The sequence below is a fragment of the Emys orbicularis genome, chromosome 2 (genome assembly GCF_028017835.1).
Source record: "Emys orbicularis isolate rEmyOrb1 chromosome 2, rEmyOrb1.hap1, whole genome shotgun sequence".
Classification (NCBI taxonomy): Eukaryota; Metazoa; Chordata; order Testudines; family Emydidae; genus Emys; species Emys orbicularis.
In genome coordinates this window covers 295,412,436-295,534,331 of record NC_088684.1, presented here as the reverse complement: position 1 = coordinate 295,534,331, position 121,896 = coordinate 295,412,436, and the positions used below count along the sequence as shown (strand labels likewise).

General features: G+C 54.1%; 2 protein-coding genes and 6 non-coding genes across 9 annotated transcripts; all 8 read right to left on the bottom strand.

Moving 5' to 3' along the window:
• Positions 1-1,221: 1,221 nt before the first annotated feature.
• On the bottom strand, positions 1,222-50,240 carry LOC135873882 (NAC-alpha domain-containing protein 1-like). Its single transcript, XM_065398491.1, has 9 exons — positions 50,165-50,240; positions 15,306-21,395; positions 14,499-14,558; positions 10,131-10,424; positions 7,399-7,487; positions 5,562-5,645; positions 3,353-3,499; positions 2,405-2,536; positions 1,222-1,425 (listed from the first exon to the last, which is right to left on the bottom strand). The coding sequence occupies exons 1-9, from the start codon at positions 50,238-50,240 to the stop codon at positions 1,222-1,224; spliced, it is 7,176 nt and encodes a 2,391-aa protein (XP_065254563.1).
• Positions 50,241-77,904: 27,664 nt separating this feature from the next.
• On the bottom strand, positions 77,905-105,160 carry TBRG4 (transforming growth factor beta regulator 4). Of its 2 annotated transcripts, none has more exons than XM_065398168.1 (11): positions 105,086-105,160; positions 102,846-103,281; positions 97,703-98,026; positions 94,912-95,083; positions 91,547-91,704; positions 90,810-90,920; positions 88,689-88,833; positions 86,280-86,525; positions 85,108-85,219; positions 83,539-83,653; positions 77,905-78,208 (listed from the first exon to the last, which is right to left on the bottom strand). In XM_065398168.1, the coding sequence occupies exons 2-11, from the start codon at positions 103,266-103,268 to the stop codon at positions 78,107-78,109; spliced, it is 1,908 nt and encodes a 635-aa protein (XP_065254240.1). In that variant the 5' UTR covers positions 103,269-103,281; positions 105,086-105,160; the 3' UTR covers positions 77,905-78,106. The 2 variants fall into 2 exon arrangements, with proteins under 2 accessions (XP_065254240.1, XP_065254239.1); XM_065398167.1 differs by having other exon boundaries at positions 102,846-103,344; positions 105,086-105,159.
• Positions 79,362-79,496, bottom strand: LOC135875345 (small nucleolar RNA SNORA5). Its single transcript, XR_010561219.1, has one exon. It is a non-coding gene; the product is annotated as a small nucleolar RNA SNORA5 (small nucleolar RNA).
• LOC135875344 (small nucleolar RNA SNORA5) lies at positions 85,540-85,677 on the bottom strand. The gene has a single exon (XR_010561218.1). It is a non-coding gene; the product is annotated as a small nucleolar RNA SNORA5 (small nucleolar RNA).
• Positions 87,344-87,481, bottom strand: LOC135875343 (small nucleolar RNA SNORA5). Its single transcript, XR_010561217.1, has one exon. It is a non-coding gene; the product is annotated as a small nucleolar RNA SNORA5 (small nucleolar RNA).
• Positions 92,020-92,149, bottom strand: LOC135875346 (small nucleolar RNA SNORA5). Its single transcript, XR_010561220.1, has one exon. It is a non-coding gene; the product is annotated as a small nucleolar RNA SNORA5 (small nucleolar RNA).
• Positions 96,417-96,556, bottom strand: LOC135875341 (small nucleolar RNA SNORA5). Its single transcript, XR_010561215.1, has one exon. It is a non-coding gene; the product is annotated as a small nucleolar RNA SNORA5 (small nucleolar RNA).
• On the bottom strand, positions 100,885-101,022 carry LOC135875342 (small nucleolar RNA SNORA5). The gene has a single exon (XR_010561216.1). It is a non-coding gene; the product is annotated as a small nucleolar RNA SNORA5 (small nucleolar RNA).
• Positions 105,161-121,896: the final 16,736 nt, after the last annotated feature.

The window sequence follows — 121,896 nt, the reverse complement described above, 5'->3', positions numbered from 1 at the left end:
TCTAGGTTGGATATTAGGAAACACTATTTCACTAGGAGGGTGGTGAAGCACTGGAATGCGTTACCTAGGGAGGTGGTGGAATCTCCTTCTTTAGAGGTTTTTAAGGTAGGGCTTGACAAAGCCCTGGCTGGGATGATTTAGTTGGGGATTGGTCCTGCTTTGAGCAGGGGGTTGGACTAGATGACCTCCTGAGGTCCCTTCCAACCCAGATCTTCTCTGATTCTATAAGCCTAGCCCAGCCCTCTTGGCACTCAGCAGAACGAGCCAGGTATATCCACACTGCAGCCCAGGGAGACACGTGCTAGCGCCTCTCGCGCTAGTCTGGCCATGGCAGAAGGGGTGCCTAGCCACCCGAATACAAGCCTGGCTGAGCTCCTGGGTCTGAGCCCAGCCACAGCATCCACTCTGCTATTCGAGCTTGAGCCGAACTAGCACCTGCCCCTCTTGCCAGATTGGGAGGACTGGTCCCAGCTGCAGTGTAAACAGGCCCTGCCCTGCCCTCCTTTCCAGCTTCCACCCAGCTAAACTGGAGCTTCAACCACAGGGGCCCTGCCCCCACCCTGCCTGCTCATGTGTGACCTAGATCGAGGGAGAAGAAAGGAGACCAAACCGGTGTGCGTTTCAAGTGAATACATGAGGCCGTTTTATTGAGCAGCATGAGAGATGTAGACTAGTAGGAATATTTGCAGTTCTAGAGAGTATTTAATACCAGCTGTACTGTATAGGAGTAACTGTGCATCTATACAGAGGGGGTGGGTCTGTTTGCACATCCGGGCCAGCAGCTACATGGTCAGCTCCTGTAGGAGAGAGCCGAGGGTTAGATGGGGACCGCAGGGTACAAGGAGGGGAGCACAAGGGGTTCTCTCTGGCATCTCTACAGGAAGGCCCTTGCTTAGTGCTTTTATGCTTTAAGTCACCCGTTTTCAGCATCATTACACAGGACAAGGCCTGGGGGACACCTGGCTGGAAGGTGAAAGGGCCCCTGGTGGGAGGTGGAAGGGCCCCTATCCATCAGATCTTGGCCTGGCCTTGGAAGTACCTCCCCCTACAAGCCTTCTGCTCATGAGCAGAGCTTCTCTAGGCAGGGGAGGTTTCGTAGTCCAAGCAGAGCACAGAGCCAGGAGGTCCCAAGTTCTAATCCTGGCTTGGCCAGCTACTGCCTTCTTGGGAGACTTGCATCTCTGCCTCAGTTTCCCCCTCTGAAGTTGGGGCATTGCTTCCTCAGATGGAGACTAGTCTGTGACTGCGTCTCCACCAGCAGGGCAGGATCTTATGGCAGGCGGCCAGGCACAGTGCTCTTACCATGATGGCGTTGACGATATCGTTGTTGTTGTGTCTGAGCGCCCGCACGGCTTTGGGACGTGACACGTTGGCCTGGGCCATCACCAGCTCGATATCTCTCACCTCCAGTCCAGTCTCATCAACCTGGGGAGGGGAGGAGGAAATCATCATGCTCCAGACAGGGAGGGGGTACAGTGCCACCCCCAGACCCTGCTCACACCCCAGCACCAAATGCATTTGGAAGGGGAGGGGGAAACAGAGGAATTGGCTCCAAAGGCAGGAGCGTTACCACTTCATCCTGCTGGTCACTTGGACAGACCTGCCCTGGACAAGGGTTGGCCACTGCCCAGGTCTGTCCCCTCAAGTCAGACTGAGCTAGCCAAGCCCACTCCTTGGCCACCTTTCTGCCTCCAGGCCTGTCCTTAGGCACAGCTACGCAGTCGTAGGAGAGCGATCTTACCTCTAGAGAGTAGAATCCTGTCGTCATACCCTGGGGTGCACTATAGCACTCACTGCTGCTCCCTAGTGGCTAATGCGGCATCCTGCCTTCTTCCCACTGATCCCGGACAATGCACTGACCAGTTAGGTCTGTCTCCTGCCCAGGCAGAGACTAGACTACTTTCTCCCCCCTGCTGCTCTAAAGGACAGGAAGGAAGCTGGCTACCTAGGAAACTGGGATCACTTCCAGCACCCAGGCAGGGCAAGGACAGACAGTAGCGTGCCGACAGCGTCCGGCCAGCTGAATGAGCCTCCCGTGGTTTACAACCAAGAGACGGACACAAGAGTTCTCTCTCTCTCGTGGCTGGTTCACGTCTCCTCCTAACCTCAGGAGCTGTAGGCTGGGCCCAGCAGCTCATCACTGGGCACTAGGGATGGGGTGGAGTCCAGGACCAGACAATGGACTGACAGCAAGCGGTGCTGCAGCAGTCACCTGCCCAAGGGAAGGCCCAGGAGCTCCGCTGTACTGGCTACACCCGAGGACCCTGGAAGGGGACGAGGTGTCACCAGCTAAATCTCTCCTGCCCTTCACCCCCAACCTGACTCTCAGCGCTGAAGCTGGCGCCGAGGGAGTGTTGTGGAACCAGACGGTTACTGCCCCCAGCTTCCTTCCTCCAGCCCTTACCTCCTCCTCTTCCTCGCTCTCCTCTTTGATCGTGAGGGCCGGGGCCGTTTCCGTGATCAAAGGCGAGTGCTCCATCGGCACCTTGAACTTCTCCGCGGCCGCCTTGTGCACCTGCTGCGACAGGTCTTCGATCTGCAGGGACAGACCCGAGTCAGGAGGGGAGCGGTTAGCATGGGAGGCCGGCGGAGACTCCAGGGAGCAGGCTAGCGATTTGCCAGCCATACGAAGGGCTGGGTGGAGTGAGAGCAGGGGGAACCTGTCTGAAGTAGAGGAGAGCGCCTTGCCTGCCTCTAGCTCTGAGGACATGGATGAGGGTAGGTCACGGGGAGCACCAGCTGTGCACCAGTGCCCCCAGGAGCAAGGGCAGGCAGGAACCCCATGGTGCAGACCAGGCAAGGAGAGAAGAGTTGTTCAGGGTGGGGGTCGCAGCAGGAAGACTCCTGTGCCCAGACTCATCTCCTAGAGGATGGGGAGTCCATGGGTGGTCTAAGCCTAGACTGAGCAATGCACTGTACTAGTGAGGACCCTGTCGCGCAGGAGCTGGGTGGCAGGTGCGGACCCAGTTTTCCTTCTCTACAGCTCTCGGAGTTCAGCCCCAGCCCCCCTGGAGAACAGCCCCATCGGGGCTGGGGCATGGGAATGAGTGATTGATGGCCAGGCTACTGCCAAGCCCCGAGTGGCGGCTAGTCAGGGCTCCCGTTTACACCAGGCACTAGACTCTGGCCAGCAAGAGCCAGTCAGATTCCAGGCCTCCCAGCAGGACCCAAGCAGCGGCTCATGGGAGTCCCTCACCAGCTGGAAGCCAGGCTTTGCCCACCTGGGTAAGCGACTAGCGCTGGGCCATGGTGCAGTGGCAGGTGAAATACAGCAGGGCACCTGCCGAGCACTGGAGCCCCAGGACACATACAGCAGAGGGGTCGGGGTGCCCCCAGCCCTGCAGAGCCTCACCTTGGCCTCGCCAAACACTATGTAGATGTCGGAAGCCGGGCTCTTGAACACGTCTGGCTTGGTTATCACAAACAGGATGTTCTTGGACTTCCGGATCGTGATCCTGGTGACGCCGTGAATCTGACGCAGCCCCAGCTTGGACATGGCCTGCAGGGGAGACGGACGGACGGACATGTTACAGTGGCCTCAGGCAGCACCAGCCACTACAGCTGGAGTGACGGAACGGGGACCCTGGAACAAAGCCTCACGGACAAAGGCACGGGAATGGCCTTCAGTCTTTGTGCGGTGACCTGTCCGAGGCCTTTGGCTGGCGCAATGGAAGTGCTGATGCCAGGACAGTCACCACGGCTGGCTGGCCATTGGTTTCGTCTCTGATCAGCAGGGTCTCCAGGGATGCTGGAGGGCCTCCATCTCAGAGTGCGGGTCGGGTTGTCTGGGGCAGCACAGGCCGGGGGCATCCATGGGCAGCGCCTGCTGGCCCATTCCTGGGTCTGCTCCTTGGAGATGCCAGACTCATCTCGCACAGACCAGGAGAGGGGGGAGGTTGTGCTGGAATGGGGCTGTTGATGGGTGGCAGGAGACACCCACAGCTAACGGTCACAGGGCCAGTCTCCCATCTCCCACGTGAGCTCTGCCCTGCCAGAGAACCCCCCTCTGTGACTTGCATTATGCCTGGTGCCACTTCCTTGCCCCACAGGGATTTTACAAGCCAGGCTGGGGAGAAGTAGGCATGTGACCCTGCCCTGGCAGGGAGAAGGGCGGGTAGCCCAGTGAGCGTTCCCCATCCCAAGTTGCTGTGACGTGACATTGGGAAGCGCCCTGTACAGCAAGGCCGGCCATCCAGACAGTCCAGAGCCCTTCTGCACAGTGGTAGGTTAGCCCTGACTCCCACCCAGCCCAGAGGAGTTTGGGGATAGCAGGACAGGGCTAGTTGGGGCTGTGTGGACAGGACACACAAGCGGTTGTACAAGGTGTGTTAATGGAGCCACCCCCAGGCACATGCTCCAGCCCCCCAGATCCTCCTTGGGATCGGCCCAGCGGGCTGACAGGAGAGCAGGTGCTGCCAGAGGAGACCTGGGTTTGGGCCGTGCAGCTGCAGGAGGGCTGGGAGCCCATCCTCTGCGTAGAAAGGGGCAGCAGGGATGACAGGCCTGGCCAGGCAGCACAAGCCAGAGCCCTGGGAGTCCACAGGCTCCTTGGGAGCCCAGCCCACCCCTCGCTGCCTCCACCCTGACCCCTGTGCTCTCTCCAGCAGCATCTGGAGCGGTCCTGTCCCTGGGGAATGGTGCCAGAGGCGACCCAGACACTCCCTGGGCAGACCCAGCAAAGCCACCTGCCGCAGAGCCCTGTTCCAGGTCAGAGGTGCTTTAATCGGGGCTAATCTCCAGAGCCAGTGACGAACACAGATGGGCTTATCCAGCCCCTAATCCCCCCTCAAACCTGTGGCTAGTCAGCCAGCCTGGCTGGGTCTCATCTCAGCCACAAGGGCTCCCGGTTTCTGCCTCCCACTCAGCGCCACAGCCCTCACGTGGCTGAAGGGGTGGGACGGTTCCTGCTCCCCAGGAGGCCCTGGCTCACCATCCGGCCCATGGCCCGGCCTTGTGTTTAAAGGCTCCCCACACGCTTGCTCCAGCCAGTCCCTGTCTCTCTCCCCCCAGCGGCTGTCCCTGCAGGTGGAGCGCGAGGACTAGCTGCGCCCAAGGGGCTCTTGGAGGCGTCGTGCTGGGTGGTTCGAGGGTTACGGTGCATCTCGAACCCGGGGTCAGTCTGTGTTTTGATCGTTCTTTGGCCAATTCAGCAGCCCCCTTGCAGGAGCTGCTGCACTGGACACGGCATTGGCTGCTCCAAGCGGAGTCACCGCCCAGGCAGATGGAAACAGGTGTCGGATGCAGGCCTGGCCCAGGTCAGAGCTTCCACCCGCTCCTCCAGCGGGGCCCTGTCCCTGCTGGCAGCACAGTAAAGCCACCGACTCCCAGCCCCTGCCCCTAGAGGCCCTGCCCTGGCACAGAGCGAGTCCTGCCCAGAGACCCAACGTGGCTTGGGACAGGCATTGCCAGGAGCCTGCAGTCTGAGGCCTCCCTCCCCCACTCCAGCTCCGAGCACCACAGCAGGAGCTCACCCGGGGAGCCAGACCAGAGGGGCTGTCCCAGCTGGCCCCTTCCCTTGAGCAAGGTGCAGCACCCCCATGTTCCCCTCCCGGCACACTGACCTTTCTGGCTTTCTTCTCGCTTCGGCTCTGCTTGGCTTTGCTGATGGTTTCCTCCCCGGCGCTCAGCGAGTGCGTTAGCTGTGCCTGCAAAACACCCGCGCCTGTAACAGTGGCTCCCCCACGCCCCAGCGTCTAGGGGGAAGAACGGAGCCATGCGCAGGGGCCAGGACAGCCGAGCATCCGGCCACAGCCAGACTGGAATGAGGGAGGCTGGAGCGGTGCCAGAATCCAGCCCCTTCAGCAGAGCGCCAGGCTCTTTTGGCCTGAACGTTCACCCCCCGGATGGCGTGTCCGGCAGGGGAAACAGGCACAAATTAAACCATTTGCCCCAAAGCCAGAGAGTCTGAGCTAGACCCAGACCGGATGTGTGTGTCGCAGTCCCCACGGGATCCAAGTGCCATACAAACATACCGGACACTGCTGGCATCCCAAGTTCTCCTGTCTCAGGGCAGGTAGGAATTGCCTCAAATGTCATTTGCCTTCTTATGCCCCTCCCCAGAGACAGGTGTGATAGCCACTCCCCCCACCCCCCATTAGTCTCATGCATTCTGGGAAGGCTCTGGCAGAGAGGTAGGTCTAAAGCCACCACAGGAAGAGCGACAGCAGCTTATCCCTGCCCTGCCCTCAGTGCTGTTAGCTGGGGAGATGGTGCAGGGTTTGCAGACGGGTGGCTCCAGGCACCAGCGCACTGAGCGCGTGCCTGGGGCGGTAAGCCGCGGGGGGTGGCGTGCCGGTCGCCGTGAGGGCGGCAGTCAGGCAGCCTTCAGCGGCATGCCTGTGAGAGGTCCACCGGTCCCGCAGCTTCGACGGCAGGTACGCCGAAGGCACAGGACTGGCAGATCACCCACAGAAACGCCACCGAATCCGCATGACCAGCGGACCGCCGAAGGCCGCTTGACTGCCATGCTTGGGGCGGCAAAAAACAGAGCCGCCCCTGTTTGCGGATCACTGTGAAGCACAAAGCACGTGCCCGGTGCCTTAGGCCGGTTCTCAGACCCACCCTCCAGCTATGAATTGCACCAGGAGAGCTTTCCTCAGGCGCTTTCCTCCTGGCAGCCAGCACTGCCCCCCAGACCAGTCTGGAGCCCCACCCTGAGGTGGGGGTGGGGTGGGGGAGACAGTTCGGCTGTGTCACACGCCGAGGGGCAGATGCGGCTCCCGCTGCAGGATGGCTGTTCCGGCTGCACGTAGTGCTAGGAGAAGCCGCAGCTCCCACAGCGTCTCCAGGCCAGAGACAAGGATACCCATCTCCAAGGGCCATCCTGCAGCCAGATCACGGCAGGGATCACAGGGCACAGCTAGGGACAGCTCCCAGTCCAGGGACACCTGGTGACTCTGGGAGCTGTAGGAAGAGGAGTTCCAGGGCTACAGAGGCCATCTTCCAAGGTCTCTTCGCTCCAGGAGGGTGCTCCGATACCAATGGGTGACTCCACCACCCATTGGTAAGCCCTGGCACCCCGCCCCAGATTTATCCAGGCAGAGGGAGCAATACGACACTCCCCCTCCCATCTAGTTATATATCTGGGGTGGGCCTGATGTGGAGATCTGGTCACAACCCCTTGCCATGGATGGGGGGGGCACGCGATCTTTCTTGGATGCCTTGTACTTGGGCTTCACAATCCCATCTCCCGGGGCTGGTTTTTCCCCAGAGCTGGGCCTGTCGGCTGCCGAGTCACTGCTGTCCTGTACCCCAGGCCTCCCCTTTCCCAGCAGGGGGCTGGGGAGCAGAGGGCCCCCAAGGGAGCAGATTGTTCAGGCTAGTTCAGTCATTTACTGTGCCCAGCCCCTGCACCGGGACCCTCAGGCTGTGTGGGCCTCTCCCCGGGCAGCCCCGTACCTGAGTCTGAGCTGTCCGGGGTTCAGAGATGTCCGGCTCCTCCAGCTCCGGAATAGACTCAGCGTTGCTCTCCGAGTCGTTACAAGAGCCTGGGAGAGAGAGAGAGGAGACCATCACTGCCACGGCTGGAGCCCCGCAACCGTCTAACCCATCCTAGCGACTGGGGCGAGGACACTCAACCCCTCCCCTCCCGGCACAGAGTCTCAGCCCCGATGGCCGCGGGAAAGGCCAGTTGCACATGCAAGTTCTTTCCCAGGTTGAGGCCATAGCACTGCTTCCCTTTCGACAGCGGCCCTGAAACCATTGCTCGGCAGGAGGTGCAGAGGCATCCAAGGGGCAGGAATGCAGGACAGTGGGTGGGATGCACCTGGCTCCGTTCCAGGAGGGACTTGTCCCTAGGTGCTGGACATATGTAGCCCTGGAGCTTATGGCCAAGCTGGACAAGTGGTGGGAGGGGAAGGGACACACCCAAGGTCACCCAGTGGGTCAGTGGCAGAGCCAGGAGACCTGTGCTCTGTTCCTAAGAACCAGTCCTGTGTCCTGTTCATGGGCTGTGCTGTCTGTCTTGCATTTACACAGCCCTTTCCATCTCCAGTGGATCCTGACTGCTTTAGCAGTGAAGTGCAGCCACCTCTGGGGTGGAAGGGGCACCTATTTACCAGCAACATTAGCTCATTGTCACCGGTCTCCAACTGAGACATTCCACATCCCTCAAGTACTGGGACTCCTCAGATTGGAGTTGGCTCAAAGTTACCAAGAGAGAACCCTGCTCCTGGGACCTTTGCTACCCAGAGTGCTTTGCGCCCCTCATTGAGGGAGGCCATGTGGCTTCACAGATGGGGCCCAGGCCACTGCCCTAGACACTCGAGCGGTTTCCTGGCTCCATCAGCGACCTTGGGCTGCTCACTTCCCCTCCCATCCTGTCTCGTCTGTTTAGACCCAGTCCCTTGGGGCCAGGACTAAGGCCCAGCCGTTCCTTACAAGGTAAGCTCTGGCACTCCTGGTGTGGACAATCCACTCCCGAGTGTCGTACTGACCTAACCGGGTAGGCAGAGGAAGGAACGTCCCTATTGACCCAGCTACCGTCACTCTGGGAAGAGGGGTTCCTACCCCAATGGCAAATCCGTCTGTCACCATGGTCTGCGTCTCCACTACGGTACCTGTAGCGCCTGGCGCCTAGGGCCCCTAAGCTGTCGGGCCAGACATGCTATGGCCATGTTGCTAAGCTGGGGCTCCAGCCAGCGGAATGGCACGTCAAGGCCTTGGTTTGCCAACCCAGAGGCAAGAGCACCCTGCCCCAGTGAGTCACTGACAACATGGGCGGACGGACGGGTTCCTGGACATGCCAAAGTGCCGAGAGCTGCTCTGGGCAAGACCTAAGCCTAGGACCCAGGATGATGCTACAGGAGCCGTCCTGGCCAGGGAGGGCCCCAAGGGTCTCCCGCCACACCCAGGCTCACCACATTTGATGCCCAAGATGCCTTCTCAATTCTCAGCCACCATCCTCTTCACTGAGGGGGGATGGGGTGGGAGCCACTGCTCAGAGCTGCAGGGGTGTGAAACTCTGCAGCCTCCCACCCACACTGGGCCTCTGCCCCAGCTTTGGGTTACTTACTGCACTGGTGTCCTTCGTGGGGCTGGCAGGCCACCCCCCCAGCACAGAGTGGGAGTGGGACGGGCAGCTGGGCACATGCCCCATGCTAGGTAGGGACCCAGGCACAGCCAGATCCACCCTCATTTGCTTTAATATTGCACCATCCTGAAGTGGGGCCTAGAACCCCACTCACCCCTCAGGGATTTAGCACCCCGGTCTGAGCAGAGAGATCGGCTCCTCGGCACAGGCCCCAGGCCCAGGGAGCCTGTGGTAACCAGGCCCAGCAAGCCCGTGGCATGGGACTGGGAAGGGCTAGTGATGCAGACCTAGGTTTTATCTGGGCCTCCGAGGCAGTGCTGGGAATCGCATGGCGAGAAGCTCTGAATCCAGCAACGCTTCCTTCCCCTCCCCCCCGTGTGTTTCAGTTCCTGCTGGACAAGGAACGGGCCTGTTTGCGTAAGAGGGGAAATAGAAAGCTTTGAAAGCCCCACGGTGCAGCTGGTCCGGAGGGCAGCGCAGCCAGCCAAGCCGCTCTCCTTTGTTAGCTGCACTCAAGAGGGTTTGCTTTGCAAGAGCTCCAGCTGGAGCACCCCTCCCCCGCCCTGCGGCGCACACTCAGCCGTACAATGCAGGAGGCCGTGCCGGGCATGCAGCCCCATTAGAGCCCGGTCAGATGCTATCCAGCAGCTATTACAGGAGCCCAATGCGGCTCTGCCGTTTGGCCGGGAGACAAGGATTAGATCAGCCTTCCCGCTTTGCGGGCATCCACAAGCCAGCTCCTAGGGCAAGCGCCATTGCCCCTGTCCTACCCCGCCCTGCCCCCTGGGACGGAGCCTGGCACCGTTACACCTAGAGGCTGGCTGTGGTACCCAGCAGTCCCAGGGCCAGGGGCCTGGCTGGAGGAGGTTAGGAGAGCTCCATTGAGATCAGTGGAACCATACTGATGAGCAGCGGAGGATCTGGCCCAGGATTTGTAGGGTGTTTTCCCCAGAGGTTCTGCAGAGACACCCGCCTGCCGCAGGAGAGCTGCCGTGCTCCGGTGAACTAGCAGAGGGTGTTCGAACAGGAGAGACTGCATGGAGCTCAGTAGGGTCGGGGCGGAGGCCGTTCCCCTTCCTCCCACCTGCAACACACGTACCTTTATGGTTAACTTCACAGCTTCTCTGCCCCACCAGTGGCTTGTCCTCCAGCAGCGCCATGCCAGCCGCCTCGCGCAGGCTCTCGATCTCCGGGCAGCGGTAGGGCAGCTCGCTCTCGCTGGAAGAGCTCGATTCCGACTGGATGGAGCCGCGGTGGGCTCGCCTCTCTTCTGCGGAGGCAGAACCCCTCCCTCTGGCGTCTTTGTTCCCCGGGAACTGGGGCCTCCCTCGGGAATCCTGGGTGCTGAGGAAGGGGTCTCTGCATGGGACTGGGGACGCGGAGCTCTCCAGAGCTGCAGGGGAGGGAGGAATTGCATTAGGCTGGGTTCCTACCCCCCCCCCTTTGGACAGATTAGATTAGGGTTTCCAGAGCAGGGGCCCAATAGAACCCACTGCTGGGCCAGCTGCATGGGGACACATTTCTCCTCTCAGTGGCAGCACTGGGACCAGAACCCAGGGTCCTATTCCCAATCCCCTGCTCCCCCCAGTGCCTTACAAAGGGAATCCAGCTGGAGCTCTCCGGATGTGCCCACTTTTCAAGCAGGAGGTGTAAATTCCTGCTCAAGGAGACCTACCTGTGGCTCTCTCACTGAGCTAGTACGTAGCCATGGGGGCTAGCAGCTCAAGCCACATTAGGACAGCAGCAGCCCTGGGCTAAGAAGCAGAGAGTCACATCCTCACATTCCATCTAGATTGCATCAAAACAATGAAATATCGGGCGGTTAGGAAGGAGATCCTGTCCTAATAGAACCCACTGTCAGAGAAAAACCAATCTTAGGCTGTGTAAAGAAAACTTTACACGGGGGGGATAGCTCAGTGGTTTGAGTATTGGCCTGCTAAACCCAGGGTTGTGAGTTCAATCCTTGAGGGGGCCATTTAGGGATGTGGGGCAAAAATCTGTCTGGGGATTGGTCCTGCTTTGAGCAGGGGGTTGGACTAGATGACCTCCTGAGGTCCCTTCCAACCCTGATAGTCTATGATTTACTTGGTTTGACAGCGTTCCATCTAGCAAGGAATCACTGAACAGTTGAGAGTGGGAAATCTACTGCCCTTGTTTCGGCTTTGTGGGCCCCACTTCTCCATTGTTTCGCTGGCTGGTTCTTTGATCGTTTCGGTCTGTGGCATAACTAATTTTGCAAGATTTAAGTCAACTAAGGTGGTGGGCTCTGATGGGGGTCAAGAATTGTTTTGTAATGGGCTGTGATTGGTGAAGAATATGGTTTGGTAGGACTTCCGTTGAAAAAGATTGGTTAAGGTAGAGCTAAGCAGGACTCAAGTCTAACTCTATAAACTGGGGTCCAGAAGGAAGTTTTTTGGGGAACCAACTCCAGGATACAGCCCGAGCTCAGAGCTGCCAGCCCACAACATCCTGCCAACCACATCCAGCTTCCTGCTGGAGGAGCCCCCTCCCCCAACCTAATCCTGACTGGCCACCAAAGTGCATCTGCTTTCTTGGGAGTGGTGAGCACTGGGTGCTTAGCGTGGGCACGCTGGTCGGTAGCTGTTCATAGAGGTTAAGGAGATTACTGGGTAAGGCCACTTTGCTGATAAAAGGCCCTGCAAACTCTCAGCCCTAGGAACTGGGTCCGGGTGGGGGGTGCCTAACTTAACCGGATCCACAGAAGGGTAAAGGTGAGGTGCCCTAGAGCAGGGGTTCTCAACCTCTCGTTGACGGGCCCCCCCCCCCATGCTATAAAAACTCCATGGCCCACCTGTGCCATAACTGGTTTTCTACATATAAAACCCAGGGCTGGCATCAGGGGGTAGCAAGCAGGGCAATTGCCTGGGGCCCCTTGCCACAGGGCCCCCCCCACAAAGCTTCATTGCTCAGGCTTCGGCTTCAGCCTCAGGTGGTGTGGCTGAAAACCCCAGGCTTCAGCCCCATGCAGTGAGGCTTTGGCTTTCTATCCTGGGCCCCAGCGAGACTAATGCCGGCCCTGCTTGGTGGACCTCCTGAAATCTGCTCATAGCCCCTCAGGGGGCCCTGGAGGCCTGATTGAGAACCACTGCCCTAGAGTGTGAGTAACACTCGCACTGCCATGGAGACACTATTTTTAAGCACACGAGCGCTGCTCGGGCTAGTGGGGGTATGGCCCCTCAAGCTGGAACTTGCACGGACAGTTTGAAGAGTGGACATCTGAGCTGGTAAAGCTCCACTGAGATCAGAGATGGGACAGTTAACAGCAGCTGGAGACCTGGCCCTTTGTCCTGAGGTTCAACAAGGACAAGTGCAGAATCCTGCACTTAGGGCGGAAGAATCCCATGCACTGCTACAGGCTGGGGACCGAGGGGCTAGGCAGCAGTTCTGCAGAAAAGGACCTAGGGGTTACAGTGGACGAGAAGCTGGATATGAGTCAGTGTGCCCTTGTTGCCAAGAAGGCGAACGGCATTTTGGGCTGTATAAGTAGGGGCATTGCCAGCAGATCGAGGGATGTGATCATTCCACTCTATTCAGCACTGGTGAGGCCTCATCTGGAGTACTGTGTCCAGTTTTGGGCCCCACACTGGAAGGAGGATGTGGAAAAATTGGAAAGTTCAGTGGAGGGCAACAAAAATGATTAGGGGGCTGGAGCACATGACTTATGAGGGGAGGCGGAGGGAACTGGGATTATTTAGTCTGCAGAAGAGAAGAGCGAGGGGGGATTTGATAGCTGCTTTCAACTACCTGAAAGGGGGTTCCAAAGAGGGTGGATCTAGACTGTTCTCAGTGGTAGCAGATGACAGAACAAGGAGTAATGGTCTCAAATTGCAGTGGGGGAGGTTTAGGTTGGATATTAGGAAAAGCTTTCACTAGGAGGGTGGTGAAGCTCTGGAATGGGTTACCTAGGGTGGTGGTGGAATCTCCTTCCTTAGAGATTTTCAGGGTCAGGCTTGACAAAGCCCTGGCTGGGATGATTTAGTTGGGGATTGGTCCTGCTTTGAGCAGGGGGTTGGACTAGATGACCTCCTGAGGTCCCTTCCAACCCTGATATTCTGTGATTCTATGATAAGTAACTTGTCCTGCCATGCACGGCATCAGCATCCAGCTGGGAGGACCACCAGACCTGCCCTCTTGGGAAGTCTTCTTTAAGAGCAGTGATTAATTGGCTAATAATTCCAGCTGTTCCTTCATGTAGTGGCCTAGTTAGTTTTAGCAGAGCAGGCTTGCCTGCCAAGAGGCCAAGCAGAAAGGGCTGCCACCTTTGGGAGATGCCAGCATCACCCAGCACTTTAACGGAGTTCAGAGATTTGCAGAGGTCACTGACGTGGCAGAGAGGACATGGCCAGGGCAGGAGATAAGAGCCTCAAGGTCTGGGACCCCCTGGATGAGGAATGCAGCTGTTCCTGTTTGAGAGACGCTTCCTCCCAGTCCAAGAGCTAGTGACCTTTGCAACGCATGTTTGAGATTGTCCATCATCCCTCACCATAGCCAGAAATGCAGCTCTCTGGAGTGGAATGAGGTGTCTATTAGCACCAGCCTGAGAGAGTGTGTCAAGGACACTCTCCCAGCTGAAGCTGCAGATTAATTTGATTGGAGCTCGGCTAGCCCATCACCTATTCTTTCAAGGAGCGCCACGGGATCCTTTGTGGCCCAAAGGAGTCAGGATATTGGTCTTGAGGAGCATCAGTTAGGGGCATCCAGCAGCAGGGCAAGCCCTTTCCCCTGCACCTTGGATGGGCACTGGTTCAGTACCAACTTGGAGGGAAGGATGCTATCCACGGAGCCATCACGGACACATTTGAGGTAGTAGTGTGCTAACCGCATCATGCCTACCTTGGGGTAGGTGGTTCCTGGCTCACATGAAGGTTACAGGATGCAATGAGAGTCTAGCCTGCTCGAGATAGGAATGGGAATCCAAAGTCCAAACACAGGGCTTGGGCAAGAACCTTAGAGCATTGCCTGAGCCACATCCGAGTAGAACTGGGGGCCTTCACACTTGCCCCATGGCCAGGGTTTGGGTTTAGTCCCGTTGGTGTATGGGGGAAGGTTAAGGGCTGGCAGCAAGGGGAGCTGGAAAACTCTTGTTCAGCCCCAGGAGCTGTACGTTTGGTCAAATGCACTGCAAGCTTCTCCCTGCTCTTCTGACTCAGTGACGCTTTCCCAAGGGAGCAGGTCGGATGCCAAGTGCTTTAGAGAAACATGTCTCCATAGGACTAGGCCAGAACTGCTAGTGGAGGTTCGTGTTGGAGAAGCTTATCCTCGGAGGGCCCACCAAGACCACTGGCACTAGGTCCACTAAGCCTACACTGATATTGGCCTGTTCTGTAAGGGAGAGGGTTAGAGAAGCAGCTGCCTTCTACCCTCCCTGACCTGGGCAGACCAGGTCATTCCCAGCAGACGTTCATCCCCTAATACAGGGAGCAGGAGGGGGAAGAAGGGACGTTACCTTCTAAGTATTTCCTGGAATCCAGCAGGAGAGATGGCTGGTCTTCAGCGTGAGTGTCCTCTGCGACAGAGAGCGCATCAGATGCGGGGAGCCCTGAGGTGTCTTTTTGGCCTTGGATAGGATCCTCTGAGCAAGGTGGCAGGAAGGATAAAGCAGGAGGCACTTCTATGAGTTCAGAGCAAGGAGGAGGGGAAGGTGCATCCTCCACAGTGGCTTCAGGAGAGGCAGGCTGACCTGGCTGGAGGGGAGCAGCCGCAGGGATGGGGCAGGGCTCCGGTGGAGGAGACTCGGAATCACTCACCAGGGACACTGCCGAGGGCTCAGGAGAGGCAGGCCGACCTGGCTGGAGGGGAGCAGCCGCAGGGATGGGGCAGGGCTCCGGTGGAGGAGACTTGGGAGGCTGGGAATCACTTGCCAGGGACACTGCCGAGGGCTCAGGAGAGGCAGGCCGACCTGGCTGGAGGGGAGCAGCCGCAGGGATGGGGCAGGGCTCCGGTGGAGGAGACTTGGGAGGCTGGGAATCACTTGCCAGGGACACTGCCGAGGGCTCAGGGGAAGGTGCATCCTCCACAGTGGATGCAGGAGAGGCAGGCTGACCTGGCTGGAGGGGAGCAGCTGCAGGGATGGGGCAAGGCTCTTGTGGAGGAGACTTGGGAGGCTGGGAATCACTTGGCAGGGAAGCTGCTGAGGGCTCAGGAGAAGGAGAGGAACTGAGTATCAATGGACCAGTTGCTTCTGTAGTTGGAAGCGTCTCATACTCTCTGCTGCTTTCAGTATCGTCCAATGGGATTTGGCTTTGCCGATTACCTCCGTCTGCTGGATGCTGTGGACTCTGCAGGTGTCCTGCTTGGCTGGCCTGTGGCATGGCCCCATCTACACCTGCCTCCCCAGGGCTCTCCCAGGGCTCTTCCTCCCTGGGTGAGATCCCCAGCTCGGCAGGCTCCTCCAGGCTCAGTGACCTCTGGTCCTGGTCTTTGGCATGAGTTCCAGAGGAAGCCTGGATGGCCTCTTCCTCCAAGGGCCCTTCACTGTGCAGGCCAGAGTCTTCCTCTGCTGAGAGATCCTGTTCCTCTAGCACAGGGGTCACGGACTCACTGCTGCCCACGGAGGAAGTGAGCAGCACAGGGCTGGGCGTCACCTCCGCTGCAAGCAGCGTCTCACAGATGCTCTCCAGTTGTGCTTGTTCTGAGGCGCTCTCGGCCTCGGAGGGCTGCTGAGCACCCTGCTCCTTACTAGGCTGCTGGGAGGCACTGCCAGCGGCGAGTTCATGAGTGGGCGTTTCAGGTTCAGGCTGAGCTTCGACCACCCAGTCTTGTGCTTTGCTGGCCCCCAAGGAGTCTGGGGTGGCCTCTCCTGAGGAGCTCTCCAAGACCCTCTCCTTGAGGCTGGCAAGGACACTTTGTGCTTCTGTCACCATCTGGCTGCTCGCAGGACAAAGAGGCCCCACTTTGAGCTGGAAGGTCTGGAGGTTCCCGAAGGAGCCTTGTAACATGGCGGTGATTTGCTGCCGCTCACGAGATACTGCTGGCGGGTCAGCAGGGTTCTCCACCAAGGCACCAGATGGCTCAAGCAATCCAAGGCTGACCGACAGGCTTTCTGCAGTGACGGCTTTGGATTCCAGCGAGTCAGGGCCCGTTTTTGTTGGCCCTGAATATTCAGCAGGACCCTCTGCTTCCTGGCTTGTGCTGGGACAGCTGTCCCCAGGCTCTGCGGGGGGCTGGTCACGAACAGCAGGCTCGCCTATGTAGATCTCCTCCTCAGAAGCCGTGAAGAGCAGCCGCTGATTGCTAGGCGCTGGCACGTCGGCTCTTAGTCTGGTGCGCTCTGAGCGAGTGGAACGTGGAGCTTCTCGCAGGGAGGAATAGTGCAAACACAAAGCCAGACTGTGCTCAGGGGGCTCTGGGGCCAGGCTGTGCTCAGCTGAAGACACCCCTGAGGGGCTGGGCACAAGCAGTGATGGAGTCTCTCTGCTGCTGATGCCCACGTGGAGATATTCCGGTGGTAGGACTGCTTCCTTCAGCTCTGTTGGAATGTCCCCCTCTTGCCGCTCTGTCAACTGGCTCTCTGCTTGTTTGGGAGTGCCCAGTTCTCTCCCTGAGCCGAAATCCTCCGGGGCAACTAGTCTGGTGCTCTCTCCCGTGCTCTCCTCAGAGGCCATGACGAAGCTGGAATCCGTGTGCATGAAGGACTGTGTGGTGTCCGGTGGCTCTGGGGAAGATTCTCTGGAGGAAGCGGCCTGGTCGGGTTCCTCCCGTGTAGAGTCCGCAGTGGTCATCTTGTCGTCATCAAGACGAAGTGGAGGACTGAGTGCTGCATGGCCTGGTGTTCGCCTGCCTTCCAGGGAGTCTCCACTGGGCAGGTCATTGCTGAACGCGGAAGAGCTGCCTTCGGAAGCTGCCTCCACACTGTCTACCAGCTCCACCTCCTTCTCTCCTTTGGGCGGGGGAGTTCCTCGCCGACTCTCTTCGGGCTGAGCCTCAGCCTCCCTCTCCTCATCTGTAAGGCAGACCCCCTCTTCGGACGTAGCCTCAGAGCCGAGCGCTTCCTCTTCCGGCACATCGCCCAGACCCTCGCTCTGCTGCAGGGCGGCTGGCTCATCTTTTGATGCTGCCTTCACTTCCAGAGGAAGTTGGGTGCTACCCACCCACTGCTCTTGAGTAGAGGCCCCCTTGCCACCAGGCAGCTCATCACGGCCGGGCCGGTCTCCAGTTGTTTTCTTGGCCGTTTCTTCTGCATCAGCGCTCTCCATTTCCCCTTTGAGCACAATGTTCTCGCTGCAGCTTGTTGAGACAGAGGAATCTTGATCCCCTCCAGCACCACGCTCAAGCTCCCAGGGAGACTCAGAGCTAGCGGTTTCCAGTAGATTCATGTTGCTGTCCCTCAACTCAGGCAAGTCTGGATCCAAGCTGCAGACACATGGGGCCTGGAACACTTGAGCCCCTGGTTCGGGCAGGGTTTGGCCTAGAGCAGCTGCAGTGGGAGATTCCATTTCAAGTTGGTGTCCTAGGGGGCAAACCTGAGCAGAGACAGAATCTGTTTGGCTGCATGCCTCACTTCCTGATACAGACATGTAGGTGGCTTCCTCAGCAGATCTGGTCTGCAAGTCAAGACTGACAGTGCTTGAACAGGGAGCCGGGGTTACCATTTCCACAGGTTCTCCCAGGCTCTCCAGAGCCTGGGCAGCCACCTTTGGCTGGGTCTCTCCCATCGCAGAGACCGGCGAGGCACCAAACTTGGATTCCAAGTCAGATTCTGCAGCCTCAGCTGTGAGCCACTTCTCTTCTGCGCTTGCCATGAGCGCTTCTCTACTCTGGTCTGTGCTGCTGTTCATTTCTGCTGGCATCCAGCTGCCAGGAGAGGCAGGGCAGCTCTCGTCCAGTTGAGGTTCTCCTGAGTTGGAGTCTTTGGTCTCTCCTGTCCCTGAGCATGGCCAGACTGGCTCAGGGATGCTGCTGTTTGCCAGGGCTGGCTTCTTGCCTAGGGCTTCTTGCCCCCAGGTTGGTTTGGTGCTCTCTGGAGCTGCTATAGCCTGAGGGAGCAGTGAGAACTCAGTGGTGCTGAAGTACCTTTTCACATAGGTCTCTATCTCCGATTCTGAGCTCGCGTCCAGCTCCCCGCACTCCTGCGGCCTGAAGAGCTGGCTGCTCCCATCCAGCCTCCTCTGGAGTTCCTGCAGGCCTTTCTGCATCACGTGGAGGTCCAGGCTCTGGGACTCGGCATCCCCAGGTGGGAGAGGGGGCTCTTGTTGCTGATCCACCCCCACAGCCAACATGGGCTCGTTCTGGCCGGCTGTGTCTAAGAGCACGTTTGGCTGTGTCTCATTTTGTCCCAGAGGGGGCAGGGCATCCAGGCTTGCTTCCAAGAACAGCTCCCCTTGTTCCTCATTGTTGTTGACTTGATCGAGAGAGGAGGCCTCCTCCAGCTCCTCGTCAGAGGAGGAGAAGCAGGCGATCAAGCACTCTCCTGCTGGCTCACTGTCAGCTCTGGCCACTTCAGGCTGTTCCAAGCTGGTGTCATCGGAGGCTCCCAGTCGGGCCGCGAAGTGACCTTCCCTCTTCCCTCCCAGAGAAGTGCTGTCCTGGTCTAGGAGCTCCAGGAGGCGCGCTTCAGACTCCTTCAGCTTGGTGCCCATCTCAGATACAGAGGCATCATTGGCTTTCCTGGCGGTAGGTTCAGCGAGCTCAGTGGGAGCTGGCTTCGGTTTCCATGGCAAGGGTATCGCAGATCCCTTCCCATCCCCGCCTCTCCACGGTGCCACACACACTTCAGCAGTAGCTGACTGGCTTAGTGGCTCTGCATTCTCCACGACTACCTCCAGCCCGGGGAAGGCCTCGGTCTCCTCGTCTGTATCAAAGCAGGCGATCAGACACTCTCCTGAGTTGGGGAGCCCTTTCTCCAGGGCCTCCTGCATGTCCGACAGCGAGGACTGGTGCTCCAGGGAGCTCTCCGAGGAGGAGCCTGTATCCCCTGGAGAATCATCCGCCTGGTCAGATTCGGCTCTTGGAGCAGATTCCCCGGGGGATGGTGTGCTGTCTGGTTTCAGAGAGGGGCTCCAGCTGTGGCCTGCGGGCGAGATACTGCCACTTCCTGGGCTGTCTTCAGAGTTGCTGTGTTCAGCCACTGGTGTTGCCTTGGGTTCGGCGAATGCCGCTGATTTCGGCATCCCCTCACTTTGGGCTGGTGGCTGCCTCTCTTCTGCCTCCCCCTCTTCCTCCTCTGTGGTTCCTTCCAGCTCATCCTGGTGAGCCACGTTACCCTCCGGCTCGAACCCGACCTCCACCTCTGTGTGGGGGACTGTGCCCAGCTCCATGTCCAGAGCCGAGAAAGCCGCGTACTCCTCATCGGTGTCGGAGGCATCCGACGACGTCTCCATCTCGCTCTCGCTGCCTGAGCAGGAGGCCCCCTGCTCGGAGTCCTCTGCAGCTGGCTTCTCCCCTTCCTGAGCCGAGGGGGTCACCACAGCGTATTGCTCGGTGCTGTACAGCCGCTCGTCCGCCTCGCCGTTGTACGAGGCGGAGTCGGAGGACTGGGAAGTGTCGTCTTGGTAGGCGAAGGACTCGTCCACGCCCTCATTGATGGAGTTCTCCGACAGAGAGTGCAGGAAGGAAGCAGAGGTGCTGTCGTCTTCCTCCGCCCCGTAGACAACGTCGTTCTCCACAGACTCCCCCTGGGGGAACAGCGTGATCTCCAGCGACTCGGCCTCGAAGATCAGGCTCCCGCGAAAGGGCAGCAGCGTGGCAGGGATCATCTGGTCGTTGTCTGTGAAGTCTGATGGGAGCTCCGCCGAGGAGCCAGTGGTCCCGGCCTGCAGGCTGCTGGGCGTCTCTGCATCCGATGAGCAGCTTGCCCCAGACACGCTGCTGGACTCTGACTGGAGGCCTGGCAAGGGGATGGGGGAGCAGGACAACAGGCTGGACTCCAGAGGCGCTTTCGCTGCATCCCCCATTCCCAGGTTGGCACCGGCTTTATCTGAGGTGAAGACTTCCACCTTCAGGGGCTGCCTGTCCAAGGTGCTTTGCAGTGGCTCTGTTTCGTCCCCAGAGTCTCCTCCTGGCTGGGGCAGGTCCTCCTCCTGAGCTGGCAGCAGCTCACCTGGATCCTCCAGCTCTGTGGTGTGAGGGACCCATGCAATCGAGGTAGCAATTTCAGAGTCCCACTCTTCTTCTGGCGTGGTCTGACCATCCCCTTCCTCCTCCGCTGGCACCGAAGGCAGAGCCGTGTTTCCAGAGGAGAGTCTGTCCAAAGACAGGTCACCTTCCTCCTCCTCCAGCTGCTCAGGAGACAGACAGGAGCTCCTGGCAAATCGAGCCGGCTCCTCAGAAAGCTCCAGCTCCAACAGGGATTCCCCATAAGCAGTGGAGGCTTCCATGGTCTCTGACTCAGCGATCAGGTTGGGAGAACAAGACGGGGACGTGCTGGAGGTGCCGGAGGAGGCCCAGCTGCCCCCCTCGGCGGTGATGTAGGACCCCGACGGAGAGGTGGGCGGGGAGCACAGCCCTTCGTTGTCCAGATCGCTCTGCTCCTCGCTCAGGCTGTCCTTGGCGTAGGGGAGGTGCTTGAGGTGGGAGTAGACTGTTTTGATTGGTGTCGACGGGGCCGTGAAGTACAGGTCCGGATCCAGGACTGGTTTGACCTGTGGAGACTCCAAGGGCCCTGCCTCGGCCAGCTCATCGGGGGGATCTTTGGCAGGCACGGGAGATGGGGAAGGCACATCGGCCGTGGTTTCACCCTGAGAAAACAACTTCTCCTTTAGCACCGCGCTCGGCTCTTCGGGCTCCCAGGGCAGCGGCCGAGGAGGCCGATAGACACACACTTGCCTGTTGTCTCTGGGTTTGGGGCAGGGAGACTCCCCCGGTGTGGCCTGGGCAGAGAGTTTCCCAGCAGCCTCGGAGCTGCTCTCTAGGATTGGATTTTCCTCGTCACTCGACTCCTCTCTGGCATCGGCCACGAGGCTTTTGGTGCCAGCTGCTTCTGATGCGGGAGCCTTGGCGTCCAGCAGCGAGCCGTGCGGCTCCAGCCCTGCGTCCGTCTCGTCATTGATGCACTGGGTCTCCTCCCCCATCACGATCCTGGTGTCCAGCATGTCCACGCTCAGCACTTCCCTGAGGCCTTTGGGAGGAGTTTCCAGCAGGACCTGGCCACACTCGCTCAGCGCAGCCAGGCCAGCGGGGGAGCTACCAACAGCGGTGTCGCAGCTGGCTCCTTCTGGCTGGGGCCTGTCCTCTTTCTTGGCCGGCAGGAAGGCCAGGGCACCTGGGCTGCAGAGGGTGGGGTCCATGGCAATGGGGTTGGTACAATCGGGGGCTGCTGTCGGTGAGACCTGCAGTGGAGTCAGGGCAGAGGGGGGTGAAGAGTCACCGCTGGGGGTGGAAGTGCTGGAGGCATTCCGCAAGCCATCTGGGGAGAGAGCAGAAGGAGAGACATTGAGTCTGGCACTTGCTCCAGGACTCCCCTATGCCACAGCAGGGCTAAGCCTGCAGAGGTGGCAGGGAGACAAGCCACACCCTGGTCACTAGACCCCTTGGATTAAAGCATTGCAACCCAGATTTGCTTTTCACCAGCCATGGGGGTCTGCACTTCGTTGTAGCCTTTGAGTGGCCAGTTTTGTTTTCTGGTTCCCATGTACAAACTCCAGCCCTGGTTCCAGCGCCAGGGAGGTGGGGAGACTGGAGTCTAGCGAGAGGACACCTCCTCCCACCCCAAAAGCCGGTCTCAAGTGCTGTTCTACTCTGGAGAGGGACTATGCCAAGCTGTCCCCTTCTCACTCAAGAGATCCAATCCCATTAGCAACAAGACATGGATCTTGTTCCACTACCCTCTGCAGAACCCACCCAGCTAAGGAACAGCTAGTCGACTTGGTTCTCTTCTCCCTTGTGCACGAGCATTGTTCACCAAAGTGCCAATCAGCTACACTTGTGCAACCTCTGCCTTCAGCAGGGAGCAGGACTTGACCTGCAGAACGTTGGTGATGGTGCATGAAGGGTGAACGCCAGCTGGACGGTTAGATCCCACAAGGGTTTGCAACACTGGCAATTCAAAGAGCACCATCTCCCTCTTGTGCACTGGTCACCCATGAGCTGGAACTCTAGAGTAAACAGTGCCATTTACAGAGTCACTTTTTGAAGTAGGGATAGTCACAGATGCTGGAGTACAACCCCATTCAGCCGGGCAGAGGGTAGATGGTACTTCCAGCTGTAGAGGATGTGATTTCATTAATTTCCTTGCTGTATAGACTACACAAATAGTGCATGAGACTGAAGTTTAGTGTTTCCTGAGGAAAAGTTTAGCCTATGATTTCAGTTTCATTAGTTCTAGTGTCTGATTTTAGAAGTCAGACTGGACTGTGGACAGTTTTGACACAAGCATCTGCTTGGCGACCGAACCAAGCTAAAAGTAATGGCTACCATTTAAAACGTCTGAAGTTTATGTGACCACAAGACATGTTATCACACGCTGCTGAGAGATGCTAAGTGTAAGACAGTCAGATACACAAGTACGTAAGTACTGGGCAGGGAGTGCTTAATTGGATTGTTGGGCAAGCCATGCTTGGCAGACCCATGCTAAAGAAACTAAGTCAATTTAGTGTTGCTGAAAGGAACCGACAGTCTTGGAGACCCAGATATTCTTTCTATGGAGCAAGCTTCCCCAGCCATTTGATTAGCATGTTGATCAAATTATTCATTGTTTGCAGTGTTAACTGGGAGTTTAGCCCTTTACGTTGTTCATGGATTGATCCTGGTTTGTATAAACCACTGGCAAATACTCTACAAACACATTTCAGAAAGCTGCTCACTTCAGCACCTGGCTTTTCACGGTGTCTGTCATTGGCAGGGAGATAAACAAGGAACGTGTCCTGAACACCTTTGGGCAAACAGCCATTGTGAAACCCCGGGCTTGGAGGTTTTCACCCACATCCAGCACCCAGCCAGGCTAGGGGAACAGATCAGGACCTGCAAGTAGCAGGATGGACTCCCTGCTTCTGTTCACTTCTTTACCCAGCTCTAGTCTCTGCCCTGACTGGCACCAGAGGTGACCTGGGGGCCACTCCCATAGTTTAGGTCTAGGGAATCTGCCACCAAACCCCACCACTGCTGCCTCCAGCTCTGCCAGACTAGGAACAGAGCTGAGATCAGCAGTTCATCTCATGCTGACAACCAAACAGCCACCACATCTAGCCCAGATGCCAAAGCAGCTGTTGGGTGAAGGGATCTAGATCCCATTTCCAGTCCCTCCCCCCAAACTCCCCATCCCCTCAGATGTGCTTCCATTACACCCCCCCAACCCAGTTTTGTGGGTAGAGAGGACGGGTCAGGCCTCAGCAGCTCCCTGGGCAAGGTAGGAAGAGGAGCAGAGAAAGAATTACCCGTAAGCGTCCAGGGAGGCCAATGCAGTTTCCTTGTTTGATTGGAGAGCTGCAGCAATTGGCGACAAGAAAGCGCTCACTGCTACAGCACTTGGAGACAGAGGATGAGTTGGCAAGTTTAATGCGAGAGCCCCAACAGCCGCTTTACCCAGCCCTGGCGTGCAGCAGCTGTGTAAGGATGCCATGCACGACAGGACAGATGGGACCAGGACACAAAGGCTTCCTGATCCACCCGAAGCAGTGCCTTCCCCAGGTGCGCAGTCACGCCAAGATAAACCAGTGTCCTGGCCAAGTTCGAACGCCTCAGAATAGCCTGGAGTCTTGGGCAAAGCCAGCAGACTCTGGTTTCAATCCCACCCGAAGAACACAGCCCCTGGAGCAGATCCTGCCGTGGTGCCGGGACACTGACAGTACCAGTGCAGAAGAGACAATGCCACTTTGTGGAGTCAGAGCCCGGGCTGCAGCACCCTAGATGTTTCCCATTAAAATGCTGACTCACCCCCACGCCCGCTTCGCGGATGTCTGGGAAAGAATCCCGCTGGAGACAGCCGGGCCTGCAGCCAGAGCACACACAGTGTACACTGAAGGGACTGCAGAGTGGCCATTTCTTTAACTCCATAAGGCAGCTACGTCTCCCGAGGGAGAAGGGGCGGGATGGACTGACGCTGCTGTTGACCTGATCACTACACCTGAAGGTTCAGTTGGACGGGGCGAGTAGCACTAAGGATTGCAGCTCCCCCCCTTGAATGCACAAGGCCAGGAAACTTTCCAGGGTGCTGGGAAGTAGTGTGGCCTAGTGGGGAGGGCTCTGGACTGGGGCTCCCTTCCTAACTCTGCTGCTGATCTGCAGTGCAACTTTAAGCCAGAGAAAGGTGATGTGGTCTCATTTTCCTTCTCACCCTGTGTCTGTTTAGGCTAATTTCTTTGGGGGCAGGGACTGTATGTCCAATGCCTGGTCTGTTTGGATCTAGAGCAGGCGTGGCCAACCTGGGGCTCCGGAGCCACAAGCGGCTCCTTGTATAGGCCCCAACTCTGGTGCTGGAGCTACAGGCGCCAACTTTCCAATGTGCTACAGGGCGCTCACTGCTCAAGCCCCAGCCCCACTCCACTCCTTCCCCCAAGGCCCCCACCCCTTCCCGAGTCTGCCCTTGCACCTCCTCCTCCCCCAAGCCTCCGGCACACCACAAAACAGCTGATCGCGGCGGGCGGGAGGCGCAGGGATGGAGGGTTAGGTGCTGCTGGCAGGTGGGAGACATTTGGGGCTGGGGTGGGGGCGCTATTGATGTGTTACGGTGGCTCTTTGGCAATGCACATTGGTAAACTCTGGCTCCTTCTCAGGCTCAGGTTGACCACCCCTGGTCTATAGGGTAGTGCAGTGCACAAGAGATGCAGTTGTGGAATAGATATTAAAATGGGAATGGCCTCCAAGCCCTGCTCCACCCTAGACTCTGGATAGCAGCTTCCCATTCAACCACCATCTCCCCAGGTCTCGACTTAGTCACAGTCCAACGTCACGGAGCGAGTGATCAGAGACGCCACAGACCTGGAAACTCAAGTTACCTCTTCCAGGGTTCTCCCCAAAGCCACCATCCTCCTCCTCCCCTTGCCCGCACCCCACACGGCCTTTACAAATCTCTATTTCCTCTCCAAGTGCCGCGCATCTATGTGTGTGCAGCCTCAGCTACATGCAGCCATCTCTGGGGTGGGGGAGAGGGAAGTGCAACTACCTGATGAGACAGGGTTAGCCAATGACTGTTCAGTGGTGGCAGATGACAGAACAAGGAGTAATGGTCTCAAGTTGCAGTGGGGGAGGTCTAGGTTGGATATTAGGAAAAACTTTTTCTACTAGGAGGGTGGTGAAGCACTGGAATGGGTTATCTAGGGAGGTGGTGGAATCTCCTTCCTTGGAGGTTTTTAAGGCCCAGCTTGACAAAGCCGTGGCTGGGATGATTTAGTTGGGGTTGGTCCTGCTTTGAGCAGGGGGTTGGACTAGATACCCCCTGAGGTCCCTTCCCACCCTGAGATTCTATGAAGCTACTCCTGATAAGAGTCCTGGGGAGTTAGGAAGCTCAGACAGGACTTGATTAATCCTCATCCTGTCAGTTGCATGCAGCTCCATTTAGCCAAGACAGAAGGATAAAGGTCTGGAGATAACCCTGGGGGGTTGGAACCGGTGATTCCAAGAATCCAAGGGTTTCCAACCTGGGTCCTGGCCTAGCAGTTCACCCCCCCCCCCCCATTACCTAGCACATTCAAGGGAGCGGAACAGACAATTTGTAATAAGGCAAAAGAACGCGTTTATTCCGCCGTACACAGGCTTGAGGTTAAGGCCTAGGACATGGCAGACCTGTAGTCTGAGACCTTGGGCATGTTGGCCACTCTATGCCTCAGTTTACCCACCTCCACAATGAGGACAATGCTGGCATGTCTCAGCGGTGCCGTGAGGCCGTAGCTGTGAAGCGAGCTCTTTGGATGGGCCGTACTACACTAGGAACGCAGAGTATTCTGGTTTAAAGAGCAGGGGCCGTGGGGTTCTGTGGCCAGGACAGCTGGAGACTCATTGGATCTGCTCCTCCATTCACCTGTCTAGAGAGGGTGCTCGGCGTTGGCAGAGCAGTCATGATACACCCCGACAGTCTGAGCTGGACTGACGTGCCCCAAGCACACAAAGCTGGGGGTGGGGGGAGAGGAAGTGGAATGGCCCAGGCTCCATCCCAACTGTGCCCTAGAAGTTACATGAGAGGGAGGAAGGCAGCCCAGACAGTGGAAGTGTCCCTAGTGGGGGAATGCCACAAGCCTACCTGCTTTTCAAACACTCCCCCTCCCCCCAATTATCGAGCTGCTGGGTGGATAAGTGCATCAGAAGGCGAGACACAAAATAAGCCCAGGGATTACAAGGTAATTGGCAGGACCATGAAGCGCACAGACTGCAGGAGCCACCTGCAGCTAAGCCCACATAAGCCACTGCCTCAATATTTGGCAGGTATTACAGTTAGATGAACAGGAGAGGGAGGTGGTGGGAGGGTCACTATTTATACACAACCCCTTTCATCCAGAAGTCACCTGCTATAGTAATCAGACATCTTCGTTCACCGAGATGCAGCCACCTCTGGGGTGGAGTAAACACACTGCTCCACCTCTAGCTTCCACTAAGGTAGCTCAGGCCCAGGACCCCGGGCTGGATTGCTACTCACAAGAGAATCTGCTCAAGGCCTTCTGGCTAGCTTGCCTCTCTTATTCTGTTCCCACCAGCGAGACAGACTGTAGTTCAGCCAACAGTCAAACCTAGATGTTCCTTTGCTTAATTCCAGCCAGCGCAGCGAGTACCGCTCCCCTTCGCCCGGGCACAGCAGCGTGTCCTCAGACAGCAGAGGCGAGGCCCTGGGGATATCTAGCTACGGGCCTTCCTAGAAACACCACGAGGGAAGCAGGCGGTGTCATTCCAAAGACTGCCCCGACGGACAGCTTTTACCCATCACTCCTGGGAGCTACGAAGTGTCTCTTGTTCCCATTCAGCCCATGGCACTGGAAAGGAAGTGACTTCGGGGGCTAGGTCTCCTATCTGGAGGAGCTCTTGGGATAGTAGCAGAGGCCCTCCTCCGAGATCAGAGCCCCCGTTGTGCCTGGCATACGTCCACTGAGGGTCTCTGCCCCCAAAGCAGCTCTTTTGATTGAGACATGAAGGAGGATTCTCCCCGCCCCCCAGGTGGGGGTCTGAGCCACTGAGATTCAGTAGCTTGCTCAGGAAAGCTGTGGCAGGGCTGAGAACAGAACCCTGATCCGATAGCTGAGGGGAAGCTACTTCCAGGCACTGCAGCCCTGAATGGTGAGCGGCTTTGCAGCCCCTTACCGATCCCCCAGCCAAGCGAGCAACGCCATTGGCTGTGTCCACCCTGTCGAGCTCTGCTTAGGGCAGTAGGGCGGTTCTTGTCCCAGCGGGATGATGGGAGAGTTTGGTTTGACTCACCATGTCCAGGTATCACTAGTGCCCGGCATTAGTTACACAGGACCTTTGGCAGGCGTCCAGTAATGCAACTGTCGGGTACTTGCACGTTGGAAGGCTAGAAGCTGCCTAGGGAGCCCGCCCTCCTGCCCCATCCTGTGTCCTGTAATAGTGTCGTTATTACCGAGATTTTGCGGCTTACATTCAGCTGCTCTCCCATGCAAGGGGAGGTGCATTTGGAGTAACTAACATCTATCAGGGAGGAGAGGACAGAGACGATTGATTTTCTCCACCACCATTCCCTACGCTCTCCGGGAAGGCCATACCAAGCTATGAAATCCTGCTTACCTCCAGGTTTAGCTTCCAAGCTGCCCAAGCTACAGAACTGGGCATTTCCCCCCGGGGAGCATGCAAAGGGAGTTTGGAGCTACACCCAAATCAGCTCCAACCAGACTCCCTGAATTCACGCCAAGCACTGATGGGAGCAGCGGCTGGAATGTCCCCTGCCATGTTTGGCTCTGCTCCACACCCAGCGTTCCTCTGACCTCAGCTCCATTTTGCTCAGCAGGGCTCGACGTCTGCTCGAGATTCCCGAGCGGGACGCGGCGCTGTGGGAGCCTCCCCAGAGAACCTGCACGATGTCAAGCATGACCTTGGGAGCGTGATCAGCGTTACAGGGAAACTTCTACACCAGAGACAAATGATCATTTCGGGCTTCGCTATGGAGACCACGCCCGGACTTAAAAGGATGCTCAGGTTTTGGTTTTTGTTTTTAAATGGACTTAAAAAGCTTGCAATAGAGTGCCCATAAGGAGGTGTCCTGCTCCCCTGCTGAGATATCAAGGTCTTTTCAGAGAGGGAGCCCAGGAGCAGCCCACAGCTCACAAGACAAGTGCAACGGACCAGAGACGGCTCTGGGACACCAGCAAGGCAGAGCACTCCAATGCACCAAGGAGACAGAGGGGGGGAAAAAACAGCTGGGTTTTGCCAGCTTCCCACCTCTAGTGAGCTCAGACGTTACTTGAGCATCAAGCAAGTGCTGTGTTCAGCTGGTGTCTCCAAGGAGCTCCCATTACCAGAGAAGAGACACTCGGCAGGATCAGGAGTTGCATGGAAGGGAGGGCTGGAGGCAGCCAAAGTGACATGAAACGGCAAACCACTCCCCTCCCCAGAACCTCACTGGAAGGCTGCTCCCCAGAGCCTTTGGCTGGGGAGTGACCAGTCTGAACGGGTTTAGTGGCCTTGGGCAGGAAGGAATGGTCTTCCAGCAAGATCGTTATTTGCCACCAACTGGCAGTGGCTAATTAGAGCCAGCTCCTGCTGTCAGGCCTTTGGTTATAGATTTAATCTAACATGAGAACTTGTGGCACCTTCGAGACTGACAAATTTAAGCTTATGCTCAAATAAATGTGTTAGTCCCTAAGGTGCCACAAGTTCTCCTGTTCCTTTTGTGGATATAGACTAACACGGCTGCTACTCGGAAACCTGATTTAATCTAAAGTACTTCTCTGCCTGCTTCCCCCTCCCCCCATTCCTGTGACATCCAAGCACCTCACAGTCCAATGTATTTGTCCTCACAGCCCCTTGCGAGGCAGGGCAAGGTTGTTCTCCCCATTGCACAGGTGGGAAATTGAGGCACAGACTAAGGGACTTGCCCCAGGTCACACAGGAGCCTATGGCAGAGCAGGCATTTGAAGCCCATTCTCGGTCCTAGGCTAGGGCCCTGGCTACTGCTGGATCACTGGCTTCAGGCCCCTAGGGGCGGGAGGAGAACAGATTTCCTTGGGTACCTTTGAGAAGCCAGGTTGGATTCGTTCACTTGAGCCACTTCTGCAGCTACACAGCGTGACCTGCTGCCTGGGATCTCCCCACAGAGCCCCACAGCTGGGATTAGCCACAGCAACACAGCCAGGGGGCGAGAAACCCAGTCCATGCACACATCAATCCCTCGTGGGCACTGCAGCTGGCACACTTCCAGGGCTAGCGGCACCTCTGTGCCCTTCCTGGACTCCAAGCACACCCCTGGGGGTCAGGCCTTGCGCTCTTCCCTCTCCTCGGGTGGAAGGCTGCAATTCTACTACGTGGACCAGGCCCAGGGCTCCAGCCCCCTCTAGCGATCTCACTCGCCCAGGGGGCTTGCCTGCGTTCTGCTGCCAGCAGTTCTCCCTGACCAGCGACAGCGACCAGCCGGCCTGCTGAAACCAGACTGGCTGTTCCCACAGGAGGAACAAAGCGTAAGAGAACGTGGATTTTAAGGCAGCTAAAGAAACTTGTGTTTAGATCAGAGGTGGGCAAACAGCCCACGGGCCACATCTGGCCCATGGGACCATCCTGCCCGGCCCCCGAGCTCCTGGCCCGGGAGGCTCGCCCCGGCCCCTCCCCGGCTGTTTCCCCTCCCCCACAGCCTCAGCTCGCTCTGCCGCCGGCGCAATGCTCTGGGCGGTGGGGCTGCGAGCTCCTGGGGCAGCGTGGCTGCAGAGCCCGGCCTGACCCGGTCTCTGTGCTGCGCCGCGGCAGCAGCATGGCCTGGCTCCAGCCACCAGTGCTCCAGGCAGCGCAGTAAGGGGGCAGGGAGCGAGGGGGGGGGGGGTGGATAGAGGGCAGGTGAGTTCAGGGTGGTGGTTGGGGGCAGGGGTGTGGATGGTGGTCGGGGGGAAACAGGGGGTTTAATGGGGGCAGGAGTCCCAGGGGGGCCGTCAGGAATGAGAGGAGGGGTTGGATGGGGCGGCGGAGGACAGGGGGCAGTCAGGGGACAGGGAGCAGTGGGTGTGCATGGGGCAGGGGTCCCATGGGGACAGATAGGAGGTGTGGTCTGGGCCACGACCCCCTCCCCTCACCAGCCCTCCATACAATTTAAGAAACCCAATGCGGCCCTCAGGCCAAAAAGTTTGCCCGCCCCGGTTTAGACTAACCCTAGGGTTCCCATCCCTGATGGTAGCAGAGGCAGGTCTAGCCTCTGCAGACCTTCCCTCCCCCCGACCAGGTACCTGGAAAGGGGGGGCGTGTCAGTCTGGTTTCCTGGAACTGCTTCCCAACTGCCTGTGCGAAGCTACTGTGCTCTTTTTGATTGGGAGTTGCCAGGTCTTGTCCCATCCAGCACTGTCTCCTCACAACTCCCTAGTGTTTGAGGGGTGGGACATCCTGAGCCATTGTTCTCCTTCCTGTTTGGTTCTCATGAGAGCCCCTTATTACTAAACCATCCCCAGTAACCAGGGCAATATACAGCATCTGCAGGTTACTGCTGAGCGGCTCCGCATCCCGCCCAAGCAATCCGGGAGATACAGCACGAAACTCCTGCAAGTCACTGCAAAGTTCTCACTGCAACAAGTTGAGAGTCACATATCCTCCCCCCAGCAACTGACGTGTGTCATGAGTAAGAGCTTAGTCTTTTCAGCATCCTTGCAGACGGGATGAGCCGATACTAGCTCAGAGACAGTTTTTAGGACAGTTTGCAATGCTGATGCTTGTCCCATCCAGCACCATCTCTTGACTATTTAGATCGCAGGACACAGGAATCACCAGTTTCTATTGGACTAATGGCCCCTCTAGTCCAGTATCTCCTCTCTGACAGGAGTCAATACTAGATGCTCCAAAAGGCACAAGAAACAGCATACGGGACTATTGTGGAATACACAGCAGTTTTCCTACCCCCCCCCCCCCCCCCAATCAGTTAGTAGCTGTTTTTTTGCCCCAAAGTAGAAGGTTGTAACCTCTCTCCCTGAGTGGTCCATCGCCATGTAAATGTCTAGTCTCTTTTGAGACTAAACGTCAATTGGAAGCCTGTCAGGGCAGGAGCCATCTCACCTGTCTAGACTCCAAGACGTGTTGGATCTCGACACATTTAGAGAATACTTTGCACCCTGAGAACACTTCACCGCCAAAGGAAAAATCAGCTGCACAACTAACAAACGGGGAACAACGGGCTAGGCAGGAATACGGCTTAAAAAGGATCTGGGGATACAGTGGATCACAAACTGAATGAGTCAATGCGGAATATTATTATTATTATTTTTTGCCACTGCATCACAATGTGTTAACAGGAGTGTCTTAGGCAAGACTCCGGAGGTAGTTGGTCCATGCTACTCTGCACTGGCAAGTCCTCAGCTGGTATAGTGTGTCCACACAGGAGAGAGGGGGACAAATTGGAGAGAGCAACAAAACCATAGAAAACCTGACCTAAGCTTTCTATGAGGAAAGGTTAAAACAACTGGGCATGTCTGGTCTTGTGAAAAAGACGACTGAGCGGGGGGACCAGATAACAGTCGTCAACCATATTAAGGACTGTTCTAGAGGACAGTGATCAATTGTTCTCCAGGTCTAGATAATCCCTAGTCCTGCCATGAGTGCAGGGGACGAGATGACCTCTCCAGGTCCCTTCCAGTCCTGTGAGTCTAGGGCCACTGGAAGTTAGACAAGGAGTAATGGGCTTAATCTGCAGAAAGGGAGATTTAGGTCAGGGAATCAGGAAAAATTTAACTTGCAGGGTAGTTAAACTCTAGAACAGGCTTCCAAGGGAGGTTGTGAAAGCCCTGTCACTGGAGGATTAAGCACAGGTCAGACTAACACCTGTCAGGGGTGGTCTAGGTTTACCTGGTCCTGCCTCAGCACAGGGGGCTGCACTAGATGACCCCTCAAGGTCCTTTCCAGTTTTAGAAGGAAAAAATCCCCAAAGCACTTCACAGAGTTACAGCTAGAACCCCCCCACCCCCCCAGCATGCAGCCACATCTGGGGTGGAGCACAGCAATCACCCCCTTCAGCATTTGGAGAGGCAGTGACAAGTGCCTTACTCCGCTGAAGCCCCAGACAGAATCTAGCTGGGCAATTATTGCCCAGTCTGCCCAAGACACTGGGGCTAAACCCCATTGTGTGAAGTACCACGAGCTGTCAGATACTCATAGCCGTCAGGTTTGACGTCAACAGTCACTACTGCAGGCTCACACGGCAGCTCTGACCTGACCCACCAAGTCATGAGGAGGTAACCTACCGAGTAATTAGCCTCACTCCCTGCAGAGCCTGCATTGTGCATGGAGGATTCCCCCCCCAGCTGACCCTACAGCCACAAGCTGGCTGAGGAGCTGCCAGTCACTGTGAGCAACACCCCTAGCTCAGTTGAGCACAGCCCAATTGTCCAGCTCCCAGCACTGCCCTGGGGATGGCAGCACCAGTGCATCACCCCATTAGCATCTGCAGCAAGGACAGGGCTGGAAAAGGAGCAGCAGGGAAGGAGCATTGGAAGCATCCAGCCCCAGTTCAGTGCTGGGCTCAAGAGCCCTAGAGCCAGCAGCACAGGGGCAGCAAAGAGACCACTAGGTAATTATCCCCCACCCCAAGCCCTACAATGCAGGGCCCACTGCCAGGTTCCTATAGGGCAAGGCCAGCCCCCATAGCCACCAAGACCACTAGAGAGTCAGTGAGCAACACTTCCACTGAGTAAGAACTGGGACCAGCAACTCATTCAACAGCCACAGATCATGGCTTGTCTGCCCAGCTGACCCCCAGCCCCATGGGGGAGAAAGGCAAGACAGCATAACCCATTAACAGAGACCAGCTAGCTCCCACACCCCCCTCACCCCAGTGCTGTGGAGTTACCTGTAACCGGCTGCAACTGATTCTCTCCTGAATCCATTGGGGAGTCAAGCCTGGGAAACTCAGAGAGCCTTTGTCTTCATCAGGCTAGAGAAAAGGAGCTCCCTCCAGCCAGAGCCAGGCTAAAGCAGTAAAGTCACCCTCCTTCTAACAAGAAGGGTAGGGCCCAGGATCCCCTTTAGCTCTCTAAATCAATAGCCACTAAGAGGGGTCTATCATCCCCTTAAGACCTACAGGCCCAGCCAGGACACCAGCTTTTATCAGGTAGGAGAAGGGGCGGATCCTGAGTGCTGCAATGACTTCTGGGAGGCAGGGGGCGTGGTTTAAAAATCCTGCCTTATATAAACCACATTGGTAGCTTTAAGAGGGAAGTTTTTTATCTCTTCCTGCTGCCTCTAGGTCCTTTCAGGCCTGGCTGTGCTGCCTTCCTCCCTGTTGGTAGGCTAGTTCCAGAGTGGGGGGATGTTGAGCAGGAAGGGGAAGAAGAGGCAGGCTGCGTAGGCACAGTGCAATGGAGGGAGGTGGCTAGCAGGATTGGTGAGTCCCCTCACTCGGGGTAGCTGGGCACTGGGATGGGGTAGAAGGGAGCGAGGATGTTGAGTTCCTGAGGGGAGCAGATAAGTGGGAGTAGGTAGCTGTCTTTTTCCCTGGGAGTTGAGTCCTTGCTGTATTTCCTTCATGCCCTGCACCCCCAGCACATGCCTTTTGGGCAGAGGTTGTTCCAGAGACATGCTCTGAGGAAGGAGTGCTGGGCTCTGGACCCCTGCAAAGGGCAATGGGGCTCCTCTAGGTGTGTGAGGGTGGGGTTGCTGGAGCCCTGTCAGTGTTCCTGTACTCCACAAGCTTGGGCTGGGGGATGGGCCACCAGGCAGGAACACCTGAGAATTGCTTTGTCGCTCTCCTCTCTCTGAGGCTGCACTGAGCCACCAGCCCAGTGCAGGGTGGGGCATGGCTACCTGGTGGTGTGTGGTTTTTTGGAGGGAGGGGTGCCTTGAAATAAGGTTCTGACCACCTGTTGCACTGCAAATCCCATGAGACTCCTTGTAAGCATTACTTCAGTGTCTTGCCTAAACTTAATTTAGGTAATTCCATTCTCCCTTGTAAAGTCCCCCCCGCCCTGTTACATCATGTGGGCTGTTAGACAACTGCCCTGTTCCACCCCAGAAGTGGCTGCAGTTCAGTGATGACTGGGCTAATCTTTCCCTATATAAAATCAATTAACAGTGAGGCCCTACCTACCTACATAGATAGATAGATATCACTGTGCAGCTGAATTGAGCCTTATTTCTGGGGCCTGTTTAATTGATAAAGGGCTCTGAGCTCCCTGAATGAAAGGCGTCATAGAAAAGCTAAGTCACATGGGTCACTTCCATAGAGTATTACGCTGCTTGGGGCTTGGAATGTGTTGACTCTTGCATTGCATCCTGGGAAGAGGCGCGTCAGGCCCAAACCCCTGTCGCTGCGGGGTGAGTGCAGCTCCGTGGGAACAGCCAGAGACCTAACCTGGCCAGGAAGAATTCATGCTGCCTCGTTGCCAAGCCTGGCTTGTTAAGAGGCAGGCATTGCCCGCAGTACTTGGGAGAGGGGGGTACGGGTGTCCCCTCCAAACCAGAGAGGACGGACAGCTCTGGAACCGGCTCTGACGTGTAGGTTTCCCTGGGTCGCTGTGGCGAGTCTCTCTTGTTCACACAGCAATGCTCCCGAGGCCCATGGGGGTGCCTGCTATTAAACACCCTGCTCAGGTTTTAGGAGCCATGCACTAGACAATGTAGCCAGCGCAGCGATTATGGCTCAGATTCACCCCTGCTCAAGGGCGATCGCGTCTATGAGCCAAAGCCAGCGGTGGTGGCGGTGAGACAGAAAATGGGTGTAAGCAGCAAAGGGACCTCCCTTTGCACCCATCTGGGATGGGATGGGTTTGCAAAAGGATCGCAGCTCATGCCGACGGGCTTAGCCCGGAGCCTGCCCCTGCTTACCTCTGGCTGGAATTTGGCCCATTGCTGTATGAGCTTCCAGCTAAGTTGCTGCCCACTTCCCCACGCTGTTTGTCGGCGCAACAGGCTGAGCGAAGGGATCGGTGAATCTATAGGCCTGGCCTCAAACTAGGCAAACAGGAGAAACGGCCCCTTTCCAACCAGCATCATTCACCTGGTTCGCTGAGGATTTGAACCTACAGCTGGTCCCAGTCCTAACCTCCCTTTGTCCTGGCCAGATTGGCCCCAGCTCAAGGCTTTGCTTAAACTCTGGGTTATCTGATGTAGGAGAGAGAAGAATGAAGCTGTAACACCTTAGCCAGTGACCTGGCTCTGTAGCTTGGGAAATCCTACGGAGACACCCCTCACCTGCCTTTATCCCTGTTAGCTTTGTGCATTCAGAGCTCTGTCGTGTCTTTCCAGACAGTATTTGGGCTGATGTGTTTGTCAACCTTAACAGCCACAAGGGTCAGGTTTTCCTCTGCCATTCATATTTACCATACCAGTGCCACAGAGTTTACAAAGGGGACTAGTTAAAGGGCATCCTGCCAACTTATTTTCTCTGTTCCAACTTGGGTAACTACATGCTGCCTCCATAAATTCCCCTGTGGTTTTTATTGGCTCAGTTATTCTGACCTAAATTATAGTAGGACATGGCTGCATGTTGTCATTCAGCTACTGCCTTCCTCCTCATCAGTAGATCTCAAAGCGCTTTACAAAGGAAGGCAGTATCCTTATCCCCATTATACAGATGGGGAAACTGAGGCACGGGGAGGGGACATGACCTGTCCAAGGTCACCCTGTAATGGGTCTTGGGAGCATGGCACATTTCAGAAAGCAAACTCCTGTTCTGTTCTGCCTAGATTTTTTTGTACTGTGCCTATCGCTGAACTATCTGCTCGGGCTGTAGCCCAGGGTTCACTTTGGATCAGGTTTATACAGCACTTTATGTAACATACATTGCCAGGCAAAACACGGAGGCTGGGGTGAAAGCAGTAAATATATTGCAGTGACTTACAGGGAAAATGTGAATGTCGTTTAAAGGAACACAAGCTGAAAGCTGGCCCATTCGACGTGAGGTGAATGCAGGGCTAAGGTACCCAAATCAACATAACTCTGTCCTCGTATCCCTGGCATCCTCCACGAATCAGAGAGATGTTTCTATGACGAGCATGGCGGCTAGCTGACAGCCGCAGCACTGGTCGGTACCTGGGCTGCTAAGGATTTCTTAGAATCTGTTGCTATGGCATTGCACCTGATGATGCAACATTTCAAACCACCTGGCCTCTGGTTTCCACAGCAGCATGTACGCAGCCTGAGCCATGGGGTATGGGGGGCTTAAGAGGTCTTCAGCACTAGCAAGCCTGCTTGCTGTGGAAGGGGAAGGGTTAAAATGGCTGCAGGCTTTCCAGCCCAGGGATAAATACTAGGAAGGTGGGAGCGGGGATGGCTAGGTCTTGGCTTTGCATTTCCATAACACCTTCCATCAACAGATCTCACCATAGCAACCGTCACCAGAGAACCAGAGCAGGTGACACACTTTAGTCAGCTCAGCCTCTCGAATGCCGGTGAGGTCAGGCAGTATCATTATCCCCATTTTGCAGATGGGGAAACTGAGGCAGAGAGGGGCAGTGAGTTGCCCAAGGTCACCTAGGGAGTCAGTGGCAGAGTCAGGAATAGATTCCAAAGCTCTAGACTCCGAGTCCTTTTCTGTAACCAGAAAACCCTGCTTCCTCTCACACAAAAGCGGGGTCCTGCCAACCGCCTGCCTGGGGCTGTGTGCAGGTAATTGTAGTGTCACCTCCCTGAATGTAGCTAGATCCTGTCACAGCCCTAGTCACGGTGCTGCTGCCCTTCGTCAGGGGTCAGAATGAAATGCTGACATGCTCTAGCTGTTCAAGCTATTAAGGGCAGTAAGTGACAGAGGTGAGATTAGTGCTTGGGGATTGCTAGCTCCCAGCCCCACGCTCATTTCTCTAGGCCAGGTAGTGAGCAGCCAAACACCACCACCTCCTCTCCTGGTTCTACAGGGCCGAGCCGGGGCTCCCCTCTCCTCCCTCCTACAGAATGGGGTGGGGGGGTCACCTTGACTCTGCCGCTAACCAAGCCCTGAGCGAGGATGACTCCAGCCTGGAGCCTGTCACGTGATCCCAGCCGTGCAGGACGCGGGGCAATGCCAGAGCTGCACCTGCTGCCGGCTTCCTGTCTGCCGAGCCATGGCCACCCACTCAGACACTCTATACCTTGCCCAGGAACTGGGGAATAAGCAGGAGCAGATCTAGGCCAGATATGGCTGGGCTGGAGCCCGGCAGTGGGGCCTGTTTCTTGGAGAAGCAGGGAAAGTGGTGCCAGGAAATGTGGGGTCTGTTCAGATATGGGGGCTCTCCCGGCTGCTGGGGGCAAGACAATCAGGGCAGCAGACCCTAGATCTGCTCTAGCAATTATTTGGGGCCAGTTCTTTGGCCTGGGCTATGCAGGAGGTCAGACCAGATGATCACAATGGTCCCTTCTGGCCTTGGAACCTAGAAAATCCTGGGGTCAGAGGCACTGAACGGGGGGTTGTCTTAGGGCCCGAAAGCCATGGGTGGTTTGGGGGGCAGGGTTATGAAATAAGGGGGCCCCTCTGGAGAACCCAAGCTGGCTGGGCTGGGCAGGTGGGCTTGCCACCATTCCATGGGGCTCCAGAATGTAGAAACAAGTTGATCCTGCTTTTCTCTTCCCACAGGACACTAGCTAGAGAAACGGGAACAAACGGATCAGCCGAAAGAAAGACGGGGCCGGTGCAGCAGCACAGGAATAACTGTAATCCCAGCTCGCGCCACCCTGATTATTTGTATTGCCAGTTCTCAAAGCGCTTTACAAAGGAGGGCGGCGTCACGCTCCCCATTCGACAGGTGGGCAAACTGAGGCAGAGAATGCGGAAGTGACCTGCCCATGGTCACCCAAGTCATTAGTGGCAGAACTAAGGCTCGAGTTCATGTCGTATCCAGTGCACTACCCACTGCACCAGGTCTAAAGCACGCAATGAACTAGCTAATCCCCTACCCCGCCTGAGAGACCATCTCTAGGGCTGAGCTAACCCACGCTCCGCCGCTGGGCCCGCGTTCGACGAGCCACTCAAGGCAGCGTCCTGCCCTGGGGACCATCTGCCGTCAATTGAAGCAATTAGGTCTCAGCTAAATCTGGCCTGGCTGTCAGTGTTTTCCCCGTAGTGACGTTAGCGTGATCGAGCGTGGAGCAGCCGCTCGAAGAGCTCACGGCAGCCTGCCCGGCACGGAGCAGGGAGAGGCCGGGATGGGTACGTAAGGCGTACAACGCCGTGCACATTGCAGGAGCGTGCTCGGAGCAATGGCTGCAGCAGTGCAATGCCCAGTGGTGCCCTCCTCTCGCGCTAGTAACCACGGTTCCGTGTCCTTGGGAATCCACCAGGCCAGCAGTTCGCTTTCTCCCCAAGGAAGGAGCCAGTACATTAGCCCCCTCCGTAGCCAGACGCTCACCTGCTCTCAGGGCCTCTGTCTCCCCCCATCTGCTCAGGGAGGAGGTGGATAATCCAAAGCAGGCAGGGCGGGAGGATTCATTAGCTAATGTTACATGCTAATTATTATTATCGAGGGCGGGCTGCTGGGTTCGCTTCCCTGGGGGTGGCTTGGGGGGTTGTTCCCCAGCCAGGTGGGGACTCGGGGTGTCACTTTCTGCCCACACCTCAGGCAGGGAGCGCAAACTCTCTGTTCTGTCTGGACCTTGCGTTTGGCTGGCCGGTAAAAGAGCCTCTCCCTGGTCTGCTGCAGAGGAAAGCAGGCTGCTAAGAGGATTAGGTTACAAGCCAAGCCAAGCTGCAAAGCCATATGGGCACTGCTGGCCATTGCCATGGGGAGCTGCCAGGTCGAAGGACACCTGAGCTTGGCTATGGACTGCGAAGGTTCACCCCCGCCTGCCCCTGTTGTTCCTGTCTCGAGGTGAGTGTCGGTAAAAGGCTGGATGGGCCAAGGCAGCTGATTAGCCTCTGGGCCCCATGACGGCAGCTGGCCCGCAGGGGGGCTGAGGACAAGCAGCCTGGCTGGGGCTGCAGGATGAGGGCCAGGGGAAGGGGAGATGTTAGGGCTGATGGGGTGCCTTAGCTTGTAGTGTTATGTCTATTACATGCGAGCCTACGCATGCACCTGAGGCCAAGGCCCCATGGTGCTGGGCACAAATACATAGCGAGAGACAGGCCCTGGCCCGCCAAGCCTCCAGCCTCCATGGACAACAGCTGGGGGAAAGAAGGCTCAATAGCTCCAATGTATGGCTGGAGAACGGAGGCCCAGGCCGATGAAGTGACTTGCCAAGTGGCAGAAAGAAGAACTAGAAGCTAGATCTCCTGGATCCCAGTCGAGTGCCTTAACCACAGACTCGTCCACCTGGGTGGGTTTCTTTCCAGTCTGCTCCGACCTCCTGGAGTGCCCAGGTGTGGGGCTGTTTGCCGTTCAATAACCCCACGGCCCTGTAAGGTTCATTAACCCTTAAATTACTATCTTCTCTCAGCCTGAACGGCGGCTTTACAAAGCTGTGGCCTGGGGACTGTTCTTTCAGGGAGGCCCGGCAAGCCACAGCGGCCCACAGCCAGCAAGCGTGAAAGGTTGTGCCCCACGCAGCAGTGGGTTTCAGCGGCTCAGAACCACGCTGTGCAAGACAGTGTTTAGGACAGGAAGTGAAGAGGAATATTGTAGCCAGCTGTAACCCGCCGCAGGAGGTTAGGGAAGCAGGATGTAAAGGCCTGCTGGATTCACCCTAACTTGTGCACGTTTCACCGCGGAATGTATTGTGCTCACAGCGGGATGCGGGCGCTTAGTTTTCAATCTCAGCAGCGCAGCGTCCCCCTCCACTGGGCTGGAGCAGTGGCTCAGTACTGACTTAGAGGGCAGAGCAGCCCCCCGAACAGCCAGCCCCACTTTCTGCAGCAGCTTTGATCCCCTTTAGAGACGTCCCCCTCTAGATAGGCCCCGTGCTGCTTGGAGTGGGCGGGCTGAGACGGAGGTTGTCTCCGATCCAGGATGGCGAGCTCTGCACGTCTCACAGCCACCACGCAGGGCAGCTGGCTGGGAGGAGACTCAGCGGTGTAAGGTGAGGTTCAGGGGTGAGGTGAGTGGGCTGCAAGGGGCCAAGTCTGGAAAGCAGAGGGGGCTGCAGGTCAGGATTGAGGGGCGTCAGCAGAGCTACGTGGAGAAACTTTCCCACCCAACTTCCTACCTGCTCCAGGCCCCTAAAGTGAAAGCAGGTGGAGAGGAGAGCTAGTTTACGCTGCTGTGAGCAAGTGGAGCAGCCAGGCCCCTTTGTACCCTAGCTCTGAGCCCTGCTAACCCAGCACGACTCCCTGCCCCAAGCTAGCTGGGTCACCCCATGCTCACCCCATCAGCATGGCCATTCCTTTCCACTGCCGACATGGCCCCTGGGCAGATGGGGAGAGACAGGGCCAGGAGCGGTGGCAGCACCCTAAAAGTGGGGGGGGAGGGGCACAGGCCCCTCCCCCGTGAGGCACCACCCCCGCACACCCCTTCCCCCCAAGCCCTCGCCCTTGCACCACCCCTTCCCCCAAGACCCCATTCCTGCGCCGCCTCTCTCCCCTAAGACCCCGCCCTCCACTCGCTCCTCTCCGCTCCCTCCCACTGTCGCTCGCCCTTACGGCCAGTAAACAGCACGGGGCCTAGCCCTCCCCCTTTTAAAAGTGAGGGGCCGTGGCCCCCTGCTCCCCCGTTCCAGCACCCCCGGAAAGAGCACATCACGCACCACGCGGTGGCTGTTGGGAACCAGTTCCAATGGAGAACTAAACCCCAAATGATTCTGGGTAAACAGAACTCGCCCGGCCCACAGTGTAACTTACAGCCTGACTACCCCTTCAGCCAGGTTAGTGCCTGTCTTGGCCTCCAAGACTCCAGCTGAGGTCAGCACCCCCTGGTGCACCCAGCGAGAGACAGCCCCTGTTCCAAAGGGCTGGTCAAGACAGATGCAGGCTTATCCTGATTCCCTTTTCAGGGGGAGGGAACTGAGGCACAAAGTGACCCACTCGCAGCGCCGCAGCCTGGATGTGACCCCCAGTTGCCTGTGTCCCAGCCTGGTGCCTGGCCTGCCTTTGGACCCATCAGCCTGCTGTTAGAGGGATCACACCCTAGCCTGTCTGCAGCTGCTGACTCACGAGTCGGTCTGTGGGTCAAATCCCCCTCTGGTGTAACTGCACCCTTCAGTGGTGTAAAATCTGGAGGAGCCTGGCCTTACTCCCGTTCACCATCCCTGAGGCCCCCTGTGCAGCTATAATCTGGGGTACCAACATGACATCCCCTGGCTCCCTTCCCCTAGGGTGCGAGGGCTCGGTGGGAACAGCTGCCTGGACTTTAGTAACCAAGGGCCAGCAGCAGGGATGGAGGGCATGGGGGAGCCCTGTCAGGTTCAGCTTTTGAGGGGGCGTGAACCCTGCAGACACTGGGGGAACCTGGCAGAGGGGCTGCTGTGGAGGGCTGGCCACCCCTGTCCTCCAGCCCAATGCAGGAGTTAACGCTGCTTGGAACTTTACTGACCCCACCGAACGCCGTGTCCCCAGCTGGGTCGCTGGGGATCGGACCTGGGGCCTCTGGATCTTGACAAGTGAGCCGCTGGTTCCTGAGCTCCAGGGCCCATCCTCGGTCTGTGAACCAGCCACCAGCAGAGGAGGACAGAGCTCCTTGCGGAGTGAGTGGGGTGTACGGCTGCGCACTGCACGTATCAGCTTGCATAGCCGGAGCCTGGCTGGTAGGAGGGGAGCGTGCCCCGGAGAGCCTAGTCCTAGACTCTGGGCCCATCCACAAGCTCAGCCCCTCTGCTGTGCTGGGAGAGGCTTCCAGGGCAACATGCTCGGGAGGTGCTGCTCCCACCTGTGATCCCCATAGGGCGACCAGACAGCAAGTGTGAAAAATCGGGATGGGGATGGGGGGTAATAGGAGCCTATATGAGAAAAAGACCCAAAAATCGGGACTGTCCCTATAAAATCGGGACATCTGGTCACCCTAGCTCCCCACCCAGTTCCTGCCGGGTCTGGGCCCCCTTCACTCGAGTTGATGGGGGGAACAACCAGGCCCATCCCAGACTGCGTCCTGCAGAATCAGTGCAGCGATGGCAGACCCAGCTGGGCTCCGTGCTGGATCCTCGTTACTACCCATCTCTCTCCTCTGGGCTGCTCGCCATTTTCCTGTGCCAGGGCATAGATCTGGTGACCTCCTCCCACACTCCATGGCCCCTCTCCCCAGCCTCCATCCTGCTCCCCACATTCCCCGATGCTCGCTCCGTCTCCCTTCTCCTCCCCGCATTGCCCTGCCCCTCAGTTGCCCTCCCTACTGCTCCCACCCTTTCTTCAGTGCCCCTGTCTCCCTCGAGCAGTTCATGCACCTCCACGCCACTCTGGCCCCTCACTGCCTCCTGCCTGTCACACAAGGCCATGGGCAGTGGCCATCTCCACTGAGGGCAGCTCGGCTTCCCGCCCACTGACGACAATGGGAGACGGCAGCCATCTTTTCATGGGGGGAGGGGGAGAGGAAAGGATGGTGGCCATCTTGACTGAGGGCAACGTGTTGCTTCAGTCCTGTTGGGAACAGTGGGAAATGGAGGCCATTTTAATAAGGGCAAAACCATGATGGGGAAAGGCCTCAACTTGGCTTTACATTGCGAACAGCTTTAGACAAACCTCCCTATTCGCCTGAGCCCTTGTGATACCCCCAAACCGGCCCCTTTGCTGGCAGAGAGGCCACGGACTGGCTGGGCCATGGAGACTGAACCCCACTCTCCTCGGAGATGATCCCCTGGATTGAGACACCTTGACCGGGGGTGGTGTGTGGGGGAAGCGAGCCCGGCTGCTGTCTGTGCTGCCCCAGCTCTGTGGCTAATGAGAGAGCTCCAGGACGGGCAGCCTGGCACCTCCACCCGCCCTGAATTCACCCCCCAGGGATGTTAGCGAAAAAGGGAGGGTATCCCGACAAGAGGCCAAGGCTCAGAGGAGCCTGGGCCCCCTTCAAGCTGTCCCCAGATGCAAAGTGAAAAGGCTGAAGCGGAACAGAAGAAGAGCTGCTCCTTCAGCCTTTTCCCCTCTCCTGTCCGCTCGCTGGGGAAGACGTGGTGAAACCCAGCTGTGGACTAGCCGGGGGGCTGCCAGTCAGGACACGGCTGCATTGGCCGAGCTGTGTGGGAAGGCCGGGTAGGTTCGTTAGTGAGCTGAGCTCTCGGGAAGACGCCGAGGCGATATTTCCAATGCCTGGCTCCCAGGCTAGGGTACAAGATTTCCACAGTAAGCTAGCGGGGCGGTTTGGGGAGGGCTGAGGAGATTTTCTCCCCCTCCCCTCAGCACTTCCCCTGCCCTTCCTGCCTGCGGTGAAAAGCAGCCTTTGCCTCATGGATGCGCCTAGCTCTGAGCAGAACTGGAGCACTCTCTCCTTGCTCCCGCACAGCCGTTCCCCTGCTGCATAGGCACTGCTAGGTCTGCTCAGGAACCTCTCCCCGATGCTGGCAGCCAGTAGCGATGGGCCTGCGCTGCAAAGTGGGGGCCAGCTCTGAATTCCCCCAAGGGGGGTTAGATCCAGAGGCCTGCTTTGTGCCATCCCTAGCACCATATGGGGCGTAAATGAGGCTTCACCCAGCGCAAGGCTGGGCGGAAAGGGACTCCCTCCCAGGAGAGGGAGCAGGAGACTCAAATCCTGGGAGAAGGCACTCGCCTTCGTCCCTGTGGACGAGAGAGAGGTGTGCCCGCTGGGTGTAATCGTACCAGTGCCCTCTCTCCTCGCTGGAGAGGCAGGCTCACTAGCGTGCCAAAGAGCAGGCTGCCCTCTGCGGGCCACACAAATCATGATGCTGTGGCAGCTATCAGGGGTTCTCTTTTAGCTCAGATTGCTAGGGGCCTGTGGGCACAGGCACTGACGTTTATTTTTCCCTGTGGGTGCTCCATCTGTGCCCTGCCCCCAGACCCCCTTGCCCTGAGGCCCCACTCTCATGCCACCTCTTCCCGCCCCCACTCTGTCCCCTCCCCCAAGGCCTCCCCGCCTGCCCACCATACACTGCTTTCCACCCTCCCACAAGTGCCTCCCGTGAGCTGCCAAACAGCTGATCTGCGGCCCCACCCAACAGCTATGGCTGGTGGGTGCTGAGCCCCCACTATTTTTTTCTGTGGGTGCTTGAGCCCTGGAGCACCCATGGAGTCGGCACCTATGCCTGTGAGTCTGGAGCCGAAGGTCCTGAGCTCTACTCCTGATCATGGCCGTAAACTCTTCTTCAGCCATGGAATGGTTACTAGATCTGTCAGCTGAGACCTTACAACCAGGATCCCTGTGCTATGCCTGGTCAGGGCCGAGCCCTCAATGCCTCTCACAACACCACAGGGATTTGCTGTAACATCCTTCTATAAATATAGCTGATCCTACTTCAGCCATCAGAGGGGCTGGAAGCTGGGCTTGTCAGGGCTGAACAGGTGAGTTGCTACTGCCTGAGCAAAAGGAGTAATTCCCCGGCCAGTTAGCTTCCCCTCTAGTCTCCTAAGTACTGTTTGGAATGGTGTCCTCCACCTTAGAGGTGGCTGCATCTCAGCAGAGAGTGAAACGATGGCAACCTATTGTACATGCAGCTTGTAATGTACTTGAGAATGAAGAGCGATATGTGTATCTATTTTGAGTGCCCCAGGGCCTTTCGAGCATCCTCTGCCAAGGGGGAAACAACCAACAATATCACAGAAGCTTTTAGAGGCCATTTGTTTTGAAAATTCTTCCGTGGATTTTTGTCCAACTTAGCGACAATCTTAACCAGGCTGATTTTAGAGGCTGGCCACCATCAGGGGTAGCAATGGGGGCCTTCTGCAAATCTAGGGACCACGGGTTGCTTGCTATACCGTGAGCTAAAGAGCTGAGCTCTCCGGCTGAGAGAGAAAACAGCCTCACATTCTGTGTGGCTCAGGTAGAGAGCGGGCGACATGTAACACACTCAGACCAGTGGGTTACGCGTTATTCTTGGGCAAACTCTGTGGTTTTTTTCCTATGAGGCTGGAAAGGGGGTGGGACAAAGATGGCTCCTGGTTTGAGATCATTTAACATTGAACACAGCTGTTGGGGTTTAACAACATTTCCCCCTTCAATGGTATCTTGGAGTGCATTAAGGTTTGGGGATGGGGGTCTTTAAATCAAGAGTGGGGATCTTTAAAAGACACGCTCTAATTCAACCCCAAGGGATTGGGCTCGATGCGGGAGTGACAGGGTGAAGGTCTGTGGCCTGTGGGATACAGAAGATCAGGCTAGATTATCAGATGGCCTTAAAATCTGTGTCTCTATGCAATGGCCACTCTTTGTCTATGTAGCACCAGCCATGTCGCCTGATGTTGGAGTCAGCACTGCTCTGGGATGGGGGTTGTGATTGTAGTTAGTTGCTTTTGTTGCAAATCCAGCAAAGAAAACACTTTTTTTTTTTTTTAGGATCCATAAAAAATAGAAGCTATTATGCTGCTGGTTGTTTAAAATGATGATTGTTTTTCAGCAGAAAAAAGTGGCAGGTTTGTTTTTTCTCCTTTAAAGAGGCACTGTCAGGTTAAAACTCCCGGCCCTGCAAACCCTTTCTATTGCAAGTAATCCTGATGTGCATGGCCCTGCTGAGGCCAGGGCACTACTTGCATGGGTATTAATCTGGTGAGAAAAGGTTGCAGCATTGGGCTCCACATAGTTAAAAGCCCATTTCCTTATCTATGTTGCAAATAACATGAGATTGTTGAAGTAAAAAGGAATTTCTCCCAGCTGGGACAATGAAACTAGGCTAGTCAGTTTCATGTTTGTTTCTTGTCAGTTTCACATCCAGGCTCTGGTGCCTTGTCCCAGTTCAGAGGAGGTTAGTTATGTTATTATAGCTCTTCCCTTTATTACTTTGTTACTGAAAATCTTATTTTTTTTTAAAAGCCATGAAAACATTTCTACTAATAGGAGACTTTGCGAAATCTTTTTAAACAGAGCCAGAGTCCCAGGGCTTATAAATCAGGATCTTTCTCCAGCTCGGGAACTGTCCCCAAATCTACATTGTGAGCCTAGGCAGACCTGACAACGGCCCTTTCAGCTAGATGTAGCAAACCCAGCGAACCCCCCCTCACGTCTGGTTAGAATCATCTTCGAGCAGGCCAAGCTGGGGCCTAAAATCTCCAGAGTCCTTTTCAGGATGGATTTCAAATTAACCCCTTCAGTGCTGAACAACGCACTTGCACACATTCATCGACACACGTTACAGATGAACTCACTAGGGCCCGATCCAAAGCCCACTGAAGTCCAAGGCAGCCTTTCTGTTGATTTCAGTGGGTTTTGGGTCAGGCCGTGTCTGTGACCGATACACAGAGCCAGGCTGCCCCCACAGCGTCCAGGAGAGGAAAAGGACGCTGCCTCAGTTCTAAGCTAGCTTACTTCAAGGCCTTGTGGGTATTTAAAGCCTAAAGTCCTCTGGTCCATCTGATGGGCCCTCTCTGCCTTATGTTCCATCATGGCGGGTGTAAGGGGGCGTAGAAGCTGCTGTCCCAGAGGATGGGAGATGGGGCTTCTCAGTCCAGAGCCCCTGGCGTTTTAAGGTTCTCTTCTCTTAGCTGCTTTTGTTGCAAGACGGCTGCTTTGCCTTTCTCGCCAGGAGTGGGATTTCTCCATCTCTGTCTCCCTCCCCGCACTCACCCTGGCAATAATTGGGCCGTCAGGCTTTTTTCAGTGGTGGGTTTGTAGACATTTTAAATGCTGTGTCAGATACCCAGATAACCCAAACAACTGAAATAAACACACAGGTGCCTCCAAACCATCCCCTGCCGAAACATGCATGCACGCACACACTCCTCCCTGGCAAGCACACACACATGCAGATCTGCCAACACACACACACAGATCTGTACACACATACCACACCAGCAGAGACAAACACACACACACACAGATCTGTACACACATACCACACCAGCAGAGACAAACACACACACACACAGATCTGTACACACATACCACACCAGCAGAGACAAACACACACACACACAGATCTGTACACACATACCACACCAGCAGAGACAAACACACACACACACAGATCTGTACACACATACCACACCAGCAGAGACAAACACACACACACAGATCTGTACATACCCACCAGACAGGCAGAGACAAACACACACACACAGAGAGCTGTAGACACCCACCACACAACCAGAGACAAACAAACACACACACACACACACACACACACACACACACACACACACAGAGCTGTACACACCCACCACAAGAGCAGAGAAAGAGGCACGCACAGACACATGCACATCTGTACACACCCACCACACAGGCAGAGACAGATACACACACACACACACACACACACACACACACACACATCTGTACACACCCACCACACAACCAGAGACAAAAACACACACAGAGAGATCTGTACACACGCACCATATGGGCAGAGAAACACATGCATACACAGACACACGCACATCTGTATACACCCACTACACAGCGGGAGACACATCCTGGTGTGTACACACACACACACACACACACACACACTTTACTAATGATAACCCAGTGCCTGTCTCTAGTCCCTTTCTGCCTGGGGTCTCAAAGCACTTTACAAACATGCATTAGTTAACCCTCATCCCCTTCCTGCCCCGTGCTGCAGGTCAGTGCTGTCCCTTTTACAGATGGGGAAATTGAGGCACAAAGAGAGCTGTGTCTATACTCCCACAGAGCCTCGGTGACAGAGCTGGGGATAGAAAGTGCTGGTCTGTGCTGGGTTTTGGGCTCTGCCTGTCCAGTTAGGCCCTGGAGCTCCTTGGGGCAGGGATTGTGTGGCCCTTTGTGTTCCACACAATACATAGCCTCAGACCGGAGCCCCTGCTTTCACCACTAGATGACACTCCCCCTGAGCCACCCCATCAGGGAGCGGTGAGTACAGCCCCACGCAGTGGCATTGAGGGCTATGGAGTAAGGCTATGCCCAGCGGTTTGACCTTTGCCTGCCTGCTAATGGGGAAAAATCCCCCCTCATGTACAGAGGGTATGTAGTACTGGACAGGCCGATCTGGCTGGTCCTGACCTCCCTGTCCCTGGAGGAGCTGTCCTGGCAGCCCGGACGCGGCTGGGACATGCGTGTGTGTGCCCCATGCAGGGCAAGGCCCAGAGCAAACACGTCATGGCCTGGGGGTCCCCCAAGGAAGGGGAGGGAGCTGCCAGGTCCAGGTACAACTGCACTGCTCAGGCCTCCAGGGCTGCCCCTGCCCAGCCAGGCTCAGCGAGGACATTCTGTGGGGTGAGGAAACGTCCCCCAGGCCCATGTGCAGGGCAGGAGTGGGATCCGGTGCCGCCGCGCCGGCCTTTCCAAGGAGACCAGGGAGAGCTGAGGAGCGGGCACTGCTGGCGACTCTTATCTGAGCCTGTGACAAGAGGAGACGCGTCTGGGAAGGGAATTCCCGCCTGCCCGCTCTGCATGGCACTGTGGCTTCAGGAGGCACCTGGTACAGTCCTGTAGCACCTCTCCCCTGCTCCTCAGCTCTGCCATCCGGCCCCAGGCCTTCCCTTCCCCACCCGCTTCGGGCCACTTGCTGCTCTAGGATGTGGGCCAGGCCTGGAAGTGGTGACTTGCGGGCTTTGCGTGCGTGAGGGCTCCATGATGGACCCTGAACTGCACTGGGGCAGGTGCTATTAGCACCGGGATCGGGGCAGGGAAAGGTGTAGGGAGGGGTCACAGTGCACAGCTTGTCCCAGGGCCACAGCTGCCCTGGCACGAGGGAGCGTGGGCCAGCGGTTCAAGTGCCAGCCTCAGACTAATCCAGAGCTCCTGGGTTCTCGTCCTGTCTCTTGTCACTGACTGTGGGCAGGTCACTGCACTGCCTGGGGCCTCAGTTTCCCTATCTATAAAATGGGGCTAGTGATCTTGACCCCCCAGGGCGGAGCCGGGTGCCTGAGAAGAGTGGATGGAAGGTGCCCTGGAAATGCCAGCTAAGTCAGCAGGGCTGGGAATGACTTTCAGGCTCACTGGATTGTGAAGGATCAAACAGGAAAACCCACATGCCCAGTCTCTGACTGACCCCGTTCAGCGGCTGTCTTGGACACAGCAGGAAGCCAGGCCTGGACACTGGTGAATGAGATGGGAATGGGTGGGAGGGGCAAGGGGGAGCCCAGGGGGGCTGGGAGATTCCTTTGGTGTATTCCAGGGGCCGGACGCAGGCTCCTGGAAAGCATCTGATGGAGGCTGAACCCCCCCAGGACAGGGAAACGCCCCCCAGCCCCACCCCATGTTCACTTCACATACTGGCCTCAGGCCTACATTGCTCCTGGGAGGCAGGGGAGAGGAGTGGGCAGGCGCTGGCCTGGGAGTCAGGTGAGACCCATCCCTGTCGCCGACCAGACTTTGCTATCTCTCTGTGCCTCGGTTTCCCTCTTTGTACAATGAGGACAGGCATACCGAGGGCCTGGAGATCTAAGGAGGGAGCGTGGGTGCGGAGGGCTGCCCTGTGAGACATCTGCCCCCGTGTTCTCAGCCCAGCAGGAAGGTCAGTGCAGCCGACAGCTCGGCCGGGCTTGGGGGGGAGGGGAGCATCATGGCAAACAGCTGAGCAGTGCGTTCTGATCTAACTTTGCAGGGCGCTTTGGGTCCCTGGTGAGCTCCCCCAGCAGACGGGGAAGGGGCTGGGGCCCGATTGCCACCCGTGTCCCCAGAAAGGGCATGTGTATGACAGCCACCTCCCCTGCCCCATAACCAGACTCAGCAGAGACCCCCAGAACGCAAACTCCACCGGCCCCCCCAGCCCCAAGCCGCCTGCTAATGTCGGTGTTAAGGGCCCAGGTCCCCGCCACGTTAAAGCCCCTCTGATCTCCCCCAGGACAAACACAAGCCCCTCTGTTATCGTCCTACTAGGTACGTTCTCTCCTCTGCCACTCTCCAGTTTGCTCCCAGCCCCTCACCACTGGGGTACAGCCCCCCGCTGTCTTCCCCCCTCCACCCAGCCCCCCGCTGTCTTCCCCCTTCCACCCAGCCCCACACCATCTTCCCCCCTCCATCCAGTCCCACACCATCTTCCCCACTCCCTCCAGCCCCTTCTCCTCTGCCCTCCCTCCCTCTTCCAACCCCCCTTTTCTCTTTGCCATTCTGGCTGCTCCGGGGATGGGGGGGAGCTGCTTCCACACCCAGGTCAGGGACCCCTTCACACGCCCCCCCAGCCCCCAGACCTCTCGGCCGTTCCCCAGCGGGGCGTGCGTTCACTTCGCCAACTCCCGGCGCCAGGAGAGATGCCAGGGCTCCCCTCCGCACTCACCTGCCTCTGCCGGGCGCAGGCCGCCGGGGTCCGTCTGCAGCAGAGCCCCTTCAGCCTTGGCGGATTCTCCAGGCATGATCTGTCATCCAGAGGGAAGGCCGGGGAGGGAACGTGCGCGTGCGAGGCTCCGGCTGCAGCCAGCGCTCTCGATCTGCGTGCCAGGCAGGAATCCCACGGCTAATCAGCGAGGACAGCGCGTAGGTAGCTCGGCCGCCCAGAATGGGCTCTGTGACCTGCCCCCCTCCCTCCCCCCACAGCCCCAAGATGTGGCTGGAGGCTGCGCCGTAGCGGTCCTCGAGAGCCAGTGCATTAGTGCTGCGCGGGAGGGGGGCGCCGGGGCTGCTGCTGCTCGAAGAGCCCTGTCATGCTGGATGATGTCAGCAGGATTTTTTTTCCTCTCTTCCCCTCGCCTCTCTGTAGAGAAAGCAGGGTGTGTGCCAGGCACTGCAGAGCCGGGCGGGGGGGATGGAGGGAGAGACGGAGGAGACAGCGACTGCCTCCCTCCAGGGTAATTGCATCAGCCTGGGCCACCGCAGCTCCCCGCCGCGGCCCCCTCCTCTGAGTGCAGGAGGGATCGGGGGCAGGCCGGGGCCCCGTGGCTGCCGGAGGGCTCGGCACGTGGCCCGGCGGAGGCGAGAGGGCTGCGTGGAGCCACTGAGAGATGACACGCCAGCCCCGGGGCTCGCACGTGCTGGCTACCCCTGGGGACACGCTCGGACACACACACACACACACGCAGTCATGAGGGCACAGGCCTGCACGCCGATGCCCCCGGGCCTAGGCCCGCGCCAGGGGAAGGGCAATGGAGGGCCAAGTGGGGGAGGTTCCTCCAGCCAGGCCTGGAGCAGTAGCCCCGTATTCCCAGGGGCGCTCCATTACAAAGGCCAGGCCGGGGGCAGCAGCAGAGAGGCCCTCCCCGGCGCCAATCACCCTGCCAGGGGCCCATCCTCTGGGAAACCCCTCCCATTGCTGATCCCGCCATATACCCGGGGAATGGAGTGGGAATCGGGCCTGGCTCCAGGGTTAGATAATGTTTTGGGGAGTCGGTGGGGAGGGGCGTTGGCTGGGTACAGGCCTGGGCATCACCAACGCCCACTGGGGAAGTTGGGGACCACATTGCCTCAGTTTCCCCATCAGTGTGATGGGGATAATAACACCGGCTTATTTAACACAGTGGCCGTGAGGTCAAATCAATGTCTGGGGAGTGCTAAGTACACATGGGTGAAGTTGGGGGGGCACTGTAAGATTTTTGAGGTATCAAACCCAGAGCCCCTTTTCCCCCCCATGTCACAGTCCAAGGCTAGGTGGAGCAGGTCAACTGGGGAGTTATACCAGCCAAGCATGGTTCCCATTGGCTCAGTTAGTGGGTTTCCTCCTTTCTGACGCCCCTTGGCGGGGCTGTGGTAACAGGCAGGGCGCATTGCCAGGCAGCGCATGGTTCTGGTGCGTGGCCATCCCGGCCAGGCAGACGGAAGCAGCACGCTGGGGTCTGTGTGCCATAAGCCAGCCATTGTCACTGCCGAGCTTGGTCTGCAGTGCCAGGAGCAGGCGCGCTCCAGGGGAAGGCAGTGGGAAGCCACCCACAGATTTCAGATCAGGCCCCCAGAGAAGCAGTGGGGACCTAGGCAAAGCCCTTGGTTACACAGTATTGCCAAGTAGTTTGTTCATGACCAGAGGAGTCGGTCTCTCCTTTGGAGTAACTCGGCTAGATGCTCATGATGGGCTAAAGTCGCTGAGTCTGTGACCCACACTGCTGAGGCTAAGCTTTCTGATAGACCCGTCCTCAATCCACCCACAGCGACATTCATAGCAAACAATGGTCCCCCAACTTTTCAGGATCGCACCCCGCCCCTTACCCCTGTTCTTGCCCCTCTGCCTCTCTGGAGCCAGGGCCCGGAGCGGGGCCACGGCTCCCAGGAGGGGAGGGGGTTACGTGGACAGGGAAAGGGGGGGCTGAAACTGGGACCGCAGCTGGGTGCGGGGCTGGGTGCGGAGCCGTGACTGGGCCAAAGTTGGGGGCTGAGGCTGGGGGCGGGGCCAGGGCTGGGGCCAGAGCAGAGCTGAGAATGGAGTGGGGCTGGGTGGCGCTCCCTTCCTGCCCCTCTGGGGGCTGGCCCAGGCCCCATTGTGTCCCCCGCGAATGTTCCTCCATGCCCCCTTAGGTGGGCGTGCGCCACAGTTTGGGGACATCGGGTATAAAACTAAAAGCCAGAGACAAAACGCACTGGAGCGGACAGCAAACATTCCGGTCAACGTTATTATCACAATCGCAAGCAAACAGTCAGCGGGGCCAGATCCTCCGCTGGGGTCAGTCAGCAAGGCTCCAGCGGGGCCAGATCCTCCGCTGGGGTCAGTCAGCAAGGCTCCAGCGGGGCCAGATCCTCCGCTGGGGTCAGTCAGCAAGGCTCCAGCGGGGCCAGATCCTCCGCTGGGGTCAGTCAGCAAGGCTCCAGTGGGGCCAGATCCTCCGCTGGGGTCAGTCAGCAAGGCTCCAGTGGGGCCAAGGGGGCCAGATCCTCCGCTGGGGTCAGTCAGCAAGGCTCCAGCGGGGCCAGATCCTCCGCTGGGGTCAGTCAGCAAGGCTCCAGCGGGGCCAGATCCTCCGCTGGGGTCAGTCAGCAAGGCTCCAGCGGGGCCAGATCCTCCGCTGGGGTCAGTCAGCAAGGCTCCAGTGGGGCCAGATCCTCCACTGGTGTCAATCAATGTAGTATTGCTGACTGCAATGGAGCTACCCCAATTTACACCAGTCTGACAGCGTCTCACAGGTGCACGTCAGATGTGGCGGGAAATGCGTCTGGAAGCTCTCTTGGAATTCAGGCTCTGCTGCATCCAGCTTCCTTGGGCAGGAAACGCCTGAAGCCGACCTCGCTGTGAAGGGAGCGATGGTGGAGCCCTCACACTGCTTACGGGAGACCTTGTTTTGGTACCAACTTGTACAAGTCCCAACCCGGTACTTGGTGGTTGACTTTTACCCAGCTGAGCCCCCCGTTACCTCCTGCTCTGATCGACCCATAGGCTCTTTATGAGAAAAAACTCTCCCCAGAGCCAGTCCCCAGCATGGATTATGGTATCTTCCACTGAGTGGGCCCACTGAGATGCCCTTTGGCTGCTTGCAGCTCCCAGTACATGTGGGATGGGCCATCTGAACTGAGCAGGACTTGAGAGGTGAGCTCTTAGACTTCTCCAGTAGTCTTGAGTTGCTTCAGAGAGGTTCCTTTCTGGTTAGAAGCCCGTAGTGTCACCAAACGGTGGCCGGCTTGATGACCAAGAGCCTTGTCATCCAACCAGGAGGTCGGTCTTTCTTAGCCTCAGTACCCTGCAATACTTCTCACCACGGTGCGTGGCTTTCCATTCAAATGTCAATAGCTATGGTTACTAGCTTCATGTAGCTATGCCAGAGAAACATTAGACACCTATGGTAGAGCGAGACCCTTCTTGTTATGTTCACGGCATGTGTACACACAGAGACATTAGGTAAAAACATAGAATACTCTTGCTGGAAGGTTGCAACATAGCATGACTTTGTTTCTTAGAATCCAGAACCCTAACATGAAAGATCCCAAAACCAGAGAGAGACAAAGCAGGCTGCTCCCTAAAGCAGAGAGGAACAACTCACCCCTCCTTACTCTAGGCTAGCTCTGCAGACTGATAGCAGATGACCCAGATCTCAAGCTTCCCTACAGAGCCCTCTAGCCTTCAAGCAGGACCAGGAAACAAAGTGAGACAATACAATAGCTTGTAATTTTAACACAGTTTTCGGTACACTACACTTGTCACCAGCATGTCTGTGTTCCTGGACAGGGATGATTTTCTAGATCATGGGGTATGTTTCTTCTTTGCTGGAGGACGTGGCAACCTTCCACTTCTAGAGAAACTGGTTAATGGCTAGAAGAGCCAATGACCATTGGATGAGAACGTGACGCCACAGGCTATTGTATTGTAGGTCCACAAGAACCAAAGCACCGTTCAGTTCTTGAACCCACCTTGGTGAGGTGGAAAACTCACTGAAACAGCTCTTTGGTGACCCTTTGATCAGAGACGGGAACCTTGCATCCAGAGCCGGCTCCAGGGTTTTTGCCACTCCAAGCAGCTCCCCCCCCAAAAAAAGCCGCGATTGCGATCTGCGGCACTTCGGCGGCAATTCAGCGGGAGGTCCTTCACTCCGAGCGGGAGTGAGGGACCCTCCCCGAACAGCTGGACGTGCCGCCCCCCTCCGGAGTGGCCGCCCCAAGCACCTGCTTGCTAAGCTGGTGCCTGGAGCCGGCCCTGCTTGCATCTATCCTTGACTACGTTGTTCAGGACAAGACAATTCCTGTTGGTTTGCTGAAGGCTGGGCCGCTTGCAAGAGCGTAGAGCCGTCCTGATGGCGCGTTCACTGGTGCACTCACTTGCACCAGCCCTTCAAGGAGTCCTCTTCCGATTCTCATTGACCCTGCACGGTGACACTAGAACAGAACTGGTGCCTTCATCCCCTGAAGGAGGTGTTGCCTGCGTGTGGAAGGGTGCGCTTGGGGTAACGCACTGGGCTAGACCTCAGGAGGCCTGGATTCAATTCCTGATTCTGCCACAGAGTTTCCACCTGACCTTGGACAAGTCAGTCGGCCCCAGATCCAAAGGTATTTAGGTGCCTAACTCCCAATGATTTCAATGGGAGTTAGGCACCTAGATCCCTCCACACTTCCCCACCTGTAAAATGGGGCTAATAAATCTTCCTTTGACGGCCTTTGTCTATTCCGAGCATCAGGGTGGAGGCGGGCCCTGGCTATGTGTCTGTCTGCTGTGTTGTCACTGCCCCATGTGCCCGGTGTTCTCCTAGTATAATGCACCTCTAGATGCTGCTGGACTACACGCACTAAACCCTTATTGTTAAAGGAAATGAGTCTCCATTTCCCTGGTTTCACACGTCACTTGTCACAGAAAATGCCTTATTACTCCATAGCTTTTCCAAGACGGTGGCCGTGATGTATTTCCCACAATCCTCTCTCACTTCGGGCGCTCGCAGTGGCTTTTCTACTTATCTAGCACATTGTAGGAGAGCATCTCCCACTCCCCTGGGGAGGGCAGAGACGTATAATCCCCCTTTTACAGCTGTGGAACGAGGCACAAAGAGACTTGTCTAAGGTCACACAGGAGAACTGGTGGCCAAGACAGGAACTGAACCCAGATTTTGTGCGTTCCAGTCCAGATCCTTACCCATAAGCTTACCCCTGGCGTAGGCTTTGCCACCCCGGTGAACTCATCATGTTATTTGAACAACTCTTCATCTTCGACAGTGCAAACCCTCCTCATTGGCTTCTTTGGGGGGCACTGGACCCACTTCCAGCCGCCCCTTATGGAAAAGCCCCATAGAACTGAATTGAGAAGGGACAAACCAGCGAACAGAACTCGAGAGCAAAGAGATCGCTGGCTGCTAAACGCTGCAGGGGGAATCCCAGCCCTGTTTGAAATCAATGGCAAAACTCCCGCTGACTTCAACAGGGACTTTCACCCGCTAGGTTTGTACAGAGGTGAATTAAGATTTACTGGGACCCTGGGCACGAAGAACATTTGGGCCTCCCACAGCCCGGGGAGCGGGGCCAGATTGGCTGGGGCCCGGGGGCCGTGCGTTAACCTGCCACTGTGTAGAGCAAGTTCTTTAGAACCTTCTTTAGCTTTGATGGGGCCCTACTGGGTTTCATCCCTATTCAACTCCTTCGGACTTTCTGACACGGGACGCTGAGTGGTCCCAGGTTCAATCTCCTCTGCCGACAACCCCCCCAGGCGTGCAGGGTCACACGCTGAGTTTAGACTGGCTGCATTCAGTAAAGCTGTTAGCGCTGTAATTCCCAGGACGCTAGGCTCTGCCTTCTGCACCCCAGCCAGCCACCTCTGCAGCAGCTGCTCCTGCAAGCCAGAGCTGGAAGCCAGACATTGGAAGGGGCGGTGTGATATCTCTGACCCAGTTCTGGTGGATCAGCCCTACCTTCATTCGGCTCTTTCCTTTAGCAACTCACCCAGAGGTTGCAATGCAACAGCCGCCCCCGTACAGAACAGTGACGCTGGCGGCTGAAATAACAACGACACGGCCTCCAGTTTATAGTGACAGTTTGGGCTCTTTCACACCGTGATCATTTCATTTGCAGTATGAGCCTCTCCTCACCAAACCGCACGCGCTTGTTCGCTAAACTGCTGCCTGCCCTCACAGCGTTCATAAGTGTCATGACTTAATGATTAATACTGAAACTTGGCACTTACACCATACAGCGCCTTTCAAAATGCTTCCCAAAGGTGGGTCAGTATTCTCATTTTACTGGGGGGGGGGGGTGGAACTGAGGCACACAGAGTTGAAGAGACATGACCATGGTCACACAGCAGGTCAGTGGCACAACTGGAAAGAGACCTCAGGCCTCCTGCAGGAGTGGCAGAAGTGCCCCCAAAGTGGGGGGGGGGGACAGGTGTCTGAACTGTGGCCCCACTCCTCTGTGCTGGCCCCCCAAGACCCTGTACCGCTTCTTCCCTCGAGGCCCTGCTCCTTCGCTGCCTCTTCCCCCCAGACCCTGCCCCCTGCTTGCTCCTCTCCGCTCCCCCCCCCCAGTCGCTCGCCTTACAGCTGGTAAAAGTGGGGACCTGCCCCCCCCCATTCCGGCGCCCCGGCCTCCGGCCTCCCAGTGCCATGCTCTGACCGCTAAACAGCGCTTGCCTCCTTTAATAACGCCTCAGGGGCAAATTCCCAGCTGGTGTAAACTGGTGTCGCTTCACTGACTTGTGAGCTGATGGACACCAGTTAAGGAGCTGGCCTGTGCCATTAGCAAGGGCGGGGGTGGATTCTCCATCGCTGGCCATTTTAAAATCAAGCCTGGACGATTTGCTGCGAGATCTGCTGTAGGATTATTGCGGGGACTCCCCCTGGCCTGTGGGACACAGGGGGTCAGACCTTGGGATCTGCGAACTCAAAATCTAGTCAGTTTCAAGCACGAGTTTATTTCTCTGACAAGGGCGCCCCGCAATCGGGACTGGGGGGCTGCAAGAGTGTGGTCATTGTGGGGTTAACTGGGTTGCCACGGTGTGAGAGGATGGAGCCGTGCGCCACACCTCCCCACTGCCTGTGTGTCAGTCTGTTGGGATGCCATTGACCAAAGCAGCAAGGGAGTTAGGCCCCGGGCTCCCTATGAAGCTAGTGGAGGATTGGGGCCCTGGTCCCCCAGCCCGCAGTCCTGTGAGCAAAGGGTGATTTTTGTTGGGCCGAGCGGTCCCTTTACGAACAGCGCCCTGCAGCACACACCCAGGAAATCACAGGCCTTGCCCCACAGAATTTACGGCTACTACGGCCCTGAGCTGGAGCGAGCTTAGCCCAGATGGAAGCCAATTAAAGGCAAGGGCTCCCGGATCTCATTCTAAGCCAAGCAGCAAGGCGCGCATATGGCAACAACAGGGGGTCGTAGAGGAGGGAGGCTGAGGGCAAGAGCAATACAAGCATGTGGTTACATAATAATACTTAGCTCTTACCCGCTGCTTTTCATCAGCAGCTCTCAAAGTGCCATTATCCCCATTTTACAGGTGGGGAAACTGAGGCACCGAACTTTGCCCTAACTTGCCCGGGATCACTCAACAGGCTGAACAGAACCCAGCTTTCCTGGGTCCCGAGCTAGCGTGCTACCCTGTAGGCTACATTGCTGCCGCCCCAAATCATTCACCATTTCCCCCCTTCATTAAAAATGAATAAACATTAGCCACGCCCCTGCCCCTCTCTAGCCCAGGTGCTGCGCTGCCCCTGGCTCCTCAGGGCCAATTTTTGTGGCTTTCCAGTCGCATTTGGCAGTACTTTCCCCTCTCCCCTGTGGCTGTGTGAAAGACGGTCAAAGACCCACCCAACCCACAGGATTGTGCAGGGGAAACAAAACCACCAACTGCTGCTACCTGTACAGAATAAATATGCATCCCCCCTTCATCCCCCCGTCTCTTCGAGCTCTGGGCCTCTCCGGCGCTGCCTGGCACGCTGGGCGGGAACCAGACAGGAGGGGGATGTTTGATGTTGACGGGGTCCCTTTAAAAAACGTGCCGCCAGAGGAGGAAATGCAAAGGCAAGACTGGGCGAAAGCCGGGGAGCTGACGGAGCAGAGAGCGAGGGAGGCCTGGGCTGCAGAGGAGCAGGCCCTTGCGCCGGCCACGGGCAAGGAGAGGCGGCTGATTCTTGATAGACCGAGAGAGTGGGGTGGGGGCTGGTTCGCAGTTACGCCAAGGCCCATTGCTAGTCCTCCGGCTGTGCAGAAGGAGCCTTCAAACGGCCCCCGATGATGCCCCCTGTGCAGGTGGTTTCTCAGCCCGGAGGAGGGCTCTTTGCTGGCCGCCCCCAGGTTGAGGGGGGTCTCAGGAGGTGGGGCGAGAGCACGGTGTTGAGGATGGCACCGTTAACCTGCACAAAGCGCGCTGCCGTCCTACCAGAGATCTCGCGATGCACCCTCACGTCTCCGGCGGGCGGGGCCCACGCTCGGCGCTCTGCCAGCAGGGACAGGATTGGTTCTGCCTCTTCGCTCCACCCGGGCCCAGCAGAGGCTGCTGCAGTTGAGGGGCTGATGCCATCATGGGGGTCACCGGCGGCCTGCCCTGATGTCAGGGAACCCCGGTGGGGAGAGCTGGGTGGGGCAGATTCTCGCCAGACAATCACACCAGGGCTTTTTCCGTGTGGGGCCTGGAACCTTATCTCCCCCCATATGCCCAGCCTGGGGTACATATCTTAATGTCAGGGCTGAAAGGGGGGTGGAGGGCTCTGGAGACGGGTAGTGGTACCTCCAGGACCATGAGTCTTAACCATTTCCAGACTGTGGCCTCCTTTTCCTTACTGGGAACCCCACCCTGCTGCTCTCTTCCATCTAGCCAGGGCCCTCCTCCGATTTCATGCCCCCCAGGGTGCGAGCCCCTGCGCTAGGGCATTGGTTCCAACCCAGCCCTGGAGAGGTCGTTACCATGTGACGGCTGTAATGAGTGGGTGGGTCTCCACCCAGACCCAAAGGCCTGATCCAAAGCCTGGTGCTCACCGCTCGAACCCATGCCCACCCCAGCACTGCAGCAGCCTAGGGATGGGTCTGGCTTGGGGTCAGAACTTTCCTGTAGAAAGGGGTCCCTCCGTCACAGCGGCTGTGTCTGTGTCTAGGGCTTCATTCTCCAGGGCTGTTAACCTGGTGGAGTTTGCCAGCCCTCGCTGCATCTGCCCCTACTCTGTTCCCACGCTGCCGCCCCGGCTCAGCGGCTTGGGGATTGTTCTCCCGCAGCTTTCACCGGCTCACTCATCTTTTGCATCATCCAGGGCCTGCAGCTGCTGTAGGCTCTCTAGCCCGGCTTGGGTTTCTCTGCACTCTATTCCCCAGTGCGCAGGGCCTGTCGTTTCCCCTTACCTCTGGCTGCTGCCGTCCTATTGCACAGCAGTGTTTTTTACCTTGGCTGGCTCAGCAATGGGGTGCACTTCCTCCCCACAGCAGAGGGGGGGGGGGAATGGCTCTAGGAAGAATGTGGTGGAACCCTTTCCCTTGGGTGGAGGAGGGGCAGCCTTTGTGCCCAGTGGCTCCCTGACGCTGGTCTCTCTCCTTTACACAGAAAGGTACATTCTTTGGGCAAGTGAAACAGACGGAAAATCAACCGTAAAGGGACAGTGTCAGGTGGAAAATGAATGTCTTTTACAAACCCCAACTCCCTAGCCTGTGTCACTAACACCCTTGGGCTAGTCCTGCGTAAAGGATCGTAGGGATCTGATCTGATTGTCACTGTTTTTGCTGCAGCTGAACTCTGAGTGTCAGCCAGTTTGAGGCAAGGTGAAGAGATTGGTCAGTTCAGGGATTGGCAACCTTTCAGAAGTGGTGTGCCGAGTCTTCATTTAATCACTCTAATTCAGGGGTCTCAAACACGCGGCCCGCGGGGTGATTTTCTGCGGCCCGCGAGCCCCTCGCAGCCCCCCCGCCGCCCTCCCCCAGTGTTTACCAGAGCGGCTCCGGCCGGATGTGCACCGGGACGTGCTCCCTGCCTGCCCTGCGCAGCTCCGGGAAGAGGCTGGAACGTGGGGAAGGGGGGGCGGAGGGGCTGTGTGTGGCTGTTGCTTCAGGCAGCGCCCCCAGCAGCTCCCATTGGCCGGGAACGGGGATCCGCGGCCAATGGGAGCTGCTGGAGGCGGTGCCTCAAGCAACAGAAACACACAGCCCCTCCGCCCCCCCTTCCCCACGTTCCAGCCTCTTGCGGGGGTAGGGCAGACAGGCAGGCAGGGAGCCTGCCCTGCCCCCGGTACGCGCCAGGCCAGATCCTGCCCCGCCCCCGGTACGCGCTGGGCCAGATCCTGCCCCCCGAACCCCTCCTGCAGCTGAACCCCCTGCCTTGAGCCCCCTGCCGCACCCTGCACCCCAACCCCCTGCTATACCCCGCACCCCTCCTGCACCCCGACCCCCTGCCTCACCCCGCACCCCTCCTGCATCCCAACCCACTGCCCTGAGCCCCATGCCGCACCCCGCACCCCTCCTGTATCCCAACCCCCTGCCCTGAGCCTCCTGCCGCACCCTGCACCCTGACCCCTTGCCATACCCTGCACCCCGACCCCCTGCCTCACCTCTCACCCTTCCTGCATCCCAACCCACTGCCCTGAGCCCCATGCCGCACCCCTCCTGCGCCCCGACCCCCTGCCGTACCCTGCACCCTGACCCCTGCCTTGAGCCCCCTGCCGCACCCTGCACCCCAACCCCCTGCTATACCCCGCACCCCTCCTGCACCCCGACCCCCTGCCTCACCCCGCACCCCTCCTGCATCCCAACCCCCTGCCCTGAGCCCCATGCCGCACCCTGCACCCTGACCCCTTGCCATACCCTGCACCCCTCCTGCGCCCCGACCCCCTGCCGTACCCTGCACCCTGACCCCTGCCTTGAGCCCCCTGCCGCACCCTGCACCCCAACCCCCTGCTATACCCCGCACCCCTCCTGCACCCCGACCCCCTGCCTCACCCCGCACCCCTCCTGCATCCCAACCCACTGCCTTGAGCCCCCTGCCGCACCCTGCACCCCAACCCCCTGCTATACCCCGCACCCCTCCTGCACCCCGACCCCCTGCCTCACCCCGCACCCCTCCTGCATCCCAACCCACTGCCTTGAGCCCCCTGCCGCACCCTGCACCCCAACCCCCTGCTATACCCTGCACCCCTCCTGCACCCCGACCCCCTGCCTCACCCCGCACCCCTCCTGCATCCCAACCCACTGCCCTGAGCCCCATGCCGCACCCCGCACCCCTCCTGTATCCCAACCCCCTGCCCTGAGCCTCCTGCCGCACCCTGCACCCTGACCCCTTGCCATACCCTGCACCCCTCCTGCACCCCGACCCCCTGCTATACCCCGCACCCCTCCTGCATCCCAACCCACTGCCCTGAGCCTCCTGCCGCACCCTGCACCCTGACCCCTTGCCATACCCTGCACCCCTCCTGCGCCCCGACCCCCTGCCGTACCCTGCACCCTGACCCCTGCCCTGAGCCCCCTGCCGCACCCCGCACTCCTCTTGCACCCCAACCCACTGCCCTGAGCCCCCTGCCGCACCCCTCCTGCGCCCCGACCCCCTGCCACACCCCGCAACCCTCCTGCACCCTGACCCCCTGCCCTGAGCCCCCTGCCGCGAGCCCCCTGCCGCGAGCCCCCTGCCGCACCCTTCACCCCGACCCCCTGCCCTGAACCCCCTGCCTCACCCCGCATCCCTCCTGCACCCCGACCCCCTGCCTCACCCCTCACCCTTCCTGCATCCCAACCCACTGCCCTGAGCCCCATGCCGCACCCCTCCTGCGCCCCGACCCCCTGCCGTACCCTGCACCCTGACCCCTGCCCTGAGCCCCCTGCCGCACCCCGCACTCCTCCTGCACCCCAACCCCTGCCCTGAGCCCCCTGCCTCACCCCGCATCCCTCCTGTATCCCAACCCCCTGCCCTGAGCCTCCTGCCGCACCCTGCACCGACCCCTTGCCATACCCTGCACCCCGACCCCCTGCCTCACCTCTCACCCTTCCTGCATCCCAACCCACTGCCCTGAGCCCCATGCCGCACCCCTCCTGCGCCCCGACCCCCTGCCACACCCCGCAACCCTCCTGCACCCTGACCCCCTGCCCTGAGCCCCCTGCCGCACCCTTCACCCCGACCCCCTGCCCTGAACCCCCTGCCTCACCCCGCATCCCTCCTGCACCCCGACCCCCTGCCTCACCCCTCACCCTTCCTGGATCCCAACCCACTGCCCTGAGCCCCATGCCGCACCCCTCCTGCACCCCGACCCCCTGCCGTACCCTGCACCCCTCCTGCATCCCAACCCACTGCCCTGAGCCCCATGCCACACCCCTCCTGCACCCCGACCCCCTGCCGTACCCTGCACCCCTCCTGCACCCTGACCCCTGCCCTGAGCCCCCTGCCGCACCCCGCACTCCTCTTGCACCCTAACCCACTGCCCTGAGCCCCCTGCCGCACCCTGCACCCCGACCCCCTGCCCTGAACCCCCTGCCACACCCCGCACTCCTCTTGCATCCCAACCCCCTGCCCTGAGCCCCCTGCCGCACCCTGCACCCTGACCCCTTGCTGTACCCCTCACCCCTCCTGCACCCACACCCCAACTCCCTGCCCTGAGCCCCCACCACACCCCACACCCCTCCTGCACCCCCTGGGGGCAGGGAGGGGGCAGAGTTGGGGTGGAGATTTTGGGGAAGGGGTTGGAATGGGGGCAGGGAAGGGGTGGGAAGAGGCGGGGCAGGAGCGGGGCCTCATGGAAGGGGTGGAGTGAGGGCGGGGGGGGGGGGGCGGGAGGTGTCAGTAATGCGGCCCTCGGGCCAATGTACTAGTCCTCATGTGTCCCTCATGGTCATTTGAGTTTGAGACCCCTGCTCTAATTTAAGGTTTCACGTGCCAGTAATAGATTTTAACGTTTTTAGAAGGTCTCTTTCTATAAATCTATAATATATAACTAAACTATTGTTGTATGTAAAGTAAATAAGGTTTTTAAAATGTTTAAGAAGCTTCATTTAAAATTAAATTAAAATGCAGAGCCCCCCGGACTGGTGGCCAGGACCCGGGCAGTGTGAGTGCCACTGAAAATCAGCTCGCGTGCCGCCTTCGGCACGCATGCCATAGGTTGCCTACCCCTGGGTCAGTTTCGCTTTTCTAAGGGGTTACTTTCACTTTCCTTCCTGGTCAGTTTCACCTGCCAGTTCACTCCCACTGGCAGGAGGCTGCAAGGTTGGGGTTGCAGAAAATGCAGGGGAAGGTTATTCCTTACCGAGGGCCAGAGCCTGCTTCCATTGACATCAGTGGGACAACAGAAGGCCTGGGCTATGGGGCCTGATCCTGCAAAGTGCTCAGAGTCCTTGCCCCAAAGGCAAGCCCACCAGCTCCCTCGGCAGCACGTGCCATTGCCACACTGGTCTGGGGGTTGTTATAGGGCTACGCTGCGCCCCACTAGGTGGTTTACACACGTTCTGCTATCGAGGCTCAACTGTAGATGATAACTTATCTCTAGATGACGAGCTTAATCCTTGCCTTGGAAAGACAGCTACCACATTTGGCCAACTGACCAAGCGTGTGTGGGACAACAGGAAACTAACATTGAATGCCAAGATACGGGTCGACCAGACGTACGTTCTGAGCTCACTGCTCTATGGTGGCGAGAGCTGATCCATCTATGGCAGAATGACAGAAGGCGAATCATAGGACTGGAAGGGGTCATCTAGTCCAATCCCCTGCACTCATGGCAGGACTAAGTATTATCTAGACCAGGAGTGGGCAAAATATGGCCCGTGGGCCAGATCTGGCCCATCTAACATTTCTGTCTGGCCTCCTCTGCCCTATCGTGATCTCCGAGTCCAGGTCGCTAAAAGTCCCGCGCTGCAGCGGGGTGCTCAGGCAGGCTGCCTGCCTGCCGTGGCCCCACGCCGCTCCCGGAAGGGGCCAGCTGCTGCCGGCATGTCTCTGTGTGCCCCTGGTGGGGGGGGGGGGGGGGGAAGGCGGCTCCGTGCGCTGTCCCCACTCCCAGAAACTGGTCAATGGGAGCTGCAGGGGCGGTGCTTGCGGGCACGGGCAGCGCACGGAGACCCACTGCCCCCCCTCCCCTCAAGGGGCATGCAGAGACATGCCAGCAGCAGCCAGCCACAGCTGCTTCCGGGAGCAGCGTGGGGCCATGGCATGCAGCCAGCCTGCCTGAGCCCTGCTGCGCTGCTGGCCGGGAGCCGCCTGTGGTAAGCACCTCCTGGTCAGAGCCTGCACCTCACACCCCCTCCTGTACCCCAACCCCCTGCCTCAGGTCAGAACCCCTTCTTGCACCCAAACTCCCTCCCAGACCCTGCACCCCCCCCCCGCACCGCAATCCCTTGTACCAGCCTGGAGCCCCCTCCTGCACCAAACTCCCTCCCAGAGCGCACACCCTTCACCCTCTCCTGCACCCCAACACTCTGCACCAGCCCGGAGCTCCCTCCTGCCCCCAAACTCCTTCCCACCCCCTCCATTAATAGAGTAGAAATGTGCAGCCCGTGATGACTTACCAAAATTTTTGGAGTGTCCCCCTACAAAAATTATTGCCCACCCCTGATCTAGACCATCCCTGAGAGGTGTTTGTCCAACCTGCTCTTAAAAATCTCCAATGATGGAGATTCCACAACCTCCCTGGGCAATTTATTCCAGTGCTTAACCACCCTGACAGTTAGGAAGTTTTTCCTAATGTCCAACCTAAACCTCCCTTGCTGCAATTTAAGCCCTTTGCTTCTTGTCCTATCCTCAGAGGTTAACAAGAACAATTCTTCTCCCTCCTCCTTGTAACAACCTTTTATGTACTTGAAAACTGTTATCATGTCCCCTCTCAGTCTTCACTTCTCCAGACTAAACAAACCCAATTATTTCAATCTTCCCTCATAGGTCATGTTTTCTAGGCCTTTCATCATTTTTGTTGCTCTTCTCTGGATTTTCTCCAATTTGTCCACATCTTTCCTGAAATGTGGTGCCCAGAATTGGACACAATACTCCAGACTGAGGCCTAATCAGCGCGGAGTAGAGCAGAAGAATTACTTCTTGTGTTTTGCTTACAATACTCCTGCTAATACATCCCAGATGATGTTCACTTTTTTTGCAGCAGTGTTACACTGTTGACTCATATTTAGCTTGTGGTCCACTATGACCCCCATATCCCTTTCCGCAGTACTCCTTCCTAAGCAGCCATTTCTAGGGTTACCATATTTTGAGTGATCAAAAAGAGGACACTCCACGGGGCCCCAGCCCCGCCCCCAGCCCCGCCCCAACTCCACCCCTTCCCCAAAGTCCCCGCCCCAACTCCGCCCCCTCCCCTGCTTCCCGCGAACATTTGATTCACGGGAAGCCTGAAGCAGGCAGCAGGTAAGCTGGTGGGGGTGGGGGGAGGAGGCGCAGCCCAGTCTGGCCCCCCCAACTGAGCAGCTCCCTCCAGCGACCGGCCCCGGCCCCAGCGTCTCCAGCCTGGCTCAGCTCCTGGGGTGCCGGCCCCGGGCCAGCCCCCGGCCGAGCACCCCCGGGCCAGCCCCCAGCCGAGCACCCCCAGGCCAGCCCCCCCGGCCCCGGCCCCCGGCCCAGCACCGCCGGCCCTGGCCCGGCCCCGGCCCAGCCCAGCACCACCGGCCCCGGCCCCCGGCCCCCGGCCCGGCCCAGCACCCCCGGCCCAGGCCCAGCACCCCCGGCCCCTGGCCCGGCCCCCGGCCCAGCACCCCCGGCCCAGCACCCCTGGCCCCGGCCCAGCACTGCCGACCCCCGGCCCGGGCCCCGGCCCAGCACCCCCGGCCCCAGCCCAGCACCCCCGGCCCAGCGCCCCCGGCCCCGGGCCAGCACCCCCGGCCCCCAGCCCCGCACCCCCGGCCCAGCACCCAGCGGCGCCGGCCCCTCCCTATTTTCCCGGACGTGTTCGGCTTTTTGGGATTTCCCCCCGGACGGGGATTTGAGGCCCAAAAAGCCGGACATGTCCGGGAAAATCCGGACGTATGGTAACCCTAGCCATTTCCCATTTTGTATGTGTGCAATTGGTTGTTCCTTCCAAAGTGGAGTACTTTGCATTTGTCCTGACTGAATTTCATCCTGTTTACTTCAGACCATTTCTCCAGCTTGTCCAGATCATTTTGAATTTTAATTGGATCCTCCAAAGCACTTGCAACCCCCTCCCAGCTTGGTATCGTCTGCAAACTTTATAAGTGTACCCTACTCTCTATGCCATTATCTAAATCATTTATGAAGATATTGAACAGAACCGGACCCAGAACTGATCCCTGCAGGACCCCACTCGTTATGTCCTTCCAGCATGACTGTGAACCACTGATAACTACTCTCTGGGAACAGTTTTCCTACCAGTTTTGCACCCACCTTATAGTAGCTCCATCTAGGTCGTATTTCCCTAGTTTGTTTATGAGAAGGTCATGAGAGAGAGAGTATCAAAAGCTTTACTAAAGGCAAGATATACCACGTCTACCGCTTTCCCCCCATCCACAAGGCTTGTTACCCTGTCAAAGAAAGCTATCGGGTTTGTTTGACGTGATTTGCTTTTGACAAATCCATGCTGACTGTTATTTATCACCTTATTCTCTTCTAGGTGTTTGCAATTTGATTGCTTAATTATTTGCTCCATTATCTTTCCGGGTACAGAAGTTAAGCTGACTGGTCTGTAATTCCCCGGGTCGTCCTTATTTCCCTTTTTAGAGATGGGCACTAGATTTGCCCTTTTCCAGTCCTCTGGAGTCTCTTCCATCTTCCATGACTTTTCAAAGATAATCGCTAATGGCTCAGATATCTCCTCAGTCAGCTCCGTGAGGATATCTTCCATACCCATTGTCTTCACCTTATTCTAAATATCAAGTGGGAAAACAAAGTACCCGAGACAACAGAATCGCTTATTCACTATTCTCCAAAACAGATGTCACCGTTGGCTCGCTTGTCGGCATTGGACGGATGGTGGCTACATTCCCAAGCATCTCTTGTATGGAGTCCCTGTGGGTGCTCCAAGGCCACTGAGCGAGGTTCAAGGCCGTTTGCAAGAGGGATCTGAAAACTTTCAACATCGGCAGCAAGCTGGAAAGAGGCATCTGGCAACGGGCCACAATGGAGGGCGTCCAAGAGGCTGAAGCGAGGGAAGTGAAGGGGAAAGTGCAGCGGCCCTCAAGCGCCAGTGCTGCGCTGGTTTCATCTTCTGGCCCTGCACCATCGGGAGCAAGGACGGCTGCTCAAGAATTGGACTTTTTAGTCACTTGCGATGCTGCTGCGTGACCCGCGGTAACTGACCTGCTTTGGCGCTTACCCCATGGTCTGTCGAGATGGACGGTTGCCATCTAACGATACACACCCAATGTGACACGTGCATCTGAGTCTGCGAACCAGATTAGAACACATTCGAAGTACCCGGCTCCCATCAGTTAGGAGCAGCTTGCTGCGGTGGGAGTCCATGGGGCTTTGGTGCAATGGTGTTAGAGTACTGCCCGCAGGCCTCCAATGAGAGAGGGGTCCCGTGGCGCTAGGTGCTGCACATTCTCATAGTGAGAGACCGTTCGTGCTGCAAAGAGCTCACAGTCTGAACAGACGAGCCAGACAAAGGAAGTAGAATCCCCATTTACAGATGGGCAGCAGAGGCCCAGAGAGAGTAAGAGCTTGTCTACATGGTGCCATAGTCCGCATCGGGGCAGTGTAAATTCTAGTGCGCGCCAACTGGCCCGTGTGGACCCTGCTGGTGGGCACTAAAAATCCCTATTTCCAAACAGTTCCACGTTAACATGCACTGGGGAACTTTTAATGCACGCCAGTGGGATCCACACGGGCCCCAGTTAGTGCAACACGCTGGTGCACCCTAGAATTCATGTCTCTCTGATGTGAGTTAAGGTACCCCAGGGACCAGACCTTAGGCCCAGATCCCCAAAGGTATTCAGGCTCCTAAGGGACTTGCTCGAGGTCCCCCGGAGTTGGGATTTGAAGCTAGCTCTCCAGAGTGCCCGGCTCTTCCACCCCCACAATAATCACCTCCCTCTTCTTTAGCACTTGCCCCTAGGAGCTCTCCAAGGAAGACAATATCATCGGCTCCATTTTACAGCTGGGGAAACAAGACCAGTGCAGTTAATGAACCATATTTTGGGTGCACAAACATGGCCCCATTGTTCAACGTTCCGGCCCACGTGGTTTCCCGTAATCTCTACCCTGCAGCCCAAACCAAGCCTGTTACTTCTCATTTCCCCTCCTCTCATGGGGATACCTGGTCCCTCCTCCTTCAGAGCATCCCTCCACAGCTCGTTAGCCTCTCGGGTGTCTCCTCCCCACATTGCATCAGGATTGCCTCCGGAGCCAGAGGTTCAGATCCTCCTCAACCCTTCCTCCTGGGGAGGATGAGTGTGCTGAGCAGCCTTCAAGCCCTGAAATCCACGTGGCTTAGGGGGTGTGAGCGTTCGTCAAATTAAACCTGAAACCCCTTGGTTCTGTGTATTCTGCACAGCCATGAAAGCCTCCATCACAGCCCATGAAAGACCCGCCATTGGCCCTGGTGTAGCTGACCAAAGTGTCTGACGCTCACCGGTCTGCTCTTGACTATGCTGTGGAGGCAGCCGCATTTCACTGGTGTGACATTTACACACACACACGCATGTGCAGTTTGTTGGACAGATGGACTCAGACAGAAACTTCAGACCCGAGGCCCTTCTTGGAGTGACTCCTAGATCTGAACCTGGCTTTGGCTCTGGGGCCGGTGGGGGGCTCAGTTTCTTGCCAGCTCAGCTGATTTTGCAGACTGAATCACCGGGCCCCAAACCTGCTAGATCAGCTGCTGAAACTGAACCTGTCCCTCATTCCGGATCCAGAAGCCTGCGTCTCCACCTGAGCCAGATCCTGATGTCAGCTCTGCCTTCGTGGCCCCTCCTGGGAGGTGTGGCGTGTGCCCTGAGAAGAAATGCGTGTCCTTGCTCAGCTCCCACTGATTTCATTGGGAGCGCGGGGCGCTCGGGGGCTGGCAGAGATGCTCCCATACTGCTCGGTGTCGTCCGGGAGAGCTCTGCTATTGGATCTCAGTGCAAGCAGGAGCGGGCCAGGATCCGAACAGGAGTGGGAAATGTATTATCTAGACCAGGGGTGGGCAAAATATGGCTCTTACACACAGCCTGGTTCCTGCCCATGGGCCACTTATCTGGTTTATGTTCCACGAGGTACCTCCAGTTCTTTCTCCCATCCAGATCTGGCTTCTGTTGAAGTGACTGGCCAAATCCCACGGCCAGTGGGTGGGTGCAGCATCGGACCCCGGGTCTTTGCTTGGGTTGTTCCCTGGGGCGCTGTGTGTACCCATCTCTCACTGTAATAATGCTGATTCATAACAATGGAGGCCGGGGTGATGAGTCAGCAGCTGCAGCCGGTGGAGTCTTTTCCATGTTTATAACAAGGAAGCAAATCAGTTAAAGTACGCAGGACAGGGAAGAGAAACTATCCAGCCTGGGGTTCACCCAGGCCCTATGATCCTTTCCAAAGGCACCTTCCCCTCGCCCCCCCACTCCTAAACCCTTTGATCGCTGGGGTCTGGATAGTGCCCATGCCCAGATCATCAATGTAGGGCATAACACCCCCCTCCCTGCCCAACCTGGAGTCTCCTGGATTGTGCTACATGCCTGGGGTGCGGGATTTGTAATGATCCATTCGGCGCCAACAAGCTGAGGTGGGCTCCATGTGTGATTAGAAGTGGGTTCCTCGGCGGGCGGGCTTGGGGGCACTGGGGGCTGTGTTATCTGGGCAGGAGAAGCCCAGAGTGGCATTTGCTGCCCTATATGGAAGCACGAGCCCGCCTCATTTATTTATAGATCGCCTCCAGCTGCGCGCTTGAGCATTCTTGAGCGCGTGGGCTGCTGTGGCACTCACCACCTCGCCCAGGGCTGGAGACTGCCACCTCCCCGCCATAGCAAGTCTCCGATCCCTGGGGGCCTGCTGGATGCTTGGCATTGTCCACCTCCCTGGGAGGCCCTTATCCGTTAGCCTGATGAGTGCCGCCAGCCCCTGCTGTCATGGGAGCGCCTCCGAGCGAGGGGAGCGGTGCCAGCGTGTGGCTAGGATCAGTAGAGGCGTCAGGGTTGAGAGCCTGGAGTGCTTCCCAAAGCGCCTGCTGGCGACGAACGGGGATGTGCTCCAGTGACTGATAGACAGGGATGGACCCCAGGGGCTGTGCTGGCCAATGCACACCCGCTCCCCCACCCGCCCTGCACACGGCCCCGAGGACGCAGGGAGCACGCAGCCTTTCAGCGCTAGGCCACTGGGTCAAACCTACCCGCATCCCTCTAGGTCCTGGGGATGGCAAACGGGTGTCAGGGGCGCCCCCTGCCCTTCCCGTATTGCCAAGTAGGGAGGAGCTCTGGCAGGTTGAGAACCACTGCTGTAGCTATTGGTACCACGCCCGTCACCTTAGCCTCTGAGCCCCGCCTCCCCCCAGCGCACGGTGGGAGCTGCTGTCTGACATGGCCCTTGTGGACCATGAGTCTGGTGGGTGTCAGTCCATTGCCTGTTGCACAGGTGCCTACATCACCCCCAGTCGCCTTCCTTGCTCGCTGCCTCCACAGAGAGGCCCTGCAGGGCTAGCAGAGATCCTCCTTTAGCTCAAGGGGCTGGGCTCTGTGCTTTGGGAGCACAAGGACAGGAGTTCAAGCCCTGGTGTTGCCACAAAGCCCTAGCTGGCCCTGGACTGCTTAGGCGCCTTGCACGAACTGGGGTGGTGAGTTTGGACAGGCTGACCCCAGTCCGAGGTGTCCGTTGCAGCCAGGAGTGGGTGTGGAACGCGAGCAGGGAAAATAAACGACTGGCTCTTCCCGGTGTCAACCCAGCCTGTAACCATAGAAACCTTCCTTCCCCGCTCACCCTGGGTCTCCATGGCGACAGCAAGTGAAATCAGGCTTCCAACAGGCCGATTACATAGCAACGAGGGGAAGATGGGAAATCTTTATGATATTTCCCCCGCCCCCCAGCCCTTCCTCCCATGGAAAGGGGCTCTGGGGGGTTGGGGGGTGGAGGTCCACTGGAGGCTGTTGCACCAGCCGGGGATTTCCCCACCACTTGGAAACCAGCTGGTCTGTCTCAGGGGTGCCTGTCCCAGCTCCGGCTCTGCAAAAGGCCAGGGCGCGGCTGGGGATAACCCCTGTGCACAGGTATGCTCTGTCTCGGGTCCCCTCCCTCCCCCTGGCCCAAAGCTCAGCAGAGGGGGGGCAAATGGGCTGGCTTTCTCCTCTGTGGCCTGGAAAGGAAAGGCCCCCGCTGTCCAGCCAGGGAGCTTTCCCTGGGCCGAGTGAGGATGCCACTGCTCCAGCCGCGTGGGCTCAGGTCCCTCCCCAGCACGGCTCCCTGCCGAGGACGGTGCTTTTGGGGTCCCTGGCTATGGCCTGGCTCATGGGTCTCTCACAAGGCAGTGGTGACTAGCGGACTGAGCACGGGGCTGGGAGCCAGGAGGTCCTGGCGTCGAATGCCAGCCCCACCCCCAGCTGGGTCCCTGGCCCCTCAACTCCAGCCAGACCCTGCCCCAGCAGGTCCCCTGACCCCCAGCTCCAGCTGCCCCCCCCCAGCTGGGTCCCTGGCCCCTCAACTCCAGCCAGACCCTGCCCCAGCAGGGCCCTTGACCCCCAGTTCCAGCTGGCCCCCCCCAGCTGGGTCCCTGGCCCCCAACTCCAGCCAGACCACCCCCAGCTGGGTCCCTGGCCCCCCAACTCCAGCCAGACCCTGCCCCAGCAGGGCCCCTGGCCCCCAGCTCCAGCCAGCCTGCTCCCAGCTGGCCCTCTGGACTCCTAACTCCAGCCATCCCCCCCTCCAGCCAGGCTCCTGGCCCCCCAACTCCAGTCAGCCCCCCAGCTTGGCCTCTGTTTGCACTGAAAAAGTTGTCTGCCACAGAGCTCACCCTACATGAGCACTGAACTGGGCTGCTGCTGCCGGCAGTATGCAGCAGGGGGCACCAGCAAACTCCCTCCCCTGCAGCACCCAATGGGCGTCCTGAGGGCCTGATTTCAGTGGAAATGGGGCTTTTCCAGTCTCTGATTTTCACCCAGATCCGTAGGATTGTGCCCACGGAGACAGACAGAGCCATGTCCTCGAGTTGAGTGTGAGGCCTTGCTTTTCCTGGACAATAACAACAGGGACAGTGCCTCTTCCCCCCCTGAGATCTCCCAGTGTTTTACAAAGATGGGCATGCACCACTACACCCGGATTGCAGATGGGGAAACCGAGGCACGGGATGGCGTATTGAGGAAGCGCTGGGGGGGCCCATGAGGCTCTTGGGGGTGGGGGCACAGATGATTTACAAACCCAGTCAGCTGGAAGATAAATGAGGGAGAGACAAGGCCCCAGCTCTGGGACAGCTGGGTTGCAGTCCTGAGCTGGGGGAGGGGGAGGTCTGTGAGATCTTAGACTCCTCACTTGCCTCAGTAACAGCCTGCTGCAGTGAGTTCCACAGATGAACACAGAGAGACAAAGCCCTTTCCATGACACGGGCTGAATTTAGTCACATGCCCTTTTGTTCTTGTGCAACGGGCTAATCCACAGGCCTTTGCTGTATCTTAATTTCTAATGCACCTGGCCAGATCCTCAGCTGGCGTAAATCAGCATAGCTCCAAGCTCTGACCTGCCGGCTCGAGCCACGCTCCTCCTCTCTATGTGGTTTAGTGGGCCAAGTCTGGGGCCAGAAGCCCCCCACTGGACTGCCTCACTGTGTGATCTGGGGTGAGTCAGTTTCCTCAGGGGCCTCGTGTGCAGATATGATGGTGATCCCAGTGATCCCCGTGCCCTGTTCTAGTGCTGCGCCACCCATTGATTCACACAAGAGCTGTCGCTGCATTGTTTCCTGGCCCCTTCTCAGTGCAGCCAAACCAGCCCTTCCACCCTTTCCACCCCGGCTGCACACGCACCAGGTGGGTTCACTGGGCCGCTCACAATGGGCCCTAGTTCGTGCCCCAGAGGGAACGAACAGAACAGGGCAATTATTGAGTGGGCCATCCCGTCGTCCCGGCCCAGCTTCTGGCAGTCGGAGGGAGGGCCAGATGCACCGCCGAGCAGCATCCTCAGTCATCCCCTTGCACTGAAAGCAAGGGGCAGAATCCCAAGACCAGGGGGTTGAACAGGTGTGACTGGGGGTGGAATTGTTGATGCTGCAGAATTTTTATTGCCAGCCACAAGACAGCTCGAGCCTCCAGGACTGGCCTCGTTTTTCCTCTGGAAGCGCCTGGCTTTCTGGAGGGCCCCTTGTCGGAGAAGACCAGCATTTGAACCCCCTCCGGGGAAGGGCTGCATCGAAAGCCTTAATAAACGGGAGGCGCGTGCTCTCCTCTGTGCACTCTCTAGTGACAGGTGAGCTGGCCAGGAAGAGAAGCAGGTCTGGGCCCTTGACGGCGGCTTTAGGATACAGACAGGTGGCACGAAAGGGTTGGTTTTTCTGCCTCCCGCCCTCTTTCAATGACAATTGGCGCTGGGAATGACCAGCCACCAGCTCCTTCTAGCAGGGCTTTCGTTTGAGAAAGCGCAGGGCCAGCTGCTACGAACGCAGCGGGAGACTCAGTTGCAATGAAAGGGGGCAACTTTACCATGCTCGTGGACCCACTGCACTTGGCCGGCTGCCTCCTCTGTGTAAGCGCTGGCAGGGAGCACGGAGGACGAGTCTGTTTTACACCGTTGTATCTAGCTAAGGATCGAGGCTCCTGACTCCCATTGGGGCTGGCGGTAGCCTCGGTCCTTTCGGCAGTGTAGTGATTGTGCCCATGCTGGAACTGCAGCAAATGGAGCTGTGCTGGCCAGCGCTCACCTGCTTCCCTGGAGTGAGGCTGGCGGGACCCAACGCTCCAGCCATCATTCTTAGGCTCCCTTACAACCTCTCTCTTAACAGGGCCTCTGCAATGCAGAAGTGGCGCCAAATAGCCCCAGGCGTGGTCGCTTCCATGCCAGACCTGCAGCATCCAGGCCAGCGGTTGGTGCTACTAAGCAGCACAGGCTGTTGGACCCTCCTCTGTGACTCCTAGCTGAAGCAATTAGGCCATTTCTGTTGGTAACAGGCTCTTGTGAGCAGGGTCCCTGAAGAGGGATGGGGCCAGGGCCGGGGCCGTGGGCACAGAGTGGCATTGGATGATGGGGAGCACCATGGAGGATGATCATTAGCACTCCGGTGGAACTCGGTGACTGGAGCCGCGGTGGCTCCCGTTTGCTGGCGTCGTGTAGGTGCAGTGGGCATTGGTGAGGAAGGTTGGCGCCCCCTGCTGTATCTTGGCCTTTCCTTGGCCTGGTGTTCACCTCCCATGCGGTGGTATTTGGGGGGCAAAAGGATCAGCGGAATGTTTGCTTGTTTTCATTTGAAAAAGCCCCATTTCCTGGGGGCTTTCAAAAGAAACCCAGGGAGAGATTTCGACTGAACAGAGGGGTCATTTACAAATGGGACGTTCTGGGCCAAATCTAACCAGCCCAACGGTCCTTTAACTGATCTCTGCGGGTGTCAATTCCCCCTGAGCTCAGCAGGCTGGCCTGAAGCCTCGACCCACAGAGACCCATATAAGCCCGTAGGGATGGGTGGCCAGTCTGGTTTGAATTGCTAGGTAGATTCCTTGTCTGGGCTCACCCCTTCCTTAGCTGTAGTTGTGCTTGCAGCCCTGTGGTCAAACACTCGCTAGCGTCTCTTCCCTTCAGCGTTCTTAAACGAGGTCACCCCTTAGCGAGCCAGCCAGGCTGGAGCAGCCCTGCAGCTCCCCGCGTCCCTGAATCACGCCTATCTCCTCCCTTGTTTTCTCCATCTTTCCTCTTATTGCCTCAGAGCAACCCCCCACCCCCTCCTTGCTGCCCGACCCCCCCAAACAAGAGGTCCTGCTACTCCCCCAGTAGCTACCAGGGTGCTATGGCAGGCTAAGCACGTCCCTTCTGGAACGCAGAGCTGGGGGCACTGGCTGACTGCACTAGCTTTGAACTGGCCTTTCATGGGCTCTCGTTGAATCCACTTTCCAACCCCAGGGCGGGCACATCCCAACGGCCTCATTGCTTGAGGCATTTTGGAGGAAGCCTGGAGGAGCAGACTGCCGGGGACAGCCCTGCACTGACCCCTGATGGATGGACATCACCCACCTCCAAAGCCCTGAGGCTGCCACCGCAACGCCAGTTTGTGCATCACTCCTCAGCCCAGCTGCCTCTGTACAGCCGCTTTTGGACCACGATTGTGCATCCGCACCTAAACGCGCCATGTGTCTGTACCAGTGCATGCTGGGAAAATCTGGGCAGCTGCCTCAGCAGGGGATGTAGTGTGTGACTGACATACAGACAGAGCAATGCACACAGCAGAGAGGGGGAAGACAGGAGGCCCAGCTGGGGCTGGTTATACTGCAAATTACAATGTGTTGGACTGGTCCCAGAGAGACACCCACGGGGCAGCCTGGCCCAGTGGCAAGCATGGAGCATCGTCGGCAGCTGAGGTTACCATCAGCAACGCTGTGATTGGACACGAAGGATGTTTAGAGCCCCGAACTGGCTCCCAACTCACGGTAGTGGGGGCAGGCGTCTATAGAGGTTCAAAGGGTGAAATGCTCAGACAGAACCTATTAGCTCGTCCAAGTCCAGATGGACAAATCCCTTTCAGCTCAGCTGATCTCAAGCACATTGGAAATGTTTCCAATCCAGGTCTCACAGGAGCCCAGGGTCCCCGCAAACTCTCCCATGGCACTGCAGTCTGGTACACCGGGCTTCTCTTATGGCACCGCCAGCTCACCAGGGATGGCAGGCGGTTCGTGCTGGAGGCTGGCAGTGGGATATTGGTATGGAGCTCTGCATTCAGCACCGAGGCCCCCGTGCCATCGCACGGGGCTTTATTGTGCTTCGGGCATGCAGGAGTGAACATGCAGCCCACACTCGGCGCTGATCCAACCCAGGGAGCAGCGCCAAAGCCAACGCTCCAGCAACGAAAGGATTCTGGATCTGAACGCAGGGGAGATGTGCTACCGTGCAGTCAGCTGGAGTGACAGCCCCGGGCAGTGACGCTCAGCAGCCCACGGACCCCAGGAAGCACGCTAGGTTATATAAGCCCTTACAAAGAGAGAGCGGCTGGTTTGGGATTTCTTTGGAGCATGAGGATTCAGAAGAGCCCCTCCCTAAGGACATGTTCTGCAGCAGCTGTGATACGGGTGAGATGGGAGAAATCATCCCCCTGGCTGCTGCTCCCTACCTCCTACACTAAAGTGTAACCCCATTTTTCCCACAATCACACACAACTCCACTGGCTTAGTTTCAGATCCAGCTCAGATTTACTGTTACACATATCCCTGAAGGCACCTGGGATCTGGCCAGGCCACTGTGGGGCCACAGCTCTGTCGGGTGGAAAGTGCCAGGGGATCTTGAATGACCACCCGAGCTTGGTTTTGCACTTAATCCACAAGAGAGAACCTGCCTCTGGAGTCGACTCAGAGGGATGACTGCCATGGGTGCTGGGCCACTACTGGAAACAGGGAAGGATCCTCCCTAGAGGCCTGATCTCCCACTCATAACGCGCCCAGACCCTGCTCAGTGCATGAGATCTGCCAGCCCAAGATACACATTGCTGCAGGCGTATCGAAGCCACACTGATTCTTCTGAGGCACACTGGTTCAGTGAAAGCTCCTGATCCTGCTTGCTGAGAAGAACGCCTCCCTCCCCTGTGGTGGACTGGGTCAGGCCATGCTGATGCCCCCAAGTGCAGATGGCTCCTATCCCCTCCGCACTGCTCGCAAACACATGGCTGCTGCCTGGGGCCAGCAGCCTGTGGTAGGCAGAGACCTTGTCACAGCTGTGTTAAGACGACCCAAGTCAGCCTGATACCATGGTCTTGGCTGAAAAGAGCTGCCAGTGAGGGAAAGTACCACCTGGAAGCCCGCCCTGCACAGTTCATGATCTCCAGGGCCCTCCCCTGCTAGTGAGCAACAGGTGAGCGCTCATTAGGAACCAGAGCAGCTAATGGGCTAGGAATCCTGGGTTCGAATCCTAGCTCCTGCCCTTGACTTGCTGAGTGACCCATGGCAAGTCACTTCACTGCTCTGTGCTGCAGGGGAGATGAGGCGTAGTTAATGTACATAAAGCCGTGAGATCGTAACATGAAAGGTGCTATAGGCCTCCAATCCAGCCAGGGGCTTCTAGGTCTCCTTGTAATACACTCAATGTCTGGGATAAGCCATTAACAGCAGCCCAGGAGGTAAATTCACTTCTGCTGAGAGCCTGCGTCGGAGCTCGTTCCCCCCTTCCTCCCGAGCTGGAGAGCAGCAAGGGAGAAAGCCCAGCTGTAGAAGGAAGCTACCAGTGGAACTGCTCAGGCCACAAGCAGCTTCTGCTTCCATTTTACACGGTCACCCAGACAGCGCTGAGAGGGCAGATGGTTCTGGGCAGCCTCCTCCAGCGAGCGGAACAGGAATAAACAAACAAGCCACCAGTCAGAAGGGAAAGAGAGGAGCTCTTCAATGTCTGCATGCCCCTCCTCCTGGCCTCTGATCCAAGAAGTGGTGCTGCTCCCACCAACCCTGCTCACCTCCTGCCAGGGACAAGCACCCACACCAGCCTCTTGCCTTCGCTAGGAGCTCGCATGGCGCCAGGCCCCTCCTGCAAGCTCATTAAACAGCTCTTCCAGGTCCCATTGTGCTCTCCTGGTGTGCAAGGACTGGAAAGCGCCCCTCATGCACCCCCTTCACGAGCACACTGCATGTATGGGGAGTAGCCCGAGAGGTAGCTGGGCATGCAGGCTGTGACGCACGCCCCCTCACTGGTGAACATGCAGTGGGGCAGCGATGCCCTGTTCAAACTGGCCTGTACAAGAGGGAATTTATTCCAATACATATTTATATACACAACGCTACCCACACCTCTGCCTTCCTCCTCCCCACCCCTGGGGAGCACAACGCCCATTCACAGCAGCAGCACTCCGGTCGACTGAGGCAATCCTCCTCTCTCTCATGCCGGATGCGAACACTAGAGTCCATCGTTCGACAGGTGCAGGGGTCACTTAGCCATCTCTGCCCCCATGGCTTTGTTCATTTTGTCCTTGAGGTAGGCTGCCTTCTGCCACTCCAATTTCAGCTCCAGAAACTCATAGTAGGGGACCTGCAGCGGAAGAGGGCAGGGAGCGGGGTCAGGACTTACACTGGGGCAACCGTGCTGATCTCTCTCGGGGCCGGGCAGTGCCGGGGAGCCAGCTTGCTTGGCCCTGGTGGAGAGTGGCAGGACTGATCAGCAATCAGCCAGGTGATATTGACCAGCCCCAAAAAGGAAGGTGGTCCCTGCAGTAGGGTGTCTAAGGGGTCACAGCCCCAAGCCTGCCAGAGAATCCTCCAGACACTGCCAGGGATGCAGAGTGGCCCTTGGGACAACTCTTCCATCATACCCAAACCCGCTGGCCTGAAACTGCCTGGCTCTCCTCCGGGAGTGTGGTGTTAGCACAGAGCACTAGGGAGCGCTACAGGAGGCAGGCTCAGCCTGAAAACAGATTCCCCCTCCCTAGCTGCCTCAAGAGCAAAGATACAGCCCTTGGGAGTCTCCGCATGAGACTCCAGCAGGACCTAACCTGCCTTGAGAGGCAGTTACAATCAGCCAGCGTCTCCAGCCCACTCCAGGGAGGGAGAGCTCTCTGGCCACCTCAGTCTGGCGCTGCAAAATGCCCGATGGGAACCAGCTTCTGTGTGGCTGGCCTGGGCTAATGGCGGACAGTATCTAGAGCGCTCAGCACCCCGCAGCTCTGCAAAATCTCCTATCCCAACAGCGGTCACATAACTAGACAGTGCACCAAGGACTGGTGACCCCACATCTGACCCCTCCAATGGGTGGCAGCCGCACCAGCTAAACTCACTCACCGTGGCTGCAACACACTTCAGCACATGCTTTTAAAAATGCTTAGAAATAAAAATAAGGGTAGTGCTGGACGGAGACACTAGAACCCAGGTGCATAGGTGTAGAATGTACTGCACTGGTAGCCTCTGTCCAGCTTCTCTACTCTGCACCAGCCATCTGGGAGAGTAGTCTGCAGTCAGTCCTTGGCCCTTCTGCCAAGACTGCCACAGAGGAAGCTGCTGTCCCGGGTAGTTTCTACAATGCGGACGTGGGTTTGCTAGGAAAGGGGCTCAGACACCCCACCTCCTTTCATGCAGGCCACCAGACAGCCGTAACAGCTGCCGCGTGAGGCAGTCCCGCGCGGTTCTGGCAGCTGAAGGAACATTTCCTTATTTCAAAGCAAGATCAATACTGTCTCCCAGCCCACACTAGGTGGCTGTAGCGTATTTTTATCCCCAGCACCCAGTGGTAGAGATGTGGGGCCCATGAACTACAGATGTTGCTGTGGCAGCCGACCGGGGCAGTACCCACCAGGGCAGAGGTGAGCACTGAATTTGACAGGGCAAATGCCCTAATTGAAAGTGACATTTCCTGGCTACCCAGTGTAGGTACCATGTTACCGTATCACTGTCACATGGGAGCATTGCCTACTGCTGGTGGGGACCCGGCCAAAATGGTGCAAGAGAAGCTTAGGAAGTGTGCAGCGCGAGCAGGCAGTTCATTGGCAGCTCCACCAATGTTGCTGGCAGCTGGCCTTATTAACGGAGTAGTTTGGTAGCAGGGCCTCTGGGGCTGCCAGCCTCTGCCAAATCAGACACGCTGGAGCCTTTCATATACCTCTCCACACCAGGTGGGGGCAACGTCTTACACTGACATTTGAAGGTTGTGTCTGTTGAAGGCTCTGAAGTCGTTTGTATAAACGGTAACTTGCAGGTGGCCTTTATAAATCTTCAGCGCTTTAGGGGCACAAAGTGCTACAACCAAATGCCAACTATTATTAAATGGATAGGCAAACGGTAATAGGGAATCACTGCAGCCACTTCTGGGGTGGAGCACAGCAACACTACAAAGCTAGTAGCGATGAATACAATACCCCACCCAAATTAACATCAGAGAGGCAACTATCTAAAGCGGAGGAGCTAAGATGCTGACTCTCCAGGAAGAATCGGGAGCTTTAATGAGCACAGGATTAGGAACTGCTTAATTTTTTATTGGAGACACAGCATTTCAAATGTTGCATGGTCTATTTCATCTCTTCACCCACCCACTTTATTATCCCTTCCCCACAACCAGGGCGTGAGAGGCAGACAAAACACGGATTCAGAAATGAGGAAAGAAGAGATGCTTGGCAAAGAGGGATATTTAAGCTTGCAGCCGTGTGGAGCAGGTGGAATGTGTAGCCAATGGCCAGGTGGGGATGACACATACTGTGCAGAACGTAAGTCACTGGTCTATAGATCCATCAAGGAAACCAGGGCCCCACGGCAGCACAGCTAGAGTCAGGGGGAATTTTGTCACTAGCTTCAGATCAGGTCCTGCCACAGGCTGCTGATATTGGCCACAAACTGGAATTGAAGCTGACTCTGCACTTGCTTGCTCTGGGATATAGTCTATTGTACTGGCTTTAGTAGCAAGTGAAGGTGGCTGGCGGGCCCAGGGAGGCTGCAGTTACTAACAAGCCTCAGAGCGCCGGCTTCCGCAGCACTTACTGCTTTCCCAAGTGTGGGCTGCGGATTGCGGTCCATGGAGCAGCAGTGGGGAAAGGCACTGGGCTGGGACTCCAGTTCCCGGTTGTGCCACAGACTTTTCCAGAGCCCTGGGCAAGTCCCTTAGTCCATGTGCCTCAGCTGCCCACTGGGGTGAGACTCCCTGGCCTGGGTTCTGCAGCAGCTCAGACTCAATGATCAGTATGGTCCCTTCTGGCCTTAAATCGCTGTCTCTATAAGCTTTGCTGTCCCCCTCCCCCCCCCGGTGGCAGAGAGAATAAACAATGACTGAGGAGCACCGGGACACCCGAGTGCTGGGGCCAGACAGGCACCTAGGTAGAAAGGTATTGAAAAAACAGAATCCTGTTGTCTCTGCTTTTGGATCAGCAGCTTTCACCTCCAGCTGCACTGGAAGTGTGGGGACGAGAGCCGTCCCTGGGAAAGGGATCTAGTCATTTACACCGGGAGAAAACATTACAGCTTGGTCGGATTCCCCCTCTAGATATAACTGAGGGGAGCCAGAAGCTGCAAGGAGCTGGAAAGGCCTCCAAGGACCCACAGCGACAGTGCGTGGGCAGGAGGACGAGAACAGCACAGGCTGTGGAGAAACAGCAGAAGGAGTTCCGTTGTGCTCCTCAGACACTTGGCGTAAGTGTCGCACCGAATGCAGGTGTTGCTGCAGTGCCTAGAAAACTGGGGAGCTTTGACAAACGGGGGGGGGGGGAGCGGCAGGAACGAGTCTGCAGAGAAAGCGGGAACAGGCTAATGTCTGGTTCACAGACACAGTAATACCTTGTATTCAGATAGCACTGGAGGACGGTAAACCCCGCGCTAAGTCACACAACAGCCCAGGAGACAGGAGCAGTCCCACTGTGCAGAGGCGTTGATTCCTGGGGGGTTATCAGCCACCATTTGGATACGAGGCAGATGCAGCGTCCTGGATTAGGCCATGGCTGACAGCAGTGCGGTATGTTTGCACTAGTAGTGCAGCTGCACTGGAGACTGAAAACGCACGTGGAAACAAGGCCCAAAGCGGAGAGAGCCAGCGACTTGCCTAACAGCACCGAGGGAGAGAAGGTCAGCGCCAGGGTTAGGCCCGTGGCGTTCCTGGCTCCCAGACAAGGCTGATCAAGGGCCAGCTACTTTGATGGGCTCTCGGGTAAGTGTGGTTTATAGACTAGATGTTCTAGCCAGGGACCAGGACCCCAGTTCTAAGGCACCTGGCACCTCCGCTGTGCCCAATCAATAAACAAATCCCCTAACAGCTTCCTCACACCCAGGCCCACAGCTGATGCCCAGCAACCCCTGCTGGCCAGAGTTAAAAAGGCAACGCCCCAGCATTCAGCCTCATTCGAACACGGCATGCAACGGCACCCCTCTGCTTCCAACCTCTTTGCTGGGAAGTTTACACCTGTCCTCTCCAGAGAGGGGTGCTGCCAGTCACCGTCCTTCAGTACAAGCCACAGGAGGCTAAATAATGAATGGCTGGTCCGCAGGCAGATGGATCAATGGGCATGAAGAGGCAGGGCTGACATTTCACTTCACTGTCGTCCCCGCCACTCTCCAATCTTTGGGGTCTAGAACAATGGGTGGCCCCGAGAGGATTGTTTGCTGACCCCAGGGGGCTGGAGCCCAGGTGACCTACAGACCATCTCTCTGGGCACACAGGGGTGAAGACAGCACTGGGTGCCCCACCCATCCCTCTGGTTGCCTTGACAGGCTATGTTTAAGGCTGTATGCTCAGAGCTCTGCCCCTCCTCCGTACGCTCTCGCTACACTGAAATTAATGGAGTCCCAGCTGCTGGGGCCAGAGGCAGCCTCACCGTTGATTATGGCTATGAAAGGGTCTTCAAACCAACAGCAGCTGCAGAACACCCAGCACCAGAGACACACGCCGGACCTCACGCAAGCACCTCCGCAGCAGAGCCTTCTAGTCAAAATGTGGGACCCTTTAACCACCTGCCCCCAAGCTCCTCCTTGAACCTGCTTAGAACAGGGGGTCCCCAAGATCCACTACCGCTTGGAAACGTGTGTGTGTGTGTGTGGGAGGTGGGGTAACTTTCAAGTGACGGTGATTTTTGTGTGACCAACTGGAAACCCCCTGCAGGGACTTCATTCTTCAAGGGTGGGTGCTCAGCACTTCCTGGGAAAAGGCCCCTTGAAGGCCCCTTAAATTGGACATTTAATAAAAACTGGCCAAGGCAAAGCGTTCGACGGAGCTAGGTAAGGTCACATCTCCCCAGAGGTGCAGCACAGACCAACAGCAGGGCTGCTCCCCTTTGGATGTCGGCCCCTACTGCTGATCTGGGGACCACTTTAATATCAGTTACAGAAAGAGACCCACTAGGCCATATAGCCCCTTCCTTAGTCACCATGTGCAGGATGACTCCCTACAGCCCAGTCACTGGGCTCTGGCTACTCCCGTTTGCAGCTCCTCCCCGTTTGCCTGGGAAAACTAGTCCCCAGATCTCCCTGGCGGGAAGTTCTGGCCTTCATCTCATCTCACTGCATTAGACTGACCTCTCCTGCACCACCCTAAATAATCCCACCCCTTCGTGCTCATTCTGTCAACCTTTGTCCCCGTAGCCAGCTCTGAGGCCAGGTCTTTTCTGTATCCAGCTCATAGTCCCCCTTCAGATCAGTCCCTCAGGCCCAGTGATGGTTTCGGCTGCTGTCTTTCAGGTAACTTGTGCAATGAATTTGGATCACTGAGCGAGGCCACATTCCTCCCAAGGGGAGAGGGAGACTGGAAGGGCTCCCGGCCATGTTTATTGGGCTCCCGTACACCTCTAAGGTGCATGCTGTGCTGTCTGACAGCTGTCGGGTAATGGAGTTCGAGGCCCCGTTCACTCTGATATTGGAAGCAGGGGGAGAAGGCATCGGCCCTCGTTGGCTACTCACATCCACGATCAAGAACCCGGCGGCTTGCACGTGTCGTCGGGCCATGATGAAGCGGCCCAGCAGGTCCTTGCTTCTGCTGCTGAAGTTTGGGAACTCCCACGCCAGGAAAGCGATCCTGTGAGAGAGACGCACACAGAGGGAACGGGGTTGACTGACTCAGGAGCAGGCGCAAGCTCAAATCTCTCACCATCTAGAGCGCTGTGTACCCTGGGCTCAGCAGGCAGGACACTTTGCTGGCTCTGGCTCTGAGCGGCTGCCAAAGCTCCAAAGGAACAAGCAATGCCAAGAGGAGCCGCTCTACCCAGCTGCGATTGCTGACTGCTCTGGATCGGACAGGGCACAAGCACTGGCATGCTGGATCAGACCTCCAGCCCACCGACTGGCGTCCATTATCCTGTGTGCAGCAGTCACCAATACCTAACGCTTCAGAGGACAGTAACAGGAGCACCACAGTTGTTCAGGGCTGCATGTTTGGGGTAGGAGCAGCAATGCCAGGGGTCAGAGAGATTAGTTCAGGTCCTGAGGCAGGAGATCAGAGGGCCCTTGTCTGAGCATTTATAGCCACAAGCGCTATGCCCAGGAGATGACTCAGCCCTGTGATTTGTTTGATGTGGGAGTGAATATGAATGCTGGGGAAAGGTGCTAGAATAATTTAACCACAGAGTAAGTCCAGCAACAATGCAAGAGGGCAGTTTAGTCCCCACGGGCTCTGTTGAGGCTCATGAGGGGCCAGTTACAGTGGCAGATTGATGTGGACATGGCTCCCCCTGGCACTAGACCCAGATCGAGCCAGCCACTACTGACTGGAGTAGTGCTTCGTAAGTTCGTCTCACAATCCATGCTGTTGCCGAGCCCTGGGGCGTTAAACCTTGAAGGCCCAAGCAAGTTAATAAGGAGAAAGGGGCCTTGCTGGCTAGGGAGCCTGCGCTGCCCAATTAGCATCAGCAACTTCTCATACAGCCCCCGCCCTCTACACCCCCCCCCCCCCACTTCCCTAACAAGGGAGGCTAGTGGTTCTGCTCACAGCTGCTTGGGCTAGGTGTGGACATGACCAGGGGGAACACTCATTCCAGCCTGAGCCGGGGAAAGGGCTATGGGTTCCCCCAGGATCCCCAGCTGAACTTCTTTCCCAGTGGCTGGGTAAGGGAACTTTCAGATGAAGATGCTGGTTATCCCGATTGGCTTGTATCCTGTGTGTCTGTGAGGACTTCTAGGGAGGAGGGAGAGGTAGGGAGGGTACTCAGAGGAGCCAGGCAGCTTGAGGAAGGCACCTTCTGCACCAGCAGCTCTGATGTTCCCAGACTCTGCTCACAGCACCCAGCTTCCTTTGCCCGAATTTCAGTGGTCACGATGCAGTCATTGCTGGCAGTGGGTCTGTGCCATGAGCTGCCAGGGAGTTAATGCACCTGTTTTGCTTTCACTACTGCAAACGCAGAAACATCTCACCTCATCCTGAGCGCGCACACACAGCAGCCTTCCCCCCCCTCACTCCCACAGGGCTGGGGCGGACTTATGGGCCCTTCATCCTGGCCTACATGGTAGCAACCGGGCCTGATCTCTGGCACTCACCTGCTGGTGCCGTGGGGCGGGGGTTTTGTCCCTTCTGACTGGAGCAGGTGGGGGGCAGCAAAGTCCTTTATGGGGAGAGGCTGATTGTCGCTGTTCAGCAGCATCTCAGCGTCTACAGAGGAGAGAGGGGAAACAACAGGGATTCCTGAGTCCTGTCTGGCTCCTGATTAGCATCAGTCGTCCTATGGGGCCACATCCCCAGGGAGATCTGACGATGCACAGAGCCTTGAGAGGGTGACACTAACTAGCCAGCAGAGCCCATCACCGAACACCTGCCCTGCTACCAACCTACCCTGGACAGACCTGCATTTTGGCTTTGATTTGCTAGCCAACGGCAGTGGGTCCAGCAGGGCCATTCCACTGTGCCTTATGCTCTGTGTGGATGGCGGGGAGCTGCAGCCACACCCAGCAGCCCCTCTCCTAGCTCATGGCAGGTGTTTGTAGCATGTTTTTATCCCCAGGGTCCAATGAGCAGGACGTGGGGCCCATGAACTACAGGTGTTGCTGTGGCAGCCGGCTGGGCCAGTACCCACCATGGAGAAGACAAGTACTGAATTTGACATGGCTGCAGGGGGAGGGGGAAGCTGCAGAGTTCTTGGGTGGACCTGACAGCTGCTGTTCACACAGCGGTACGGGAGGATGGGGCGTTTCCTCCCCGAGGTAGGGACTGGTCTGGCCGACCCAGAGGGGAGACAATTTTCCATGTGCCTTGTCGCTTCCCCGAGACAGTCAGGCATGTGGCTGAGACACAGTGTGTTCCACCCACTGCTAACAAACCACCAGTGATCCCGAGCCATGGAGCTGGGGAGCACGGCAGGACAGAGCCTGTCGCCCCTGTAGGCAGGGGGTAGAAAGGTCACGTGCACTGAGGGCCTCCTCTTAGTACCCATCACCAAGCCAAAACCATCTGGCACCATTAGCTGTCTCTGCTCAGGATTGGAATAGCAGAGGGTGCTGGGGGTCAGGAGGAAGGTGCACTAGCAGGTGATGGATCAGTGGGCTAACGGGGGGGGGGGGGGGAAGGGGGGCTGCATCAGGACTGCCACGCAGTAGGTGAATGTCAGGAGAGAGGAGTTACACGCCATGTGCCCTCTGGACAACGCAGCGGCTGCCCAGTTCATTAGCACTGACGTCACCGCCGCCTTGGGCTCGGGTCCCAAGAACACACTCACCGAGCTGCCAGCCATAAATGGTGTGTACGTTGAACCGCCTGTTAACCTCGTATTTGGCCACCTCGTTCAGCACCTCCTGCAGGCTGCTCTGTAGTGGAGTGGCCTTCCTGTCCCCTGGCGGCTCTGGGGCACTCAGGGCATCTGGCGGAAGGAAGGGCCCCTGGTAGCCCAGGGACTCCAGCCTGGCGGCAGCGTTGATATGCATCAGTTTGAGCCTGTAGTTCTGTCCTCTGGGCGTCCGGTCGGCTGTTGGGTAAGAAGGGCAGCAATGGAGACCCGGCCCAGGGGAGGGGCCTGGACCGAGGGCTCAGCCACTCAGATCTCCTAAAAGTTCAACTCGGTCCACTTCATAGCAGGAGTCAGGGCTGGTGGGCTCTAGCCCCACATCTGCCACTCGGAACCCGATCCTGCAGGGCCCACAGTGACGAGTGGGATTATACGCTGGGGCTTGCCTGCGACAGCAGGGACTGCACTCAGTGACCCAGCAGGGGCACCTACCCCCCGCTGCACCTAGCGCCCAATCTCCAGCAACTGGGCAGTTGCAGCTTTGGCAGCACCAAGCCTGTGAGACGGGCTTTGAGAGAGAACCCCCAGGAGCGCGAGTAAGGGACATGCACTCTGCCCGGCACAGGGTCCTTGAGGCGTGTGGGGTAAGAGCCCCATGCCAGATGAGATTTGGTGGCACTGGTATGGCACAAGTGTTATCACTGCCCCGTGAGTCTCCACGTCAGGAGAAGCTCTGTGCCACAGAGACGTGAGCACACAGACCCGAGCATGCCCGGCCATAGTTACTCCAGGAGGGAGCGTGCCCATCTCTAGCAGCAGAGCCAGCACCACACGGGAAACCCCCCCCCCCCCAGGCAGCATCACTCAAAGGACATCACCCTGCTAGACAGACGCCCCCTGTGGCAGACTCCGGAAGCGGCTGTTCTAAGTAGAGGCCGTTGCCAATCCCCTCTGTGGTGTACTCATGCTGAGAGGGGCTGGGGCTTTTCAGATTGCTGAGCTAGCAGAACAAAGCTCATTCCCTCCCCACCAGAGCAGCTTTGCAAACCTCAGAGGCTGGGTGTCTGTAGCACGGTTTTATCCCCAGGGTCCAATGAGCGGGACATGGGGCCCATGAACTACAGGTGTTGCTGTGGCAGCCGGCTGGGCCAGTACCCACCATGGAGAAGACAAGTACTGAATTTGACATGGCTGCAGGGGGAGGGGGAAGCTGCAGAGTTCTTGGGTGGACTGGACAGCTGCTGTTCACATACGTCCTTCCCAGACTTTAGGATTCAGTGGGAATGGGTGGGGGAGTGCAGGACAGAGCAGCAAACTAGCCTTTTAACATTCTAGAGCTGTGCTCAGACTCCAGCGTCCAGGACAAGTCAAAAATCCAAGGCTGGTGGCATCAAACCACTTCTTGGTGAAGAGTTACCCACATCAGGAAATACACAGCACCAGTGTGCCCAGGGCTGGGACAGCAAGGGGGGCAGATACAGTGCATCAGAAGGGCGATGTGGGGCCAGGACTGGAGTAGCCCAGGGCTGTAGATCAGCAGAGATGCCCACTGGCAGATCACTGTGGGGAGAACACACTCAAGCCAGTGCTATTGGCACTTCATTTTCATGAGTGTGGGGCACGGGTCACTTGCTGGAGGATTCTCTGCACCTTGAGGTCTTTAAACCACGATTTGAGGACTTCAATAACTCAGACATAGGTCAGGGGTTTGTTACAGGAGTGGGTTGGTGAGATTCTGTGGCCTGCATTGTGCAGGAGGTCAGACTAGATGATCATAATGGTCCCTTCTGACCTTAAAGTCTATGAGCATCACACTCACTTCCACCCCGCTCCCCATCACACCCACAAACCCAAACGCGAATGCCCAGCAGAGATCAGGAGCTAGTGCTGCTGGGTTAGCCACAGCCCCCATGCCCCACGGCCTGGCTGCTGAATTATTGCTGTGCAGAAGCCATCAGCGCTTTGATGTGCTTCCCAAAGAAGTGGAATCCCCAGGACTCTCTTCCAGCCACTTTAGGACTGTCCTGGGGGTTATAACAGGCAGCAGTGAGGCCAGCTCCCCATATGCGGCCCAGCCTGTGGGGAGAGGAGACTGAGATACCATCCCTCATTCAATCCTTCACCTCTCTGCTGAGACTGTTTCAACGGGGCCACCTGGTGGTGGATTTCTGACATGACATCCGTTGGCAATGGAACTGAGACTACATTCATCTCACCCCTCATGGGATGGGCAATGACAGTCACCTGGGCCAGAGGGGAACTGACAACCTGGAGGACAAAAGTGCAATATTCCCATTCCCTTGAGCTCTCAGGATCTCCTATGTCTTAAAAGGCTCCCCCCCTCTCTCCATCCCGACTGGCAGATGCAGGCACACCCCACGTCCTTGACACATCTACATTTACCTAGAAGCTGGCTATAAAACTGTGGGGCCAGCACGCTTTGCAGGTAGGGAGTCTTCGCCTGCTGCAGCACGCACAGTGACCACACCAGGTCTGTCAGCAGGTGCGGGTTCAGGCTGCCCAGTTGGTCACCAAGCTTCTCATGGACCTAGGGAAGGAAAGTCACAAGCTGTCAGATGGGTTTCCTGGGCTGGCTCTTCCTAGCTCTGCCAGGAATTCAGAGGCCACTGGACCGATACCTGGGTGGCTTGGCCTGAACACAGCTAATGAGAGACATCGTAGCTAGAGAAACACTTCTCCCAGCAGAGGGGGTATTTGCAGTCAAGGGATTTTTCTCATTTTGGTTCTTCGGAAATGTGGAAGTGGGTTGCCCAGCAAGACTCTCTCTGAATGGTACATGCTCTCTAGGGTTTGTTATTGTAGGGTTGCTACTAAAGAGGCATTGTACGCTTGCTGCTCTCTGAAAGGCCACAAACTTACTACAACCGGATCACTCCATTTTTCATGGACCAGACAGCACCGAGGGCCGTGGGATGCTTCAAAGCCATATGCGTGAAGAACACGGCCTTCGCCTAGGAATGAACGGGATGAGAAGCCTTGCCTGCCCTCCCCGGCCGCAGTGGGGTGCCAAACCTCCTCCTCCTCCTGAGAACACCTGGATCAGTTGTGCTGACAGGATGTCCCTCTGGGTCCGCAGCAAGCAGTCGGGCAGCTCCACCACTGCAGGGCCTCTTACCATTATACTGAGGTTTTGTAGGCAGAGGCTTTCATAGACTCCCAGAAATGAAGGGCTGGGAGGGACCTCAAGAGGTCATTTAGTTCAGCCCCCTGCACTGAGGCAGGACCAAGTAAACTAGCCCACCCGACAGGCGTTCGTCCAGCCGGTTCTCAAAACCTCTACTGACAGGGATTCCACAACCTCCCCTGGATGTTAGTCCAGAGCTTAACTATCCTCAGAGCGAGAAAATATCCGCCTTGTTGCAGATTAAGCCCATTTACGTCTTGTCCTGCCTTTGGTGATCAGCATCCTCTTTACAACATACCTTAACGCATTTTTAATAAGCCAAAGTTGGGTAGTTTATGGCTTAATGAACTGCCTCTTTAGAGAGGCCTTCTAATTCTGGTGTCCGTGACAACCCTGCAGACCGGGGCCCTCGATCAATGCACACAACAGGCATGGGGCGGCAAGGCAAGCTGTCCCAGGCACTGCCCTGCCACTGTGCCTCCCCCTGGCCCTGGAGAGAGACACCGTAAGGGTGAGTGGCCCCATGGAGACCAAGCAGAGGCCCCAGAGGCTGGTAAGTGAATATGGAAGGGAGTGGGGGAGCGGAACAGACCAGAGGACAACTCCTGGAACTACAGACCTCAGACCATCTCTGCACTTTGGCTCCAGGGAAGTGGTCGCTTTGGTATCTGACAGCTCAGCAGATGGTACAGAGACAGTTAAGCCTGTGGCCAGAGCAGGCCAAAGGACAGCGGGGGAAACTGAGGTGAAAGTGCTGCAATGCCACATCCAGCCAGGAGGGGCTGTGTTGAGGCAGCAGCTTTGCTACCGGGTGGCTTAATGATCTTGCCTCTCTCAGTCCCCAGTCAGACACACCCTTCCTTTAAATCCCTGGCCCAGTCCTATGACAGGCAGGTTTGCCCGTAACCCTTTCCTGACAATTGTTTTACCCTATCACATCATCCATAGCGTGGGGCCTCCAAGTCAATGCTTGACTGAAAACACTGAGCCTGGCACTTTGACATACGCAGCAGGAGGAGCGAGTACAGCAGGAGGAGCGAGTCCCAGGCCCTGCTGGGATGCCCTGCTTCCTGTTCGCAAGAGCTCAGATCCAAGGACTTCACTGAGCAACGTGAGCATTTACTCGAGACGACCTGCGGTGCCCCCCGGGTTTGGACAGACTGTAGATCATGCATGTGTTCTGGGAGATGGGTGTGTGACTGCGGGGCTATGGCATGGCTGTCCTGTTTCCTACAGAAGTCAGAGCTGGAGATCTTCTGGACACCCCTAAGTCTGCAAGCTCAGATGTCTTCAGGAGATCTGCAGCCTTGGCAGACCTGGCTCTGGTTCTGATGTAGCCTGAGGGCGTGACGGGGGACGGGAGGGGCGAGAAACGTTACCATGTTATAGAAGTTCTCGCTGCGGCTGGGCTGGAAGTTCAGGCGGGCGAAAGACAGGATGACGTTGCACAGATTCAGTATGGTGAATCTGTCGGCATTGTCCAGGGTATACTGGAAAGCAGAGAGGGAAAGCGGTAAGTGTGGACCCGAACTGCTCCAAAGCAAACACTGACACTGACGCTTACAACATCCAACCCACGGACAGCGCTGCCCTGATGACGCAGGGCGGAAATAAGCCAAATGGCTCCTATCGACCTGTCAAGGACTTTGTATTAGCATCCAGCACTATATTGAAGGAGCACAAAGATACGGGGGTGTGAGCATAAACCGAGATAGGCAGAATACCCCAGCTGTCAGATGAGGAAACAGAGGCACAGACAGGTTAGTTGGGGCTGAGCTGGGGTTAGTTGCCAAGCAGTCCGGGGCTCCCCCCAATGATCCCCTCAGCGTTAGCTGCTGCCACACCAGGCAGCCATCTGCAGCGAGCCAGCTATGATGTGCCCCACACGGTGACCTCCAATATAGAAGAGCCATTTGAGCCATTTTTACAGCCAAGTCAAAGAGCTGCGTGCGCTACCACTGAGCAAAGCATCAGCTTGGTACCATAGTGCTCAGACTTTCTAGACTTTACAAATACATCTCAGCATTGTTACCCTATCTTACAGCTGGGGAAACTGAGGCAGAGGGGCCCAACAATGGCTTTTTCCCCCTTTCCTTCCCCACTCAAGTCTCCTCACCTGAGCGAAGGCCTCGAAGAGGGGTAGGTTGAGCCACTTGAGGTAAGCGAAGGACTTAATGCAGCGCACCACGTCGCCAGGAGCCATCTCGGGCACGCGGGCGTGCAGGTCTGATGCCATCTTCTGGAAGACCTGGGTCTGGTGGAAATTCAGCTTTCCTTAAAGAGGCAGAAGAAATCAGCAGCTGCTGAGGAGGAGTCAGCCAGGAGCTCCGAAGCGCTAGTGGGAGCAGTGCAAGGGGGGAGCGGGACGCCTGGGGGGTAAGGCACAGGGGGAAACCGAGCAAAAGCATCAAGCCGTATTCCTGGAGAGGAAGAGGCTCTGTGTGAATGCTGTTCCCTTCCCATCTCTAAATCAGATCTTAGCTGCAACTATAGAGAACCAGGCCAGGCCTCTGCCCCAAGCTCATCAGCCTCTCTCGATCACCAGGCGGTGCTGAGAAGGGATGCAGACTAATGATGCTGGCCTGTGCTGGGTGTCTGGAGGAGATTTTTATCCCCCGTCTCTAGACAGACACGGCATGAACAACAGGCGCTTCTGTGGCAGCTATTTGGGCCAGTACCCATCACTGAGGAAGAGAGCACTGCATTTGACCAGGCGGCAGAGTGCTTCACACCTGATGCTAGTCTGACTGTAGGCTCATTAACTAATACCAAGGGGCAGCATAAATCCCGTCGAAGTACTCATGATATCCACATCCACCAGGTGAAACTTCCAAGGGGAGAGTCAGACAGACAGCCCCAGATAGGCGCATGGGGCCCTTGTGTTTGAAACGATCAAGCAGCACTGTTACACTGATGCTGATGTAATCAAATCGAAGTACTAGTGGGAAGAGGTGTGGTGACAAGGGCCAGGAGGAAGGAACTTTGCAGTTGCTAGCTCAGCTTTCTCTGATTCCCTCTCTGGCATATCATTTAACCTTTTGGGGCCTCAGTTGCACCAACTGCGTAATAGAGATAATATTCTATTTCCCCAAGGCTGTTATCAATGTACTTCAAGTGTCTGCAAGATGAAAATAATTTGAGATCAAAGTGCTAGCATGTTCATTTATTTGCCTTCCTAATCATATAAACAAACCCACGTGCACCATTTCAGAATGCAGAGCTCCAGATATTCCCATGCCAGTGGGTGCGTGTCCCTACAGCTCTGCACCGAGGGATGGTACTCATTTTAAATTCTTCATTAAATCCAAACAATGTTCTTAACACACAAAGGAGCTTGTCTTGGCTCAGGAATAAATTCGCTGCAAGTTTGAAGTTAATACTAAGCTGTATCCGAAAACAAAATCAGGACTTTGGGTGATGGATGCTACAGAAAACAGGGAGCTAAAGAACCACCATCATAGGTGAGAAGTGTTGTGGGCAAAAATCCCCAGAAACAGACAATACCAAGGGAAGTGAAACAGTGTCAGATAGGCCAGGAGAGCTCTCCAGAAGACAGGGAGGGGCGAAGAAAAACCTGTGAAAGTCCATCAGAGTAATATTGAATCACTGAATCCTGCCGAGTTAAAAAGTTTGGAAAAGAACTTAAGTTCAGTTATGGTCAGGGTGGCAAACTGGTACCTAATTACTGAACAGATCTGCTCCAGGAGTTTGAGTCGTACCTAAGCGACATCTGTTATCTCTGCAGAACCACCGCAGCTCTGGGAGGGCGAGCAGGACTCTCTTCTGGCTCACGCCAACAGAACCGTTATCTAACTACATTCTAATGGCAGAATTTCCATGAAAATGCACGAACCAACAAGAGTCCAGTAAGACTCTAAGACTGTAGGAGTTCTGGGGCTGGCAGTCAATAGAGGTATCGTATTTGTTCAATTCCTCATAGATGTTAAGGCCAGAAGGAACTAATCAATCACCCAGTCTGACCTCCAGTATAACACAGGCCAGAGAATTTCAACCCAATCCCCCTGTACTGAGCCCAGTAACTTGTGTTGGACTAAAGCATCTTCCAGAAATGCATCCAGTGTAGATCTGAAGACATCAAGAGATGGAGACTCCACCTTGTAGTTTGTTCCAATGGTTCATCACCCGAATTACAGGCGAGATGATCTAGTTCAGACTCACTGAGAGAAGCAGGGAATGCTCTGAATGCCATTTCTACTGTCGCTTTTTAGAGTATAACCACCCCATCTAGGACTAGTCAGTTGGTCTAGTTCAGCCAGTTGGTCACGTGCAAGACAGACAATGAAGTGGACTGCTCAGCTGGAATCAGCCTGTTTATAGAGGGGTTCGTGTCACAGTTTTACCTGGTAGGAGGATACACTGCCCATTTGTCTGGACTGTTACCAACAAGAAAGCAGCATTTGTGATGTCCTGCAGAGAATGAGAGGCAAAATGTCTGCAGAAACCATTAGCCAGCAAGGAGAGGCCAGAGAACTAAGACACCCATTATTATGCCAATGGGTGTGTTACTTTCTGCTCGAATTAATGTTGTTTATACGTAAGCAAACTATGACTAGGTCCATTCTTGTGATGGATCAGAAAACTCTGATCTACTCTGTAGCTTGCAAACAGAGAAATCCAAGTTAAGACTGAAATACATTGGCCCACCACATCCAAGAGCACAGGCAGAGACCTACTGTACTATGTAGTATATTAGCCACTGGATAAAATAGTATCACTTTACAAATATTCCTGAACTAATACTCCAATGGGGAGAGATCAAATAATTTTGTGACATCACCCCTTTACGCCCAATTCCAATCTGGACAATCCAGTTCGTTGCCAATCCCACAACCACAGCACTTCTGACCTGTTGAAACAGGCAGATAGTAAGACTTACACCTTTTGCGGGTGGGGAAACTGAGGCACATAGGTTAAATGACTTGCCTTTGGTGACAGAGGGAATCCGCTGCGGAGCTGGGATTCAAATATGGGAATTTCTGGCTCCCTACTGTGTGCTCAGAGTTCTCTTTCAAACTGTGCGGGTTTAAGTAGTTTTCTATGAAAGCCTTTGTTGCTAGAAGTCTGTGGTAGGTGTGGATGGTGACGCTTAATGCACTATTGGAAGGTGCTCTGATACAAGGGTGATGAGCATGATAAGAAACTAAATAGAACAGAATGCAAAAGCTGAGTGCGCTGGTAAGGGCTACGTTGTAACTGACAAAATCAATTCCATTGCAGGTGTGTATTAGAGGTACCAAATAATTCAACAGTTACCTCCCCAAAGCTGGGTCAAGAGAGATTTCAACCCACTGGGTCAAGTTATTTGTATTTGAATGTATGAGCTTAGAACTCTCAGCCAGGACGGCATCATCATGGTAGTGATGTCCTAAAGTCCTAGTTCAACGCAATGACTGTGCTGCACTGGACTCTGCTGGTGTGATACTTGACTGAGTAGTTCAGGGGATGGCTGGACTCACTTACCATATGCAAAGGCCAAGTCCACCAGAATGCTAGTGCTGAGGGTAAAGTGCTTCTGAACCAGATGGTAGGAAATGGCCCGGAGCAGGGGGACAGAGCGCCGCTTCTGGAGCGCTAAAGCTAATGCCACTTTCCGAATGTCCTCAGCAGTGAATTGCTCGGCTAATTCCAAAGCCTGCCAACAGACATTAAGCATAGAGAGTAAAAGTGGGATAAAACTATTTACACGATTAATCACTTACATATCTGGCACATTTCAAAGTATTGTACAAAACACCCTCTCAAAGATCATCCAGCACTGAAATGCAGCCATCTCTGGAGCAGAACATAGCAGATCACAGTAATAAACAGTATGAGATATGATGTGAAAACCATTGTATCCAGAGGGGAGAATTAAAGGAGGCAGAATGTAATTACTTCTGACTGAATGTGGTCAGGGTATCAGTGCTACACTGATTACTATTGCAAAAAATACTATGGGACCTATTACAACCACAAGTGGCTAGTATGGACTCAATACAGGAGCAACTGGGTGAAATTTATGAACACAAGAACGGCCATACTGGGAATGGTCCATTTAGCCTTGTATCCTCTCTTCCGACAGTGGCCAATGCCAGATGCTTCAGAGGGAATGAACAGAACAAGGCAATTATCCGTTCTGTTGCCCAGTCCCAGCATCAGTCCGAGGCTTAGGGACACCCAGGGCACGGGGTTGCATCCCTGACCATCTTGGCTAATCCCTGGGGGAGCCTGACTATTTATTCCTACCCTTTGTTTTCTGTCTGTTAACCAGTTACTGAGAAGACCTTCCCTCTTATCCCAGGACTACTTAGTTTGCTTAAGAGCCTTTTGGGAGAGACCTTGTCAAAGGCATTCTGAAAGTCTAAGTACACTATATCCACTGGATCACCCTTGTCCCTGTTTGTTGATCCCCCTCAAACAACTCTAATAGATTGGTGATGCATGATTTTACAAAAGCCATTTTGACTCCTCCCCAACAAATCAAGTTCATCTATCTCTATCAACAAATCATGTCTGATAATTCTGTTCTTTAATTCAGTTTCAACCAATTTGCCTGGTACTGAGGTTCGGTTTAAGGGCCTGTCGTTACTTGGATTGCCTCTGGAGCCTTTAAAACAAAACAAAAAAAAAAAAAAAAAAAAAGACCTTTCCTATGCAGGAGAGGAGACTAGATGATCGAACGGTTCCTTCCAGCTTTAAACGCTGAGCATATATGTTTACATTTCATCCAAAAGACAACAGCACTCTAACTTTAAGGGTTTATGCCGGGCTCAGTCCCATGGGATCTGAGCATCTAAACCAATGCACCAGCAAAGTGAGTACTGACACAGGGGAAAGAGTGTCCCCTAGTGAATCACTAACACCATTTCCTGGTGTTTCCCTTGGAATCTCACCAATTACTAACCTTGCCCCACTGTGTTTAATTTGCTATCTGGCAAGATCCCAACCCAACCAGTCTAAACTGTGGTATTTTTATTAGCATGTACCAATGTCTGTAGCAAATATTTATCCCCAGGGTCCAGAAAGAGAGAGACATGGGGCCCATGAACTACAGATGTTTCTGTGGCAGCTCTTTGGGCCAGTACCCACCATGGAGAAGGCGAGTACTGAATTTGACATAGCTGCAGTCAAACAACCACCTAGAGATCTCATTGGTGGTTTCAACCTGGGGAGCATTTCCCCAGCCCAGATCACGTGCCTGAAGGACATCTAGTAAGCACCGGAACGAGCTAATCCACTGGCGCAGGCCTGCAAAGCTGTGATTCACGAGCCATCTGATTCAGAACCAGGCTGAACTGGAAGGAGAGAGGAATGGAAAGGGAACTAAGGTAACATTCCTTTTCTCCCCATCTGTGATAATTTAAAGGGGGGGGAGTCTCAGGGCAGCCTGCCCCCACAATGAGCAGATTCTGCAACTCTGTGCTCAGATCTCAGTGGAGCCTGGCCCTGGGGGTGAGGCAGGCTCTCTACAGAGTCTCACTATGGAGCCATTTCAGTAAAGTGTAAAGTAAACCATAACAGTTCTCTCCTTAACCTCAGACCAGATCTGTGGGTCATTTGGCTTGTCATATTCAGGATCACTGCTTTAAAAAAAAAAAAAAAAAAAAAAATGATGGGGATGGTGGTGGGAAAACATTCCACATCAAAAAAACCTAGGAGGCCCCTGAAGGAATATGCTGCCACGGACGCCTGACGTGCTGTATAAATGCCTACGAGCGTTTATTTGTGAGTAGATTTTTTTAATCACTTGACAGCCCTAATTTTGCTAAACTTTTTCCTTATGTATCCAGCACATTTAAGGTAGTTTATTTAAATAAAACATGTAAAGTTCTGTTTTTTGTGCATTTGCAATTAAATTTGACTTTCCATCCGATACAGCTTGACACAAACTGCAAGTAAAAAATTAATCATCTAGGAAGTGAGAAATGCATCATTCATCATTCTCATGTAATAAATGTAAAAATTAAGAATCTAAATACATGTAAGTTAAGCTGTATCTGGTTCAATATCTGTGTATAGATACAGTTTATCCTCCTGGTTAACAAAAAGCAGCACCAAATTTGGTGTAGAGGCCGTATTTAGTTGCAAATCAACATGTTTCAATGATTACTAGCCAATGAAAATAACTAGAAAGCACAATTAAAATTGCTGATTTAAATCAAGGCTTCCTGCTTGCTGATTTAAATCATGATAAAATTGGAGATTTAAAAGGATTTATTTAAATCAATCCACCCTGCAGGAGACTCAAGCATGTCTGAGCTGCTGCCTATACCTTGTCCTCCAGCCGGTCCATCAGGGTCTGCGAGAGGTGCCCGACCTTCGCCATCAGTGCCACCACAGCTCTCGTGTCCCCAATCTCCGTCCAGCGCAGCTCCAGGTGCTTCACCATGTCGCTCAGCAGCTCATTCTGATCCTCCGCCTGCTTGCTGGCTGCCACGTACTCTGCCAGGGAAACAATCTGCCTGAAGTCCAGGCGTCTCAACCGCCAGCGCACCTCCTGCTTCACCGATCTCAGCTCCCTCTTACTCCTCTCCAGCCCCAGAAGGTCGAGGCTCTTCAAGAGGGGCAACAAAGAGCCATTCCAGACCCGAGAAATCTAGGCAGCAAAGAGGAAATATGGGAATGTTGTTAGGCACAAAGGAGGCTGTAACAGAGCAAGAAGTGGAGTTAGAGACTAGAGGATTTATCAGATGGGATCAATCATCCAGCACTGGCAAATGCCAGACGCTCCAGAGGAAGGCACCCCCCAAAGAGTGGTTTTAGTGCTCCCGTGTCTACACTCCACATTCACTGCCCCTTTAACTTCAGCCACAGCCTGCAGGTTTCCCAGCAGCTGCTAGGTCCAGCCCTGGTCTGGAGACAGAGCAGTGATGCTCTAGTTTTGCCAGGGCTGAGCTTTCATTGCCTTTAGTGTCAGTCAACATTTCTCTTTTTCCTCTATGTTCAGACCAAACTCCCCCTTCCCCTGCCTGTGTACATTCCACAACTGCCTCATGATTCCAAAGGCACAGGGCACTTGCAGCTCTTCTCCAAGGAGAAACTGATGATGAAGCGGCTGCAAGGCCATCATTCTTATGCTTCCAGATCTTGACTATATGTGCAAGATCCAATGACCTAGGTCACGTACAGGGCAGCGTAGGGCTATCACTGCTGGGCCATGGGGTCAAATTAAGCTTTTCTCACTGGAACTGCCAATAGGCAGCTGGAAGAAAAAAAAAACAGAAGTCCAAAGTTCCACGGATGATACTCTAGATTCTAAAGCACTTTTCATGCTGAAAAATCCCCACGGGTTGTGCGGAAAACAAAGGAAATATCAGCAAATTGCAGCCACCTCTGGGGTGGAACATGACAGCTATTTAACAACAGTACAAAACAGTTTAAGGAAAGGGAAGAATCACTTCTCAGCTTGAAGCGGAATCAAGGGAAGTAGAATGTAATGACTCAGATAGAATTTGGCCAGGGTGCTCTAGCAAATGGTACCACAGACATTGTAATAATCAAGACTTCAGTCTTATGACTTGTCAGAAACTTGGCATTTTTTAGTAGCACAGCAGCCTCTCAGAGCCACTGACTCAATGACTCAGGGTGATGATCACCACTGTAGAATAGTAATTCTTAGAGATCTCAGAGTGGTTTGCAAAGGTTCTGTAAACAAGTATCACCCATTAGGCAGCTGAAGAAACAGATCATGACCTACCAAAGATCACACAGGTCATTGGCAAGCCAGGAACAGTATCTCAGTATTCCCACTCTCAGTCTTGTGCCCCATTCAGTCTTTCAATACAAATCACCTACACCATTTCCTGCAGCACCTTGATACCGAATTCCATTGAGAGACTTCTGTCCAACTGCTGGCCTGGTCCAATCCTGCCTGTCTTTTGATATCTCAGGGCTTGTCTACATGGGGTCTTACATCAGCTTAACTTTAGTTTGTTTGCATTAGAGTGTCTTGTGCCCACACTCAACTTTTTTTTAAATCAAGTTATTTAGTATCATAGTTGGCAGCAATTAATCCTCTTTGGAAGAGAAGTTAACTCCTCACTGCAGTGAGTTTATTTGCTTTAAGGTTCGTGTGGACAAATTCTTAACTATTCCGCTTCAGGCAATCCTCCCACTGCCATCCCACAGTGCACTGCTTCACACCTGGATCAGCCTGCCTGTGGATCTGTCTGTGTGCCTTCCATTGCTCCATGGTCATCTCGACCAGATCCTTATTTAAATGCTGGCACACAGCTAGGTGTGGCACTTATTGATACCAGTAGTGGGTAGCACAGAGCTGTGTGGCATAACAAAGTAGTGTGAATGCCACTCAGTTAATTTACATAAGAACGGCCATACTAGGTCAGAACAAAGGTTCATCTAACCCAGTATCCTGTCTTCCGACAGTGGCCAATGCCAGGTGCCCCAGAAAAAATGAACAGAACAGGTAATCATCAAGTGATCCATCCCCTGTCGTCCATTCTGAGCTTCTGGCAAACAGAGGCTAGGGACATCATCCCTGCCCATCCTCGCTAATAGCCATTGAAGGACCTATCCTCCATGAACTTATCTAGTTCTTTTTTTAACCCTGTTATAGTCTTGGCCTTCACAACAAGGAGTTCCACAGGTTGACTGTGCGTTGTGTGAAAAAATACTTTCTTTTGTTTTAAACCTGCTGCCTATTAATTTGATTTGGTGACCCCGAGTTCTTGCGTTACGAGAGAGAGTAAATAACACTTCCATATTTACTTTCTCCACACCAGTCATGATTTTATAGACCTCTATCATATCCCCCTGTAGTCGTCTCTTTTCCAAGCTGAAAAGTCCCAGTCTCATTAATCTCTCCTCATATGGCAGCAATTCCATATCCCTAATCATTTTTGTTGCCCCTTTCTGAACCTTTTCCAAATTCAATATATCTTTTTTCAGATGGGGCGACCACATCTGCATGCAGTATACAGGATGTGGGTGTACCATGGATTTATAAAGAGGCAATATGATATTTTCTGTCTTATTATCTATCCCTTTCTTAATGATTCCCAACATTTTCACTTTTTTGACTGCCGCTGCACATTGAGTGGATGTTTCCAGAGAACTATCCACAATGACTCCAAGATCTCTTTCTTGAGTGGTAACACCTAATTTAGACCCCATCATTTTATATGTATAGTTGGGATTATGTTTTCCAATGTGCATTACTTTGCATTTATCAACATTGAATTTCATCTGCCATTTTGTTGCCCAGTCACCCAGTTTTGTGTGATCCTTTGGTAGCTCTTCGCAGTCTGCTTGGGACTTAACTATCTTGAGTAGTTTTGTATCGTCTGCAAATTTTGCCACCCCACTGTTTACCCTTCTCCAGATCTAAGTGCACCAATTTGGTACACGTAGAGTAAACAAACTAATCCAATTTAACATTCCCATGTAGGCATGCTCTTAGGGTGAGATGCTGCAGTATTTCTACTGATCTATACCAGGTGTCTGTAGCATTCTTTTATCCCCAGGGTCCAGTAATAGAGAAATGGGGCCCATGAACTACAGATGTTGCTGTGGCAGCCAGCTGGGCCAGTACTGACCACAGACAAGGACAGTACTGAATTTGACAAGGCTGCTGTAGTTTAAGAATAGGTAGTGGAGAACATAATGTAACGCAGGGGTGGGCAACCTTTCAGAAGTGGTGTGCCGAGTCTTCATTTATTCACTTTAATTTAAGGTTTCGCGTGCCGGTAATACATGTTACCGTTTTTTAAAAGGTCTCTCTCTATCAGTCTGGGGGGTGTGTGGAGGTGCAGGGCAGAAGGCTGGGTGTTGGGGGAGGTCAGGGCAGAGGGCTGGGGGGTGTGTGTGGAGTTGCAGGGCAGAAGGCTGGGTGTTGGGGGAGGTCAGGGCAGAAGGCTGGGGGAGGTGTGGGGGTGCAGGGCAGAAGGCTGGGTGTTGGGGGGAGGTCAGGGCAGAGGGCTGGGGAAGGTGTGGGGGTGCGGGGCAGAAGGCTGGGTGTTGGGGGGAGCTCAGGGCAGAGGGCTGGGTGTTGGGGGGAGCTCAGGGCAGAGGGCTGGTGGGGGTGCAGGGCAGAAGGCTGGGTGTTGGGGGGAGGTCAGGGCAGAGGGCTGGAGGGTGTGCGGGGGGTGCAGGGCAGAAGGCTGGGGTGCTCGGCTCGTGGGGGTGCTCCCAGCCCCCTGCCCTGAGCGGCTCATGGCAGGGGGCTGGGAGGGATATGCCCTGTTCCACCCCCTTCCCCCAGGCTCCGTCCCTACCTCTCTCTGCCTCCTCTACGGAGCAGGGAGCACGCTCGGCTCTGCTCCACTCCCCCTCGCAAGGGCCATCTCCAGCAGGGAGGAGGAGGGGCCGGAATGCACCAAGCTGTGGGAAGAAGCGGGGGAGGGGGGAAGCTTGGCTGCTGCAGGACCAAGCTTCTGCCTCCTGCCCCCGCAGGGGAGAGCGGTGGGGGGGATCCCGGCCCCCCGCCCCACTCAGCCCCCCCGCCCACCGCTCTCCCCTGCGGGGGCAGGAGGCAGAAGCTTGGTCCTCCGGCAGCCAAGCTTCCCCCCTCCCCCGCTTCTTCCCCCAGCGTGGCGCTTTCCGGCCCCTCCACCCCTCCTCCTCTCACCGGGCAGGCAGCGTGCCACTCAAAATCGGCTCGCGTGCCGTGTTTGGCACACGTGCCGTAGGTTGCCGACCCCTGATGTAACGTGTGAAACCCACTCTTATTCTCTTGTTTAGCTATCCTATCATTTTACTGAGATTTCATTGGGCTAATCCAGGGTTCCACATGGCTGTTGAGAGCTGGGTGTGGATCCACTGAAGTGCCCAAAGGGGGAAACTAAAGTTCTTAACATGGGTACAACACTGCTGCTGGCAGCAGAATTCACCAATGATCAGTCCAATTCAAACTTTATTAATCCTTGTGCTGCTGTTCATCACAGCCCTTGTGAAGACAACAGAATTTAGCAGGGCTGTCTGAAGCACCATTGCCTCGTGTCACCAATAGGGGAGGAAGCAGCAGGATCTCAATAGAGAGACTGCAAATTGGTAAGGCAATGTAGCGTCTGCTCGGCTATCACCCCAATTCCTGCCTGTGCCCAACCACTGGGACGCATAGCACCCACAGCCACTACAGCCTTTGAACACACAGAAATGGAGTACCTAAGTAATGCTGCAGTTTTAGTTGTTTCTAGTGCAATAAGTATTCTGCCTTTTCTGAAAGCAGTTGGTCACTCTCTCTCTCCCTTCCATGTGCTCTCTCTCAGCTGGAAGTTAGGAGAACCAACATCACGTTACCAGCCAACTCTGCACAGGCCACCAGCTAGGGATCTTTGGGAAATTATGTCTCATCAAGTGTGGTTAAAAGCACCAGGGAAAGGGCACTTTCTACGCTTCTTCTCCCAATCACACTCCTCCCTCCGAGAGCGCCTGTCCGCAGCATCATGGGAATGTACCTGGCTATTTAGAACGTTGAGCACTTGCTGGAAGCGACTGTCCTGCAAGATGCTCTCCGTTTCTAGTTTCTTCTCCGCCACGAGTCGGGCGAGATGGATGACCAGTGCGGAGGCCTGGTTCCCATTTAGAGAGTGATGTTCACCCACGTGCAAGAGATCTTCAGGGCTAGAAGCTGATTCAATGAGTTCATCAATCTCTGTGTTCTCTGGAAGTCTGCTGTACCCTTGCTCCTTGACTGAGAGTTTGTCTATTTGCCTGGAGAGGCTTGAAGCGTGTAATGAAGCGAGAGGTGCCTGAGGCAGAGCTCTTGCTATCACTGTCTTGGATGCTGGTGCTAACAGAGAAGCTGGGGTTGCCAGGGATGCGAAGGTGGAGCCACCAAAGATCCGACGACAACAGCGTTGCACCAGTCTGGCTGCCATCACACAGCTAGATCTATTGGGAGGGAAGAGGAGGGGGACAAAACTGAATTGGGGTCAACTCCACATTTCAGAGGCCCTACAAAAGGAAAAAACAAAACACTTTAACAAAAGTATATTTAAAAGTTAAAAAAGAAGAGGGAACTGGATGACTCTAGGGCATAGAGTTTTCCACCAATAGCCTGGTTTGAATCTAGCCCAGGCCGGTAGCGACCAAAAATCATGTGTCACATAGGTTATGCCTACATTTGTAGTGGTGTGTAGAGTAGACATACTACATACCCAGCTAGTATGGGTATAAACAGCAGTGTAGACGGTGAGGCACTGCTTAGGTAAGCAGAGTACAGACACGCCAGAACCTTAGGGTATGTACCCTACACAGCTCTCTACACGCCCAAGCAGTGTCTCCCACTTCTACTCTGCCAAAGCCTTTCACAGCCTCGTGTAGCTACACACCACAGTGGGGAGGCAGCCTGTTTTTCACTATGGCATGTAGCTACGTCTACCCCACATGCTGCCGCAAGTGTAGACAAGGCCTTAGGGACATTCAACTGCTCTAGAAGATAAAGTGTAGTCTCGTGCTGGGAACTGTCAATGAATTTCAGCCCTGTTTGTTTTACATTCATTCAGGATATTTATATGGCATCATTAAGGTCTGCGAATGCGAGAAACACTTCCTTTCACTTTCACTCATTTATCCACAAGTCAGTCTAAGTCTTAGGCACATTATCAATAGCTTATTCTAAATTGAGAGCAACTGGGGGAATAAAACCCATGAAAATTTAAAAGTGCCTGTTAGAAGTTACAATGAAAATCTAAGGTTGGTATTAACTCCCACTGGTGACCACTGACATCCATCATAGGATTGTATCTACTTCCTATCAGTCACTGCAATACCTAGGCACTGCCACAGTACTGCTGCATGGTTTGGCTCCGAGCATGCTCATTTAAGTACCCTGTTTTGTCACATGCACATTGCAGGCACATAACGCTGGTGGTACTTCTAGGTACTGTCTACTAGTCTTGCTGAAGCCAGTTGTGAAATCCTCGAGAACAGCCCTCTTCTCCCCGGACACACAGGCCAGCCTCTGGGGCAGCAACAGCACACGGGGACCGACACCAGGCCCAGTTCTGACGGCCCCCCCGAACCTTGTCTGAATTGCATCGCCCGCTTCCCGGCTCCGACTGATACGTTTCATACCGAAGCCACATCTACACTAGGGGCACTTTGCCAGCGTAGAAAGACCAAGCTGTGATTTACTCACAAATCAGACACAGCTCTAGGGGTGAAACTCGGCTTTTCCCCGTATAACGGGTGTCCACCCTCGGGGCTTTTCCCGGCACGGATCGCACCCCGGAGTGACACCGCTACGCTACGGCGAGGCAGTCGTGTAGACATGGCCCGAGAGGAGCCGCTAAGGACAAGACAGGCCCCACCGGGGAGGGAGCCAGGGCAGGTGAATGTCACCAGGGAGAGGCCCAAGGCCCGGCACACAGGGCCGTGTCCCACGCGCGACACTGACCCGCTCCCGCCGGGCGGAGAGCGCGGGGAGGGAACCGCCTCGCCCGGCTCGGCCACAGCGCGGGCCCCCCCCCGATCTCTCTGCCCCGGATACACCCCCCCCCGGCCGGGAGCCGGAGCAGCCCCACGCGCGGCGGGACACGGCTCCAGGCCGGTACGTGGGGGGGGGGGGGAGGAACCACCCCTCTTCCCGGTGCCGTGACTGGCGCGGCCCGGCCGCCCCTCCTCGGGCTCCCGCGGGACCCCAGCGCCAGGGAGGCGGGGCCCCGCGGTCCAGGGCCCGGCCGGAGCCACTCACCGCCCCGCCTCAGCAAACGCCGGCCCCGCCACGCTGACCTCGGCCGTCCGCACCCGAGGAGAGAGACTGAGCGCGCGTGAGCGGCGCGGGCCGAACGCGTCATTGCCCCCGCCACGCTCCTCCGCAGCGCCTATTGGCTGCCGGAGGGAGGGGGCGGGGAGACACGCCCCGGGCGCCATTTTCACTGAGCGCGGGGCGGGGCGCGCGTCGTTCTGCTCGGGCGCCATTTTGGGTGGGGTGGAGGCAGGGCTCGGCGGGTGCAGCAGCAGCCCCCTCAGATGGCGCTGGAAGATGCGGGAGGGGCGGCAATAGGGTGCTCTGGGCTCCTTGGGGAGAGGGGAAGCGTTACGCCCGGCTGCTGGGGGGCCTAGATGGCCCTGGATGGGGGGTGTCTCTGGCTCTTGGGGAAGGAGAGGGGCTAGTGTCCAATTCTGGCTGCGCCGAAGCTCTGGAGTGTCGTAGGCCCGCTGCAGGGCCTGGGCAGCATTAGAGAGGAGAGCTGGGACCGCCCCCAAATTAACTGTGTCTAAGGTCTGGCTGCCTGCGCCGCTCCTTTCCCTGGAGTAGCTGAACGGCCGCTCAGGGGCTAGAGGCTTATTCAAAGGCCAGGGATCGGGCCCTCCACCTTCTGCGGACACAGGTGGAATTTGGGGTGGGACACTATGGGAAGCTAGTGATTTTGCTAATGAGGGGCAGGTCTATTTTTCCTAAATGGACACAATCTAATGTGCAGAAAGGAACAATTTCTAGTATTTCCAACTCCAAATGTTCAAAAATCATATCCGGCTCACAAAAAAAATCATAAGCTTGGCTTTTAAGGCATGAGGGTATATTTAAAAAATAGATTTGGTGTTCTTTTAATTTGCCTTCTGAGCCTCTAGGATATACTGGGATCACATTTTGAGGTTTTCTCCACAGCCGTGAGGGTTAGATATCTATCTTTTTATTTAAGAAGGAAGGTTGAAATCATCACATGTCCTACTTGACTCTAGGAGCTGGGGCTTTAAGGAAAACAGTTATTGAGACTCATGACAAAATCATGAGAGTTGGCAACAGTAAGAGCCTTTCAGCTGTAATTTCTATTATCCCGTGTTCATTACTAGCTGTTACGAGTCATAGCACTTAATGTCCTGTTTTCAGGCTTCCATCGAGGAACGTGTCTGATAAATGTTAGGTGGGGCTGATTCCAACCCATAGACAGTAGTAGTACGTATAAGTACCAGCTGCTGTTACAAGTATTTTACACACTGCTTGCATGCTGCTGGTCTGCTATTCTTTGCACATTTCATTATTTATGTAGCAGTAGCAACCAATGGTGCAAATCCATATTGGGGCCCCCTTTGTGCTGACAAACAATTAGGATAACATTCCCTACTCAGAGTTTACAATCTAAATAGATTAAGGGTGGTCAGAGGGTATAACATTCAAGCAAACCACTTGCTATTTCCATTTTGTTTTTAAAGTTCTTGTTTATTTTACATTTAGGGGTGTTTGGTTTTATACTTTTTCCTGGTGCTAGAAAATCCTGCCAACTGGGCTTAATAAGCAGAATAACTACTGTTCTACACAAACACCTCCCATTTAATCAACCAACTAGAGAATTTGCCCTTTAAGCAGATTCCATTGACTACCCACTATACACCTCAATTCAGTGTCTGTGATATCAATTAGTCAGTGTTCTCTCATTCTAGAACTGTCTGATTATTCTTTCCTCTAGGGAAGCACGTAACACTTGTTTTTATTGATACTTGTATAATTTGTGGTTCCACTTTAAAGTGAAGCAGTTTCTCATGTGCCCCCACCCCTCTTTTGTACTTGGCCTGATGGGAGGCCAATTCCCTCACTTGATATTAATTAAAATGTGACTTTTAAAGAAATTCTCTCTTACAAAACGTTTTTTTTTGGTATTGATTCTGTGGGAAACTTAATCTCATCCTTTATTGAAATCTCCCTCAGTAGTTTTAGATTCATCACATCATTAATACATAAATTAAAAAGACATGCTAGAAAAGTAGGGAAAATATTACTACAGTCTCCATTGACTTTAGTTTTTACATTTGTCATATTGCCCTGATGTAGAGCCCCTAGAATATACAAAAGTCTTAAATCAATACACATCCTTCTTAGTTCTGAGCAAAGTTTCTCAGTTAATAGCATCAAATGCCATCTTTAGATCTATGAAAGCAGCATATACTGTGGTTAAGAGCACTAGATTATATTTATAAACCATATAAGAGAAAACGCTTGTCAATTCTGGCTCTACCAGCCCTAAAGCCGGACTGCTCTATATGTAGTAAATTGAAATCCATATTTCAAGTTTAGATAGTAAAAATCTGTAATACATTTTCTGTGCTACATCTACCAGACTCGTAGGTCTCTCTGAAGCAGGATTCTTTGTCCCCCTTTTTAAAAATAGGAACTATGATACTAGACTTCCAGCCAGATAGAATCCATCCAGTGTGATAAATGACAGTAAATAATGTAGCCATGAATGTGGACCACCAATCAAGATTCTTCCAAAAAACTTCAGAAAAGAGAAATTCTCCTTTGGAGCTTTTTTTTCTGTTGTTAGGCTAAAATAAATGACTGAATTTTATTGTACATTACTGGAAGACAGAGTGATAAATCAAAGAGAGGATTCCTTATTACATCAACTATAGTAGAATTAGATTAAAAAAATTCGGTAGGGAGAATCATCAAAGACCTGGCCAAAATGTGCTACTGGGCTCAGTCATTAATATGGGGATCCTCAGCTGGATCCTACCAGAGCTTGAGGCCACCATCTTCCAAAATATGGGAAAAAATTTAACTTTAGCTGCTGCTTCAAAATCCTTCCACTAGGATCTAAAATATTCTTGTTCTTTGATATAATAAACCTTTATATAATCTTCTGGTAGTTACTAAATTAGGAAGTAAGTTAGAGGAACTGCGTCTTACTCTATTAGCTTTATGCGCTAGAGCAGACTTTTCCTTCACATGGTCTTCATCAAACCAAGTGCGCTTATCTTTGAAAGCATTTTTGGGATAATTAAAACCAAAATCAGTTTGTTTAGAGACAAGCGATTGTAAGGACTTTACCAGCAACTCATATTCACAAATTTGAGAGGAGTTCTCAGATGTTATTATTACATCTAAAAAATCTTAAGTCTTCCAATCTCCTAGATAATGTGACACAAATGTCTGGGATCCATTTTAGTCTTGCAACCATGTTGTTCCAAACAGGTAATCAAGGCATCCTCACCCATCAGAAATAATCTCCTTTTTTTAGAGAGAATTTTATCATTCATTATAGAGAGAAATTGGTGGTCGCTATCCATATGAGAAAGTATAGTGAAATCTCTTTAGAAGGGCCAATTAATTGTGGGGATAATATCAGTAATACCACCAGTTTATGAAATATAGGTAAAATGGCTTTCTCTATCCCCTGCACTCATTCCATTTATAGGTATCAGATTAAATTTAATCTATTAAAGCATTTGGTTTTTGTCCAGAGATGTTAAACACTGGATCTCGAGAGTTTCAAGGGGAAGTTCAAAAATCTCCTTAATGTTTTCTTCCCCTTATACTGAGTTCATTGGAGAACCTATCTAAGCATTAATCTCCCAAAATAATTAGACAGCAATTGGGAACTAAAGACCTACTATACGAGTTTGCTTGTCCGGGCACTCCCACAATAAAACAGGGAGGATATGGGGGGAATGTATGCATTTAATACTAAAATTTGCAGATCAGGAATTTGTTTTAAAATATAGTCTGAATGTCCTTTGATTCCCAAGGTAAAATCTGGGCTCTCAGGTGTAAGGAAACCAACGTGACAAGTTCTCCTGATACACAACTCCTTTTTGATGATTGGCTTCCTTCTTGGAGAAAGGATTCAAAACCAAGAAAGACTATGTTTTCAGACTCAACTAACCATGTTTCTTGTAAAAATCAATAAAAGTTTTGAAAATGTAAAGAATTCCATATCATTCATCTTATTTTATACCAGGATAAAGTACGTAAATTGTTCTGGCAAAAGTTCTCCCTGGGTGGAGGGAAAGAAATCAGACAATCTAGTCATATATAAGAAATGGACACAATGGCTTGATTATAAGAATTTGATTAATCTCCAAATACCACATTCTTCTGAAGAGTAATCTATGTTGGAGATTGTGAACACAAGAGGAGGAATCGTATCTCAAAGCTCCCATAAAAAGATAGCACCATTTTTGGGAGGGGGAATGGTAAAGCTAGTGGGCCTAGAAGAAGAGACTGGAAGGTCAAGTCAATAGTACAAAAAGTTCTAGAATGCACCTGACTAAGAGTTGATGTAAAATCCTGAGAGAGAGTTTCATAAGATAAATAACAAGAACTAGCCTCTTTTTGTATACATTATATCAGATATAGTCTATTTTTTGTCAAGGTATAGTCAAGGTCCAGACTCCAGAGAAACATTTTTATATCACAAGTGGCCTCAATTAAAAAAACAAAATGCTGTGCATTAGTAATATACCCCATTGTTTATATTTTTAGTGCATTAAATGAAAAATCAAACCATTGTATAACCTAAAAATAACCTCCCAGAAAGATGTAAAAAATTACATTTGAGACTTTGAGAAAGTACATAAATAAAATGTCAGATGCAAAAATTAGCATTAAGACACTTTCAGACAACTAGTTTTGAATTTGTTTTGAGTTTACAATGAGGAATTTTGATTTTGTCAGATAAAATTATTGTAAGCATATATGTATATAGATGAGCATATTCAAAATTTTCAAGCCTTGTGTGGCTTATTTAATATTAGTATCAGAGTTTGAAAGAAAATAATACTTAAAGGATTTAGGATTCAAGCCTTTCCAATAATAGATACACACCTACACGTGTGTATTAAGCAAAAGAATCATGAATAATTACTGTGAAATACCTGTTACATTTTCAGTAGTGATATTACAGTTTTAATTTTATATGGCAATACAAATTTAAAATAAAATATATGTGAATGTTTACTTATAATACCATCAGTGGACAGTTACCCCAAAATTTGGATCCAAGACACCCCAATAGTGGCCTGCCTATAACAGTAAACCAATTAAAAATTTGTCCCGCTTCAATGGATAACAAGAGGTGGACCACCTTGGAGGAATTGGTTGGGTTTTACCAGGGAGTTTGTCTGTGACCCTCAGAGGACTCCCCAGAATAGACTAGTTCTGTTCACCCATGAGAGGACATGAATATAGCCTTCCGCTCAAAAGATTGATGCTCAAGCAGTAATTTTTTGAAAACAAAGTAACATTTATTTTAAGAAAATATTCAGTTACCATACATTTAATAATTGAGAGAGAATGCACTAGGACAGTGCTTCTCTATCTGATGTGGCGGACCGGCAATTTTTTTTTGCAATGTGCCAGGGATCAGTACCATATTTGTGCCATATTATTATCGTATTCGCATAGGCATGTAGCACATCAGATCAGAAAAACTAACATTCTTCACTGGATTAATTGGAATGGGAGTGTGCATACCAAGTGTAGCGTACTCACGGAGATGTTCCCATTTAAATGTATTGAAGACTGACTGAAAGGCTGTGTGTCTGTGTGGATAGTATAAAATGACTATTACTCGTTTACGATCCAAGAAAATATTTGAACATTTGTAGTAATATTAATTTATATCGGAAACAATATAATGAATATAATAAAAGTTTGCAGACATTTTTTATTTTGTAAACAAATAATACAATATTACAATACAAATAAAAAATATTAAAAAAATCAAACCAGCAAAGTTTCCTAACAAAGATATTATAAAAAAACTTATATATAAGTAATAAAATAAAAAATTATAATGAATAAAGTAAAGGTTAAAAAAAAAAAAGATTGAAAGGAATAGGTAACATTAAATTGAAATCATAATAATTTTGAAAATGTCGTAATACTAAAATATCAAATTGATAAGCTATTTTATTAACACAATAATAGGCATGTTAAAACCTTAACCTTTACTAATGTGAAAGATGAGCCTGCTTCTTCTTTGTCAGTTTATCCAGTCGTGGTTCAATTGAAGACAGTGCTACGTGCAATGGAGAATGAATATCCATACTATTCCTGTACTTTGTCTTAATGACACTCATGGTTGAGAAGCCAGTCTTGCAGAGGTATGTTGAAGGAAATGGGAGAAGAGTTTTCAGAGCAATTTCAGTAAGCTCAGGATATTCTGCTTTCACTTTTATCCAAAAGGAAGCAAGTGATGTTGTAGTTTCGAAATTCATCTTCAATCTTTAGTCAGCAGCCAGCTCCAACAATTTATCCTCTATAGTGACAGTTAAGTCATCTTTCAATGGAATAAACAGATTTTGGATCCATCCAGTCCCTTTCCGTGGATCATCTTCTGCTGGAAAGTAAAACTCAAAACGTTCTGCCAAATTCGTCAAGTGTTCACTGATGACGTTTCTTAGAGATGTAACATTAAGGTCTCTGCCTGCATTGGTGATGCTTGTTGCTAATTTGTGAAACATGTCATAACAATCTCTTGACACTCGGCTCTTCCATGCTTCTAGCTTTCGTTTCTGTCCGTCGATCTTGTCTGCCATTGTAAGTCACAAAGCCATCCTTCCCTGCCTGGAGGTGTTGAGATCATTAAAGATGGCAAAGATATCAGCCAAATAAGCCAGCTTGGCTATCCAATCCACATCTTGGAACAATTGTGACCAATTTGTTTTTTTGTCCTGAAGAAACTCGGCAAGCTCATTTCGGAGCTCAAATACTCTTGACAGGACTTTTCCCCTCGATAACCAACGTACATCGGCATGCAATAGGAGCTGTTTATGATCAGCTCCCATATCATCACATATTGCAGCGAATAGTCTTGAATTTAAAGCATTCGCCTTTACATAGTTCACAATTTTTACGACCTCGCTGAGTACACTGTTTAGTTCTGTTATTTTTTTTGTTGCAAGACTTTCTCAGTGAAGGAAGCAGTGCGTCGACTTGCATTCGGGTGCAAGCACCTTAATCTGGGTAAGCACTCCAGAATGCCATCCTGTCATTGCAGCAGTGCCATCAGAACATACGCCTACACAAAACTTGAAATCCAACCCACATTTGTTAACGATGTAGTCGCTCACAGTCTTGAACACTTCAGAACTAGTTGTTTTTATTGGTAGTGAAGCAGAAAACAAAAACTCTTCCTTCAAGTCATCCTCATGTTCAAAGTGCACATACACCATCAAAATTGCCATATTAGTAACGTCTGTACATTCATCAAGCTGCAAAGAAAAGTACTTTGCTAATGTAATCTGTCCTATGAGCTGATCTTCCATATTGTGATCCAGATAGTGAATTTGTTGAGCTATAGTGTCATTTGAAAGTGGCACCTGAGCCACTTTCTTTGCCGTCGGCTCGCCCTGCATTTCCATGCAGACATCTTTAATACAGCCTATCACTAGTGTCTCACTGATTCTGTATGGCTTTTTAGCCTTAGCAACACGAAGCACTACTTTATAAGAAGCTCTCAAAGCACAAGTATTTATGTGTGACACTTCAAAGATCTGTTTCTGACGGTCTTTTAAATCAACATGCTTTCTTTCGAAGAACTCTTTCGGCTTTGAACTAATTTCATTATGTTTTGTATTTAAATGCCTCTTGAGCTTTGACGGCTTCATTGCATCGTTAGCCAACACATCGCCACAAATAATGTACTGCGGTTTTGGCACTCCACCATCATTCGTGGCTACAAAACCGAACTGAATGTATGAGGAGTCATATTTCTGAGTAAAGCCAGAATGAATTTTTGTTGTTGACAATACTTTGGTTTCATTTACATTGCTGACATCTGATTCAGAATTATTTCCATGTTCAGCAACCGGATGTCTCTGCTTGATAAATATGTCGATTGGGCCTTGCTTCGCCATCTGTAAATTAGGCATAAAAATAATGAACATAAATTCCATTACCCCGGGTATGTACTTAATTTATGATATTGGGATGAAAAATTTATAATATTATTAGTACAGTGCAGTCACATCTTACGCGGGGGTTAGGTTCTAAGGTCAGCACGTAAGAGGAAAATTGCATATAGTGAAAATTACCATAAAGTACAGTACAGTGTATACACTAGAACAGGGGTCCTAAATCTACCGCATGCGTGCCAAAGGTGGCACTTGAGCCCTTTTTTTTTTTAAATGGCAGGCTGCGGGTCCCGGCCGTCGCTCAGCCCGCTGCCGGTCTGGGGTTCCGTCCGCCGGCCCCACTCAGGCCGCTGCCAGCTGGGATCCCAGCCGCCGGCCCCGCTCAGCCCGCTGCCGGTCTGGGGTTCTGGCTGCCAGCCCCTTGCCGGTCGGGGTCCCAGCCGCCGGCCGTGCTCCACCTCCTGCCGGCCTGAGGTTCCATTCACCCAGCTGCCGGCCCCGCTCAGCCCGCACTATTTAAATTGTTATTTTTCTCTCTTTTTTTTTTTTTTTTGGCCAAGCGCGACCCTTCTGGTACTTACATTCTCAGATCAGTGGGTTCGGACGGGGTCCCAAATGACAAATGCGCAGAGATCCGTATGATGCTCTTTATTCAACTTCTCGATGGTAACTGCAGGTGGGGAGGGAAGTGGGGTAAGTGCGTGCTCGCGCATCTCATGCAAAACATGCTGTAGCGCTATGGCATAATTATCAATATTATGTGTTTCTGAAAATATAATATTTAATGTCGACTTTATCGACTGATAATTATTCTTGGTGGAATTCCGGTGTGATTTTAAAATTATACTATTCTTTTTCTTTCTTTCCTGGAAACTTGCCGTGGACCAGCAGCAGATGGCTTGCGGCACGGCACCCGTCCGCGGACCACCACTTTGAGTAGCACTGGCGTTAACATTCCTTCTTTGCGATTAGTCCGTAATCCAGGAAGAAATGCGTTGTGAGGAGATCGGAAGCCTTGCAATATTATATGGAAGGTCTGGCAAGTTAGTCTCACTGCTATGAGTTCCTTTATATTGATGTGGAGTGGGATCTTGGACTGCAACCACCTGCCCTGAGGGTATGTCTACACTACAGGATTAATCCGAATTTATATAATTCGAATTTAGGAAACCGATTTTATAAATTCGAATGTATTCGGCCACACTAGGCACCATTAATTCGGTGGTGTGCGTCCAAGCTACCGTAGTAGCATCGATTTCCAGAGCGTTGCATTGTGGGTAGCCAATAACATTGAATTGCCAATAACTTCGAATTGCGGCCACACTAACCTTAATTCGGATTAACAATACCGATTTAGACGCTACTCCTCTCGTCGAGGAGGAGTACAGAAATCGAATTAAAGGGCTCTTTAATTCGAATTAAATGGCTTCGTTGTGTGGACGGGTCAAGCGTTAATTCGAATTAAAGCAGCTAAATCCGAATTAAAGTCGTAGTGTAGACCAGGCCTGAGTCTGTAGGTCTCCCCAACCCAGGTCTGACGCGTCCATTAGTAAGGTCATGGATGGTTGAGGGGTGCTGAAATTCTATTTATGACAAACTGCTGTCGTGCTTATCACGGAATGTCAAAGAAATTGCACCACAATTTTGCCTTAAAAGATGCAGATTTTTTGTAATGATTATAAAAAGTAAGCTGTTTTAAAAATTGGAGTTTTTTTAAACCACTTCATCACCGTTTTTAGAACTTGGAAGCATAATTCACGTTATTTTTATGTCAGGATTATTACTGCTTTCTGAAAAACATTTAACAGAAAATCTGTTCACAGCACTAGGTGTTTTATAGAAGTAAATTTTAAAAAGAGGCTCAAACTAAGTGATAATAAGGACAACTTAAAGAGCAGGTGCTGCTAAACTTGCATTGTGTTTTCCCGCAAATTACCGCAGGCTGTTTTGATTTTTTTTGTTTTTTGCCCACCCAATCCTGCCTGCAACAAAGTACATTTTACCCGCTTCAATTATTATGGAACGTGAGGACGCGGTACCGGGTGCTGATTCGGAATGGCGCACCGGAGGTGCTTTGCCACGCACCGAAGACGTGGAGCCCGGCGCGGTGTCGGCTTGACGCTCCAGTGCTGGGGCCAATGCCGACTCCATTAACAGAGCTCGGAGTCGGATCTCACGCTCTTTCTTTGTCCGCGGCTTGAAGGAGCGGCAGATCTTGCACTTGTCACTAACGTGAGACTCGCCCAGACAGCGAAGACACTGATTGTGTGGATCGCTTCTGGGCATGGAGTTGTGACAGGAGTCGCACAACTTGAAGCCTGGGCCACGGGGCATGCCCCGAGCCAGGCACTCGTGAAAGAAAGTTCAGCAAGGAAGAGATCAGTGAAACTGGATACCACTAAGGCTAGAAACGCTGCAGCTAAGCTAAGCTGGAGCAAGTTCCAACTACCTTCACTGGTGGCAAGAAGGAACTGAGGGTGGGGGGAGCACACAGCCCCCTTTATGGCGCGATATGTCGGCGCCACTCCAGGGGTCGCAGCGGTGCTCCCCCTCTACGGATGCTGCTAAGGGAAAAACTTCCGGCACCAATGCACGTGGCAAGCACGCACATCTATAGTGGAATACACATGAGCAATCACTCGAAGAAGAACTCTTCCTTCAAATCACTCTCATGTTCAAAGCACACATAAACCATCAGAATTGCCATATTAGCAATGTCTGTACATTCATCAAGCTGCAAAGAAAAGTACTTTGCTAATGTAATCTGTTCTATGACCTGATCTTCCATATCGTGAGCCAGATTGTGAATTCGTCGAGCTATAGTGTCATTTGAAAGTGGCACCTGAGTCACTTTCTTTGCCGCTGGCTCGCCCAGCATTTCCACGCAGCCTTCTTTAATACAGCTTATCACTAGCATCTCACTGATTGTGTATGGCTTTTTAGCCTTAGCAACGCAAAGCGCTACTTTATAAGAAGCTCGCAAAGCACAAGTATTTATGTGTGACGCTTCAAAGATCTGTTTCTGACGGCCTTTTAAATCAACATGCTTTCTTTCGAAGAACTCTTTTGGCTTTGAACTAATTTCATTATGTTTTGTATTTAAAAATGTTTTTGTATTGAGCTTTGACGGCTTCATTGCATCGTTAGCCAACACATTGCCAGAAATAACGCACTGCGGTTTTGGCGCTCCACCATCATTCGTCGCTACAAAACCGAACTGAAAGTATGAGGAGTCATATTTCTGAGTAAAGCCAGAACGAATTTTTGTTGTTGACAATTCTTTGGTTTCATTTACATCGCCGTCATCTGATTCAGAATTATTTCCATGTTCAGCAACCGGATGTCTCTGCTTGATAAATATGTCGATTGGGCCTTGCTTCGCCATCTGTAAATTAGGCATAAAAATAATTAATATAAATTCCATTACCTCGGGGGTTAGGTTCTAAGGTCAGCGCATAAGAGGAAAATCATGTATAGTGAAAATTACCATAAAGTACAGTACACACAGTACAGTGTATACACAAGAACAGGGGTCCTAAATCTACGGCACGCATGCCCATTTTTTTTAATGGCAGGCTGCGGGTCCTGGCCGCTGCTGAGCCCGCTGCCGGTCTGGGGTTCCGTCTGCCAGCTCCTGCAAGCTGGGGTCCCAGCCGCCGACCCTACTCAGCCCACTGCCAGCCGGGGGCCCAGCCGCCGGTCCCGCTCAGCCCGCTGCTGGTCTGGGGTTCCGGCTGCCAGCCCTTGCCAGTTGGGGTCCCAGCCGCTGGCCCCGCTCAGCCTTCTGCCGGCCTGGGGTTCCATTCACCCAGCCGCCGGCCCCGCTCAGCCCGCACTATTTAAATTGTTATTTTTCTCTCTCTCTCTCTCTTTTTTTTTTTTTTGCGCCAAGCGCGACTCTTCTGGTACTTATATTCTCAGATCAGGGGTTCGGACGGGGTCCCAAATGACAAATGCGCAGAGATCCGTATGATGCTCTTTATTCAACTTCTCAATGGTAACTGCCGGTGGGGCGGCAAGTGGGGTAAGCGTGCGCACGCGCGTCTCATGCAAAACATGCTGTAGCGCTATGGCATAATTATCAATATTATAATATGTGCTTCTGAAAACATAATATTACTTAATATTGTCGACTTTATCGACTGATAATTATTCTTGGTGGAATTCCGGTGCGATTTTTAAATTATACTATTTATTTCTTTCTTTCCTGGAAACTCGCCGCGGACCGGCAGCCGATGGCTCGTGGCACGGCACCGGTCCATGGACCACCATTTTGAGTAGCACTGGCGTAACATTCCTTCTTTGCGATTAGTCCATAATCCAGGAACAAATGCGTTGTGAGGAGACTGGAAGCCTTGCAATATTGTATGGAAGGTCTGGCAAGTTAGTCTCACTGCTATGAGTTCCTTTATATTGATGTGGAGTGGGATCTTGGACTATGACCACTTGTCCTGGGTCTGTAGGTCTCCTAGGTGGGCCCCCCAACCCAGGTCTGACGCATCCGTTACTAAGGTCATGGATGGTTGAGGGGTGCTGAAATTCTATTTATGACAAACTGCTGTCATGTGTTTATCACGGAATGTCAAAACAAATTGCACCACAATTTTGCCTTAAAAGATGCAGATATTTTGTAATGATTATAAAAAGTAAGCTGTTTTAAAAATTGGAATTTTTTTAAACCACTTCATTACCGTTTTTAGAACTTGGAAACATAATTCAAGTTATTTTTATGTCAGGATTATTACTGCTTTCTGAAAAACATTTAACAGAAAATCTGTTCACAGCACTAGGTGTTTTATAGAAGTAAATTTTAAAAAGAGGCTCAAACTAAGTGATAATAAGGACAATTTAAACAGCAGGTGCTGCTAAACTTGCATTGTGTTTTCCCGCAAATTACCGCAGGCTGTTTTGATTTTTTTTGTTTTTTGCCCACCCAATCCTGCCTGCAACAAAGTACATTTTACCCGCTTCAACTATTATGGCAGCGGGTCCTGTGGGACCCACGGGATCCCACTCTCATTGCAGCACTCTAGTGAACATCAGTATTCGCTGTAGATCTTGTTTGCAATCCACATAGAATTGCATGATATCTTTAATATGCCAAGCAATACATGCAGTTAACGGGATAATACCAGCAACTGCATTGTGGCTGAAATCATTCTGAAATTGAAACAATGTAGAAGATTAAACTTTTTTTCACTTCCATGTTGGTGCTCTTGCTGATTATCAGTGTATGAAATCATGAATTGCGTACACCTGCCATGATCTGACTCTGGACTATTGCATTAATAGACTGCGCACATTCAAATACACAGTCCTTGCTTCTCTAGCTGGTAGGAAGAGCAACATTTGACTACGTGTCCATGAATGTGCTGGAGAGAGAACATGGATGAATTTATTTTTATAGTAATGAGTACATTGTCGATCAGTATTTTAGTCTCAATTTGCTCGCTAGTGCTCCCTTATTTTAACGTACATGTTTTCTTTCAGTGTACTCTGCTAGTAAATGCTGAATTACAAAGCCACATTTCCAGTTGCATAGATTAAGTGTATCAACATGAACTTTCTGAACTAAATGGCATTTTAGATAGATTTCCATTCCATTTTTTACTGGTTGTAGATTCCCCCCCCTTGACTTTAGCTTCAGAACACAATTTATACTCAACCCTGATACTAACCGAATACAGAAAAAAATCTCCCAGTTTCAAGAGGCCTCTTCCTAGGGCAACCCATGTTTTGGGTGCCACGATTTCCAAAAGCCAGTTGTCCTTTAATGTTGAACTTCCGCTCAAAGGATTAACACTCAGGGAGTAATTTATTTGAAAACAAATTAACCTTTATTTAACACACAAATTCCTTAATGCAATGAGTCTAATACATATACTAAAAGAATAAACCATAACCTTATAACAGGCATATATTAGAATACAAACAACATATATGCGTATTCAAATATCCAATACTGAGAGACTATATAATTAACACAGTTTTAAGTGGTTACATTCAGCATGCAATGGCCAGTCACAACCAGAATGCTGACAGGAAGGCATTAAAACATTAAACGTATAGTCACTCACACACACACAGACATCCAGCTTTATTAACTCAGTCATACCCATACACATTTCAATGGGAGTCTTCTATTAAAATCATCATGCTTACTTTCTCCAACGTCTTCTCTTCCCTCTGAGCAGTTCTTTTGCTCTGTCTCCTGATGTTGCTCCAAGCTCTGCTCCTTTCTTCTGCGATTTCAGCTCTTATGATGTTCTCCTTCTTGGTCTTGATCTTCTTAATAGTTCTGCTGCTGCTCCCACTCACGGCGGTGCCGCCTTCTCAGGCCGACAAACTCTCACACACGTTCGAACATGGGATGACTGAGGCCTGTCAGCTCTCTGCCTTAGGCCTGTCAGCTCTCTGCCTTATATGCAGTTAACCCACCAATCAGCTTTAAGCCCTTTGGAATGTGGAAACCCAGGGCAGGATTCACTTTTTGTGGGCCCAGCGCCCAACATATTTGTGGCCCCCCTGGGGAATGATTGTAAAAGACAGGAGATTGACACCGAAATTGTCTTTGACACAGCACATAGCTGCATAGGTTTTATTAACAATAGCTACACAAAGTGGTTTGGTTGAGTAAGTTGCTCACATTAATGCTTGCTATGTAATATACAAATTACTGATCTGAAGCAAGACTCGTATGAAGAATGATGCTGTAAATAAAATGTATGAAAGTTTTCGTCAGATTTTTCGACGTGCCTTTGCTGCAGCAAACGTTTCAGTTAAACTAGAGAAGTGTATAGAGTTTACCATCTCCGATTCAATGGATAACAGAGTAAGACTGTTAAGTCTTTCTTGAACCATTGTAACACATAAAGAGCTTTTTATCCTTTTTAAATGTGAAAAAGACCTTTCACCACTGCAGTGTGAGACTGGTAGTGTCAGGTAAATGGGTAGTGCAACAAAGACATTTGGAAAGGCTGTTTGCAAACTTTGCATGTTCATTATGGTCAGCATTTGCAGTGGTGTAGGCAGAGCTTGTGATAATGGCTTGGAGACAAGCTGCTTTACAAGTGAGCACCACTGTACCCATTCTTCAAAGATCTCTTCATTGAAGTCACCTGAATAGAATTAAATTAATCTTCTGAGAGACTCTTTAGCAGCAGCACTGTCAAGGTCACCTGTTAAACAGAAACGGTTGTTTATTTCTGAATATGCATGAATTCTTCTGTTAAGATGGCTGACAAGTGAATCAATTATGGCGTAGAATGATTCAACTTTGAACTTCTCTTCCCCTGTCAGCACAACAGCAGGTTCTTCACTATCATCAGCCATACGCTTTGGATGACGTTGCCGTTTTGCCTGAAAGTTAGCTGTAGAACTTAGACATTGCAGATTCATAGTATTCCTCAAAACTATTCCATTGTGCTGCCACAAACTCAGAGTGACTTCAGCAGCGTCGCAGCTGTGCCTAAGTCCACTGTTTCAGACTGCAGAAGTTGACTTGTTTTGTTTACTCCTGTAAGAATACTATTCCAAAATGTGGTCACAAATTCAGTCTCCAACTGATCCATAGTTTCAACTAATGAGTTTGTCTCTGCTCGTTTTTCACTGTTCTGCACAGTGTCTGCACCAAAAGCCTGAAGCACGGATTTACAGCGTTGGTAGTTGCATGATAAACGGCGAAGTGCCTCCCCTCGAGCTGACCACCTTGTGTCACTGAGGCGCTTCGGGAGAAGTTCTCTCTTACTGGCCTCAGATGTCTCCTCTTTCAGAGAATCTCTCAACAGGCCCCAGCAATAAGTTGAACCTGAGGAAAAAACATAGTTCTTGGACAAATCCAAAAAATGTAATTGCATCAGTGCATGACTCCGCAGTAGCAACACCACATAGATGTAGTGAGTGGGTCATGCGTGGGATGTACACTGCTTTCTCACTGACTGCAATTACCTGAGCTTGCCCACCAGAATAAATGCCAGACATGTTACTAGCATTGTCGTATGTTTGACCTCTGCAGTTCTTTAGATTGATATTTAGTTCATTACTTAGGGTTTCATTGATGACATTAAACAGATGAAGACCTGTATGCGATGTAACTGGAACAAAATTCAAGAAGCGTTCTACAGGTGTGCAGTTATTCAGCACACAGCAAATGTCAGCTGATCAGTATGGTTAATATCCGGTGTGGAATCAACACTGAAGGAAAAATACTTAGCCAATTTTAGCTCATCCAGAGTGTCCTGCTTTACCTTGTTAGCCATGAGTTTGATGAACTCTTTACAGATTGTTGATGATAGATAAGATGATGTGCCATGACCAGCATTCCCACACTTGTTGATGTGGCAGGCCACGAAAGAATCAAACTGTGCTAAGAGCTCTAAGCAGCCAAGTAAGTTGCCATTATTAAGACTGCCAAAGGTTTCATTAGACCCTCTCAGTGCCAGACCTCATGTCACTGATACTGGTAATGTTAAAAGAATGCGTAATGCTATAGCAGTGTTTGGAGTGAAAAAATCATTTCTTGCTATAAATGCTAATACTTTTAGAGGAGAAGTTTTAGGACTTATTAGCTCAGATAAAGCTATTAATTCATCATACAATTCTACTCCATCATTGTCAGCAGCGTTATCAGTACTGAGTGTAGGTCTTGGCAGTGCTTCATGAGGTCTTCTTTGAAAAACTGATTTATAATATTTCCAGTATCGTATAAAAATAAAAAAGTTTCACAATGACCATGCAACTGATATAATCTTTCTTCAATGGAAGTTGTAGCTACATCCAAAATACAATAGAAACATTCAACTTTAAACCTTTCTTTTGGATCGAGAATAGGATCATCATGAGCCTCATAACAAAACTGTCTTGTTTTTTTTCGAGGACAAATGAATTGTTGAGGTCCAAAGGTCGGTTCAAAATCAAGATCCTCTG

Bases quoted from the DNA above. Each gene is read 5' to 3' on its own strand.
- TBRG4 (XM_065398168.1), bottom strand. From the start codon at position 103,268: ATGGCAGCCAGACTGGTGCAACGCTGTTGTCGTCGGATCTTTGGTGGC. The intron at 90,921-91,546 runs GTGAGGAGACTT...TCTGCTTTCCAG, and splicing joins TCTTCGAGGCCTTCGCTCAG to TATACCCTGGACAATGCCGA. The intron at 85,220-86,279 runs GTGAGTGTGTTC...TCTCCTCTGTAG, and splicing joins CATTTATGGCTGGCAGCTCG to ACGCTGAGATGCTGCTGAAC.
- LOC135873882 (XM_065398491.1), bottom strand. From the start codon at position 50,240: ATGCCTGGAGAATCCGCCAAGGCTGAAGGGGCTCTGCTGCAGACGGAC. The intron at 5,646-7,398 runs GTACGGGGCTGC...GGTGTTTTGCAG, and splicing joins CCCGGACAGCTCAGACTCAG to GCACAGCTAACGCACTCGCT. The intron at 1,426-2,404 runs GTAAGGGCTGGA...TCCCCTCCCCAG, and splicing joins AGAGCGAGGAAGAGGAGGAG to GTTGATGAGACTGGACTGGA.